The sequence below is a fragment of the Balaenoptera borealis genome (genome assembly GCF_965194805.1).
Source record: "Balaenoptera borealis genome assembly, chromosome: 3".
Classification (NCBI taxonomy): domain Eukaryota; kingdom Metazoa; phylum Chordata; class Mammalia; order Artiodactyla; family Balaenopteridae; genus Balaenoptera; species Balaenoptera borealis.
The window spans coordinates 177,939,955-178,083,249 of record NC_138866.1 but is presented as its reverse complement, the minus strand read 5'-3'; the positions used below and the strand labels follow the sequence as shown (position 1 = coordinate 178,083,249).

Sequence of the window (143,295 nt, the reverse complement as noted above, 5' to 3'; positions counted from 1 at the left end):
GGTGGTCCAGTGGTAAAGAATCCGCCTTACAATGCAGGGGACGTGGGTTCGATCCCTGGTTAGGGAACTAAGATCCCACATGCTGCGTGGCAACTAAGCCCACGTGCCACAACTACTGAGCTCAAGAGCCTCAACTAGAGAGCCTACGTGCCGCAGACTACAGGGCCCACACGCCCTGGTGCCTGCGCACTACAGCTAGAGAAGAGAAAACCTGCACGCCACAACTACAGAGAATCCCGCGCCACAACAAAAGATCCTGCATGCCTCAACAAAGATCTCGCGTGCTGCAACTAAGACCCAAGGCAGCCAAAAATAAATAAAATAAAATAAATAAATAATAAATCTTTAAAAAAATAATAATTAAAAAAAGATGAGGACGGTTTTTCAACCAAGTATTTCTCCTTGGAAAATCTTTCCATTGTGCAGGGTTTCACTCTAGAGAATAAGAATTCAGACAAAAACCTATCTGAGGATGTGTGTTGAAGAAACTTGAATTTAGCATATCTCTGTTCCACGTCTGGATTTGTCTCTCATGTGGCTGCCTGTGGACTTTATTCTAGGTGCAGTCTTTGCAGGTGGGTTATCTAGTCCCCAGTAGTAGATGCCTCTGGTGGGGAGTTGGGGGTCGTTGGTGGTGAGGAAGCAGAGCTGATAACAGAACCGCTGATAACAGTGTATAGGAAGGGTGGGGGAGAGAAGGGGGGAGGAGGTGGGGGGAGGAGGGAAGAAAAAAGCACAGCTGTGGGTGGGAGTATTTAGCATAAGAGCAAACAACTTCGTTCCTCAGTAGGGACCTAAGGACGTCAGTATTTTAGGACCAGCATCAGTTGATCATAATCATGACCCTGAATTATCATGAAAAACATCAAAATTATATTCAACTTTATAAGGCAGGAGTAAATGATACTTTTTAGAATTATAGAAAATTGCCTTTTCAAACTTTGGCAAATAAGACCCAAGTTCTATAGAAGAATAGCTTCCAAACCTTGTTCAGGAGATGTCTTGGGGGTTGTGCCGGGGGGTGGGGGGGTGTTTCTCGTCACTTGTTTGCAGAGAAGCTTGTCTTTTTTTTTTTTTTAATTAAAAAAAAAAATTTGTTTATTTTCGGCTGTATTGGGTCTTCGTTGCCGCACGCGGGCTTTCTCTAGTTGAGGCGAGCGGGGGCTTCTCACTGCGGTGGCTTCTCTTGTTGCGGAGCACGGGCTCTAGGCACACGGGCTTCAGTAGTTGTGGCACGCGGCCTCAGTAGTTGTGGCACACAGGCCCTAGAGCGCAGGCTCAGTAGTTGTGGCTCACGGGCCTAGTTGCTCCGCGGCATGTGGGATCTTCCCGGACCAGGGCTCGAGCCCGTGTCTCCTGCATGGGCAGGTGGATTTCCAACCACTGCGCCACCAGGGAAGTCCCGAGAAGCTTGTCTTTTATCCGTTTTATATATTAATTTCTTAATTTTCTTAATACAAAGTTTCCATTAAAGAGAAAGAGTTCAGATGCTTTGAAAGCTGATGATCTAGAAATCTCAGTACTGCGGAATTTCATCCCTCGGTGATGCTAGAGGGATCGCTCTCCCACCGTCACACGCATAGAGTCCCAGTAATGGACGCGGCACCGGGCTCCGTCAGCACAGCGACGCACGCGGCCGCCAGCTCTCCTGCTCCTGGCACACCCGCTTCACAGCCAGCCACCCTCCCTGGGCAGTGGCCGCCGTGCATGAAGGTGGCAGCCTGGCTGGGCTGGGGTTGTGGAGCGCAAGGAAGCGTGGCGCCCTCCTCCTACCTGCACACCTTCACCAGGTGACCCACCTTGAGACCTGCCTGGACGGCCCGCTCGCGAAGAGCCCGAGGGAGTACTCGGCAGGAAGCCCCGTTATGCTGTTATGACCTCAGGGGCTGCCCTAATGTCCGGACCACAGGGGAGACAAGCTTATTGACCCGGACAGCCCTGCCGGCAGCTGTGATGACCCAGGGGTGTTCAGAGGCTGGCCCCACCCGGGAAGGAGGGGAACAAGCCAGCGGCCTTGCACTTGGAATTTTCTAAGCAGGAGCAACCCGGGTCTTCCCGTGATCTGTCTGACCAGCGCCGAGGCTCCCACAGAGATGGGAGGGTACCCGCTCTTGGTACCCTCCCTGGCCGTGGGTCTGGCGGTCATATAACCTGCTCGACAAAAGAGACTCTCCAGAGGTCTGTTTGTCCGGCTGTCCGGTCACCAGTGACCATTCCCGGCACTGGCTCTCCAGCCACGAGCACAGGAATCTCTTACGTGTGCGGAGGTTCCTCAGGTGGGAAAACAGCCTCACACCACAGCATCAGGATTTCACTAATGAGAAGCATATGTTTCTAGTACACAATTCATTAATTCTTGTGTTCCCTGTAGCTAATTTCCTACACAGAAAGCTTGGAAATGGCTTTTGCCAATAACAGCGTGATTTCTGAATCCCAAGACAGCGCTGCCCTTTATTCACTGTACACATGTATGTTTCACAGAAAACTTAGGCTGAAATAAACGCCTCTTTCCCAGCTGGCTTTGTTCCCTCTGGTCTGAAAGAGTAGAACCCCGAGCTTAACTGCATTTCCTGCCAGCCACACCCACCTATGCACAGGAGGTCATCTGATATTATTTGAGGGGGAGTGGGGAGTTTGCACGTCTGGCTTTCACCCTCAAGTACTGTAGCGTTCCCACGCCAGGGATGTTTCTGGGTGTTGAGAAGACAAAGGGAACATAGGATGAGGGTTAGCAACTTGGGCGAGGTATGCTTTGGAAAACGGGTGATGCAGTAACACGTGCCCTGGGGTCGCCGAGACCTGGAAGGTCCCTGCACGCAGGAGGGACTCAGGATGGACACAGGATATGACTCGAATCTCGAAGGATGGGTAGATTTTTGGAAGAAAGGAAAAGCATGTGAGGTTGGAACAACAGTTGAGGGCAAAGTCACGGACTCGGGTAAAAGTGTGTGTTGTGAGGACCAACCCGGGAAGAACTGGGGGCGGGGGGTGTGGCCTCCCATTGCTAATGGCGCCGGAAGCCCTGCCCAGCCGTCGCCAGTCTCCCTCCCTCCCGTTCCCCGGGCCAGTACACTGACCGGGCCTCTGTGCACGCCGTTCCCTCTTTTTTCTCTCTGCTCCCGGCCACTCTCCACCCCCAGTGACAGTCTTGCCTGTTCACCAGAGCCCAGCTCGTCCCCAGCCTTCTCTGCCCACCCCAAGAGGCACTCGTTCTTACTGAGCTCCCGAAGCAGCTTGTATTTTGCCTTTTCCTGGCTCTTCTGGCTCCCACCAGCATCACAGGCTGGACTTGGGGCCTGTTAGCTGGTTGCGGGATGTGTGTGTCCGTCCACCCTTTAGGCGTGTTCCCAGTGTAACTGGGAGGTGTTTTCAAAGCCCGTTTCCAGCTGGCTGTGTCGTAGAAAGCCAAGGCGACGTAGCCATCCAGGTAGGTGGTTTGCCCTTGCGTGAGCTGCAGGAAAGGGCTCTGAGCCTCCAGCTGTTTTCCTCTGGTTGCCTTTAGCCTAACCTAATCCGCTCCACTCGAAGAGCGTGACTCAAGAAGGAAACTGCAAGCCAAAGAGTGCAGGCGGCTTCCTGGCTGGTAGGAGATCCTGGCAGGGCCACTCCTGTGGGGGAGCGTGTGGGAGTGGGGTCCGGTGTGTAAGTCACGAGCTAAACAGCATGGGGTCCCCGAGGGGAAAACCGGAAGTGGTGGCAAACAATCCGTCCTCTGCCTTCAGGCGAACTTTCTGGCCCGACGCAGAACCCCCTTAGCTGCCTGTGTCACATGCTCCCTGTTCCCATGTTCTCAGCAGCCCTGTGGAGTGAGTGGTGCTCGGAGTGGCTGGACCACCTCTGGGCTGAGGCTCTTCAGCCAGTGAATCTGAAGCGAGCATTCGCATCCTTGCTTGGGAAACCTTCCAGCTTATGTTCTCGTCTAACTTGACTTGACATCCTCCGGAGCCATGATTCAGCCTGTTGCAGGGGGCAGTCAGACTACGCAGGGCACCCGCCGACGCCTGGCCTCTTCCCATCTTCCTTCTTTGTTCACCTTCTGTCTTCGAGGATGAGGACGAGGAGGAAGAGGAGGGGGGCAGGGGGGAGGAGGAGGAGGAAGGGGGAGGGAGGAGGAGGAGGGAGGAGATGGAGGAGGAGGGAGGAGGAGGGAGGAGATGGAGGGGGAGGGGGAGGGGGAAGAGATGGAGGGGGGGAGGAGATGGAGGAGGAGGGGGAGGGGAGGGGGAGGAGATGGAGGAGGGGGGAAGAGATGGAGGAGGAGGGGGAAGAGATGGAGAAGGAGGGGGAGGAGATGGAGGAGGAGGGGGAGGGAGGAGATGGAGGAGAAGGGGGGAGGAGATGGAGGAGGAGGAGGAGGGAGGAGGAGATAGAGGAGGGGGAGGGAGGAGATGGAGGAGAAGGGGGGAGGAGATGGAGGAGGAGGGGGAGGGGGAGGGAGGGCTATGGGAGGCATTGCTGGGGCACCTTTCCACCCCCTACATCTGAATGTTGCTATGGCAACTGACAGGCCCTAGAAAGCCTGCCAAGTATTGTTTCTTTCCTCAGGGGGGAAAGAAAACCGCTCTTGCCACCTCGGTGATGTGTATACCTAGGAAAGGCAGGGATTTGGAGACTGGAAGGTGGACTATTTGGTGCACAGCTGGCGCATTTCGTCCCGGAGGGGACAGGATTCCATGTGCGGCCATTTGGGGGGAGTGGGTGATCATAGGAGGAACGCTGTGTGAGTGACCCGTGTCTCCGGGTTGGGGGGTGCCTAGCCAGCAATCTCCCTTGCCCCCCGGCTCTCAAAGCAAGGTTCTCTGCAGGTGAGACCGGTGACTGCCAGTCAGCCTTGGGCGACGGGCTCCTGGAAACCTTACAAAGCGCAAAAGTTCTCAAATGCTGGCAGGTTTTGCAGGAGATGCGGCAGGGCAGAGTGGAAGAAGTAGCACCGGCCTTGAGGCCAGACAGACAGAGAGACCTAGTCTGCCCCTGCTCTGCCCTCTACCCTTGGGAGGCCTCGGAAGAGTTCCATGTCTCACCAGGGTCCAGTGTCTGAAAGGGGGAAATAAGTCCTCCTCTGTAGGGTCGCTGTGAGAACTGTAGACAGCTTGTACAGAAAGCACATTGCTGCGACGAGCCGGCACACAGGAGGTGCTCACTTCTGTGAGATACTAGTTACAGTAGTGACTGAAGACAGCCCTGACCTGGACGTACTCCATGTCTCCCAGCATCAGGACCAACTAGAAGCTTCTTAAAATACTCGCCTAAGCCAGTCTTTATGGGTTAGAATTTGCAAAGATAGGACCAAGGAATCTATATACTTTTTTTCAACTTCCCGAAGCATATATGGAATCTAAAAAAAAAAAAAAAAAAAATGGTTCTGAAGAACCTAGGGGCAGGACAGGAATAAAGACACAGACGTAGAGAATGGACTTGAGGACACAGGGAGGGGGAAGGGTAAGCTGGGACGAAGTGAGAGAGTGGCATGGACATATATACACTCCCAAATATAAAATAGATAGCTAATGGGAAGCAGCTGCATAGCACAGGGAGATCAGCTCGGTGCTTTGTGTCCACCTAGAGGGGTGGGATAGGGAGGGTTGGAGGGAGACGCAAGAGGGAGGGGATATGGGGACATACGTATATGTACAACTGATTCATTTGTTATAAAGCAGAAACTAATACACCACTGTAAAGCAATTATACTCCAACAAAGATGTTTAAAAAAAAAAAAAAAAAAAACTTCCCCAAGCAACTCTGTCACTGGTCTGCGATTCCAGAGAGGAAATCCGTTTATTTGCTTGAGGATGAAGACTATAAACAGAGCTGGAGTTTCCCCTCTTCTTTCCCGTCCCACCAGCCCTTTTCATGCTACCTTTATTCTGCTTCTAAACCCCTAAGGCTTCCGGAGGAGATGGGACATGATGGTGGAGGAGTAAATCCAAAAGCTTCTGCTAAAATTATCTGCGTTTGGAAGCAGGGACGTGTGATAAACGGGCTGAAAGTCATTTAATCAGGAAGAAAAACAGAAGTTCGACTCTTTCCTGAAAGCGAAATGCAGTCCCTCCGTGAGAGCTGGACCCTTTTGGCTCTCTGATGGGTTCTAAACACGACACTGAAGGTGACTTGTACAATGGGCTTAAGCCTTAAATAGGAGTTTAGCGTGCATGTGGCTGAAGTTTCTTTCCGCATCCCACAGGAACTTGGCTGAAGAGTGGTCTCGGCCTCGTGCACCAGGAAGGAAGCCAGCTGACGTGGACATATATCGCCCCTCAGTTGGGGTACTGGGTGGCAGCCATGTCTCCTCCCAACCCAGGTAACAGGACCCCCGAAATCTGCAGTGATGGGAACCGATTCCTTTGAGGGTTCAGGCTAAGTGTGCTTTTGAAAGTGATGTCAGCAGGGAGATCACATCTTCCTTAAATGTGGTTGAAAGTGTGAAAAAGCAAATGATGAGTCAAAGGTTTTTCCTGGGGGTGGGGGAGTTCTGGTTGGAACTCTCCCATCCAGGATAAGAATAATGCATAGAAAATAGCCTTGTCTCGAATCTCTGTTTTGCTCAGGCAGCTGCCGTAGGGAATTCTTAGTCTAAAGCCCACAGAGGCGGGTCAGACCTCCTCCCTAATTTCTGAAACAGCTGTGGCCTGGTGCAAGAGAACACGTAGTATAAGGCAGTCACCAGAGGGACCAGCAGAAAGTCACCATTGGAGGCTTCTTGGGGCAAAAACCTTGATCGGGCATTTCTGAAAGGCTTAAAAGCAAACCTGTTGTTTTATATCTAAAAGAATATTCATCTCCATTTAGGATATATGAATTAACTCATATTTTTCACTGAAGTTTAATTTCACAAATATTTTGACCAAAAGTTTGGGTTTTTTTTAACCTAACCACCCTGATTTATCCCTAGGAGTATTCTAGAATTGCTTTTTTCAAAATAGTCACCTTAGGAGAAGTCTTTCCAGTGGATGGCTTCCAGTACTCAAAATGCCTTTAGAACCTTTTTCCCCTGGACTGTCATCCTTAGCGAAACTCTTCATAGGTGGCCAATCTTTTTGCTCAGAGGGTCCCTTTGATTTTTCTTAGACACATCTAAAAGTCACCCACCTCCAAGGCTGGTGAATAAAGTAGGTAATTGAGCTAGGTCAAAATGTGCTACGATTAAAAGTTGTCTCTTGTCAATTAACCATGAAGGCAGTTCCAAAATGGGGGTCCAAAATACTTTACCAATGGAATCATCACTGGGATGAACACTTAGACTCCCAAAGTAACTAATTTGATGGAGGCCAACCCTAGATGGGTGTTGAAAAATCAGTTACATTTACTTTATAGTCCAATCCTGGGAAAATGTACACTTCACATCTGGGTTTTAAGAGTATGCATTTCCCTTTACCGTATGGTTCTTGTAGCCACGTAGGCATGAACCAGCTACAGAAATGCCTCAGTCTCCAAATCTGAAATATCTAGAATATGATTATGAGTAAGGTAAGAAAGAAAAAGAAGTCCTTAAGTACCAAAGTAGAGGCCACAAAGCCCGTGCATTAAAGTTAACTTTTATTTTAGATCTGTTTCAAAGAACCATGGCGATCGGTGTTCCTATCATGTGACAGATTAATAGCTACTTTTGTAAAGAGGGGAAGAAGAACTGCTAGATGTAGGTCGACCCAAGCTTCCTGAAGAGCAGTGAAGGAAGAGACAAAAAGCCATAAAAAGCACATATAGTACAGCCCTAACGGCATTTAACGTAGAAATATGTATGTTGGTAACCCTACAGCCATCACTTATATTAAAACAAATTACAGTGATGCTGTGCTTTCGTGAGGCCAAAACCAACAAGAAAATAGAGTTTTCTCTTTCATTCTCTGGTTAAGAAGGAAATGAAGTATGACTGTGAAGTTTATCAAGATTTCCACTGGCAGAAGTTAAAATAATAGCATTTTAAGTACTTAAAAGGACCAAGCTTCAGTTATTTGGAAATGATTTCTTGGTGACCCCTGCCAAGGCATTACCTATGTCTGTGGGGTTGTCTCTGTGTCAAAAAAGAAAAAAAAAAGTTTCTCTGAACAATTAAGGCGGTAGATAGTTGTCAGTAATTTTTCCAAAAAACCAAAAGTTTCTCTGAACAATTAAGGCGATAGGTAGTTGTCAGTAATTTTTCCAACTTTTGTAAATATTCACCCTCACCCCGTTGAAATGATTTGTAATTGGGAGAGAATGATGTTATCTTTTGAACTTAAGTAATGTCAATATTTTCAAAAATCCACAAGTCTCCTTGGATTTATCTAGCTTTTAAGAGATTTTTGAAGAAATCTGTCCCTTAGAATATAAAAAATCAATCAATAAATGAGTGTTTATGGTGTTTAGTAATCATAACCATGCTCCTCTGACGTAATGTTCAATATAACCACATTCCTTCCTTCCCATCTTTTGGAGCACTGCCAGGATACCTGGACACCAATAAGTGCCCCAATATTGTAATCTGGGGACGTTTTCGTTATTGCTGTCAATCCATTGTTAGCAACATTAAGATAGATTCTTACTACTATTGAACATAAGGAGTAAGTTAAACTACCTCTTGGGATTCTAATGTAAATTAAATCCCAATTTAATTTAATGGATTCTAATGGATTTTAATGTAGATTAAAAAGAAAATATGTTTACCTCTGGTCACCTTGTCTGTAAGTTCTGGAAAGGTCTGTTGCCACCTGAGGTTAGCCATTCTGAACAGATACTAGAGAGAAAGATGTTATTTTTTAAAAATGGGAGGCATTTTAGAAACCCTTGATACCCCTGTAATAAGCTACGGATTATTTTTTTAAGTCATAGAAATTTATTTCATACATTTCAACTGATTCATTTAGGCCAAGGGTTTAGGCCAATGATTACATAGTAATCATTGCCCAGGGAAAGTGAGAATCAAATTTCGTGATTTTTTTTTTTCTTCTGCAGTATCATAAAATCCCCAGGTCTTCAGGCTGTGTCTCTGAATGGATGAGTTCCCCTCATTATATGATCATGCATCTAGTTTTCTTTCATTAAAAGATCACATATTTAGAATGATGAAAATGGTACCCAATGCTAAGGAAGGACCCTGGACACTGCACATAGAACTTGAGTATTCGGAGTGCTCTAGTGATGGTTTGGGTAATCCCTTTTCACTGAGGGAAGTTATGGTGATGCTGCAGGCACATCATCTAAAGGGTGTTCCCGTCTGGCCACCGCTCCACACCCCAGCCAGTAAGAGCAAGAAAAACAGCACGCTCTCAGTTCATTTCCCCTCTTTTTATTTAAAGGTTTTCACAAGTCTCAAATGCCCTTTTCTGACTTTTTAGGTCCCGTTGTCACACAGGACATCGCCACGTATCACACGGTGTTTCTTTTGGCCATCTTGGGAGGAATGGCTTTCATTCTTTTGGTTTTGCTGTGTCTCCTTTTATATTATTGCAGGTAAAGTTTTACCATTGAGGCACTGTCTTTTTTAATTTGGAATTTCTTGCGCAAGCATTGCTATCGAGGTCCTTTTGTGAGTCGAGGTCCTTTTTTTCTCATGAAAAAGTACCTAAGAACTGAACATCTGTCACGTAAGTTGCAAACAAAGTGGGAGGCACACTGTGTAAAATGTTTCTTAGAAGGGCGGTCACAAAAAAATAAGTTGTCATGATTCATTCAGAATAGTCCTAAATGGTAATGAAGAGATGATATTCTCAAGGACAGAGCAGAACTATTCTTATTTTGATGCCTCATCTGATCGACTTGCAAGAATGTTTATCATCGACTCTGCTTTTGAATGGATAACTTGGATGTACTTGGGGTAAAATCTGCACGTTGCGACCCTCAGAATCAAACTAGGGCTGAGGGTGCGGGGCGAGAAGGCTTCTGGCTGCCAATTCGTTGTGTTGTCTTGTTTCTTCCTGTGGGAATTGAGAATTAGGTTTCGACTTGAACCTTCACTGTTCTGAGAATCTTTAATCTTGGGGTTTGTATCTTTGATCGCAGGCGGAAGTGCTTGAAACCCCGCCAGCACCATAGAAAACTGCAACTTCCTGCCACCCTGGAGAGTTCCAAAAGGGATCAGTCAACTTCCATGTCACACATCAACCTGCTGTTTTCTCGGCGGGAATCAGAATTCCCTGGCCCGCTCTCCGTCACCAGCCAGGGCCGCCCCCCGGACGCCCCGGGCTCAAAGGAGTTGATGAGCGGAGTCCATTTAGAGATGATGTCTTCCAGCGGGGAGGCGGACATGCACACGCCCATGCTGAAGCTCTCCTACAGCACCTCGCAGGAGTTCAGCTCTCGGGAGGAACTCCTGTCTCACAAGGAGGAGGATAAAAGCCAAATCTCCTTTGACAACCTGACACCGAGTGGGACGTTGGGAAAAGACTACCGTAAGTCGGTGGAGATTTTCCCCTTAAAGGCCAGGAAATCTGTGGAAAGGGAAGGCTATGAGTCCCCCGGCAACAGTGACTACAGGAGGAATTACAATGCCATGCTCTCGCAGCCTTTATTTGAAAAGCAAGACAGAGACAGTCAGGCCTCCGTGACCCACATTTCCACAGGAAGTAAGCTCACCATTCAGGAACACATGTACCCCGCGCCTTCATCTCCGGAGAAGGACCAGCTGATGGAGCGCAGACCTACTGAATGTATGATGTCGCGATCGGTAGACCACCTGGAGAGACCTACCTCTTTCCCGCGGCCCGGCCAGCTGATCTGCTGTAGTTCCGTGGACCAGGTCAATGACAGCGTTTACAGGAAAGTATTACCTGCCTTGGTCATCCCGGCTCATTACATGAAACTCCCGGGGGACCATTCGTACGCGGGCCAGCCCCTGGTCGTCCCAGCCGACCAGCAGCTGGAGATCGAGAGACTGCAGGCCGAGCTCTCCAGCCCTCACGCGGGCATCTTCCCGCACGCCTCCTCACAGATCCAGGCCCAGCCCTTATCTTGCCAGGCCATCTCACAGCAGCACCTGCAGGACGCAGGCACCCGGGAGTGGACCCCGCAGAATGCGTCCATGTCCGAGTCCCTCTCCATCCCGGCATCCCTGAACGACGCGGCCTTGGCTCAGATGAACAGCGAGGTCCAGCTCCTGACCGAAAAGGCGCTGTTGGAACTTGGGGGTGGGAAGCCCCTTCCCCACCCCCGGGCCTGGTTCGTCTCCCTGGACGGCCGGTCCAATGCACACGTCAGACATTCCTACATTGATCTCCAAAGAGCTGGGAGGAACGGAAGCAATGATGCCAGTTTGGATTCTGGCGTGGATATGAATGAACCCAAATCTGCCCGGAAGGGAAGAGGAGACCCGTTGCCTCTGCCGCAGAACCACCCACCGGTCCCGGAGCACGCGCAGAAAGAGCCGCGGGCCGCGGACAGCTCGGCCTACACGCAGCTCGTGTACCTGGACGACACGGACCAGAGCGGCAGCGAGGGCGGCACCGCGGTCGGGACGCCCGAGGACAGCGCCCTGCGGTGCCTGCTGGACGGCTCCAGCCGGAGAAGCGGCGGCCAGCTGCCCAGCCTGCAGGAGGAGACGACGAAACGAACCTCGGACGTCCCCCCGGCGCCATCGGCCAGTCCCGACAAGAGGCGATCGGCTCAGGAGGACGAGGACGACGACGACGACGACGACGACGACCAGGGCGAAGGCAAGAAGAGCCCGTGGCAGAAGCGGGAGGAGCGACCCCTGATGGCGTTCAACATCAAATGAGCGGCCCCGAGCCGCCCAACAGGGGACTAGAATCCAGTTGCCAAAAATTCTGTCTCACGGAAGCTCTGAGCTGCTTGCGGAGGAAGTTGAACCACGTCCGCCGTGGGAAGTGGACTTTTTTCTGCAAGTACCGTTTGCTGTCAAAGTGTTAGGAAGTAAAGTTCTTACTCAGAAGGAAGAATGCGTCGCCTCCAGGGAGATGGCCGAACGGAGTGTCTGAATGTCCGCGTCGTTCCCCGTACTTGATGTGTCCACCCCTGAGGGCACCAAAGAACCACACGTGATGTCGCTGGGTTCTGATGATAACCTCAGTTCTCCCGCAGATTCTGGGAACAGATGAAACTCTTTTTGCATTGCTTGAATCCATTCTATCACAATAATGCTCCTGTGAAGTTATTATTGAGAAATTAGCTTGGCACTTAGTGTCTGGAGGTATGCATTATCTCAAAGGAAAACTATGCATCGCTGCTTCGTGGTCTTACTTTGCTTAGATTGTTGCTTTGGCTAGGTTTCGTTTCCGATTTGCTTTTGTTAAACACACACACACACACACACACACACACACACACACACAATTTGGTTGTAAGGAATTTATTCCTTCGTTTTCACCTGCTCTGCTTCCCGGTGGTTTATTTCGGTATCTCCTTTCAGGAACTCCTGAGTGTCGCCTCTGAACATCCAAGCCTCTTAATGAAATCGTGCTGAAGTTTTTATCAGCTGCCAGTTCTTCACTTCTGGTCCCATTAACTCCAAGTGCCTTTTTTACAGTGACAACAGACAGTCCCTTACTTTGCTTTTTTTTTTCTTTTGTTTTTCTTAACTTCTTTAATTGAACTGCCTGGATTTTATAAAGTTATGAAACGATCCCCCTTTTCTTTCAACTGCATGCCGCCAAGTGCCCATTCGTGCTCCGAATTCTCATTTCAGCTCGGTGTATTCTCTCGTTCTCACGTGTGACGTGGATTCTGTTTAGCTAAGCTAGCCTAGAGGACACTTTAGCGATCCCCTTCCCTCCGCCATCCTTTTGGCCACTAGGCACCATTATGGTTTTATTGGCTGTTTGTATATACGGTTACGTATTAACTCTGGAATCCTATGGGCTGATCTTGCTCTCCAAACACAGAGTATGGGCTGAGCAAGTAGACTGAATGTGACTATTAAACAAATCTTATGTACTATCCGAAAGTGCCAGAATGACTCTTCTGTGCATTCTCCTTAAAGAGCTGCTTGGTTATCCAAAAATGAAAACTCAGAATAAACTCTTAAAAAAAAATCAAAAACCTGTCTTGTGGTCCTTTTCATTCATTCTGAGCCGTAATTGGGTTTAGAGTTGCCATTAAGAATTCTCTCTTCATCCCTTGGCAGCCTGGAAGGCCAGTTGTTGGATTTATATTCAAAGACTAACACATGGTGGGGGGAGGGATAAATTGGGAGATTGGGATTGACATATACACACTGCTATATATAAAATAGATAACTAATAATGCCCTACTGTATAGCACAGGGAACTCTTCTCAATACTCTGTAATGGACTATATGGGAAAAGAATCTAAAAAAGAGTGGATATATGTATACATATAACCGATTCACTTTGCTGTACAGGAGAACTAACACAACGTTGTAAATCAACTATACTCCAATAAAAATTAAACAAACAAAAAAGACTAACACATAGACGCCTAGGAATTGACATGATGGTTAAATCCTAAAAATCCACCTTACTGTTTAATTTCATTCAAGAATACAAGGTAACATTTTATTGTGTTTCCACACTTTACAAAAAACTAATGTTTTCTTGTATGTTCAGTGTTGATCCAGCTTCAAAAAGATGTCGTTCAAATGACCAGAACCATCCCAGATGTGTGAAACTATTAATCAAAATCATTACTGGAGCCGTCAGAATATAGCACAGATTGGTGGAAATAAATTAAGCTAGCTAGCTTCGTTATAAAATCTTTCTTCATGAATTTCACACAGGCAGAAAAATGAGTCAAGCTGATTTTTACGATTTTAATTCTCAAATGCTGATGTCTAGTGTTTTGCTTTTAAAATGGTTGAGAGAGTCCCTGACATTGTTGAAGCATCTGAATGGATGGGAGTCTGGGGTTTAACAAGTGAGTGACTGTTTGGAAGTGAACATTCTCACCAATAGGTGGCAGGTGAACCCTGGCGGATGCCACTAAAATTCCAGGTAAGAACCATTTGTCACTCTCCAAAGAAGTAGGCGGCCTCTCCCAGCATACCCAGGTCAGACATGGGTGATGGGGGAATGCCAGAAGGTCCCCACCCCTTTGCCGCGCTGCTAATGCCATAATCTCCTTAAAGCATTAGTTTCCAGAAGAGCCTCATTTACAATGCATGTTACGTGTGACTTGTAGGTGACTTGTTACCTGTCGGTACTGATGATGGGAGATTCAGCAGGAAGACTGGGGGAGAGGGGCTTTTCTGATTCCTTCTCATTAGGTGGGACGTACCTGGGTCGACCAGGATTATGGAAGGTGTGAAGCAGCCAGCAGTGGTCACGAGACGCTATGTCCCTAGAAAGACAAGACAGTGGGTTTGCCAAAGGGAAATTGGTTCTGCCGAAGATGAAGCTCACTCGTTTTACGCTCGTCCAAAAAGAGGCTCAGAGGCTAATGTTTTTGCTCGGGGAGCCAAGATTGGTCACCAGACTAGAGTTGTCTGGAAAGGGCACCCTAACCGTGTGGACTTTAAACATTGTATTTATCTTTTCATCGCAGTGTTCCGTGTTCTGAACCAATTATATTGTGTGAAGAACTAAAGCCTTCGAAAGCACCTTGCTTGTGCCACCTAGTGGTGAGTTTTCACCTGCCTCGTAAGGAGACTTTAGTCAAACAGCTCTCTGCGGCCAGGTCTGGGAAGACAGGTGAGTGTGTGTACAGGGAAGCCTCAGATGCTGCTTCTGAACCCCTGGTGAGATGAGTGAGGAGATGGGGCTGACGTTTGTTGAGTCTCTACCTGGAAACATTATGTTGGAAAGAATAATGCATTCAATTCTCAAAATCTTGTGAGGGTTATTTTATTTTTTTTACACCTAACTACATGGAGGCTGGGGGTTATGTAATCGAGGTCACTCAGCTAGAATCAGTGGTGTGTCACTTACATGGCCAGCTCTCTGGAAATGAATGCATTTGAGTTAAAAATGTATTACAAATCATAATAAAATGCATAATTGTCAATTCCATTTGATAATTCGTTCTCACAGAATGCTTTCGTTGATTTCAGTCAGAGCCAACCTGTTGCAATTGACAGAAGGATGTAGTTGTGACATAAACACTTGCTGATTTTTTTTTACATTAATGATTAATTAATGTAACTGAAACAACAAAGATACGTGTCAGAACTTCACTCACTGATCAATCATGGCGTGACTTCTTTGCTGGATCATAATAGTTTTTGAACACTGTAAGAATAATTCCTCGATTTTTTGTGTGTGTTACTGGCAATGTAATGGCTCCAGACATGATACAGTTCTAAGTTTAATTTGCACTATTAACATTTTCTCCATCGCTTTCTTTAAATTTTATTTATTTATTTATTTTTGGCTGTGTTGGGTCTTCGTTGTGCGAGGGCTTTCTCTAGTTGCGGCGAGCGGGGGCCACTCTTCATCGCGGTGCGCGGGCCTCTCACTGTCGTGGCCTCTCTTGTTGCGGAGCACAGTCTCCAGACACACAGGCTCAGTAGTTGTGGCTCACGGGCCCAGTTGCTCCGCAGCATGTGGGATCTTCCCAGACCAGGGCTCGAACCCGTGTCCCCTGCATTGGCAGGCAGATTCTCAACCACTGCGCCACCAGGGAAGCCCTCCATCGCTTTCTTAAATCTGTACAGTCAACAAATCAAGCTCTGATTTGTAGCATTTGTCCATATCCATGGTGTAAATACTCCCATGTGGCCAGTTTCAAGCAACTAAAGTGACATCACTGCACACAAAAGTTAGGAGAGATGCACAGTAGCACATAGTTATATTTGCACCAAACAGATACACTAGAGATAAATAACCTCAGAGCATAGTCACATATAAGTTAATCCTCATCATTTGGGGATTACATTTTGACAAATCTGCCTGTTTGCTAAAATTTATTTTTAACCCCCAAATCACCCCTCACTGGGCTTTCGAGATCATTCACAGACAAGCACAGAGCAATGAAAAATCTGAGTTGCCCAACACGCATGTTCCCAGCCAAGGCTGAACTGGGCGATGCTTTGCCTTCTTGTTTCGGCTCTCAGACTGTAAATAAGTGTCCCTAGTTTACAGTCTGCTTATTGCCACATTTTCTGCAGTTCTGTGCTTTTTGTTGGTGATTTTGCTGCTGAAAACGGCCCCCAAGCGTAGTGCCGAAGCGCTGTTTAGCTTTCCTAAGTGCAAGAAGGCTGTGATGTGCCTGGTGTAGAGAGTACGTGTGTTAGCTAAGCTTTGTTCGGGGCGTGGGTCAGAGCACTCCACGGGCCACTAGCAAGATGCTAGGAGCCTGGGAACAAGGGCTGCTTGACTCCAGAGCCTGATCTCTTGTCTTATGAAGCTTCACATTGAAACCCCTAGTTAAAACGGAAAATTCGAGGTGCAGTTGTTTTCCAAGCTGTAGTGTAACTCAGAGTTGAAGATGGGCAGTGTTCACTGGGAAAAGAACCAGGTATCTTCTTGTGGTTTGGGTCTGGCTGCAGGACTTGGAAGAATTTGTGAAAGAAATGAATTTATGTGCCCTAAACCATGCTGGGACATATGCAACATCATTTAAATGACAGAGACCCTGTGCTTTAGGGAACTTTATTTAGTATAAACTAACATAGATAATGCTAAAACAGTGAGGCAAAGTGCCCAAGAAAATGAGACTGGAACCAAAAAGGAAATAGACCATAAAACCTAAAAATAATCCAGCCACAAGTATGATAAACTCTATGATTTCTTGTGTTCATCCTCTTAAACTTTTACTTTTTCAGACCCTCTGTATTTGGAGGACAAGGGGATAAAAATGAGTACAGTTAAAGGTAGAAATGTGTGGTGATTTTTCAGCTATTTCGTAGTTCCACAGTTTTGTTTTTGGTTTTGTCTTTAGAGGTTTTTTTAATTGAGGTAGAGTTGACATACAACATTATATTATTTTCAGTTGTACAACATAATGTTTCCATATTCATATATATTGCGAAATGATCACCACAAATTAAGTGTAGTTAACATCTGTCACCGTACGTAGTTACAGAATTTTTTTCTTGTGAAAAGAACTTTCGGGACTTCCCTGGTGGCACAGTGGTTAAGAATCTGCCTGCCAATGCAGGGGACACGGGTTCGATCCCTGGTCTGGGAAGATCCCACATGCCACGGAGCAGCTAAGCCCGCGAGCCACAACTACTGAGCCTGTGCTCTAGAGCCCGCGAGCCACAACTACTGAGCCTGCGAACCACAACTACTGAGCCTGCGTGCCACAACTACTGAAGCCTGTGCACCGAGAGCCCGTGCTCCACAACAAGAGAAGCCACCGCAATGAGAAGCCCGGGCACCGCAATGAAGGGTAGTCCCCGCTCGCGGCAACTAGAGAAAGCCCGCACGCAGCAACAAAGACCCAACGCAGCCAAAAATAAATAAATAAATAAATTTATATAAAGAAAAAAGAACCTGACTTATTTATTTTATAACTAGAAGTTTGCAGTTTCTTTAGGTGAAGTGAAAATTTCAACCCCCTGCAAACTGTATTTTCAAAACTGTGGCTATAAATACACACCAATATCCCTGATAAATGTTTTTATCATTCTTTACAGAGATTGTGACTTGTTTAATGCTGGTATTCTGGTACCCGAAAAGTGACTAATAATTCCTGTAAGGCTGTTTCACCTCAGCAGGATGAACAGGCATTAGAGTCCCCGAGAATGTGGAACATGAAAGAGCCTCGATAATCTCACACAGGAGGAAATGGAGGCAAGAGTGTTGGGATGACTTCCCCCACGCAGGCAGTGAGAGACCACACGGGGTGTCTTGGTCTGTTCTGGCTGCTACAAAATACCATAGACTGGGTGACTTATAAACAACAAACATTTATTTCTCACAGTTCTTGAGGCCACAAGTCCAAGATCAGGGCACCAGCATGGTTGGGTGAGGACCCTTTTCCTGATTCACCTTGTTGCCACCTCACAATGTGGAAGAGGGTAGGCAGCTCTGTGGGGCCTCCTTTACGGGGGCACTAATCCCGTTCATGAGGGCTCCACCCTCATGACCTAATCACCTCCAAAGGTCCCACCTCCTAATACCATCATCACCTTGGGCTTTAGGATTCCAACATATGAATTTGGGGAGGACACAAACATTCAGGCCATAGCTTGAGACAGGGCCCCACCTCCCGACACCTGGCTCTGTGTGTGGCCACCTCCTCAGATGGCTTCTCCATCCACTGCTCTTCCTGGCAGCTCTTCTGTACCTTCTGCCATCTGTTCACATTCCATGTACAATAGATACTCAATATCCAGAATATAAGTCATTGTAAGCCATGCTAAGTATTAAAATTTCAGGGCTGTGGGAAGAACCCTGGATTTGGATGCAGAACACCTGGGCATCAGACCTGACTCTATGAATGAGACAGGTGATTAACTTCAAGGACTGCAGAAGAGGGATGGTGGTACCTTGGCTGCCAACCTCTCGGGAGGAGGAGGGGTGGGAGTTGAGTTCAAATGAGACAATGAATAATTAAAGTTCGTTGTAAAATGTAAGTTACGGTACAAACGTAAATTGTGGCTCTTCCTAATTATTCTTTGAATCTTGTAGTTCCCTAATCCTGCTGCTACAATGTAACAATGATCTTTTTTTTGTTATACCAGCAGCTTCTCCACTGGTTTTTAGGAAAATGGTAGAGAAAACAACAGGATCTTCTTCTTTCCCGTGCTTACTGCTTCCCACAACCTTCAGTGGAGTGATCCCTCTCTTTGCACAAGTAAGATGATTTGCCAGGTATTTGACATAAACCAGGGAGCTCAGTGAAGATGCAGCCTCCTTACACGGTGGTCTCGAAACATGTATGAGGACATGCTTACAAGGCAATAACATTGGGGTGGGTGCTCAATAACCATAAATTATTTGCTACTGGCCACAAAGATAAATACCTTTGCAAAACACAGCAGCAGCCTCTTCATCCCTTAATTTAGTTGCTCATGTGCTTGTCACCTGAGAACAGTGGTGTTCAAACCCAGAAGCACAATAGCATCACCTAGGAGCTGGAAAAAAGTATTTTGGCCTCACCACAGACCAATCAGAATCAGAATCTCTGCAGGGGAAACCTGGCACTGATATTAAAAGAAAAAAACAAAAACAACAATTCCGCAACTGATTTTGATACAGTCAGGCTTGTAAACCACTGCCTTAGAAATTCTGAAGATACATCACGGTTCCGTAGCGCCTTCTGTTGGGCAGCTCTGAGAGTGATGGATTTCCCCTTTGTTTCTAGGGTAGGTTAGCAGTCCTGTCCTAGATTTGCAGTTGGGAAGGGCAAACGCAGTCAATAACAGTCCCCCTAGCTGAGCGGCACATGCCTTAAGAGGTGTGACCAGGGCTCTTCCCTGCTTTGTTCACACTGTCAAATATCTAGATGTTGACAACCCCTGAGCTCCGTCATCTATCCTGCTCAGGGGTACTACACATACCCATTGTTATCACAACCATGGCTATTTCAGAGCACTGCCTGTGAAGGATTCCCAGTGGCTATATCGGCAGCCAAATCTGCTATTGAAATTCAGACTCAGTTTCCAACTGCTGACCGTGCATCTCCATCCAGATGACCCTCAAGCACCTAAACCAACTTGTCTCAAGATGGAATCATCGTGTATCATCCCATGAACCTCCCTGCCTGCCCCCCACCAAAAAAAAAAAAAAAAGCCCAATTCTCCTACTTTCCTTCCACATCTGCCACCCCAGTGAAGAGCCTCACCATACACAATTTCCCCAGCCAGAAACCTCAGGGTCACCCTCCAAACCTCTGTCAACCTTACCACCTGGGTTCAGGCATCACATCCTATCAATTTCACCTGCTGTCAAGAAACAGTGTGAAAATTTCATGCTTCTGGCTGGCCAGGGCTTTCTGAGCAAAATTTACTGGCATCCTAGGTCTAAGGATACATGAATATAACCATTCCTTGGAAGACAAAGAGAGTGAATTACTCCAGAGAGATTTACAGATTTATCTCCCCTGGAGCCATTCATTCACTGATCTTCATTTACATTCATTATAACAGAGAAGGACCTTTCCTTCTCTTCCCAGAGAGGATTGTTTTAAAAGCTCCAAAATTGGGCTTCCCTGGTGGCACAGTGGTTAAGAATCCACCTGCCAATGCAAGGGACACGGGTTCGAGCCCTGGTCCGGGAAGATCGCACGTGCCGCGGAGCAACTAAGCCCGTGTGCCACAACTACTGAAGCCCGCGTGCCTAGAGCCCGTGCTCCGCAACAAGAGAAGCCACCGCAATGAGAAGCCCGCGCACCGCAACGAACAGTAGCTCCCGCTCGCTGCAACTAGAGAAAGCCCGCGCGCAGCAACAAAGACCCAACGCAGCCAAAAATAAAAGCTCCAAAATTCATAATTCAGGGGTTCCTCTCCTGTAGCACAGACCCCCCTTTATATATGTGATGTGATATCTGCCCTCATCGCATCCCCCAAGGGGTAAAATGAAGCATAATGTAAAGGTATTTTTAAAGTAAATGATAGATCAGCCTCTGATCCAGAAACCTTGTTTTTGCTGTCAGGATAAAATACATAAAGACATCATATGCTAAGTATCTCCCAGACAGTCCCTCCTGTCACCCCATCACCATTTCTAAGCGGCGGGGCTGTCACAGCCCCCGTCTCCCACCCCACCCCTCCCCATCCACGCCCACACTGCCACAAGTGTGATGTACAATCCAGTCATGTCACTTAATAGTGTTGCAGATGACAGAAGCCAAACTCAAACTAGCATCAATTAAATGAGGGACTCCGTCATCATTAAAGGGAGATTTGGGAGGCGGGTGAAATAAGGTTGTGATAGTGTGATGTATAAAAAGGAATCTATATTTGGTCTTCATCCCTGTTCCTGGCACAGAGCTCCTAAAACCCTTGGAATTTCTTAAGTGATGAGCGTGATACAGGTGTCTTGTTATTCATCACAACCCCCTTTCAATCACACCTGAGGTTATGTTAATGCAGTGACTTTGGGGCCACAGCGAACGATGCGGGTTGGTCACCAGGGGAGCCAACCCTGTGATTAGAGGGTTGGAACTTCCAGTCCCACCCCTGACCTTGGGAGAGGGGAGCAGGGCTGGAGGTTGAACTGATTGCCAACAGCCAGTGGTGTAATCAACCGTGCCTACCGCCATGACGGCTCCAGAGAAACCCACAAGGAGGGGGGTCAGAGAGTTTCTAGGTTGGTGAAAGCGTGGAGATTCGGGGAGAGTGCTGCACCCAGAGAGCATGGAAACTCCTTCCCCCTTCCCCGTAGCTTGTCCTGTGCATCTCTTCCATCTGGCTGTCCCTGAGTTATTTCCTTTTATAACGAACCAGTAATCTAGGAAGTAAAATATTTCTCTGAGTTCTGTGAGCCACTCTAGCAAATTAATGGAACCCAAGGCAGGGGTGGTGGGACCCGCTGATTTATCGACATTTGGTCAGAAGTACAGGTGGCATCTGAAGCGGGGGACAGTCTTGTGGGACCGAGCCCTTAACTCGGGAGATCTGATGCTATTTCCAGGTGGGTAGTGTTGGAATGGAGTTGAACTGTTGGACACCCAGCTGCTGTTGGAGAATTGCTCGGTGGTGTTGACACCCACACAACAGAGTTGGTATCCAAACTGTGCAAGGGGACCAAACCACAAAAGACAGAGTATAATAATGATACCCCAAAACTGGGTTCACCTCTTGGTGGGTGTCAAGCCAAAAGATACAACCAAGCCAAAGAGCAGGAAAAGGAAGGATTTATTATTTGCAAATGTAAGGGGAACACCAGGGATATTTCCTAAAGCAGTGTCTCCCCAAACAGCAAAATTGGGGAAGTTTTCAGGGAACATGCATATTCATGAAGGGGCTTGGGCAGAGGAGAATTCAGCATAGAACTGGGGCACACGTTTGTTGACAGCATCCAGGCTCTAGTGGATTGAAGTCAGAGGGTCAGCAAAGGTCAGCATCATCAGTCCTTAGGCTCTAGTTAGTCTGGTGGTTGAGTGCTCAAGGGGGGTTAGATCCTGCAAAACAGCTCAAGAATGTGCTTCAGGCTAATCTTTACCTTTGAAACAGAACTGGGAGTCTTTACAACTGATTTATTGTCCCCGATATGGTTATCTCCCTGGGCTGGTAATAGCTATTTGTTCTTACATTCTTTTGTTCCCTTAAAATCATTAACTACTGAGACCTACTCTGCAAGGGCAAGCGCTGTGACCAGGTTTAGATCACAGAATGGGTTAGGCCTAAAATGGCTTCTCTTATGTCAAAACGCCATGTCCGTTTCCCTTTCTCCTGGGACCCACTACCCTATCTGCCTGCAATCATAGCCCCGTGAAGGGGTTCTTGTTTATAGACTGCTTTCATCATGCATGATCTTGTTTGATCACGACATCCCTGTCATCTAGCTAAAGCAGGTGATGTGAATCTACTTTGGCATCCAAAGATACAGAAAAGAACTGTTTTGCCCCAACAGTGGTAAAGACCCAGGATTTGAGCAGAAACCCAGACACTTCTCCCGGAAGTACAGTACATATTCTCCCCGAAGCACCTGGCTGCCTCATAGAGACGAATTGCAGGGATGGTCACAGAACTCACACTGAGTGCCTTCTATGTTCAGGTAAGGTTCTAAGCGCTCCCTGGGGCTCAGCTTATTGAATCCTCGCCAGAATCTGTGAGATCAGGACTCTGTCATTTCACAGATGAGGAAACTAGAGAAGCAGAGAAACTTACCTTATGGATGTGTCGACTGAAAGAAATCCACAACTTAAAAGCTGAGAATTATGTTTTATTTGACAGACTTGCTGAGGACTTAAGCCCAGGAGGCAGCAACTCAGATGGCTCTGAGAGACCCCTCCAAAGAAGTAAGGGGAGAGCCAGGATATATAGGAGTTTTTGCAAAACAAACAAACAAAAAACAGGTAGACAGACCATCAAAAGATTACTGTTCATTAAAGAAAAACAGACATCTCAAGTTAATGAATTTAGCACTTTTCTATGTGTGGGAAGATGCAAGAATATGGGTTCATTGAAATCATTCCTTTGATAGGCACCTTAACTATCTAGGGCCAGTATCCTGCTTTTCTCCTCAGGGTGAATCCCCTCAGGGTGCACATTCAGGAGTGGCTGCAATGACTAATGGCTTGATCCTTTGTTTACTGGTATGGCAGGTGGCATTTTTCATCCATAGACCTATGCTCTCTGCCTTTCTGCAATGCTTATGAAATAGTGTTAACTGTCTTATGGGAAGCTAAAAATGTCGTTTCCCAGAATGCCAACAATTTGATAAAGAGTATAACAATTATAAACTCCTTCGAGAAACATGGCAGTGGTCACTGAGGTCCTAAGGGATCCTGTGAGCCTTAGAAAGATAACTTGATACTTATTCCCCAAAGGGGGAAATTTTGGAGTCCTCTGATATTAGTCACCCCTTAAAGGCCAGACAAGGTAGGAAAGTAGGTTAAAGTGAGATCAAATGCACAGCAGCAAAAAAATTCATGTTTGATATAAGGAGACACACAAAAGGGGAATCATGGTGATGAATATATCAATAGAACTACTTGGAAATAGAGAATAGCTCAAATTGCATTGGAGATCAATTACATTTTTCCTTCAAAGAGGCCAGGAGAGACAGATTTTCATTCTCTTGAGTGAGAGAAAATGAATGTAAACTATTTCTCAGGGAGGTTTGCCTTTTTCTAGATTGGGAGGTAAAAGAAAGCTGGAGAGAGGCATCTTCAGAGAAGGAGCTTCACGGAGGAGAGGTGATTCTTGGCCAGAGAGCACTTGGTGAGTCTCATGTGAAAGGGAGTTGTTTTTTTAAGTGGTTATTATCTTATAATACTAAAGTTAGCTTGTCGCCAGTGGGTATTGGAATGACACAGAGTATCAGCAAATAAATAGCCAAATAGTCATTGTGAACTGCAATGAAACTTATTTATGTGAGCATCAGTTGTCGTTTCATATAAACTAGAACTACAGTTGGTCCTTCTGCTAAGAATACAACACACTGTTTAAGCTTAACTTTTTCACTGGGCAAATAGAATAAAATGTAGACTTTCAGAAAAATCTTATGGTTGGAAAGCTGGTATACTTCCAGAGGTACATGTACTGAATTAATTATATAGGCTAGTCAACTAAAATTTTAGCACACTGAAGGTGAAAATCAAGAGAGACAGAGGAAATATAATTTCCTTTAAGAACAGAAACCTCGTGTTTCATTCATTTTGTATCCTCAGACTTGCGCACTTGGGTGTGTGTGTGTAAAGGAGAAGAGGGACAGTGTATATAAGCTCAAAGAAACACTGGTTCATAAAGGAATTAACTTTAAAATTATAAAAACAAAGTTACTGAACCATGTAGTGATTTTTGGTGTTACCTCTACTTATAAAACAAGTTATTTGGCAGATGAAAAGCTGTTAGCTCAGTTTTCTCAATAACCTTTTTTCCTTTACATCCTTAGACATGGTACCAAAATGACATTTCTTCTCATGTGTTTAAAGAGGTATCTTCTATGCCTCTTTCTGACTGATAATTCCTTCTCTGGAAATGATGCCCAATAGACAGGGTGGAGCCCAGTGGTCACGTCTCCATGATGGGAGTAGAGTGATTGGTCACATTCACAGTGATTGATCTAGGCAGGAGCCAATCAGAGTTCTTCTCTGGCTTTTTTTATTATTTTAACTAGAACTGGGAGAGGTAGGGCTAGTGGTGGAACTGCATATATGAAACTCGAAAGTTGCTAATAGTCGTATTCCTTGGATTATCCGAGCTACCCCACTAACTTTCCAGTAAAGTCCCTATTTTGCCTAAGGCATCCAGGCCACAATAAGAGAGAGGGAACTTGACTCACACAGAGAAGAGGTGAGTGAGAGGAGAATCCTGGCTGCCAGCGCTCACCTGGATCACTGTCCTTCCTGTAATTTTATTATTCATCCCCTCCCTTCCATTATTTAAAATGTTCCAATACCCTTCCAGTAAATTCCCCTTTATTGTCAGATAGTTCTAGTTTGTTTGTCACTAGTATCTCACAGAGCCCAGAAATAAAGCATCCTATTGGCCAGATGTAGCACCTGGTTAAAAACCTACGTGGGATTTTTCAGGTCCAACCATAGGCAATTACAAAGATTTGCTGGGTAGGGAAGCTGCTCTCCCCCACCAGACAATGTGTACACACACACATCCATTCCATGGGGAAGATGGAACATTTCGGGGGCTGGTGCGTGTTCCTGTTTGGCCTCTTGGCTTATCCTAGAGCAGTGATTAAAGACTTGACTTTCCTTTTGGCGTGTTGTCTTAACTGAGCGTCTCAACACCTGGCAACTCAGCTCGTGAAATAAACCCATCAGTGAAGGTGGGGTATCTGTTTGCATTACATTATGCAAACACAACTTAGACACTTGAAGACATGATTGTGCTTTGGAAGGCTAAATCAACTGGAATATACACTTCTAGAAGTTTTTAACCTGACTTCTGTGGAAAGATATGAACATTTGCATCATAAAGTCCTAGATTGTTCATGCTACCCAGTCATTCATTACATGCATAAGTCACCACGGTAGCGACCACAAGTCACCATGACAAAACAACAAAGTCTCATTGCTGCATTTTAGATGCTCTCCATTCTACAAATAAGAATGAAAGAGCATTCCTAACTTACCCTACTTTTGAATTATACTATTTTCCCATGATAGATAGAGAGAAGGTACATAATCATGAATTTTGTGAATGATAATCAAAATCATTTTCTAATTTGGTTCACAAAACAGTCTCTGCCCTTGATATTAAGGAGAGAGTGAGAACAAAGACTCATCAAAGTTAAGATGCAGAAACTGTCTGATTAACAGAGTTTTTAAATTAATTTACTTGTCTTTTAAACCCCGTGTTTGTATTGATTTTTTTTTAATTGAAGTATAGTTGATTTACAATGTTGTGTTAGTTTCAGGTGTACAGCAAAGTGATGCAGATATATATATATATATATATATATATAAATACACACACATATATATTCTTCCTCAGATTCTTTTCCCTTATAGGTTATTACAAAATGTTGAGTACAGTTCCCTGTGTTATACAGTAGGTCCGTGTTGGTTATCTATTTTATATATAGTAGTGTGTATATGTTAATCCTATACTCCTAATTTATCCTCCCCCCTTTCCCCTTTGGTAACCATAAGTTTGGGTTTCTATGTCTGTGGGTCTATTTCTGTTTTGTATATAAGTTTATTTTTATCTTTTTTTTAAGATTCCACATATAAGTGATAATCATATGATATTTGTCTTTCTCTGACTTACTTCACTTAGTATGATAATCTCTAGGTCCATCCATGTTGCTGCAAATGGCATTAATTCATTCTTTTTAATGGCTGAGTAGCATTCTATTGTATACATGTACCACATCTTCTTTATCCATTCCTCTTTTGATGAACATTTAAGTTGTTTCCATGTTTTGGCTGTTGTGAATAGTGCTGCAGTGAACATTGGGGTGCATGTATCTTTTCAAATTATGGTTTTCTCTGGATATATGCCCAGGAGTGGGATTGTAGGATCATTTGGTAGCTCTATGTTTCATTTTTTAAGGAACCTCCCTACTGTTCTCAATAGCTGCTGCACCAATTTACATTCCCACCAACAGTGTAGGAGAGTTCCTTTTTCTCCTGTGTTGATTTGCTTTTAATTAATTTCAAAAAATCTTCTTCCGTTTTTTTCTTAACTAAGCTTCTTTGTTTCTCTTAAGGCCTACATTCAACCTTCTATACGCCTTGGCAGGTACACCTGTGAATTTGCATAAGGACAGATCTGCCTGTGGCTGACTTTATGGTGATATGTTACCTTAACACGCAACCATACGATAAGCCGAAAGTACAGGAAGTGAACAGCCAACCAACTCACCTGACCAATCACAGTGCTGTCAATGTCAATCAAAGCTGTCAATTTAGGCACAGGTGCCTTTTCTGCTGAGACAAAGCCCAGAATGTCTTAACCACAATTCACAGGTAAAATAGATAAGGGCTAAGATGATAAGGACGGCCTGGGAGGGTCCAAGAAGGATGTGAGACTTACACTCAGTTTAGAACGTCAAGGGAGAAAGTTTTTTTGAGAAAAGAGATGGATGAGGAGGCAACAGGAACCAAGGGTAGGATGTGGTCGGTTCTCCGATTCCCAATTTGCATTTCTTTGGATGCTTATTCTTTGTGCCTAAGACTCTAGAGAGATGTACCTAGAAGATATAAAGGTGAACTTACTACCGTGTTAACATCTTGACTTTTTCAGTCAAGATGTACCTTAATTATTTGTTTTAATTGAATAAAAAAAATTAATCCTGCCATTTGCAACGACACAGATGGACCTGGACACTATGCTAAGTCAGCAAGACAGACACAGGAAAATGCTGCATGGTATCACTTATATGTGGGATCTAAAAAAAATCAAACTCATAGAAACAGAAGGTAGAAGAATAGTTGTCAGGGCTTGGGAGGCGGAAGAAATAGGGAGAGTTTGGTAAAAGGGTACAAGTTTTCTAAGATGAAAAACCTGGTGACTATAGTTGATAACGCTGTATTGTATAGTAATTGGAATTTGCTAAGAGAGTAAAATGTAAACATTCTCACCAAAGAAAAGGAAAGATAAATGTGTGAGGTGACGCATGTGTTAATTAAAAGGTCGGAATCCTTTCACACACAAAAAAAGTGTCTTTAACTTTATCCTTGGAGACAGTAGGTGTCAGATGATGGCATCTCTTGTGAATCAGAATCTCTCCGTTTTCAGGAATACCATAGTAACAATGACTTCTTTTCTCATCTGAGAATAACTTTTGGAATAATTAGAAAAATGCCATAGTATGACTCAAAATTTTTTCTCCCTCTGTCCTCTGAGGTCTGTAACACGGATGCCGCCCTAGGAATTCAGGATTCCAGAAACTCTTGGTGGATTAAGTCACCACATTCTCAATGCGATTACTCACCAGGATGCTTATCCACTATCTGCTTCCTTTGATAAAGTCACTCCTGATTGTTTCAATGTGTGGATCTACCGATAAAATCACATCATTGCCCTTCTGTCATCTATCTATTCATACCCTATGCTTATGACTGAGACATTAACAGGGTGATGGCTCTATCTGATTCCCTCCTTCCAAGTGTCATCAGCCCCAATATAAAAAGGTTGTGAGATGTTTAAAATGGTTGTGAATAGAAAATTCGCATTCTTGCTTCAGGTTGTGGAACTCCTAACCAGTCTACAGAACCCCAAGCCCTGTAGCCGCAGCATTTGCTTCTGTGGAAGATGCTTCAACTACTTTACCTGTAAAACTGCTGTCGTCCAAGAGGAGTGGGTTCCTGCCGCTGGAATGCCGGGCTGTCACCCGTGGTTCTCCTGATACGCTTACAGTTTTGCTGAAGAAACAAATATACATACTTGAGACATTAACCGTGCAAGTAGACGGGATATAAGACTCTGCGTCTATATATGAAACTCTCCCATCCCGAGGGAAGGTTGAGTTTAGGTTAATTCACACAGAAAAACTAAATGGAAAGAGCAGTATAGGTTTCATGAAGGACTGAAGCCCTGGAGCCCCCAGAAGATCGTGAAGAAGTTAATGGATTAAGGGGTACAGTCAGCATGCACCTGTCCGAGATCGTAAAGTTGTGACCAGAGCGAGCATCTTTGAAAGACAAATTCCGACCTCTGGAGAGAAACATGCCATGGAATTACTGAGAGTGGCACATCAGCTTCTTCCGTGTGGAAGCACAGAGGAGGGATGCCTCTTGCTAAATAATGTTGCAGCCACACGTGGCACAGAGTTCAGAGACCTCGGGGAGGCCAGGAGCAGATTCATCTGCAAACTCAGCCTTCACTCTCTTAAGAATGAGTTAGTATTATAGAAAACAAAAGGGAAAGGGAGGTGGGGGAGAGATAAGTTAGACGTATGGGATTAAGAGATACAAATTACTATACATAAAATAGATAGGGACTTCCCTGGCGGTCCACTGGTTGAGACTCCAAGCTTGCACTTCAGGGGGCATGGGTTTGATCCCTGGTCGAGGAACTAAGATCCCGCATGCTGCACGGCGTGGCTAATAAATCAATAAACAAATAAATAAATACATAAATACATAAGCAACAAGGATTTACTGTATAACCCAGGGAACTATACTCAAGATCTTAAAACAATCTCTAATGGAAAATAATCTGAAATAAAAAAGATATATATATATATAACTAAATCACTTTGCTGCACATCTGAAACTAACACAATGTTGTAAATCAGCTATACATCAATTAAAAAAAAAAAAAGAGTTAATCTTGCAAAGAATGCCTTGAATGACTCAGAAAGGGAAAGGACTCTGCCAGAATTTGAAGCGAGTGCAGCAGAGAGTGGGTGTGCAGAACTTACAAAGGAAATGTCTGCGAACTGATCTCACCCTCTTAGCCCACTTATAAAAGGGTCATGAGAGTGGGAGCATCTTGAAGCATTTCTTTAAACAGAGCGGTGCTGTGAACTCCAGCCACCTGCCCCCAGGCCCAGAGCCAGACCCTGGGGAGGGGGCAAAACCTGTGAGAGGGAAAAGGCTGGAGTGGCAGGAGGGGCGTAGATCACAGCCCTCCTGTCTGACCGCGTGTTCTCCATCATGGCGGCCCCACCTGGGAAGAAGAGAGAAGTCCAATGCCAAAACCAGCAGAAGTTTTGATTGTTCACAGGACTGAGCCTTCTGATTAAGAAATCGAAACTCATTGTTTTCACCGAATGGTCTGTAAGACTGTTGTTCCTTGAGAGTGACCAGAAATGTCATCAATCTGACAGTTGTTTTTTGGGTTTTTTTTGGTTTTTTTTTTTTTATTTTTGACTGTGTTGGGTCTTCGTTTCTGTGCGAGGGCTTTCTCTAGTTGCGGCAAGCGGGGCCACTCTTCATCGCGGTGCGCGGGCCTCTCACTATCGCGGCCTCTCTTGTTGCGGAGCACAGGCTCCAGACGCGCAGGCTCAGTAATTGTGGTTCACGGGCCCAGTTGCTCCGCGGCATGTGGGATCTTCCCAGACCAGGGCTCGAACCCGTGTCCCCTGCATTGGCAGGCAGATTCTCAACCACTGCGCCACCAGGGAAGCCCAATCTGACAGTTTTAACGGATGGACAGACTTGAGTCTGATGTGGTCGAAAAAGCCAAACTCTTTGCTTCAGATCAACAGAGGAAAAGCTTGCAGGAGAGCTGAGCAGGGCTGGAGGGAGGCATGATTCTCCCGCTAAACACAGAGACGCGAACCCTGCCTGCACGGATGCTGGGACGCAGCGTAGAAACAGGCAACAGAGGAACCGAGCTCCCCATCCTAAATCATTATTTTGAATTTCTCCAGGGCAGAAGCCCAGACAGACACATGGCCGTAAAACTAAGGGCCAGGCATGGACAACGTACAGCTAAGAGACTGAAGGAGTATGCTAGCCACGCTATCTGGCTTTGGTTACAAGCCCATGAAGTTGACTCTATTCTTGTTATACTTAAGTAGAACTTGTTTCTTTAACTCCAACCTCATGCTATGATGTTGGACATTTCCTGTTCATCATTCTTTTCGATGGAGCTGGTCCTGGTAAAGAGATAGTTCTGTATGACTCACAGTCTTTGACTTCCTACTCCAGTTTTTTTTTTTTCTTTATTTGGTTGACCCAGGTCATAATGCCTCCATCAATATGAATGGGAAGATGAAAGAACCCGAAGAAAGCTCTCTTAAAAGTGAGCTTAAGTTGGTCTTATTCCCTTTTACCAAACATTTGTAACAGCTAAGGGAGCAGGTAGAGTGTTTTTACTGATACTTATTTTTTTCCCCAATAATTTCTCTTTCTTCAGTATCCTAAGCAATTGGTTTGTTTTTTGGTTTTTTTATATAAATTTATTTATTTATTTTTGGCTGCATTGGGTCTTCGTTGTTGCATGCGGGGCTTTCTCTAGTTGTGGCGAGCGGGGGCTACTCTTGGTTGCGGTGCACGGGCTTCTCATTGCGGTGGCTTCTCTTGTTGCGGAGCACGGGCTCTAGGCGTGCGGGCTTCAGTAGTTGTGGCATGCGGGCTCAGTAGTTGTGGCTCGCAGGCTCAGTAGTTGTGGCGCACGGGCTTAGTCGCTCCGCGGCATGTGGGATCTTCCCGGACCAGGGCTTGAACCCGCGTCCCCTGCATTGGCAGGCGGATTCTTAACCTCTGCGCCACCAGGGAAACCCAGCAGTTGGTTTTAAAATTATTCTGAAGTATACTGGGGTTCTTTGAGGTCAGAAGCCAAGACAGAATCTTCCAGTCTTTACTGATTTATATATTAGGGGGCCTCGTGTAATGACTTTTTCTAAAATGATTTCAGTTTTTAGAAAAATAACAGCATTTGAAAAGGATTGTGCTAGGCAGTGGCAACGAGGATTTGTTCTTAGCTTGCAGTCCTGCCGTTAGGCTTTTTTAAAAAGTATCAGAAGGAGAGAAGTACGTAGAAGGAGGCCGTGGAGGATGGCAGCGGAAGTCCGAGAACCGAGGAGCGTGCTTCACAGCGTGGGGAGCGGGGGCTCTTGTCCAGAAGAAGAAACAAAGTGGGGACCCTGAATCCACTCAGCATCTTCGGGGGAGCAGCAAGACCTCTTACGCTGGCTCTCAAGGGATGGATTAGGCAGTACAGGAGCTGCCAAAATTGAGCCATTTAAGGGATTTGAAAAATTAACCTCACACCTGCCCTCACAGCTGTAACTCAGAGGAACGGGGAAAAACATGCAGAGAGAGAAGCTCACTGCTTCCAGATCTACTCTGATGGTTTGATGTCATCCCAGAAGGAGGAGCCAAAAGGCCCTCAGAGGTCCCCTGGTCCAGTCTCCTTATTTGCAGATTTAATGAAGGGTTAGATTGAGGCTGGTTTCACTGACCACAGAGAGGCGACCTACAGCTGTGAACGGCAAGAGTGGCCAACCAGCCCAAGGTAAGCCCTCTAAAAATGGATATTCTGCTTGAAATAGAATGATTTGAGGATCTTCAAAGACAGTACATCAGGAACTTGATACAACTGGTGAATTTTTTCACACGCTGTTTGCCCTGCATATGGATTCCCTGACATCATCTATCCAAAGCATTCAACCCTTTGGATAGATATTCGGGGGGGTGATAGCTGAAAAATATCTATGCATAAATTACATGTTGCTATTTTTAACTTGAATTTGCATTAACTATTCCCTGTTCCCTTCTTTATCGGAGAAGGTGGGTGACTTCTGCTAAGCAAAATTTCCTCTTGAATAAGAGTCAGATTTAGTCCATTTGTATCTTTCCAGTTTTTCTAATGATTCCTCTTGCATTTACTGAGATCCTTAAAGGCTGAAGTAATAGAGGATAAATTATCTTAAAATAGTGCATGTTGTTTTATAGTTCATGCAGGATCATTCGGTATTAAGCAGTTATTTCTCAAGTAGTAACCAGGCAGTAAGCACTAAACAAAGTTCTGGGGGTACAGAAATAAATGTGACAGGGGCTTCGCTGGTAGTGCAATGGTGAAGAATCCGCCTGCCAATGCAGGGGACACGGGTTCGAGCCCTGGTCCGGGAAGATCCCACATGCCGCGGAGCAACTAAGCCCGTGCGCCACAACTACTGAGCCTGCGCTCTAGAGCCCGTGAGCCACAACTACTGAGCCTGCGCGCCTAGAGCCCGTGTTCCCAACAAGAGAAGCCACCGCAATGAGAAGCCCGCGCACCGCAACGAAGAGTAGCCCCTGCTCGCCACAACTACAGAAAGCCCATGCACAGCAACAAAGACCCAACGTAGCCAAAAATAAAAATAAATAAATAAAATTTTAAAAATTTATTTTAAAAAAAAGAAAGAAATGCGACAGGGTTCTGCCCTCAAAGCTCACTCATGCAACCAGTTGAGCATGCAGCATAACTGATTACTTTTAAAGCTCTGTTTGTGGTTATCTCACCTTGTAGGAACCACGAAAGGTGAAACAGTGTTCCTGTGTGTTAGGGCTTCTGTTGTAAATCGTTACGGACATGCTGACGTTTAGGGTACAGAAATGCTTTAAGACATGCCATGGAACGTACTGGTCAGCACAAGAAGTACAGAGAAATGGACTGAGGTCTGGTATGGACCAGTATTGTACTCCCATGTAAAAACAAATGGGGCAATAAAAGATCGGCCATTCCCATCTGCTGTAACGGCCCTAGGGGACAAGGGCCAGTGGGATATGAAGGACCCAAGCTGGGAGAAGAGCTCTGAAAAGGACTGAGTCCCGTGTAGGGGCTGCAGCAGTGATATCTTGCTTATTCAGATGATATCTTTTTTGTTACTTTGTATTGGAGTATAATTGATTTACAGTGTTGTATTAGTTTCTGCTGTACAGCAAAGTGAATCAGTTATACATATATCCAGTCTTTTTTAGATTCTTTTCTCATAGAGGTCATTACAGAGTATTGAGTAGAGTTCCCTGTGCTATACAGTAGGTCCTTGTTGTTTATCTATTTTATATACAGCAGTGTGTATTTGTTAATCCCAATCTCCCAGTTTATCCCTCCCCCCGCTTTCCCCCTTGGTAACCATAAGTCTGTTTTCTACATTCAGATGATATCTTAAGAGCCAACTTGGCCCTTCCCAAGCTTCCATAAGAACAAAAAGATTCACTAAAAGTGGAAGCCCAGGGGCAACCACGTCCTGACTGGAGAAAGTCATCAACATTATTACATCCTTCTCCCATCAAATATTTCCTAAGGAAAGATGTCCAGCATTGAGAATCTTCTAACTACAGGGTCAGGGTTATGAAATTAGAGTTGGGCCAATGCTTTCACTTGCAATTTTTCTCATTTCCTTTTGTTCATCTCCTCATAAATAGGCTTTTTGTCTTCCAAAAGCCTGGTGTCAAAGAACGCTTCATGGGATTCAGCCACTCTTGTGTGTGAGAACTGAAATTGAATGTCTGTAGATTATTCGTGTGAGCCCCCAGAAGTCACCCCGGCTGCATTATGATTCGGAGAAATGCCACCACAGAGGTGTGCAATTGTGCTAGATGATAGCTCTCACTGTCAGTTATTTAAAAAGAAAATCAGGTGTGATTTGAGCTACGAGTACAACAGGTAATTTAGAAAATTGTGATGAAAGCAAAACTTCTTTCTTCGTCTCTAATTACCGCAGCACAAAGGATTTGTTCTACTCACAGGCAGATGTGAAGAACACTCTGCCTTGTAAAAGAAAGCGGATTAGAAAATAAGGTCTAGCAGTTCAAGAGCTCAGGAATGCTGGCAGCAAGGCAAGTTGCGTCTGCGTGGCCACATCCAGCAGCGGAAGCACGGAGAGCCGAGGACTCAGTGCTCCCCAGAGACCCAGTTCTGTTTCCCAGTCCCACCCTATCAGAAACCAAGGTTGAGAATCCAGAACAGCGGGGGGAATAAATCTATGCTAGAAGATCAGAAGGAAGGAAGCAGTATCAGATTCTGAAATCCAGGATCAAAGCCAGACACGGGCAAGCTAAGAAGCAGGCTGTTCAGAGCCAGGAGTGAAATGAACCCGACTTAACAGTCCAGATTAAAGGTGTCAAGTCAGAGCTGGGATGTGGTTAGGAAATGTGATGCTTGGGCAGGAAGCAGGAGGTAAATGGGAGGTGGCATCTTTGCCTACCCTCAGCCACTCCGTATCTTTAACTCCTACTTGTCCAAGAGTAAAGGATGACTCACCGGAAGTTTGAAAGGCAGCTAGAAATTCAGCTTCCCTGACACCCAAGCCTGCTCTTCCTGTGCCTAACTGTGATGAAAGCAGCTGCAGGATTTGTAAGCACCGGGCTGTTCTTCCTTTGCTAAAAGCTGCAGCAATCAGAGGCTCTAGGCCCCAGTAGAGGAGCCCATAGGACAGCCAAACAAAAGCCTGAGCTTCACCGCAGTCAACTTGACCTTTACTTTCTGTTGTAGTATTTCTGCCCTCCAGGGAGGTCGGGTTCCTGAAAAATCTCCAAAAAGTAAAATGACACTTCTCTTCATTTCTTTTTACTTTATCCAAAGGGAGAGAAAGAAAGAGGGAGAAGGGAGGGTAAGGGCAGAGACTGCCAGGGCAACCATATGCTGATTTGAATGAGGAAGAACAGTGAAAGAAAATGTTTCGTGTGAAATAATGGGGCTGTAGAACATTCTGTCCAAAACTGACTATTAAACTCAACACTAAAGTGACATTTAGCTTGACTCTTACCACCTCAATAGCTGTTCTTCTACGCCCCAAATATGCCCAAAGTTGGGGTAATAATATGCATGTGGATGTTGAAAGAATGAATAGAAGAATGAATGGACCGATCGATCCACTAAATATGGAAAGTTGTGTGACGTCATTCAGAAGGATCATTGTAAAGTAGTGTGAAAATTTAAAAGCTGACTTCTCTTAGTGTTATACTACAAAAAAAGTCGCAGACATACACGTACACAAATAGGAAGGAGCGCTCTTAAATACCCACACTTCTTAAAAGCTTCTGGCTCTGGGCTTCCCTGGTGGCGCAGTGGTTGAGAGTCTGCCTGCCAATTCGGGGGACACGGGTTCGAGCCCTGGTCTGGGAGGATCCCACATGCCGCGGAGCAACTAGGCCCGTGAGCCACAACTACTGAGCCTGCGCGTCTGGAGCCTGTGCTCCGCAACAAGAGAGGCCGCGATAGTGAGAGGCCCGCGCACTGCGATGAAGAGTGGCCCCCACTTGCCACAGCTGGAGAAAGCCCTCGTGCAGAAACGAAGACCCAACACAGCCATAAATCAAAAATAAATTAAAAAAATAAAAAAAAAAAAGCTTCTGGCTCACTTAAGTTTGTATTGAGAAACTCTAAATATCTCACGTAATTTTCAAACATCACCGATTCCATGGGTGGACCCTCAGGGGGTGCTGGGGGACGGATATGATAACACATTGTAGATAGTGTATGGTGGGAGTGTGGTGCCCTTCAAGCTTGAACTTCTTAACATTTACAGAGCAGGTCATCTTACCACACTATCGGAATATTTCCCAAGAGTAGGTGTGGTTTTCAATAGTTTTGCTAAGGAGTGGCATGTTATTCTGTCATGTTATTCTATTTCGAAAAATACAGTATTCTTAGCACTGTCTCCTGAAATATATATATGAAAATTCTGAAGTCAGGCTTGGTCTCAGAAAGATACTTCTGTGAGTTCACTTGTCCCAAATAACAAATAATTTTAGAAAAACGAAGTACAAGTTAAAGCATAAAGCGTGGCTGCAGGTATTATACAATCCAATATCTGGATTGAAAAAAATATGTGAAAAGATATACTTAGTTGTATAAAGAACTCACTTAAAATTTCACCGTGAATATTGGATGCACTGCTAACTTTAAAATGGTAGGATCTTCTGCACAACTATATCAACAGTCCATAGGACAAAAATGAAAAACAAAAAACCTTTTTTAAACTATGAAATAATTCCTTTTACTGAGGACAGGATTACATTTTCTAGTAATGTTTAAATGGTTGGTTAAAATGTCAGAGCTATTGTTCTAAGTGGAAAGTTTACTTTAGACTTTAAGATGTCATCCTCTCCTTCGGCATCTTCCAGAACTCTCCCCATCTTTGTCCTGCTGTCTGGTCCCTCCCGCCCCGATTGTTCTGGAACTCTCACCCCGTGTTGCACTTCTGCTCCAGCCCCCACCATGCTGAATCTCAGACCTCCATCTCAGATCTCAGATCCCAAGGTTTCCTGGCTGGGTGCCCTTCCCTCTTGCCGCATCTGTCCTCCAAGGTCCCAAAGCAAACCAGCCTCTTAGGGTCAGCTCGTGTCCCTAAGGGATCTTCTAGAACGCTTTCCGTGTGTCCCAATGGGCCTACTCACCATGGCATGATGCTTCGTTATATAATTTACTTCAGTGGTTTGACCTGCCTCCATAAAAAGATTAAGCTCCTAGAGGGAGAACCGTGCCTTTTTCTTCCTTTAACTCCCAGCACTTGTTCAGCATTTGATTTGGAGGCTAGAAAACCTGTGTTAAAATCCAAGCTCTGTCATTTCATTCATGACTTCCCTGACTAGCATTAATTGGACACAAGGTATGTCAGGTCTATGCTCCAATGGGGGAGTAAAAGCTTAGTCAGGCACGGCTACCACTTTCAAGGCAACATGGACTGAATTGTGTCTCCCCCGAAACTCAGATATTGAAGCTCTATCATCCAGTATGGCTGTAATTGGAGATGATGGCTCTAAGGAAGTAATTAAGGCTAAATGATGTCATTAAGTGTGGGGCCCTGATCCAATAGGGTAGAGTCCTTATAAGAAGAGACCCCAGAACTTACTCTTGTGCCCTCTCTCTCTGCACACCCATCAAGGAAAGGCTATGTGAGGTCCTAGCGAGAAGCTGACCATCTACAAGCCAGGAAAAGAGCTCGCACCAGAAACCAACCCTGCTGGCACCTTGACCTTGGACTTCCAGCCTCCAGAATGATGAGAAGATAAATTTCAGTTGTTTAAGCCACTTAGTCTACGGTATTTTGTGACAGTACCCCAAGCAGACTAGTACATAAAGAAATTAGGATTTAGGAGAAGAGGCAGATGAGTTGTGTTAGGCAGGCTGGTTTGTTAGCAGGATGTGGATCAGCTTACATCAGATTGGGGGGAGCTTCCCGCACAGCTACTTGTGACAGTGAAGCAAGCGAGAAACCCAGAAGCGGCCTTGCTGCCAGGCCTCACAGAGATAGCTGGGAACCAGCCGCTGCTCTGGGCCCAGACAGTGGCAGCAGCTGGGGCACAGGTACAGGGGGTGACTGGGGCCATGAATGACATGGATGTCTGAAGCTGCTTAAGAATGTGCTGGTCTAATAAATTGTACCGATATTTTTTTGGATCCGTCTCCTAAAACAAAGGAAATAAATGCAAAAATAAACAAATGGGACCTAATTAAACTTAAAAGCTTTTGCACAGCAAAGGAAACCATTGACAAAACCAAAAGACAACCTACTGAATGGGAGAAAATATTTGCAAATGATATGACCAATAAAGGATTCATATCCAACGTATATAAACAGCTCATACAGCTCGACATAGAAAGACAAACAGCCCAATTAGAAAACAGGCAGAAGAACTGAACAGACATTTTTCCAAAGAGGAAATGCAGATGGCCAACAGGCACATAAAAAGATGCTCAACATCGCTAATCATCAGGGAGACAAAAATCAAACCACAATGAGATATCACCTCACATCTGTCAAAATGGGTATCATCAAAAAGAACACAAATAACAAATGTTGGCAAGGATGTAGAGAAAAAGAAACCCTGTACATTGTTGGTGGGAATGTAAACTGGTGCAGCCACTGTGGAAAACAGTGTGGAGGTTTCTCAAAAAACTAAAAATATAACTACCGTATGACCCAGCAATTCCACTCCTGGGTATATAGCCAAAAAAACCAAATAATTCTAAAAGAGACATGTACCCCATAGCAGCATTATTTACAGTTGCCAATGTATGGAAGCAACCTAAGTGGTGTCCATCAACAGATGAATGGATAAAGAAGATGTGATATATATATATATATCTCCCAGCACTTGTTCAGCATTTGATTTGGAATATATATATATATATATAATGGAATATTACTCGGGAGTTGACAGGTGGTATTCACTGGAGTGCACTTCACTGCCTTGACATGACTCAGCTTTTCTCGTGGCCTCTGTTTTGTTTGTTTTGTCTTGTTTCATTTTTGTTTTGATGTCTCCCTCCTCTGTTAAATAAAAAACCATCTCCCTATATCTCCAGTTCGAATTCCCAAAAGAGAGAATCCAATTTGGTTTTCAAACCCTTCTGGGGGGGATGCTTTCATGCAGGGCCGTTGGATGGTCCTGCTGGCCCCAGGCAGGCTGCCCTGTCTCTCTGCAGTGACCTGCTAGCAGGGCCCCCTCCCTCAAAGCGAGTGGCGAGAACTTGGGCATACAGAGGCAAGCCTGGCCTGCCTGTATTGATGGAATGCTCTCAGCTGCAAGTAAGACAATATCCAAATACAAGGAACCCAGACACTAGGGAGTTATTTTTCTCCCCTAACAAGAAGCATGCAGGTGGTGGTCCTAGAGCTCAGAGGCTCTGTGACCCCACGGAGGATCAAGCTCTTCACATCCTTCCCCTCTGCCAAGTGGCTGGGCAGTAGTTGCAGCTGCTCAATTCCCCTGACGGCCCCCAGGACGAGTCTTTATGTCTCATTGACAAAACGGGGTCATAGTGCCACCTCGAGCTGCGAGAGAAGCCACCAAAGTGAGTAGCTGGCATTTGCAGTGTCTACAGGGGCAGGTGGATTCTGATGACAGAGTAGGGTAACACATTGTGTAGACAAGTGTCTGCTCTAACAAGAAAACAGGAACTTGCAACGCAGAGCTGTAAGTGCTGTAAGAATTTGCTAAGACACTATTTTGGATAAGTTACATAACCTCGTTGAGGCTCAGATCCCTAAATGGAGAATGAGAATAATGCCTACATCACAGAGCTGTTGTAGAGATCAGTATGCAACAATATAGTACAAAGTCTCTGCTTCAATACCTAACATCATAAATACACATTTGTTTCACCCTCCCCATCACTTACAGAGAAAATACACAATAAATACTTGTTGACCAAATAAAACAGCGTTCACCTGGAACATGATCCTCTTGAAATTTTTTGGATATTTGTTTTAAAAAAATCCACTTGACATGCAAAATAAAAGTAAACATAAAAAATCCAAAGGCTGGCCTGGTAGGAATTACTTTAAAATGAAATCATGCTTCATCGTATTTACAAGGAAGCTCTGTAACTACACTTAAGTGTCTAACACATTTCCCCTAGATCATGGGAGTATCCATCGTCACCCTCCCTCAGGCATGGAGCTTCTGAATCATCTCCCGCTCCTTCCTGCAACTGGCTCGTTGCTAGAGTGTTGGGGGTTTTTGGTTGTTGTTTCTTAATTTGTGTGTGTTTGGCTGTTTTTTTTCCTCCACTGTAGAGTCTCTGGGACAGTCTGTGGTCATTTCTCATCGGAAATAAGTCACACTAACTGGAAGTTTTGCCTCCAGACTCTGTTCCTTACAAGACACTCAAAACACTGTAGTGAAATCCATTTCTCCCACCTGCATCTTTGACAACATAATCGGTGGATGCTTCTGCAGTGGATTCAATTTATTCATATTTGATTTCAGGACTCTTTATCAAAGTATCCTAATTATATCACCTCCCAGCTTCACTCACGGGTTCCTTCCCTGCCAATTATGCAAAAGACATTTGGTTTTCTTCTCACTGCTCCAATTTGTCATCAAAGGCTCCTGCTCTCTCTACCCAAGATCCAAGAATTCTTTCTATGCAAAATTCATCTCCAAACTCACATCCTCCAGGAAACTCATACCAGCAATGATGTGAAGTCATATCTGTCCCGCTGAACAGGACCATTTGAACATTTGGTCGTTAACAGGGCAGAAAAACCAATGGACAGTGATAAATCATTAGTTTTTTTCACTGGAATTGTAAGTGCTGCCATGCTCTATGAGAGGCCTAGCCTCATGGTAATTCTATACATCTATGTAGTGCTTGAAAATCTCTGAAATACTTTCTCTTGCACAACTGCCTACTATTTCACTTAATGTAATGCCGTCCAAGTCTATCCATGTTGCTGCAAATGGCAAATTTTAGTTCTTTTTTATGCCTGAGTAGTATTCTGTTGTATATATAATTTATACCACATCTTCTTTATCCATTCATCTGTTGATGGACACTTAGGTTGCTTCCATATTGTGGCAATTGTAACTAATGTTACTATGAACATTGGGGTGCATGTGTCTTTTCAAATTAGTGTTTTCTTTTTTTATTGAAGTCTGATTGATTTACAATATTACATTAGTTTCAGGTGTACAACATAGTGATTCAATTTTTTGTAGATTATACTCCATTTAAAGTTATTACAAAATAATAGCTATATTCCCTGTGCTGTACGATATATCCTTGTAGCTTATTTATTTTATACACAGTAGCTTGTATCTCTTAATCCCCTACACCTATCTCACCTTTCGCCCCTCCTCCTCCCCACTGGTATCCACTAGTTTGTTCTCTGTATCTGTAAGTCTGTTTCTGTTGTTCTTCTGTAAATTAGGCTATGAGGATTAAACAACTCCAGTATCATGCATTGGCTTCTAGCAAGGGTCGAATTGGTTTCCTCGGTTGATGGCCACACGATGTACTGCCAGTAGGCAAGATTCTGGTTACTCTAAAGGGGGAAAATTGAGGCCAGTGAGGATGAGAGAACGTGGTTGGATCTGCACGAACCCATTTCCACCGCAGAGCAAACGACTGAAGTGCCTGTCCTGAGCGGACAAGAAGGAAAGCACTAAGAAATCTCTGTGGGTAAATGGTTGTGTCTAATGAAAAAGTATGACTTAAATCACTTTCTACAAATTTCTGTAAAAGCATTCTCCAATTCAGAATTTTTACAAATTCAACCAGGCTGTAACCCTCAACAAATTTTAACACTGAGGTTTACTCTATGCAAATCTTGTGAATATGTATCTTCCTTGGCTATAAACAGGAATAGGAAGGTACAGGGATCTGAATCTATCTACAGTTTCTTCTTAAAAGGATGGTACCATTTTTGCTCAGAGACACTATTTACAAATAAATAAAATGATACATAGGTGGGGTGTTTTTGTCTTTACAAAATAAAAAGGGTGTGGGACTTCCATGGCGGTCCAGTGGTTAGGACTCCACGCTTCCACTGCAGGGGGCCCGGGTTCAATTCGTGGTAGGGGAATTAAGATCCCGCATGCCACACTGCACAGCCAAAAAAAAAAAGGGGTGTGTGTGTCTTTTCTTTAACCACTGCCTTCAACCATGCTTTCAAAATCTCCCTTTCCCTACCCTTAGTGATATCTTGGGCAGATTCCAGAGCTTCCAGTGATTGCAGGTATTAAAAAGTTCACTCCAGTCACATTCTGTTTGAATCTTGAATCTTTAATCTGTCCAATGCCAAGTCCACACCACCCTTGGTTCTGGCATTTCCCCGTGGTTCACAGGACCTCTCCGCATGCCCGATTCTGGCTCCTCCAGAGCCCAGGTGGTAGGGAAGAGGGATTAGAGAAAAAACGGTGTAACCTGTTTTACTTAATTGGTGCAGATATAATCTCCTCTTGGTTATCGACACCCACTGGGTGGCCAGTATCCAAATGTTGCTTCTCTTGTGGTGCTTTTACACAAATCCTTTGATGACCCATAAGTTTCCTGCCTAGCTGACTTCTAATCTCTCCCACCAACCCCGCACCTGGTCATACACTCCGATTCTTATTGCTGGGGTCCCTTTGGCTGATGGATCCCCTCTTGGACAGGGTACCAGCAAGACAGCCCAAAGCCAGGAACCATTCCTAGTCTCTGCTTGACCCATGATTGCTCCAGCAAGCTTTTTGTTTCAAAATTACCCAGACACGGAGCAAGGAGCAGTCTCTATCTTCATGTCTGTTCCCAAACTTCCGAGGAAATATAGCTGGCTTTCCCAGGAACTTTCACCAAGCTCTGACACAATAGGAGTGCCAGTGTGAGCCCATGAGTGTCTGCATCTTAGCAAGCTTGGGCGAGATGTACATCTTCCTTTCTTGCAGATCAACTGAGTGTGCGTGGGAGGTTCCCGGGAGCCCCACTGACTTGGCTTCAGGGGCTGATGTACCGGTGATGGTATTAGCTTGTAGAAAGACGAAAGGTCCTAGCAATGAGAAAGCATGTTTTCCTCTTTTACTGTTCAAATAGATTCCCTTCCTCTTCTTCCCTCACATATTTTACTTTTGAAAAAGTGGGAACAAGAATCATGTGCTCACATATGATTCCTGGAAGAAATCTCTGTTCTTAGAAGAAACAAGTTAAACTGTGTCTCTACTTCCCATCTTTAAGTTTTCATGAAAAGCCATGGTAGGGATTTTACCATGGATTTCCACGATAAGAAATTTTGCCTGAATGCCTCTGCAAGTAAACCGTCAGAAGGTGATGGGTTTGCATATAGGGAGAAATGAGGTGGAAGGGACATTCATTCATTCGTTCGTTCTGGGCCAGGCACTGCTGGGTGACAGGGCTACTGAGACCAGTAAATAAATGGAGCAGGACTCTTGAGGAGCTGACAGTCACATGATGGGATGGCTGCAAGCATAGAAAAAGATGAATTACTGCATTTGTAACAGAGGCATGAACAGAGGGCCTTGGGAGCACAGGGCACTGAGCAACTCTCTGGTGTCTGGGAAGCTTGACAGGGAAGCAACATTGGACCTGTCATTAGTGATGGATGAGAGAAGGGGGAAGAGACAAGTGAAATCTGAGTAAAGACCTGGTGCGTTTATTGACTGGACGGGGTATCCTAGTGGAAACAGTATGCTGGTCAGGGGGAGGCTTGGGGAGGGTGAGACCAGAGGCAAGGTGAGGCTAGTTTGTGGGTGGCCTTGAATGCTAACCTAAGGAGCTTTGACTCAGTGCAGAAAGCAATTGGGACTCGCAAAAGTTCCAAGTCAGGGGACTGATCAGATTGCTATAGAAGGATCATTTGAGTAGCGCTGTTGAAAAGGATCTAAAGGGAGGTGGAGGCTGGAGGCAGGGAGTCCTCTCATTTGGGAGGCCGTTGTGGCCTTTGGGTTGCTGGCAGCTGATTCCCTACGCCTTTCTTTGCTTCCCTGTACCCCACTAGCGTCCTTTTCTTGCTCTGCCCCTCTCCCCTTCTGCTCCCTTACCTACTCTCCCTACTTCCTTTACTCTTTTCCTTTCTCCTCCACCCTTTCTTCCTGAGAGGACTGGGAAACCCTAATCCTGGACAGGCTAGAATAGATCCTTTTGCCTCCTTTCGTACTTATACTTCAAGTAAAAATTTCTGATGAGAATGTGCTTCTGGAATAGACAGTCTTTATTCATGAAAGAACTGATAAACTTTGGCACTACACCATCCAGTGATGTGTTGGTGAACAAAGCCTGGATATATTCAGAGGGCAAGCAGGGTGGTCACGAAATGACCTTGTTTACAGACTTAAGGCACCTTCTAGCTCATGCTATGGCATCATCTCTACATCCTCTGGCAGTTTCCTTGGCGTCCCCCTCACACCCTACTTTGTCCTACAGGGAGTAAGACAGTCGCACCAACAGTGAAGTTCCATAATGCAGCTGGTCTGGTGGCACCACCCTGCTAGCTTGAACAAGTAGGAAAACTTTTCAGCAGAATCATAAGCAATGGGAGGTGAAAATTGCGCTCAGACTGACCCCAAGAAGTGCTTGTCAAACACACAATTGCAAAAGGTACAGCGTAGTCATAGCTTCCACCACAATTAGAAATGGAGTCACTTTTTTTTTTTAATCAAGATCAAGTCAACCTGAGTGTGAAGCAGACCGGCTATCAGGAAGAGTTAACACAATGCAAAAGTAATGGGCATTGTTTTTGTGAGCACAGAGCGGAACGTGCAAACTTTCGACTTGGCAGGAGTTTTTTTCAGACGTACCCTGATATATAGACAGTTATCAAGTTGATGATAAAGAATGTGTCAATTTTTAAGATTTTCTTTTGGTCTTTGCTTTTCTGTAGTGTATCAGTTAGTTATTGTTGCATTAAAACAAAAAACAAAAAAACAAACCACTCCACAACTTAATGGCTTTAAACGATGACCATGTATTATTTCTCACACATCTATGGGTCAGCTGGGCTTATGGGGGTTATGCTGAGCTCAGTGGGGCTCGCTCATGTTTCTGTGGTCAGTTGGCAGACTGACCAAGAACTGGAGAGCCCAGGAGGTCTGGGCTCACTCCAGGTCCAGCCCACAGGCTAACCTAGGCTTGTGCCTGTGGAGGGGAAGCATTCCACTGGGTAGAGTAGGGTGTGCAAGCCTCCCTTTGGCCAGAGTTCATTAGTTCTCATATTAATAAATATGATGTATCCTACATACACACCCTGTATCATCAGCATTTCTTTTGGCTGGAAGTAAAGGGATAGAGGAAGCAAAAGGGTATATACTCTATGTGCCAAAACTGCCACACCGTCACTTCTGCCAAATTTTGTTGGTCATCCCAGAATCAAGTGGTGGGGACGTTGGTTCCATCTCTTGATGGGAGGAGCTGCCAACGACAGGAGTAGAGATTTGAGGCCATACTTTTGCAATGAATCTATCAATCTACCTTCTGGACAGTTATTCACATCCTTCTTACATCACATCCATCTTATATTCACATTTTCCTCTCGCCCACAAGACTCCCCAACATCTCACCCAAATCACAGCATCAGCCTCAAAGTTCAGGATCTTATGATTTACAATAATACAATGTTATTCATACAACAGAATGTTATTCATACAACAGAATATTATTCAGCCTTAGAAAGGAAGAAAATTCTGATACATGGTACAACACAGATGAACCTTGCGGACGTTTTGCTAAGGGAAATAAGCTAGTCACAAAAAGACTGTATGATTCCATTTATACAAGGTACCTAGAGTAGTCAAATTCAGAGGGATAGAAAGTAGTCACATCCATAGGTGGTTGCCAGGGGCTGGAGAGAGGGGTAAATGGGGAGTTGTTTAACGGTTATAGTTGCAGTTTTGCAAGATGAAAAAGCTCTGGAGATGGGCTTGCACAACAATGTGAATGTACTTAATACTACTGAACTGTATACTTAGAAATGGTTAAGATGGTAAATTTTATGGTATGTGTAATTTGGTGCAATTTTTTTTAAAAGCAAAAAGTTACCGTAGTTTAAATAAAACAAGACTAATTATACAACTATGATCTTACATCTATAATAAGAGATGAGTCAAGTAGGATAGGAAATTTCCAAGAGCTTCTTTTAACACACTAGTAACCAGTGTACAGTACTCTCTTCCCCCAAATAAATGTTGGATCTGAGGTTCTAGAAGATACCACCTGCTTCCAGTCCCCCAAACTCTGGGATTAAACCAGAGGAAGAAGCAAAATTTTTTAGAAACATAGCAAGTTTCTATGCATAACAATAGGATTTAAGAATTTTCCAGGGTTGTCGGCAAACTCTGTCCTCCTTCAAATGATTAATGATGACACACGTTTGTATTATGTAATACCTCCATCCAGTACCAAAAAGTCATCTGGGCCAACTTCTTTGCATTCTGGGGAACAGATGTTCCCTATTTATCACTGCTTTCCAGCGTTTAACTGGTTTTTGATAACCTCATTTTAATATTTCTCCAGGATAATTTGTTTTCTTATTCTTTTCGAGAGGTTCTCAGTCACAATTTCTTGAGAATTCAGATGAATACGTGTCTGCTGACTTTGCTTTGTATTTTAAAAATATTTTCGAGAACCCTTCCAATAGGCTATAGCAACTGATGGGATAGATTTTCTCTTGGTCAGGATCCTGCTGATTACCCAACCAGGTTACCGTTATCCAACTCTTCACATTCACAGGGATGAGCAGCAGGAAATTCACTGATCTATATTTGCCTAAAGTTTGAAGCCAGAGGCCACATATGACTTTCTGCCTCAGAAATCATTGCAATTGTGAAAGAAAGCATTGTATTTCCTTCGTGGTTTGGCCCCATTTTGCACTTCTTACAGAACCTTTGCTGGTTCAACCTCAGTCAGTCATAAAAGTCTAGTGAACTTTGAAATAACTCTGCAATTTTTGTCTTTACATACTTCTATCTTACTGTATTTTAAGGGCATGGTCTTGCTTGTGGGGAAAAAAGGAGCCCCAAAATGTTCCCGATGCCTTTTGCAAAAAAAAGGACCCGCACGAAAAATTTCAGGTGGCTTTTAAAAGTCTCTTTTTTCCTCTCTGAGCATTCCTGATAACTATCTTTCCACTGCCTTTGTAAAACCATGTAGGCTTCCCATGACCTAGTGGGACCTTGAGCTCTGCTCATGAAAGGAGAACAAAGGAAGGGACCGGGGTGTACAGACTGCAACAGCAAATAAGAGTTTGGACTTCACCCGCGTTTTATTTGGCAATCCGCTGGGTGCCTCCTTCCCCTCCTGCGTTCACGGGGAGAGACACGGGACCATTTGAGCCTAGAAGGCCACCCACTTTTGCTTGGAGGTCTAGGTCATAACCTTCACTTGAGGACGCCAGAGTGGCCTCACTCACTGACACTGTCCAAGGCCCCAGCATCATGGACAAGTCCCATTTCCCCCAGAATGGTCGTGGTCTAAGCTGTCCAGCAAAAACAGGGGCAGTTCCACATTTTTCTCTGTCAAGAGTTTTAGGGCTGCGAGTCTCGTTGGAACGGAGAGGCGGGAAGGCTGGAAGCACTGTTTTGACTCTGGCTTTGATTTTATAGTATACTGGAAAGACAGAGACATATGAAATGGAACTTTTACAAAGCGTACGGGGTTAGGGATGAGGTGAAGGGCGGGGGATAGGGTTCTGGAAATCAGTGTTCTTGGCACGCCTACCCCTGAGTAAGAATTTCCTGCAAAGAGTTAAAATTCTTCCTAATATGAAGAGATGTAAAATCGCGTTGCCTGTGCTCCCAAAACGAAGACTCAGGATTCGGGGTCTTCAGGTTGCGCCATTCAGAGGCGAGCGCAGGGTTCAGGCACCGGGCGGGACCCAGGGCTACGCTCCTGCGCGCGGCGGGTCGCGACCACCCCTACTGCCCCCCGCCCCGCCCGCTCCCTACCCCGGGCCGCGGGGGCGCGCGAACCGCCCTCCACCCGACCCGGGCCGCAGGGGGCGGGGCGGAGCGAGGCGAGGAGGGGCGGGGCGAGGCGAGGCGGGGCGGGGCCAGGAGGGGCGGGCACGCCTGCGGCTCCGGCTCCGAGGAGACGGCGGGCGGCGCTAGAGGGAGCTGCTCGCCGCGCCGCCTCCGCCGCGCCGGCCCCCCGCGCCCGCTGTCCGGAGCGCCGCCCCAGCCCGCGCCGCCGCGATGGCGGAGGACAGCGAGTCCGCGGCCAGCCAGCAGAGCCTGGAGCTGGACGACCAGGACACGTGCGGGATCGACGGGGACAATGAGGAGGAGACGGAGCACGCCAAGGGGTAGGCGCGCCCGGGGCTCCTCGCGGACGCCGGCTCCGGGGCGCGGCGGCCGCACCGCTGAGCGGCGGGCGGCCCCCCGCCTGGCTTTCGCGGGGCTCAGGGGCGGCGGGAGGTCCGGGGGGCGCGTCTCGCTCGCCGAGCCGCGCGGCGGAGGCGAGGCCCCGGGTGGGCGGGGAGGCGCGGGGACCCGCCACGCCGCTGTCACCTGCCGCGCGGCCCGCCGGCCCTCGCGCGTCCCCATCCCGTCAGGCGTGAGACTCGGTGGCACCGAGGGGGGCGCGGCGCCCTTCCCTTTGTGGCGGCCCGGCCGGTGGGAAGTGGTCCTCCTCTCTCCGCTCCTTGTCATCCTCTCCTGAAGTCCTCCCACCCCTCCCCCAGCCGCCACCACCACCGGGAGAAAAGAGCCGCTGATGGCCGGGAGCGGCTTGAGATTCGCCCCTGCTCGTTTGGGCGCCGCTGGCGGGGAGCTGCGGAAAGTTGTGCCGCCCCGACCGCCCCGCCCCGCGCCGGGCCGGGCCGGGGGCGCCGGGGATCCCGGCCAGGCTCCTGGGGACGCGCAGGTTCGCCGCCGCCGAGCGGGTCCGCATCTCTAGAAGTGGGTCAGCATCTCTAGAAGCGGGTCCGACCTTGATTTCAGCTCCGTCTTGGGGAGCAGCTCCCGCCGACCGGACGCGATTCTGCTTGCTGGTTGATGTCCAGAGCCATGCGTTTTAACACCTGATCAGGTTTCTTCCTCCTTTCACTGGCTCATTTTCTCCCTCGCATTCTTGATTTGCTCTCCGGTTGGAGAAAAGATTGCTTCCGGTGGGGGGGGGGGAGGGTATTGAAGTTCTGTTTTTGTAGGTAGGGGAGGTCATTTTAAATGCTGCCTGGGGTTTACGTTACCCTTTTACCCAGTTGAATGCGAACTAGGGGCTGGCACCGAGCACTCATCCCCTTAGAAGTGAGATTTTACAAACCATGGTGACCGGGGAAGAAGTGGGTCAGCTTAAAAACATGATAGGGAGGCCGTAGTCACAGATGGCTTATTTATTCAGTTCATGGAGAAGATTCTTTAAATGATTGATGATTTAAAGTGTAAAGTATTTGCATTCTATTTAACGTCTGCTTGAAGATTTATTTAAGAAAGGAACTTTGAGCTTTAATGTGTTATAAAATATTAAAAGATCAAGAAAAAGAAAAGCTGACTAAGTGTATCTTTCATTGGCATGAATATTTTTCAGTGGCAGCTGCAAGTACAGAATGTTATCAGTCTGGTCTAGAATGTTTTTTTTTAAAGAGAGGAAAGGAAATTCTGCAGACATCTGAGCTCGACTTCTGTTTGTGCAGTGATAGAAATTTGTCTGTGATAGATAGCTAAATATAGATATGTTATTGAAACAATGGCCCTGGTGCCAGAAATGGGCCCAGATGCAAATATGATGCATTACCCAAAAAACTTTAGCTCCTGTCTTTCTGGCAAGACCCTGGACGTCCACTGTAATGGACTGCCTTCTCCACTGTAATGTCTGTTTGTTGTTCTTCATCCTTTGGAAGGTTTGATTATGTACTTCTTTGCTTATACAGTCAAGAATGTCCGTGGTACAGAGAATTACTCATCTGTGTACCCATTGATCAGGACCTGCCCCCGGGAACCTTGCAGGAGGCTGTGCGAAGTTCCCAGATTAGCACCCAGAAGCATCTCCATGCCTTCTTCAGACATTTTCAGTTTTGTACATCAGCACATTAATTATATGTTAGCACAGTTACTCAAAATTAGAGCTGCTCAATGGACTGAAAGGTTTTCACCAAGAACAGATAACATGATTTCAGCTTCTAGAAGGAAGAAATCGTTGTAATGGGTTTATTGTAGTCTATTAAAATGTAAGAAGATTAGTGAAAATCCAAGTTGCTGTGCTACTTGGACTGCTTTTCTGGATTTGAATTCAGATGCTGTGTGCCAATTTGGGGGTAATTGTGTTTTATTTGGCTCGGGTACTGATGATATGGCTCAGTGGAAACCTAGATTTTTTTTCTTGAGTAGCTCAAGTTTGTAAATGTTACAATTTGAAAGACTCCTCTTTTTGACACCTGGCCTCTTCACTCCACCAGTTTAATCAGGTGACAAATAATGAGGCTTTGAAGGAATGGGTATGTACACGCTTTACCTTTGAAGGGTGAGTTATCACTTTGAGGCCTCTAGGTATGGGTCAGTGCACAAAGCAGTCATTTACTAAATAGTACCCTTGTGGCCTATAAGAATTAATTCACCCACACTATTGAGTATAATGTATTTATTGGGTGTCTTAGACATACTAAAACTAGAGCCTCAGGGAAAAGGAAATTACCAAATTAGACTCTTTTGTCCGCACAATGTAAATACTACTGTGTATGCTTTTCTTCCATTTTTGTAGAATTTTTTTTTATGAATTAAAACAGGTATTTCATTTTGTGGATTATGCCAGAAATCCATAAATGAAATATGACTTTTGTTCAGTTAAAAGCAATGGCTGACATGTTATAAAATACTGGCATCTCACTATCTCTGTATCTTATTTTTCATGGAAAATGTGCTCTTCGTTTAACTTTTTGGTCCACCCAAGTATGAAAGTGGCACACCACTACCCAGATTTCATGAATTCCAAAAATCTTGGGGGAGGGCAGGGATTGTCTGTTTTAATTAGCAAGACTAAATTCAAAAAAGTGTAGCTTTATTATCTTCAAACGATATGCAGCAATTAGAAGGAGACCAACGGAGGATTACCGAGAAACATGCTTTAAATATTGCTCGAGCACATGATTTACAGTTAGGGGAAGTGTGTCTTTGTAAAGCGTTTGAGGGAACTTGAAAACTTTCAAGCATATTAAAAGTTCTAAGGTAGAACTGGCGGTCCAGTGGTTAGAATTGTGCACTTCTACTGCAGGGGACACGGAAAAAAAAAAGTTCTAAGGTAATCTTAGATCTGCCCCATTGATCTGCATCTTCTCCGTTTGTAAAATAGAGTGGGTCCTGGTCTTTATCTCTTAGCCTGCCTACCCCGCGTTAAGCATAGTTACTGCCCCGTGGTGGAAACGGGAGCACACAGTTGGCCCCATGTGAAATCAACATTCAAGTTGGCAAATCTCTCTCCTTGCTTTACCAACACTGACTTGCAAAATGCATAGTTCCTGGATGAACTGATGTGTTTCATCTCCTTTTCATGCAGAGAGCCTTTCCCTCATTATTCGCTGAGGTGAATAGAGGCAGCTACCAAGAATATTTACATAGGGAATAAAATAAGCATATACGAAGATGCCTATGTTGGCAGATACATGACCAAATTATTCCCTGGGGTATATCTGAAATAGTTTTGGTATTTGAGGGGTCTTCCCAGACATTTTAAATAAGTTATTTTTCTTAGAAAAATTAAAGATCTGGTATTTGGGAAAGATTAAAATTAAAACTTTGGAATTCTTTTAACAGAGACCCTAACCTCTCTTCTGTTACCCCCAATTTAAAGAGGAAAAATGGAAGTTATTCTGTGTGCCCTGTGTTGTTAGTTCTGATTTTATCTGTTGTTGAGATGGGCGGTGGGAACTTCTCCTTAGTCAACTGTAGAGTCGGTGGGAAGATGCAAAAAAATTACTGTAACTCTCCAGAGATTTTTCTTGTCATGGAAAACTCAAGGGCTAATTGAAAGCTGCTCCTCTGAAATGTGATCTGTTATCAATAGTATAAATCTAAATTGAAAGGTGAGCTAACAGCCTTTGCCCAAGCAACCTCCCAATTTAGGGAATGACATTTAAAAGTATCAAATGTCAGTTCAGGCTTAACATCTGAAAGGGTGACATCACCCTGAGGCCCAGAACAAACTTCTTGCAGAGCTTGGCTAAACTCTAGAAAGTCTCCAAGTATAGGACACCTACTGTGCCATCTTGAAATTGTTTATTAACCTGAGTGTACACAGTAGCTATTTACGAGTTCAAGTTAGTTACTGGGTTAACCATGCGGTTGGAACCAGGTTCTGTACCAGGTTCAAGAAAGAGGTTGGTTGATTGGTTTGTGCTTACTCCCATTGAAAATATGTAAATGACTTTTACTCATTGTCCTCTAAAATATGCTTATTAAAAATGCAAACAGTAAAGTATATGGAGAGTAAAAGCCCCCATCATCTCATTTCTAAGAGCTACCACTATTGACAGTGTAATCAAGTCACACTTATTTATATTTATATACATGTATATACACCTACACATATACTTACATAAATAAGATCGTATTTTATACTTTATACACAGATGCTTTTGTTATCTATTACTTTCCACTGACAATTAGCATTTATATTTATCTGTTTATATGTATATATAAATGTATGTTTAACATAAATAGGATCATACTTTACATAGACTCATATTACCTTGTATTGTGCACTGACTATGAGTGTTGTCTGCTAGAGCTTTCTGTGGTGATGGAAATGTCCAATACAGAGGTCACTGGCCACTTGTGACCAGTGTGACTTAGGAGACGACTTTTAAATTTTATTCATTTTTAATTCATTTAAATTTAATAGCCGCATGTGGGTCATGGCCATTGTGTTGGACTGCTCAGATCATATCCTGCCTTTGAATTTTGTAAGCCTTCTTGGTACTCAAAATATTTCCTTATTCTTTTCTTGTGTTTTGCAGAATATATCAAGTTTCCATTCTTCCTTTTTTTTTTCTCCTTCTAGTGGTTTAGGAGCTCTATATCCTATTTTTCTTCTTCTAGGAATTATCATTAAATTTCAAGCAAGCATGCTTTTTTTCTGTATTTCTCTATCAATGTCAAAAATTAACCAATGTCCAAAATATTCTGTGTACTACCAAACAAGACAAACCTTGTAGGATGTTTGGATTTCTCCTTCCTTTACATTTCCTAGATTTTGTTGAAATAATCTGAAATTTCAATTCCATGTAGCTTCTTTTATTTTTGCCCTTATATCATATTAAAGCTTTTTTCTTAACTATTAACGTTACAGTCACATCCATAGTATCAAAAACTTCTTAAACTTTCCTGACTGCATTACTGTTTCCATTGCTTACCACTATTTCTTATAAACTACACCCTCTCCTTTTCTTCTTTGATTATTTTCTCCCTTAATTTTATTAGAGTAGGTGGATGATATATTTTCTAACTTCATATATGTCTGAAGATGCCTTTTTTTACTCTCATGCATGAACCAGAGTCTGGGTATAAGTGTAATTCTGTGATAACCGTTTTCCTTCAAACTCCAGAAACATTGTTTTAGTATCTTCTAGCATTTAGTGGAACAGATGTTTCTCTGCCAATCTGCTTCTCTTTCTTTTATAGGTAACCGTATTCTTTTTCTTTGTTTTGACTTGTTTTCAGTCTAGAAGCTGGTAGGATTTTTCTCCCAATTTTCCTAAAACCCAAGTGTTTCCACATCCTTTAACCTTCCAGGGTCACTTTTTTCTTTAATATCTAACAAAATGGCTCAAGCTCATACGTATTTGTGAGGGTCTCGTGGGGACCGAGGTTTTCGTGGTCCTCCAGCACGTCCATGTGGCCCCAACTGCCCCATCACTAGCTCCTAATGCTTTGGGTCCTATAGCATTTCTCCCGAGACCTTTGACCCGGTGGAATCCAGTCAGCTCTCTTTCATCCCCCTCCCCCGGCAGGAACCACTAATACACGGGGCTGTCCTGCACAGCATTTGCTGAAGCTTTTGTGAATCAAGAGCGCAGGGGTTTGATTATAGCCTAGGGCAGAAAACAACTTCAAATTCAACGTCAGACATCATTGTTCACCAAAGGGGTTTACTGGCGTCCATCCTCCGCTCCCCCTCATAGGCCACGCCTCCCTCAGTGTCCCTCTGAGTGTGGTCTCTTAATCCTCCCACGTCTGCCTCTTCTCCAAGTTCAAGGTCCAGCTCCAGTGTCCTTTCTTTCATGACACCCTCTCTGGTCATTATAACTGAGAGTGACAACCCCTGGCGAAGGCCCTGGGACCCTTACTGAGTGTATCCTTCACGCGTGCCTTTCCACCAGTCGCTCTGCCCCCCAGCCATCTTCTCAGGCAGACCCTTGTTTTACGGGAAGGAAGCTCTGGCTCAAAGGTAAGTGACTTCTCCAGGGTCACATGGTGCGTTGTAGGCGGGAACAGAGTTTTTGGTGTCTCTCTCTTCTTTTTTTTTTTTTTTTCTTTTTTTGGCCTTACCACGCAGCTTGTGGGATCTTAGTTCCCCAACCAGGGATTGAACCCACGCCCTCAGCAGTGAAAGCGCTGAGTCCTAACCACTGGACCTCCAGGGAACTCCCAGTGTCTCTTGTTTAACATGTATGTGTAACATCTACACACTGGCTCACATAGAAGATTTTATTTTACACATACAATAGGTTGTCTTGAAATAAAGCATGGCTGAACTTTATTAGAATTGAGGACCAGCAGGTCAGGAAGGCGGGTCTGTCTGTCCGTCTAGCCTTCCCTCCATCAGTCCACTACCAGCAGGCTGGGTCCAGGCAGGGGTGGCAGAGGGTGAGCCGGCAGCCGGAGGGGGTTGTCACGTGGTACAACATGGCCATTTAGGGCCAGGCCTTCAGGGAGGTCTGGAATTAAAGTAGTTTTCAGAGAAGGAGATAATAAACAAGGCTGGCACCTCAAAACATGCCTACAGAACACGAGACATGTGTCTACCTGTCTGCTCACACAGACCCCAATCCTTGTAATATCTGGGAATTGCACACATAGGTAGCTTCGTAAAGGTCTGTTGAGTGGATTCCAGTGGTTCCTCATCTTCACTGACAGGCCAGCTTCTAACTTAAAAAATGTTCCCCTGTGTGCATGAGGAAGACGTCAGGGACTTCCTTTTCCTAATTCTGCGTTTGAAGGATGTGGACTGTGGCATCCTTAGTTGTGCTCTTTGCTGTATAGGACCCAGCATGGGAAAATGATAGCTCATCTTTTTTTAAATTTTTTTAATTTTTTTATTTTTATATTTATTTTTGGCTGTGTTGGGTCTTCGTTTCTGTGCGACGGCTTTCTCTAGTTGCGGCGAGCGGGGGCCACTCTTCATCGCGGTGCGCGGGCCTCCCACTATCGTGGCCTCTCTTGTTGTGGAGCACAGGCTCCAGACGCGCAGGCTCGGTGGTTGTGGCTCACGGGACTAGTTGCTCCGCGGCATGTGGGATCTTCCCAGACCAGGGCTTGAACCCGTGTCCCCTGCATTGGCAGGCAGACTCTCAACCACTGCGCCACCAGGGAAGCCTGATAGCTCATCTTTTGAACTCCTCCTGCCGTGGGCTTCTTTCCTTGTATATAATTTTTTTTTCTCACTGAATCATTATAATAACAGGTGAGGAGACTGAGCCTTCTCCAGGTTTAAATAACTTGCCCAGGCCACATCTTAGATTCAGATTTAGGTCTTGGGGCCTCTTGCTGTCTGACTGTGTGACCCCTGCCTGTTCACAAACTGCATGGTCTAGTGGACTCTCAATACAGAGCAGTTTGTTTGATAATGTTTCAAGTTCATCTCCCCATATGTCGTAGATTACCAGCTTCAGCGCCTCTGGAGCCAAGGTTCACCAGCGTAATGGGTATACTATTGGGTTGGCCAAAAAGTTCGTTTGGGTTTTCCATAAGATGTTATGGAAAAACCCACATGAACTTTTTGGCCAACCCAAGAAATGTCAGTGAATTTAAAAGGAAATAAATGCATACGTTTCTTTGTTTTAAAAGACATTGCACCTCGATTATAGAAGACCCTTTCTTAGTTTGTCTTTTGGTCTCGTCAAAGGACTGCGTTTAATGATAGCATCAATAGTTGCAATAAGATCCTTTTTCTTCTATGCTTCTTTCCTGGCTGTTTCTTCTTCTTTCTGCTTCGAGTTCCGTGTAGCCCACAGTAGCCTGTCACACGCCAGCATCCTTTCCCTCCCGCACTGCCGTCGTTCACGCCTCCACAAAGTCAGATTCTTGTAAGAAGCAACATGGGCTTAGGAATCCGGTTACTGAACATCTCTGGGTGGTAGCACTGCCGGAGGAAGCCGCGTCAGCCCCTCGGTACCCGGTACCCCAGCTCCGCAGCCTGGCCTGTGCAGCGCCCACCACGGGTAGCGCTTCTGGGCGACGCTTTGAGTTCCTCTCAGTTGGTGGCCCGTCACGGGAGAGAACCCAGCACACGGTCACCCGGTGCGGGCCCCATGCTGAGTTGGGATTTACCTTTGCAATTTCTGTTTTGTAAGCACATTGCACTTCTGTTGCTGGCTTGAACACACACGCCAGGGGAATATGGGCTCCTCTGTTCTGTGTTCACTCCATGGTCAAGCTCATGTACTACTTTCCCAGAGAAAGAGGGCGACTCAGTTAGTATGATACTTTCCCGCAATTTCTTCATTTAGTATTTGGCGGTGGGGTAGATACTTGTTCTTTACTGCCCTTGGGTATTTATTACCATTTTAAAGAAACCGAAGAAAGAGCCCCTGAAAGCAGAGTTCCTTTTTTATTTTTCCAGTTGAAGTTTTTAAAAAAACCATTTTTGCAAAAATGCATCATTTCTAAAATGGAACATTAGAATGTATCACCAAGCAAAAAGACAATGACTTGGCATATTCATTTATACATTTTCCAGTTCATATATATTTATAAAAATGCAAATATACTGCTCCTCTGGTCCTGGAGATTCCTGTTTGTCACTTGATGTGCCAGGACCATCTTTCCAGGGTGTTACAGAGCCTTCTCCGGAGTCACGGGAACTGGCTAACTAGTCCATCATATGACTCTGTGGAGATAATAGAATATCCTCCTCTGTTCAGTCTCCTGTTGTTGGGTCCCAGTGGCCGAGGCCATTAGTGGCCCCTTCTTCCAAAGGAGCAGGGCCAGGGTGTGCTTGTTTGAGATGGTAAGTCTCCGTGGACCAGGTGAGCCCAGCACACATCCCAGGGATCCTAGGGATGGCCGAGAGCAGGTGAAGGGATTCTGGATCTTCTTCCGGCGGAACTTCCCCACCGAGGGAAGCAAGACTTTCCTGTGAGAGCGACGTGGGCTTCTGTGTCCCATGCTGCTGTTATTTTGGGACTTGACCCGCACAGCTCGACCTGTACACTAACTGATAGAACATCTGTATATTACCTTTGATTTTGTAGACACCTTCTTTTTTTAATTATTATTTTTCAAATAGGTAGTATGAGCATATGGTACAAACTTCAAAAGGCACAAAAAGGGTATCCAGTGAAAAGGAAGTCTCATTCTGCCAGCCCTGAGTTTCCCTCCCTGTGAGCAGCTCCGGATGCCAGTTCTTGGCATGTCCTCCTGGTGGCATTCTGTACATGTACAAGGATGCGGGGCCGGTGCATGCGTGCATGGGCGTGCTTACGTGTGCACGGACATTCACCAACAGTGGGAGTGTGACCTTCCATTGCTGCACCTTGATTTTTCACCTAACAGTGTATCTTGGAAATCCTTGCATGTATATTATATATTAAAACCCATAGGCCACCCTCATTATTTATTTATTTATTTATTTATTTTTTGGGCCGCGCTGCACAGCTTGTGGGATCTTAGTTCCCTGACCAGGGATTGAACCCAGGCCCTCCGCAGTGAAAGTGTAGAGTCCTAACCACTGGACCACCGGGAATTCTCCCAACCTCATTTTTTAAAAGGCTGCATGCTATTGTTGAATGGATGTCCCATTTCTCATTTAATCTGTCCCCTGTTCATAGATCATGAGATTGTTTCCAGTCTTTTGTGCTAACAAACGGCGCTGAAATGAGTATCCTAGGATGTATAGCACTTCTCCAGAATATTTTTTCATAAATATTTTAAAAAGCTTTCCAGATAACAAGTTTTAAGGAGGCGGTGTGGTGTGTGGAAATGAGTATTAAACCAGGAATCAAGAAACTCCTGTCACTCACCCTCAGTTGGATGTTGGAATACTGGTCAGTGCATCTCTCTGGGTAGGAGTGTCTTGTCGGGAAATTGAAACATGTGGCTCTCAAACTGTTAGGATCTAACAGGGATTTAACAAGTACACACATGGTCCTGGGCCTGGTCCCTACCCTCAGGGGATAAGGACCACAGACCTTGTGCCACGGGTGCTGTCAGGCCCCCAGAGCTCCTTGGATTGACTTTCTGCTTCCATAGCCCAAAGGTCAGGGGGCAAGATAAATGTAGGCAGAAGAGAGACGCCTGTCCTGCCCATCTCCTGGCTTGTCCCACTTTTCAGCTGTACTTCTAGGCACTGCCAGCTGTTCTTTCTCTATTAGACACTTTCTCTGAGCCCTGGGGTGTTTCTGTGCTTTTTACATTTATTTTATTTTATTTTTTTAATTTATCTTAATGAAGTGTAGTTGATTTACAATGTTGTTTTAATTTCTGCTGTATGGCAAAGTTATACATATACATATTCTTTTTCATATTCTTTTCCATTGTGGTTTGTCACAGGATATTGAATATAGTTCCCTGTGCTCTACAGTAGGACTTTGTTTTTTATCCATTCTGTATATAATAGTTTGCATATGCTTGTGCTTTTAAAAAATGTCCTGTCTCTTTCCTCTGCCACCGCAAAGTGGACCATGACCTCTGGCTCCCTTCTGGATCTGGGAGGTCCTGTCCTTTGTGTTTGAGAACTCCAAGTTCACCTTTGTGATTCCTGGAGATGAGAGACACCTGTGCGACCTCTGCTTGGCCTCTGACCCTTGACTGTCCACTGAAATCATGTTTTCTCTGCATCCCGTTTCTGGCCTTTGTACTTGGTCTCATATCCCAGACTCATTGCTCAGCCCTTCCACTCGAGGTCGAGCTAGTGTTTTCTCTGTTCTAGTGTTTCTACCCCTTCGGGGCCATCGGTCCCTGGAATCCCTCCAGCCTAGATGGGATTTGACCATCACCTTCTCGCCGTTGGCGCCTCCTCGCCCCTCCTCGCAGATTTAACCGCCTGAGACAGTGATTTGCCTTCCCCGTGGGGCATGTCTTGCCCCTTATTTATTCACCAGATCTTTCTAGGGGAGAGGGGAAGCCTAATATTTTGCCACACTCTGTAACCACGAGGATTTCATCAAAGTATGGAACGTTTATTTAATGAAAGAATTGAGTAGGTCCATGGGCAACATCGGAATATACAAAAGAGAGAGTAAAGAATGAATATTGGATCTAGCAAGGGAATTCACAAATAGGAATATCGTTTGAAAAGCACACTGAATTGTGAACTTTGCTGACACATTAATTTTATTATCTATAACAGCGCTAATACAATATTGAAATGAATCTCAGCCAGAAAAAAAAATTTTTTTTGACTTGTTAATCGTCTTCCTTCAGTAAACTCTGAAAGGCCCAGAAATGAGAAAAGTCATAGAAATAGGAGCTAGTGTGTATGGGCTATTCTTCTATCAGAAGAACATTTGTGAGCATGAGTAAGAACAGGCTGTAGGAAATAGGGTAGTTTTTCACTCATCTAGACTGTCTCAAAGGTTATACTCTGCCAACTAATCTAGACTGTCTCGAAGGATATACTCTGCCAACAAGCTCAACCTTTTTAGGAAACTTGATTTTTCTGCTTGTTTTGTTCACCATTTTATCTTTCGGAACAGTTTTACCTAAGATGCAAGGAAGTAATAAGCCTTTAAGAAATTTGCTTGTGGAATAGCTGGAGAATTTGAATGTAGTCTTTCAGTTACATGTAGTGACCTTAAAGATATCCAGACAATTTTTAGGAGCATTTTACATATTTCTTCGTTTATTCTGGTCTTGGATAGTCTGCAAAGACAGGTCTTACTTCACAAACTAAACTTCACGCTAGACTAGTTTCTGGCCAATGAGTATTGGTAAAATTTTATGATGAGTTAACATTAACTCTTATTAGAATTGGGTTTTTATGGGAAGTAGGCCCCAAATGTGTTGAATAATAATGAAATACTTGTGGAGAGAGAAGGCTAATGAGGTAGAAGGTATTTTCCCACCTTTAGATTACAGTAAGAACTAAAACCTTGGAAACAGCGCAATATGTAAGAAAGGGGACTTGGTTAGCAAACTCTAGGCCAGAAGCTAGCAGAGGGAATCGTCCGGGTCCTACTGCAGCTGGGCCCGCATTGCTCGGGGCTTGTTGGTCAGCCACTGCCAGGAGCCAGCCGCCCTCTGCTGCTGACACCCACGGGAATATTGGAACTGTTGGCCGGTCCCGCCGTGACCTCTACCCAATGCTCCAGCCTCAGTAGCTACCGCTGCCTGCCTCCTTGGCTGACCTTTATAATGATAAGGATCACGGTCAGGTTTCCGCCCCTCACTGATCATAAACTTCTAGGGCAGCTTTGAGCTCGGAGCCCTCCAAGGGCTTCTCGGTGACGTACCGCTTTGACCAGAGATGATGTGGCTTTAAAGAACTTCTGACAGGTGTTTCCTCCATCAGCCCCAGGAGGGGAAGGAAGATGCAGGGCAAGGGATGAAGCTTCTGCGTTGATGAGGAGGCGGAAATCCTGCTGGAGGTCAGGCCGTGGCAAAGCCAGGTGACGACGGCGGCAAGGTTAGCTTCTTGCTCTGGACTGTGCATCACGCTTGTGCAGGAAGTGGGTGAAGAAGTCGTGACTGGAATCGCACACATGAGCCTCTGACAAAACAGACTCACTCGTGGGCCTTCAAGAACCTGACCTATAGATAAAATCCGTTCTTGAGTTGGGCGGCCAGGTGATCAGCGTGTATCAGATGGGTGCCCCAATCCAGCATGAGAACAACCTGTGGCCGGTACCCGGGAGAGTTTGAGTCTGCCTCAGCCCACCTGCCCCGCAGCTGTGGCTGTGAGTTCTCTTCCATCACCTGGGCACCGTGATGCTCCTTTGGGTTACCTTTTTCATAAACTGTGCCAAACTGCCTCATGTATTTTCTCTCCTGGGTAGTGCATTTCCCTCTAAATAAAGTGATTTGGTATCCCAAACAGAACACACATACACACCTACACATGCACACACACACACACACACACACACACACACACACACTAAAGATCTGTTACCATTCAATAAAAGACAACTAGGCTAATAAAAAATGTTCACAAAAGAAGAGGTCATTCCCCAGAGAAGACCTCAAGACCGCCAATAAATATCTAAACAGATATTCATCCAGTGGAAACGCATAAACAAGAGACGATATATTGTAGTAATTACCTGAATCCTGGAGTCTGATTGGCTGATTTGAGTCCTTGGCTCTGCCATTATTTAGCTGTGATTTTCAGCAAGTTACTTAACCTCTATGTCTTGTAGTTTCCTCTTCTATAAAATGGGATTAACTATAATTGTAGGACTTAACCTCACAAGGTTGTTGTGACAATTTACAAGGTTGATATATATAAGGTGCTTACACGGTGAGTGCACTAAAGTGTTAGCTGCTCTGACAACGACCATGACGATGATGACAATGACAGTGATGGTGGTGGGGATGGCGGTGGTGGTGGTGGTGATGATAGTGATGATGATGGTGATGATGATTGATGGTAATGATGGTGGGAGTAATGACGGTGACGATGATGATGGTGGTGGTGGTGATGATAGTGATGATGATGGTGATGATGATTGATGGTAATGATGGTGGGAGTGATGATGGTGATGATGATGGTGATGATGTGGATGATAGTTATGGGGGGGATGCCAGATTGTTTCCAAATTGCTTGTACCAGCATTATATAAATATTACCTTTCCTCACATTCTTCTGATGTTATTAGACTTGAAAATGTTTGGCGAGTCACTGGATAAAAAGTAGAATCTGAAGTGGTTTCATTTTCAGTTTCCTTGCTGCTGGTGAGGTTGAGCATCCTTTCATAAGTTTATTGGCTGTTAGGGTTTCCTCTTCTGTGAATCATTTATTCATATCCTCAGCCCATTCATCTCTCAGTGTTTTGTCTTCCTATTGATTTTTACATTGATTTCTCATTCACCCAGCAAATATTTATTTTATACCTCAGACACTGTTTTAGGTGCTAAGAATACAATGGAAAAGGCTGTCTTATGGATCTTATGTTCTAGTCAGAGGAAGACAAATAATACGTTTTTAGCTAGTGATAAGTTATATGAAGAAAAGTAAAGCAGGATAATCATAATAATAGCTAGCATTGGCTGAGTGATTTCTTTTTGCCAACTATTGATACTAATGTATTAGCTCATTTTATCCTGACAATTTTTGTAACACCATTCATTGAAAGCTTCATCCTTTTGCAGGTATGGAAACTGAAGCACAGAGAGGTTAAGTAAAATATTCCAAGTCACACAGCTAGGAAGTAGTGGAGCCAGGATTCAAAACCAGGTGGTCTGACTCTAGCTAATGCCTGCAGTCCTGACCAGGATATTATGTTGCCTGTCTATACTATGCTGGAGATAAAATGTGAATGGGAAAAGAGCTTTTTATATGTTCTGACTTAATATTTTATCATGTGCTTTATAAATACCTCCCCTACTTCTGTAGTTTTAAAATTTTGTCAATAATCACTTTGCCACAAAATATTTAACTTTGATGTAGTCAAATTACCCCTTTTTATCTTACGGTTTGTACTTTTGGGTCCTTATTTAAGGAATTCTTTTCTTCACTGATATTATGAAGTTATTGTCATTCTTCCGCTTATTCATTCAACAAATATTTATTTGACCATATATGCCAGACGCTGTACTAGGCATGGATAGATGTTAACAAAACCGACAAAAATCACTGCCTTCGGTCTTAATCATTGCCTTAATCACCACCTTCGGTTTTGTTTTCCACGTTTGGGTATTTAATTTATTTGGAATTTGTTTTTATAATTCTTGGGTAGTAGCAAACTAATTTAATGTTTTCTGTATAGAAAGTCAGTTTTTCTGATACTATTTATTTAAAAGTTTATGTTTTCACTACTGATTCATGATGTAATCATTATCATATATCAAGTTCTTGTATGCTGTGAGTTGTAACAGGTCTGTCTACTCCATTTCTTTGATCTATTTATCTGTTCTTGAGCTCTGTTGTATCTTAATAATGTTTTAGTTGCAGAGGCATTGTGGCTTTTATAGACAGCTTAGAAAATGCATGAAAATACAGCAGCGATTAAAATCACCTATAATCCCACCATTTTCTATGCAGGAAGTTGGAAATCAAGGGGGAAAATTTTGTAAAATAATTATAATATCAAACTACTAATGGTCCTTGTGGGGAGGAGCTAAGTGTTCTCTCTGGTGGAATCCTGTGAAATCTAAAATTTTTCTTATCTTTGGGGTTCACATACTGTGAATCGAGCTCTTAAAATTAATGTATTAGTTATGACAGGCTAAGCTGCTGTAACCCTATGGTGGACCCTATGGTGACCCTATGGTGTCATTGCTCAACACGATGGAAGTTCTTTCCTTTTTTTTTTTTGGCCACGCCATGCAGCATGTGGGATCTTAGTTCCCCGACCAGGGATGGAACCCACACCCCCTGCATTGGAAGCGCCAAGTCTTAACCACTGGACCACCAGGGAAGTCCCAGTTTTTTTCCGTATTGATGGGACAGTCCCAGACAGGTGTTCAGGTGGACGGCAGGGGAACTTCCCTTTATCCTGTCCATCAGAGGCTGCCTTCTCCTGGTCACGTGGCTCTGGCATCCTCTACTGTCTCATCCTACACCTGCCTTCAGTCGGCCCAGGGGAGGGAGAGCGTGGAAGAGCACCCCCGGGAGCCTGTCTGGGCCAGCAGGAAGTGGCAGGCCCGCTTCCACTCCCATCCCGCTGGCTGGGACTTAGTCACATGGCCGTACCTGACTGCCAGCAGTGGGGAAGTGTGGTCTCGCTGACACGCTGTGAGCTCCCGGACGAAGCGGGGATGGATCTTTGTGGGCAGCTGGCGGTCTCTCTCTCACTTGTTTCTCCTGGGGCAACTGTAAAACGTTTACAGTTTCCTGTAAAATGTGTTACTTTGCTCATTCCATTAAGTCCTGTCTGCAGAATCCCTGAATATATCTTTGAAGAGATTTCCTGGATGTGCTTATTAAATTTAGTTTGACATTTCCGTGGCCGACAAGGAGTTTGTTGGTTTACACTTGGGGTTTGAATGTGCCAAAGATTCTCTTTAGGCACAGACGGAAGTGTCTTTCCTTCCTGGGGTAGCAAAATGGAGAGGCTTTTCCTTATGGATTTTTTGTACGAATTCTTGGGGAGGTGGGAAATGGAACTTCTGTTCTTAAAGAGCCAAGAGAGCTTTGTAAAAGGGCTGCATGATTTCCATGGTTAAACGTCTGGGATTCAGTAATCAGCCTCAGGCACTTAGAGTCTGAATCTTTTTCTTCCTCAGATTTCGAAGAAGAATCTTCTTGAGCTGGGATTTTCCTCTATTATCCTGAGCCCTTTGCAGCATCTTATCACCCCCCGGGGACAGGAATTTCACCTGCCACTTTTGCAACAGCTTTGATGAGATATAGTCCACATACCCTGTGATTCACCCATTTAAAGTGTACAATCCAGTGGCTTTCAGTATATTCACAGAGTTGTACAACTATCACCCCAATCAATTTTAGAACATTTTCGTCACCCCAGACTGAAACCCCGCATCCCTCCTCATCCTCCCAGCCCCTGACACCAACCACTGATCTACTTTCTCTCTCTCGATTTGCCTATTCTGAGCATTTCATATACATGGAGTCATACAGTGTATGGCCCTTTGTGACTGGCTTCTTTCATTCAGTGTAATGTTTTCACAGCTCGTCCATGTTGTTGCTTGTATCAATACTTTCTTTTGTTTACAATTTTTTAATTGCTGAATAATATTTATTATATGGATATGCCACATTTTCTTTATTCATTCATCAGTTGATGGATATTGGTGGTTTATACTTTTTGGCAGTTATGAAGAATGTTGCTATGAACATTTGTATACAAGTGTCTGTGTGCACAAATATTTTCGTTTCTCTTAGTCATAGACCTAGGAGTGGAACTGCTGAGTCATGTGGTAAATCTTTGTTTAGCATTTTGAGGAACTGCCACGCTGTTTTCCAAAGCGCCTGCACCATTTTCCATTCCCACCAGCAGTGTGTGAGGGTTCCAGGTTCTCCACATCCTCGCCAACACTTGTTATCATCTTTTTTGGTTACAGTTGTCCTAGTGAGGGACTAGTGGTATGCCTGTCAGCTCTGATTCCCAAATTCCAGTCTCTTTGAGGCTAGACCTCTTCCACCCTTCCCCTGCACCCAACACAGTGCTGAGTACATAGTAGATGGCGCAGTAAATACATGATAATAGGCTGCAATCAACTTCACCATGCAGGTTGGGGGAATTGTAGCTTTCAGAGATATTCTACTTCCTGGCAGTGTGTGATTGGAGCTACCCCAAGAATTATTCATTCATTCAACAAACATTTGTTATAAAAATCTACTAGTGTCAGGCATTAAAACATTAGCGATCTTAGGGATACACATAGGAATAGCTTTCTTCTGTACCCTGCACACACTGACACGAATGCGCACATAAATCACATAAGCACAGCACAGCAAGTTCACCACTTTGTGAGGTGCCAACCCTGGGAACACTGAGGGAGGAAAACCCGAAATAGTCAGACTCCCAAATCAGAGAATGTACAAAACCGTACCATCCATGGCATATTTCTAGCTCTGGTATCTGGCTGTGATATGTTTGTTTAAGCCCAATTGCTAGTCAGATATTTATGGAAGTCCTTAACTACTAGATGATTTTAAACATAAACATCACAATATATAGTACAGATTTGATTCTACTGATGGAAACAAACTGCTCATTTGGGGGTGGGAACGCATTACTGTTTTTAGACCACGAGGGTGCCACTTGGCGGGGTCTTCTCGTATCTCCAAAAATGAGCACTAGTTTCTATTCCAGGATTAGGGAGAACAGGGAAACACGAATCTATAGCTCATGCGCTTGTCTTTTAAACACTTCTTCTCACTATTGAACATGGCTTTCATGCTTTGACTCTACAGAGGAATGAATTACTTTAACTCAGAAAGTTTTCTGATTTTAATACATGAATAACTGCCAGAAAGAAGCGTCTGTCTGTGACCTAGATTTTGGGTGATGAGGCTGGCCCTTGGGATCCTCTGAGTGGCGAAGACCAAGCCCACAGTTCTGTCACGTTAAGTCAGCAAAACTTGGTCTCCCCCAGCACTACATGCAGCACGTGGGGACCTCTACTTCTCAGAGGCCTCTCGGGCCCCAGCTGACGGAGGCCCATCCCCTCCCGATGCGTCATCTTGACAAGGCTCTGGGGCTCGCTGGGAGGGGAAGTCAGCAAAGAAGAAGGTGTGGCGGCCCTCACGTGCTCTCACCTGGGAGCAGGACCTGTTCCACCTCCTCAGCTTCCATTGGCTCAGCCTGCTCGGGCCTACCTTTCTCACTTGGGGGGGGTGGGGGGTGGGATGCGGAGTGTATGCGTCATCCTCTGGAACGTCCACAGGAGGGGAATTCAGAAATGTCGGTGAGCACAGATAGTGTTTACCTGAGTAGGAAAACCCCAGTTCTCCTTCTGTGTCCTCCTGACTGTCACTGCTGTCACCCTCAGCGCTTCGGACACCAGGTGTCGGGGGCTCCCCACACCGAGCGTTCCTGCAGCGCTAGCACGGGCTGGGGTCCTACCATATAACTCGATTCTGACACTGTCTGCCTGGAGGCGGCGTCAGATCCCACAGGTTGAGGGCTCAGTCCCGCCAGACTGCCCCCTCCCCGCTTCAGATGCCAATCCTAAGTCCAGGTTGTCACCTGTGCTTCTGACCGACCAGCTACAAATTGGAGTTGCCTAAGAACCCCTCCTCGGATTCGATTAATTTGAATCCACAGAACTCAGGAAAACACTTTTTACCGTTCACCAGTTGATTGTGAAAGAACGTGGTAAAGGATACAGATGAACACCCAGATGGGCGAGGTGTGCGGGGGACGGGTGCCCATGCCCTGTCCGGGCACCACCCTCCCAACACCTCCACGTGTTCACCGACCTGGAAGCTCTCTGAACCCTGCACTTCTGGGGACTTTTATGAAGGCTTATGATCGATCATTAACTGCATTCCCAGCCCCTCTCCCCTCTCTGGAGAACTGGGGACGGAGCTGAAAATTTCAGGCTTCTGATCATGGCTTGGTCTTTGTTGTGACCATCCAGGAGCCCACGCAGAGGCACCTCACTGGAGCAAAAGACATTGCTCGCTCCCAGGAAATTCCAAGGGTTTTAGGAGCTCTGTGCCAGCGACTGGGGTCAAAGACCAATGTATATTTTCTCTATTATTTCACAGGTTTTTTAAAGAAATGGGAGACCTTCTGTTCTTAGGGAGCTTACACTCTAGTGGGGAAAGAGGTAAGAGCACCGGCTTTTGAGTGTGCTAGATGGGAGGGTACTCAGAGGGCAGAAGGGTCACGGAGTTAGGAGCACCTACTTCAGGTTAGAAAGCAGCAAGAAGGGTTCTCGGAAGAGGTGATTCTTGGCCCAAATCTTTTTTTTTTTTTTTGAGGTATAGTTGATGTACAATGTTGTGTGAATTTCTGCTGTACAAAAAAGTGATTCAGTTATACATATATACATATACATTCTTTTTTTTTCTTTTCCATTATGGTTTATCACAGGATATTGAATATAGTTCTCTGTGCTATATAGTAGGACCTTGTTGTTTATCCATTCTATATATAAAAGCTCACATCTGCTCACCCCAAACTCCAACTCCACCCCTCCCCCAGCCCCCTCCCCCTTGGCAACCACGTGTCTGTTCTCTATGTCCGTGATTCTGTTTCTGTTTCATAGGTAAGTTCATTTGTGTCATATTTGAGATTACACATATAAGTGATATCATATGGTATTTGTCTTTCTCTTTCTGACTTACTTCACTTAGTATGATAATCTCTAGGTCCATTCATGTTGCTGCAAATGGCTTTTATTTAATTCTTTTTTATGGCTGAGTAGTACTCCATTGTATATATGGAATACCACATCTTCTTTATTCATCTGTCGATGGACATTTAGGTTGTTTCCACATATTGGCTATCATGAAGAGTGCTGCTATGAACATAGGGGTACGTGTATCTTTTTTGAATTATAGTTTTGTCTGGATATATACCCAGGAGTGGGATTGCTGGATCATATGGCAACTCTATTTTTATTTTTCTGAGAAACCTCCATACTGTCTTCCACAGTGGCTGCACCAACTTACATTCCCACCAACAGTGTAGGAGGGTTTCCTTTTCTCCACACCCCCTCCAGCATTTATTGTTTGTAGATTTTGTGATGATGGCCTTTCTGACTGGTGTGAGGTGATACCTCATTGTGGTTTTGATTTGCATTTCTCTAATAATTAGCAGTGTGGAGCATCCTTTCACGTGTCTATTGTCTTGGCGTAAATCTTGAACGAAAAGCAATCTGCCAGGAAATGAAGGAGAGAAGGGTGTCCTGGCAGAGGAAACAGCATGCCTAAATGTGTAGTAATAACAGTACCTATCAGTCACTGAGTGGCTTACTCCACGCCAGACGCTAAGCTGCACAATGTGCAGGCTCCGCCTCGTTTAATTTCCCATAAGCCTCCCATCTGTGTGTTGTCTGTTGCCTTAAGAATATATGCTCCATAGGACAGGACGTTGCTTCGTTCATTGCTGTATCTTTATGTTCCAGTAACTTGCTGTTTAATAAGCCAGCAACCATTTTATTCGGCTCACAGATGCTGTGGGTTAGGAATTTGGAAAGGGCATGGCTGGAGGGAGTTCTGGCTGGGGGTCTCATGGGGTCACAGTCAGATTTCAGCTGAGGCTGCAGTCAGCTGAAGGCGCCCCTGCAGTGGGCGCCCAGGGGGGCTCACTCACGTGACTGTCCGTCCACGCTGGCTGTTGACTAGAGCCCAGCCACGTGGCCTCACCAGCAGGCGCATCTCTAGCAGTGGGTGGGAGCTTCTCGCCTAGACTGGGAAGTCATATATTGACACGTCTGTTGTGAATGATTGGTTGTGAGTCACAAGCCCATCCACGTTCGAGGGGAGGGGAGCTAGATTCCATCGTTCATTGGGAGGAGTCCTAAAAAATTTGAGGATGTATTGAAAGCTACCACAGTCCATCTTCTGGCCATTAAAAGGATGCACATTCTCCCCCAGGTAGAACACATTTACCCTCCCTGAGGCTCTCCCGCAAATCATATCGCGTTTTGGCTTATATATGAGGCTCAGGCTTGAAGTGCAGGACCTCATCATCTAAACCAAGTCTAGGTGGATGAGGGCCCTCAGAGTCCATCTCAGTATCCGTGAACTGAGCAGGTGTGTTGTCTGCTCCCCACACGCCCGTTGTGGAAGGACGGACAGATATAGGGGAGCCACGGTGGTGGCTTCCATTCAAAAAGGGGGAAGTAGCACAGCACAGCCAGTAGTCCATAGCAGTTCTGAAATCCAACCAGGAACCTGTCGCCAGTCCCTTGGTTTGAGTTCAGTCCTAATCTTCAGGAGCTGCTCTCCATGGCTCTGGCCTCCGTCCCTTGGGCTCTGGGTTCTGCCCTTTAAATCCTCCTTCCAAAAGAAAAGATGATTTTCCATCTGAGTGAGTGACCTTCTCTGTCTGCTTCCTGCCTGTAAAAGGCTGAGGGTCCAAAGGCCTCTTTGCATTCTGTCCTGCTCTGTCTCTTTCAAGCTGGTGTAATTCTTTAAAAAATGCACTGGACTTGCTGTTTCAATGTATAATCCAGTGGTCCCCAACCTTTTTGGCACCATGGACCAGTTTCATGGAAGACATTTTTTCCACGGATGGGGAGGGGTGGGGGGATGGGTCAGGCGGCAATGCAAGCGATGGGAAGAGGCAGATGAAGCTTCACTCGCTCACCCGCCGCTCACCTCCAGCCGTGTGGCCCGGTTCCCAACAGGCTGCAGACGGGTACCAGTCTACAGCCCGGGGGTGGGGGACCCCTGGTATAATCCACTGTACTGTACAAAAGCCACACCCACCAATCTCTTCTTCAAGATAAGCTTTTCTCTACCTTGGTCTTTATGTGAGGTTGAACGTCCGGAAGATTTAGAAGCTGTACTGTTTAGAGAGCGAATAGAAGAGGCACATCCTTCAGAAACTGAGAGGGCGTTTTGTCTGTTTGGAATGGTCTGTGGAGCACCACCTTGGATCTTTCTGAGGTCCTGGCCACAGCTCCATCCAGGTTTGACTTTCTGTCCTGAGACCATTTCTTAATATGTGCAGCCTTTGCCTTCCGGAGATGCTGGGGATGAGGGACAGTTTAATTTTGAGTCTAGCAAGTCCTGCCTGGGTTCATGTTCTCTCTAACTTCCTCTCAGCTGCTGAGCAGCTCATTCTTGAGTTAATCTCTCTCCGCTCCCATTTTCTTAGAGGACAGCTGGGAGAAGCCAGCACAATTTCAACCATCTGCCCAGAAATCGTTTTAGATTTCCATGCTCATTAGGTCCTTTTTCTATTTCCCACGTTATCTCTGGCAGCAGTTTTATAAACATTCCTCTACTACGTAACGAGGGTCCCCTTCCGTCGATCTTCCCATATCATTTCCTTTATTTTCCCAAGCCCTCACCACCAGCCTCCTTGAGACCGTCAGGCTTTTGCTTACAGTCGCCGCAGGGTCTTTCCACCTGGTCTGAAAGCCAGGGCCGTGTGTTTTGGGTTTTTGTTACAGCAGCCCTCCACTTTCACACCCCACCGTTTCTGGCTGAGTTTTTATTGCTGCATGCAACATTGTTACAGGCCTGGTGACACAAAACAGCGTTGCTTTATCAGGCTTGCAGATCCGGTGGGTGAGGAGGTTGGGAAAGGCAATTCCTCATCGAGGGTCTCTTGTGCATTTATAGACAGATGTTGCCTTGGGCTGGAGTCTTCTGCAGACTTGACCACGCTGGGCATTCATGAGGGCTCCCTCCCGTGGCTGCAGTGGGTGGTCTCAGGGCAGTCAGACCTCTTACGTGGCTCCTGGCTGCGCCCAGACCTGAGCATCCCAAGGGAGCCATGTGGACACTGCGTGGTCTTTCGTGACCTAGTCTCAGAAGTCACGTAGTGTCACTTACACTGGTTACGAGCAAGTGACGAGCCTGCCCAGACTCAAGAGGAGGGAAAGAGACCCCCACATCTGGATGGGAGAAGCATCAAAGAATTGGCAGACATGTTTTGAAACCGCTTGCACCTGGAGCAGCGTCTGGCAACAAGTAGACCTTGCCATGCAATTGTATCCAATGAGTAGGCACTTCCGCCTCTCTTATTATATCTGCTTGTTAGTCTTTGGGTGCTACAGTGTGACCCCTGTAATAACAAGCTATGTTATAATGGGGCTTTCTTGTATTTGAAACATATTTTTGAAAAGTAGGAATACAGGACTTCACATTCTATGCATTTTATTCCAAATGAATTAGAAAGCTAAATATTTTTCCCCAAAAGTCATAAAGCTAAAAGAGAAAAAGTTAGAGAAGGACACTTATGTAATTTTGGAATTGAGAAGACTTTCTAAGCAAGATTTAAAAGCCAAAAAGCCACAAGGGAAAAATTTTAAATATTAGACCCCATAAAATTTTTAAGTGTCTGTACAGGAAAAAATACCATAAGTTAAGTGGAATGCTAAAAACTAAACTGTGTAAAGTATTTACAGTCTAAACAGTAGACAACAAACTAGGCAATGGAATATAAGCAGAGGGTAGTATCTCTCATAGGCCTGTTGTGAGGATTAAATGAGATTAAAGTACCCAAAGTAAAAATTCTTAATAAATGACAAGTTCTATCCATGCTTTTATAAAGGGCACCTACAAATCATTTTTTTTAAGATGGCTAATGGAAAAAGAATATGAATGAGCTATTCGTGGAAAAATATAAATGGTCTCTAAACATATAAAAAGATATGTAGGGCTTCTCTGGTGGCGCAGTGGTTGAGAATCCGCCTGCCAATGCAGGGGACACGGGTTCAATCCCTGGTCCGGGAAGACCCCACATGCCGCGGAGCAACTAAGCCCGTGCGCCACAACTGCTGAGCCTGCGCTCTAGAGCCCGCGAGCCACAACTACTGAGCCCATGCGCCACAACTACTGAAGCCCGTGCACCTAGAGCCCGTGCTCCACAACAAGAGAAGCCACTGCTGTGAGAAGCCCACACACCGCAGTGAAGAGTAGCCCTGGCTCACACAACTAGAGAAGGCCCACGCACAGCAACAAAGACCCAACGCAGCCAAAAATAAATAAATAAAATAAATAAATTTATTTAAAAAAAAAAAGATATGTAGCCCCACTCCTGGTTAACTAAAGGAACATTAAGTCTACAGTGAAATGTTTTTCTACCTATCAGATTGTCAGGTATGAAAAAGAATGGTTATATTTCAGTGCTGGCCAAGATGTAGGGAAATTGCTGTTCTCATTTACTGTTTGGTCCTTTATTCTTCTACAGGTAAGGTAATTTTTCGTCTCTGGCTCCTTTCAGCTTTGATTTTCTGTAGTTTGAAAATGATTTGCCAAGGTGCCATTTTGGGGGCATGTTGGGCACCAACATTTTGTTTGGTGTTCTCTGAGCTTCTTGGACCTGTGGGTTAGCACCTGCTGTTGACCTGGGGAAATCCCCAGTCATTATTGTTTCAAGTATTTCTCCTGATTCTTTCTCTTCTCCTTCTGGTGCTCCCATTACACATATATTATATTCTCCGTAGTTTTCCCACAGTCCTCAGGCGTTCTGTTCTGTTTTTTCCATCTTTGTTCTCTTTGCTTTTCAGGTTTAGGGGGGCCTCTGAGGTTTCCACTGCTCTATCCTCAAGCTCAGAGATTCTGTCCTCAGCCACGTGCAGTCTACTAATAAGCCCGTCAAAGACATTCTTCATTTCTGTCACAGCGTTTTTGATTCTTCTCGGTTCTTTCTTAGGATTTCATCTCTGCTTACATTGCCCGTCTGTTCTCGTACGCTGTCTACTCTGTCCATTTGAGCCCTTAGCATATTAATCATAGTTGTTTCAAATCCCAGGCCCGATCATTCCACCGTCCCTGCCACGTCTGGCTCTGATGCTTGCTGTATCTTTTCCAACCGCGTTTTTGGCCTTTTGGAATGCCTTGTAGTTTTTTCTTGATAGCCAGACGTGATGTCCTGGGTAAAAGGAGCTGCTGTAAGTAGGCCTTTGGTCATGCGGTGGTGAGGCGTGTGGGGCAGGAGGCATTGCAGGGTCCTGTGATCCGGCCTCAGGCTTTTAGTGAGCCTGCGCCCCTGGACCGTGAGCTCACAGATGGGAACAGATGGCTAACGGGGGCTGGAGCCAGGTATTTCTTTCCCCGAGATTAGTTACGCTCTGACCGTAGCCCAGCTGCTTAGGCTCTGGTTGACTAGTTTCTGCTGAGGACAGGCCTTGTTAAGCAGCACAGAACGTCTGGCCGATTTCAGAAATGATTCCTCTTCCCCTCCCTCTACCAGAAGCACGAGGGGATTTTTCGCCGCTCTCTTCTGTGGGAACCTGACTGCGCTCCTGGGGGTAAAACTCGCACAAGCGTGGGAGCCCCTGTGACTGGGCTCGTAACTCCCGGGCTTGGCCACGTGTAGCCTCCAGGGCTCTGTGAACCGCGGTCCAGGGGTTCCTGCCTGAGCGCCGGCTCCCATGGAGGTTTCCACGCGTGAGTCTCTGCTCCCAGAAGCTGTCTCTCCAACCTTGGGGGCAGCAGTTTGTCCTGTGTCCTTGCCTCCCTCCCTTAGGGATCTCAGAAGAACTGTTGATTTTTCAGTCTGCTGGGATGGAGTGGTGACTTCCAAGCTCCTTGTATTCAGAACCAGAAACTGATTTACTGTTGGTATAGTGGAAACTGGAATAGTAATTAGTAAAGCAGGCTTAACTATCCACTGAAACTAAAAATGTGCATGCCCTCTGACCTCACATTTCCACCTTTGGACATACTAGCATGAATGCACAAAGATGTAAGTACCAGAGTATTTTTTGCAGCAGCATATTTTATATAGGAATGGTTACATAAAATATGATATACTAACACAATGGAATGCTACCCAGTTGCTAAAAAGAAATGAGGTAGCTCAATATATCCTGACATGGAAAGAAAGAAATCCAAGACACATTTGTTAAGTGGAAGGAGAAAAAAAGCCAGGTTTCAAAATAGTGTGTTTAAGATTCAGTTTTTGTTGAAAACTTACTCGTAGTAAAAACGAAGGCATGCTTAGAGAAGAAAGACTATTTTAGAAGAATTTATACCAGAAGAACTATTGGCTGCCTTTGAGGGACCCTGTTATAAGGCTGTTAATTAATGACATTTGTGTCTTATATAATGAATATGTATTTGATAATTAGGTAAAAATTCAAGAAAGAAAATAGGAACAGATAGAGCTAATTAAGAACAATAGAACAGGATTGCTTATTTCCATCACTTTTCCCTGCATCAGGGGATAATGCAATAATAATCTCTGACTCGAAATTTGAATTTACCTTCTGGGAATACTGTGGGAGAGTAGGCCCAAAGAAAGAGAAATTTTAAATCTCCTTGTGTCTCTTTTTCTCTTTCAGAAGATTACAGCTCTAAGATGACAAGGGTTCCAAACAAATGTTTTACCAGTGAACTTATTTTTTTTCTTGTAGAGTTTTTTTTATTGTTAATCCTTCTAATAAAAATCTTTATTAGAAAAAGTGCCACCCCCAGCAGAGATGCCCTTTCTTTGGTTCTCTTGTGTCAAGATTCGTGGTTTGTTGTGCCCAAGAGATGTTTATAATGGAATATTTTACGACATGTATCTCTCCCTGAAAAGGCTGATTAAAAAGTAAGTTAGTGGAGCAGTGATACCTGTGAAAGCTATTTGACTTTGGTGATAAAATAGAGTTTATTGCTACAGTTTTCCTGCTTAAATGACATCTAAGCACCCTGCAGGATGACTGAGCGTAGACTAATATTCTTCTGAGTTCCTGGACCCGGTTCCAGTGGGGAGGTAGGGGTGGAGGGTTTCCACATAGCCCCAAGCAATTCTCAGACGCCAGCTGGGTGTCCTGAAATTCATCTCAGTTCTGACACCATCTACGCAGAGACAGCATCAGATCCCACAGGTTAGGGGCTCAGTCCCATGAGACTATCCCCCCCGACCCCTCCAAGGCATAAACCCAGGTTGTCACATGTGCTTCTGACCGGGCTACAGACTGGAGGTTCCTAAGACCCCCCTCCTTAGGTTCGGTCAATTTGCTAGAGCAGCTCACAGAACTCAGAGAAACATTTACTTTCTAGATCACCTGTTTATTATAAAAGGATGTAACTCAGAAACAGCCAGATGGAAGAGATGCACAGGGCAAGGTATGGGGAAGGGGCGCAGAGCTTCCATGTCCTCTCCAGGCGCCACTGTCCCCAAATCTCCACGTGGAGAGAAATCACCAACCTGGAAGCTCTCTGAACCCCCATCCTGTTGGGTTTTTATGGAGGCTCCCTTACATAGGCATGATTGATTACATCATTGGCCATTGGTGTTCGATTCAACCTCCAGCCCCAGGGAGATGAGATTGAAAATTCCAACCCTCTAATCACAGGGTTGGCTCCCCTGGCGACCTGCCCCCGTCCTTAGATGCTTCCAGAAGTGACCTCCTTAACATGACATAAGGGACACCTTTAAGTTCTAATCTGTTAGGAAACTCCAAGTGGTTTGGAAGCTGTGACCCAGGAGCCATGGATCAAGACCAAATACAGATGAAAAATATATATTTTGGTCATCTGAAAAAATATATATTTTTTATCAATCAGAATATTGCACGTCCTAACGTAGTTTTTCCCTCCTGTGTATAACATGTGTTTTTCCTAAATGATTAATTTCATGCAATTCAGATTTTACATAATGACCTGTTGTTGTTTTTACAAACCCTGTGAATTTCCTAACAGAAGTCCCGGAGGTGATTTGGGTGCCAAAAAGAAAAAGAAGAAACAGAAGAGAAAAAAGGAGAAACCGAATTCCGGAGGCACCAAGTCAGACTCGGCATCTGATTCCCAGGAGATTAAAATTCAGCCGCCTTCAAAAGTGAGAACCGTGCTTTATTTTAACCTCCGTGGTGTCCCATGCGTGTGAAAGCGGGTCCGGGCAGCTTAGGCGAGTGCCCTGTTGGGTCAGAGGTGTAGTTAGGGTGTTGCCGTGACTGTGTGCTGCGTGGTCACAGCAGGGTATTTACAGCCTTCCCAGAACTGACGCTGGCACCCAGAAAACTAAGAGGTCTGTGCTGGGCTTCTGTGTGTGTGTGTATTCTGCCCGCATTCCCCCTTTCTCAGTGAATTAGTACGTAGGTTGTAGTCATAGAAGAAAGTCTCACCGTGACCTTGTTAGGTTTTTGTTTCTGGTTTTTAGGGGGTTTTTTTGTAGTTAGGCTTAATATTTGATTCCCTTTTGTTCAGAAGATATTCACATTTTCATTTTTCTGGGTGTCTAATTACCTGAATAGCACAGCACCATCTTGCAGCAGGTTTCAGCAGGAGCAACCATGGGTAAGTCTCACGTTGACTTTGCCTTGGACCAGTCTGCAGCGGCCATTCTTAATTCTGTTGCCAAGGGTAGGAAGTAACCCATTTTGGACCAAACCAGAAGTGGTCTTGCTGGGCCCTGCATCTTTGTATGCTTCTGGAGATGCCGATGCTAGGCGCCACTTCCCTAGGGCCACGCATCATCCTGGCTGTGAACAGGGACCTTGTGTGCTGGGCCCAAGGAAACACAGAGCCCTCGATGCCAGAAACTCACAGTGAAAAGGGGGTAGAGTTAGAAGTATAACAAAGCAGAGGTTATCTGATTGTTGTAGCTCCAAGTAAGTTGGGTAGTACATGGTATCATGGCAGGAGCTCGGTCCTGCCCCAAAGCTCTCAGGCTGTGAGGCTTTGCCAGGCTCTGCCCCTCCTTAAGCTCATTTCATCTGCAACTTGGGGACATGCCTCCTCCCCAGCTCATAGGCTGTTAATGAGGTCACAATCAGACCATCTTTATAACATGGTTTTTATACCATGTAAAGCAGCGGTCCCCAACCTTTTCGGCACCAGGGACTGGTTTCGTGGAAGACAGTTTTTCCATGGACCAGGGTTGGGGGGATGGTTTCGGGATGATTCAAGCGCATTACATTTATTGTGCACTTTATTTCTATTATTATTACATTGTAATATATAATAAAATAATTATACAGCTCACCATAATGCTGACAGGAGGCGGAGCTCAGGCGGTAACGCGAGCGATGGGGAGCGGCTGTAAATACAGATGAAGCTTCTCTCACTCGCCCGCCACTCGCCTCCTGCTGTGCAGCCCGATTCCTAACAGGCCACGGACCGGTACCAGTCCGTGGCCCTGGGGGTGGGACCTCTGCTGTGAAGCACAGTGTATACATGGCAGTTGTTACCATTACGCCAGTTTTGTGGGGGTCTCAGTTTTTTTTCTTGCACAAACTTTACATCTTATGACGTTGAGTGAGTCTTGCAGGTAGTTTTGTTGTCGTTGTTACCTGTTTTACACATAAGGACCAGGAATCACTGAGAAGGAAAATTCCTTGCCCCAATTTTTCCCTGATTGCCTTTGTGGGGTGAGAAGAAAGTGCAGTTTCCCTCACTAGCTTTTCAACTTGCTTCTCTGGTAATAAATAGTCTATCCACAGACATAAGTTCCAAGGTAACTCATATAAGGTGCACCATAAGCTGGCAAGATATCTTTTCCATTTCTCATTGTTACTTCATCAGACAAATGTGTTATTTACATGCAGTTGTGACCGTCTCCTTATTCTTTCTGTCATCACCATCAGCTGCTGCCCAGCCCTGTACCCCTGGTGATTTAGGGCCCTTCCCCTGCCTCTGGTCACTTATAAGAAACTACAGAACGGGAATTTGGGATTAGCAGAGGCAGACTAGTATATGTAGGATGGATAAACAACAAAGTCCTACTGTATAGCGTGGGGAACTATATTCAATATCCTGTGACAAACCACAATGGAAAAGAATATGAAAAAAAAATACATATATGTATAACTGAGTCACTTTGCTGTACAGCAGGAATTAACACAGCATTGTAAATCAGCTATACTTCTTAAATTTTTAAAAATTAAAAAATAAAATGAGTGGGTGGTTGGAGTTTAAAAAAAAAAAGAAGAAAAAGAAACTACAGCCAGGCAAGGCAGGAGGAACTGCTACGATGGTATGGTAGAGAAATTCTTTTCTTTTTTCATGAAGACTAAGTCAAAATTGTTTTAATGTGGGCTTTTTACTGCATTTTAAAAACTGCGGCTCCTTTCCCTGAAACTGATGCCAGCTCTACATTAACACCGTCAATTACAGTGACCTTTAGAGATTCTTCAGTTTAGAGAATATTGTGGTCTACGCTCAAGAACCAAAATAAAATGATATTTGGGTTCTTGTACACTTCTTAGTGATGAAGGACTTGAACATTTTTTCCAAGGTATTAAATTGGAAAATAATGGGCAAAGAGAACAGTTGATGTTTAGTATTTCCCAAGGAGCAGATATGGAGGAAAAGAGGCGTGTCTGACTCTTACACCAGAATATGATAGTGGGAGGCTAATGCGGGGTCAATACACATTCTCACCTTTCCGAACACCCCATCTGGTGCTGCTGTGGTAGGTGATTGGATAGGTTTAAGACTTTATCATAGCTGAGTTTTCCTTACTGCTCTGTCGCTCTGGATTTGAAAGTTGTACTTACTTGAATCTACTCTGAGTGTCATCTATAAAAATATTGACTCACTATATTGTACACCTGAAGCTAATATAATATTGTGAATCAACCTAACTTCAATAAAAAACGAAAGCATTTAATAGTGAGCATTGGAATATGACTATTTCATGAATGGTGATTTCATGTAAAGACTGCTGGTCAACCTGCCAAGGCAGAAAGCACTCTGAAGCCTTCTTCATGCAGACGGGGTACCATCATTGGCTCCTTTGGAACAAAGATGCTGATGCATGTTTGTTACAAAAGGGTTGGAGTTTGATGTAGTCCTGTTAGAGGATTTAACTCAAATAGCAGGAAAGAAGGGTTACCGTGGCAAATTCGGTGCAGATACTGTAGGTACATTTTTGTAAGACTGGGTTCTACTTGGCCTATTTTAAGATAAACGGGTGCATGTTCAAGCATTACTAGCTGAAATATGCTGTGCTCTCACCTTATGTAAGTTGCAGGTCTCCTAGTTGATTGTACTGTTGAGGGTTCAAGTGAATGTAAATTTCATTTTGCTAGAAATCAGTTACTTTTGTGTGGGAGGTTCAAAAGAGGCCCAAACAAGAGAAATATAAAGATACAGTAAATTAGAACAACAAAATTATTTTGTTAAATTAGTATGTGTCATTGGTATATATGAACCTGATGATTCAGACATCAATCAAAATGTAAGATAAACGGCTTACAAAATTTGTGGCAGTCCTGGGTGATGCTGTTAGACTTCCAAGAGGAGACATTAAGACTTCAAGCTACCTCTGGTTAGGCTCCAGCACTTTGTTTCTTGGAATCATTTTAGGGGCAAGAATCTTAAGGGGACCCAGTGAGTAAAGCCACCACAGGATGGTCTTTATTAAGTAAACCCTGTTTTGTACTGGGTCAAACAAGCAAGCTTCCCAGATTAAAAGATTTGCTCCAGACCACAGACTTCAGACTCAAAACGGAACAGAAGTGCAGAGCTGCTGTTAATAAACCATTGAGGGTCGATGGTACCTTTCCTTGGTGCCCATGGTGTTGACATACAGGGAAACCGAAGACTCTGAGACGCCTTCTAACCAATTCTGAACCCACAGTGAAGAGCATTCTTTGTATGGCATCAAAATTCTAAAACTAATAGATAATTTCACATGTTGAACAAACCTCACTGATTTCCATATTCAGTCCTGCATGCCACTTGCTCATTTCAATTATAGTCTCATTTTCCATGAGGGATTTCCCAAAAAAAAAAAAAAAAGAGCTGCGGGATCTTCAGAGATGACAGGAATATTGGCTTTGAGGAAGGAACTTTAGTATTTAAAGGCATTGTCAATTTTATAGACTGAGGATATGTATTACTTAAAAGGGAGGTTATTTCCAACGCTTGGGTTGGGGAGAAAAGGCTTTTATGGTTGCAGAAGACCTGAATTCACAGAGGAAACTGCTCACCCTCGCTGTCTCTGGAGGAGAGTCAGAATTGGGAGACGGCGGGGTGTGGTCCAGGAGAAGGCATCCTTAGAGAGTCCTTTCCTGATGAACTTCCTTCCCAGCCCAGCACTAAGTTCAGATTTCTTTCTTTCTTTTTATGAACTAAAATTTCCCTTGTCTGCCTGGTTTCCATTCTAGAAGTTATTTCCCTTGTCCCCACGTTGCTCCTGCCGAGCATTAACCCCAACAGCGAAGCCAAGGCTGGAGTCTGACCGGCTGCTGTGTGACAGTAACATTTGCATGGCACTGGCACTCCTCTCTGCTGCTCCGCCCGCATGAGTAGTTAATGGTGAGGACCGAGGACCCTTTGCAGATGGGTGGGAAACTGAAGCAGAGAGTGCTTCGGTTTGCTTGAGAGTTCCCAGACTGTCAGAGCCCCATTGAAGCTATAGGACTGTTGTTGCCTTTAACCCAGTACGTTTGCTTGTATTTTAATACGTTAGCATACTTGAGCCCAAGGGCCAGACGTAGAGGAGGATTGTGCGTTTCTCCAGCGAACGCTGTATAGTCTCCAGTGCGGGTGCACGTGGACCTGCCCCAGGTTTGGGAGCAGCGGCAGCTTCCTCATATTTTGTGTCTGTGTGTCTTTGCTGTTGTAGAATCCCACCATTCCAATGCAGAAGTTGCAGGATATCCAGAGGGCAATGGAGCTGTTATCCGCATGCCAGGGCCCCGCCAGGAACATTGATGAGGCTGCCAAACACAGATACCAGTTTTGGGACACGCAGCCGGTACCCAAACTAAGTAAGCTTTTCTGCCTTTTCCCCCCAAAAACAAAGCTGGGTTAACAACAAACAAAAAAACACAGAAGAGACTTTACTTCACTTATATGATTTGTTTTAGACCGCAGATTCGAAATTTATACAAAAGTCATATTTTTCTTCCTAAAATAAGTGTTGGGTGGCGACATTGGCTTTCAGTAACAACAATTTTAATCTAGCTCCTGTCCCTATAAAAAATATAGTTTCCCCACACTTCAAACATTAGTGTATTAAATATATGTATATAAGAGGGCTCTCGCCCACCCCCAGTTTTTTGGTTCTGATCTTCATGGAGTGGTTTTTCTTCTGCATAAATTTTTAGCAATCTCACACCTCAGTTATCCCAAAAGACACAGAAAATTTGCCCTGTTAAATCTTACTGAAATGGAAAATTTTGCTCTGATTAACAATAGGATTCTGAACACTCACCCATGTTGTTAATTATTACCAATGTGATAACATTCCAGTATAATAAGCGAATTGGGACACCCCGTGAAGGCCTTCATAAGTGCTCTGGGTCGTGTAAAAATCTGTAATAGGCCTCTTTCCCTCGGTGCCTGGCCTGCTCCATCACATTTCACTTGAACTTTTACCACTTAAGGTTCTGTAAACTTAATAATTTAATAATTATTAAATTAATAATTTAATAATTAATAAAGAAACTTAATAATTTCATTGTTACTCTTTCACATTATGCCAGAAAAAAGATGATATAAATGCCATAAAAATGTTTTTCAATGTATTACAAGCTAAACCTGCTGCTTTGTCGTATGTTTATATGAAGATACATATTTCCATATATTATTTCCATATTTTTCTTCCTTGATAGTTCCAGCTCCAAAATCTGTATAATAGAAGGTATTCATCGCCATCCCAAACTCTTATTAGCCCAGTTACGTACACATAATCAGTTTTAACAAATATAAAGCAAGGAACAGTCCTCCTCTGTGCCTTCAAATAATGGGTTTCAAACTTTTTAAAAGTGACCATTCTTTTTCCACCCATGCCCACGCCAAGCAGCTTCAAAATCATGAGCTTCAGAGCATGAAAGAAAGAGGAAAGCAATTATCTTTGCTTGATTTTTTTTCTTTCAGGCTCTAGAAATTATTTGGTAGTGGAGGAAGACCCTCTAGCATGAGTTTACTGGATTTTAAATGACATTGAATTGAGTGACCATTAGCTACAGGGGTGTAGGTTTATTGATCTGAATGTATTGGGTTTGGCTAAATTCTGCTGGGGGCTTTTGGGTCACTGCCCAGGGGAGAAAATTCTCTTCCAGCTGTCACCTCACCCCAGCGCACCTCTTTGGGAAGATAGCCCCGCCGCTCACCTCGTTTCGACCCCTCCCCTAAATCCCTGCAGTGTTCTCGGGTTCCTAGAATGTTCTTTACGTACCTCAATCAAGGCAACACCAGGTTAATGGCGGAAGAGGGAGCCTGAGGTCGGGGAGAACAGTTGAAAGTCAGGGAGACTCTGCCTCTTCATTTCTTTCCAGAGTCATGTCCCGGTTCAGTCAAAGACACCTAGCTGGTGGGCCCCTGGTATTGTGTGGATCGGCCAAGCCCTGGGCAACTCCCAAGGAACCCCAGGGGAACAGCTGGGAATCTGGCTCCTAGGGCTGACCCTGGAGCCTGAGGTATTCACTTGGGGGTGTGCTGGTAGAGTGGAGATAAGATGAACGTGCCGAGTTAAGGATTAGGAAGAAGGGAAGAAGAAACCCCTCGCGGCTGGTACAAACCCTGTGACTTCCCCCCTGTAGAAAGGTCTGTGGTGGTAGTAACCGTACCTGAAGGTCATTTATTCAGCAGATATTGTTTGAGTGTCTACCACTAAATGCCGGGCACTGGGGCGCAGACCAGGGAAGCAGTGGTGGGAAAGCAGGATAAACGGTGGGCTGGCGGGGAGCATATACTCCCTGTAGGAAGGAGCTGTGGTCGGGGAGGGTGCTGTGAGGACGTTACGTGTAAGGTTATAGCTGAAAAAATGCCTGCGGCCAGCCGTGTGAAAGGCGGGGGACGGGCCTTCTGAGCAGAGGCCCAGTCCGAGGGAAGGTGGTGGGCCCGCAGCCCCGAGGGCAGGGCTGGGTAGATGTGTCCACGGTGGCCAGGCAAGCAGTGGCCACGGTCAAGGGCCTGGATTTTATCCCAGCCTCGCTGGGAAGCTCCGGAGGAAGAAGTGGGAAAGGGCGCCTTTGTGGAAATCGCTGGAGACACTGATGGCTTGCACTGTGCTGCCAGCAGCCCAGACAGAAGTAAACAGTCCTGAAATTAATTTTGAATTTTGCTGGGAGGGGTCAGGTCACTGCAGCCCTTGCCCCCCGTTTGTTGAAAAAGCAGAGTTAAACAGAAAACGTCTCTAAGGCGGTCGTATCAAGCCTGTGTCGCCGGCAGTTGTGCCGAATGATTAATCTGTAATCTAGGAGTTCAGACTGAGAAGTCACCATTGTTTCGTAATGTCCAGTTTGCCAGGGGATGACAGAGGATTTCTCCTGTAACTGGTCCACTACCGTAACCCTCCACCACTGCGTAACCACCCCGCTTCACGCTGGCAGCAGCTGAAACGATCCGGTACTTTTAAGGATTATATGGAACTCAAGAGCCCTAAGCACGCTTTTGTTTCCTGTAACTGACCATCTTGGATCATCAGGACACTCTGTAATTGAGTCGTCTCTCTTTTTGTCTTTATTTTTCCCCTCCTCGCCGTCCCAGATGAAGTAATAACATCTCATGGCGCAATTGAAGCTGATAAAGAAAACGTGCGTCAAGAACCGTATTCCCTGCCGCAGGGTTTTATGTGGGACACTTTAGATTTGGGTAACGCCGAAGTGGTGAGTAAAACCCTCGACCTCGGCCCCCGAGTTGGCGTGGGTTGCTTCTGCGCTGGTCCCAAGCATCACAGGCAGGACGCTTGTTTGGTCTCGTAGCTCAGGGAGCTGTACACGCTGCTGAATGAGAATTACGTGGAAGATGACGACAACATGTTCCGGTTTGACTATTCGCCCGAGTTCCTGCTGTGGTGAGTCTCGCCGGTTACGTGTGCCTGCTGGGGACAGGGCGAGGTGGGGTTGGCCTGTCTCTGTCTGTCCCTGTTTTCCTGGACACTCACCGCACCTGTTTTCCTTGCCCGCACCGACTTCAGGGCTCTGCGGCCCCCAGGCTGGCTCCTCCAGTGGCACTGTGGAGTCAGGGTGTCTTCGAACAAAAAACTAGTGGGGTTCATCAGCGCCATTCCCGCGAACATTCGGATCTACGACAGGTACATAGTGAAGCTTGTCAGTTTTGATACATTGCTTCTCCAAGAATTATGATGAGAATAGGCTTTTTTTTTTTTTTTTTTTGGCCGCGCTGCGCGGCATGTGGGATCTTAGTTCCCCAGCCAGGGATGGAACCTGCGCCCCCTGCAGTGGAAGCGTGGAGTCCTAACCACTGGACCACCAGGGAATCCCCTAGAATAGGCTTTTTGAAATGACTGAATGCAGGCTGCTGATGATGAGGGAGGTTGTGTGCGTGGGGAGGGCAGAGGTGTATGGAAACTACTTGCTGCTCCGTTTTGCTGGGAACCTAAAACTGCTCTAAAAAATAAAGTTAAAAATAATTCATAAAAAAACAGGTTGTGAACAGTGACCAAAAAAAAGAGCTGTATTTTTCTCTATCTTTTTTCTCTCTCTGCCTCTCAATCTCATACATGCACACACAGGTATGTATATATATACGTAGCAGAAAAAACAAAACTGTAAATAGGTATTTCAGATTTGTTTCTGGGGAAAAAATTGCTCGAGGGATTCTTTTTAAGTCTTTCTATCCACAGGCTATGTCTGTTCCATTTTTGCTCTGGGTCTTCAGCCCAGAAAGTCAAAGATACAGTTATGAAACACGAAGATCTAATGCATAATAAGTCTCTTCACCTTTCAGTGTACTGGGTGAGCTTATTTACTGCTGAAAAGCATTTGATCTCAAGGAATATTTTGTGCCAAATGAAATGCCTGCGTATCTGGAACCAGAGCAGAGGATGGGCTTTGAAGCTCTAGAAGGCTTATTGTCGCTCAGAAAAGCACCAGCTCTGGCCTGGTCGAGGCACTTCCCAGGGATCCTGGGTATTGCATTATGCTCCAAAGCAACGTCCTATTAGATTCTGCATCTGGGTGACCCAGTTACCGTCGTAATTGTATACATTACAGGAAAAACAGATATAGAAACTTTGAGGCACAGCTGATCCAGTTTCTACACTGAAAATTCAGAAGAGACCAAAGTTTTCAAATTTATTTAGAACGAGGGTTTGCATCTCCACAGCCTGGAGTTTTGATCATTTTGGTGGGGGAGTATGGAAAATAGCTGAATCTGTGAAATATCTAAAAGATAGAATATTTTTCTTAAATATTGTGTTAAAGGAGGGCTTTCAGTTTCTTATTCTTTGAAATGTTATAGGTGTTGTCTTGTTTTTTGAAAATGTTTTCCTCTTACGGTGGCTCTAATTTTCAACACCTTTATTTCTTAGTGTGAAGAAGATGGTCGAAATCAACTTTCTTTGTGTTCATAAGAAATTGAGATCAAAACGGGTAGCCCCAGTGTTGATTCGAGAAATAACCAGAAGAGTGAACCTGGAAGGGATTTTCCAGGCCGTTTATACCGCTGGAGTGGTTCTTCCGAAGCCAGTGGCCACATGCAGGTAATAGCATCCCACCTTTATCTTGCATATCACCTGTACCTAACGCTTTGAGCCTCCCTGCCATGTTGCTACAAGTATTATTCTCCACCCGAGTAACCCAGAGGGACTTTGGCTGACCCGTGATGATGTGGTTGGTGGGTAGCAGAGATGGAGATAGAACCAAGAACCACTAGCCCAGTATTCTCGTAATAAACCCCACAGTCACCTGTATACTAATGGTGCTACATCTCCATTTCTGTGTCTCTTCCATTTGAGAGAATAGTCTCTGCCTTGGGAAACCCAGGGCATCAGTTATCTCGAGATGCCCTGTAGTACGATTTTCTTTCCTTCTCTAACACGCAGTGTTATACCAGTGCTATCAGGAACTACTCCAAAAGCTTGATAAACATCAGCTGAAAAACCCATTTTTCATACTCGTTTGCTAAGAGTAATAAGAAGGCTAAAGCTGTTTTTATTTCTTCATCTGCTCTTATCAAGCTTTCAAAGGTTAATCTAGTAAGAAAATTGTTTATCAGATTGTCACTTGACTAACCTGTTCCTAGAGCATCAGAAAGAGTTTATCTCCCTCTGTTATTTTTGTTGACTCAAATAAGATGAAACTTCAGGAAAACAGAGTATAGAAGACAAAACTGTAAAATGACTCTCTCCTATTAACTTATTCATAAATAAGCAGAATAAATAAGACTTCACAGGTGTTATTTTAATATAATCATTCATCCGAGTACCTAAACTAGAAACACTTAAGAAATTCAAGCTTGTTTTTCAAAAAGTTGTGTTCTTTGGTGTGCGTTATATAAATGTGAAGGCTACTAAACTTAAGGAGAGTTTTTTCTTGTTTTTAAACTTTTTGGTTTGCCATCTTAGAATCTGTGGTGCTCATTCAGTACTTACAGACTGAGCATTATCAATATTCCCTCTGCAATTCTAAGATTTCTCTTTATTGAAAGAGACGGATGGTTACAAACAACAAAGGAACATAACTGGGACATCATTTAGAGGTAAAAAATGACGGATAAAATAATCGCATAGGAAGAGGGCCAGCACCCAGCACTACACGGGGCCCAACATAAGTGTTCATTCAATGCTCCTATAACAGCTGAGCTTAGACAAAGGTTAAAACCTTGGAGAGTCAGAGATCAGTTAGATCTTAAAATCTGTATTGTATTCCAGATACTGGCATCGATCACTAAACCCCAGAAAATTGGTAGAAGTGAAATTTTCTCACTTGAGTAGAAATATGACTTTGCAGAGAACAATGAAGCTGTACAGACTTCCGGATGTAAGTAAGAATGATTTGCAGTTTTTCAAAGCTGTTAATAATGGAAACTTTTAATGTAGAAAAGAATTATTTGCAGGAAGCTAAATACTGGCTCATGGGTCTGAGGATGTGAATATGCAGCTAAAAAGACTGCATAGAACTCTGGGGCCAGATAAAAGGAGGTGGGTTTTTTTTTTTAAGGCTTTTTAAAGTTCTTCAGCTTGGGGTTGGAAGGGCTTGAATTCGAGACATGTAAGTTTTGAAATTTTGAGTATTTATATTCTGTTTAGGAAGAGGAAAGAAAAGTTCAGGCTTCTGATGATATCTTAACACATGGAATTAAGGAATAAGGTTTAAAGAAGGAACCCGGGGAGAGGAAATAATGTCTCATTAAATTAGCATCTTTTTAAACTAGTAAATTCCCAGTGTGAAAAGTTGTCTCTTAATAAGTGGAAATTTAAACGTGCTTACCAGTCTTAGCTTTATTTGGGGCTCAGATGGTGAATGAATTATCTATCGCTACATAACAAATTACCACAAATGTAGAAGTTCAGACCAACACATGTGCTATCTCTTGGGTTCTGTGGGTCAGGAATCAAGGCACTGCTTAGCTGAGGCCTTTGCTTCAGGGTTTCTCATGAAGCTGTCATCAAGGTGTCAGCTAGGGTCAGGGCCTCATCTGAAAACTTGACCGGGGATGGATCCACTTCTAAGCTCACATGGCTGTTGGCAGCCTTGAGTTCTTTGTGGGCAGTTGGCCTGGGGTCCTCAGTTCCTTGCTGGCCGTTGGCCTGAGGCTGCCTCAGCTCCTGGTCGGCTGGGGTTCTCTGTAGCGTAGCTTACAACACAGTGGCTTGCTTCATCAAACCCAGCGAGTAGAGTCTACAGAGTGCATCTGCTAGTAAGATGGAAGTTAGAACCCTGCGTAATCAATTAAAGTGGAATCACGGTTGCTGTATGTCATTGGTTAGAAGCAAGTCATAGCCCCCACCCACACTCGAGACAAGTGGATGGCAGGGACATGAACTCGAGGGACACAAACAGGAGGGCAGTCATCACTGGGGCCATCGTGGAATCTGTCCGCCAAAGATGGGATCTTTCGTGTAAAGTTTTGATTTCGTCAGAGCTACTCTTTCTTTTGGGTTGTAGTAGATATTTTAACTCGATTGAGGGATTCTTGTGCAATATAGCCGTGTTCCTCCCAAAGAAGGAGAGGACTTCACCAGTGGAAGGTGCAGCCGACTCTAGCGCCTTTTGTCTTGGGTCAGTTGTGTGTTTACCAAATGCGTGTGGTCTGCGGCTGCAGGAATTGATGTCTTTTTTCTGATGACAGACCAGAATCAACTAATTTCTGACTCAGGCAGAATTTCATAAGGAGAAAAGTGGAGGTGAAGGAAACCAGGTGTTGGAGATGTCAGGGTCGTCATTCCGGGGCTTCACCACCTGGTAGAGGGCCTGGAAGGCACGGTCTCCCTTCTGCCTAAGCTGTAGTTGCAGACGGTGGGGCTCGAACTAGTGAACTCACTGCCTATCTGTGAGGTCAAGGACAGAGGGGGCCACGTAGATCAGAACAGAGATAAATAAAAAGCACAGGTGACACAATGAAGGAGGGTCCACGTGTCCTGGGGAAGAAGGACCAGGCCCCCTCAAGTTGGGGTGACAGAATTGAAGGTAAGTGTATGGAGATGTGTGCACTGAAATGGAGATGCAGGAAACTGCTCTAAGGGGTCACACCATAATCATGACCATCGTGATTTACTGATCAGCTAGAAATAATTTCTGCTAGTGGCCGAGCCCCAGAGCCACTGAGAGGGACAGAGTCATGCAGAGGCACAAGTGGCCATGAGAAATAAAGAGGCACAAGAGAGGCACAGTGCACAGCTGAGACAAGACACCACTGATTCTCAGCGTCCTCCTTGCAGATTGTCACATACTTTGCCGTATGCGAGTTGAAATAAGAACTGGAGGCGTGCCTCCGTTTTTCACTAGGGGCGAATGCTGTTCTTCTTTGGTCTCCCCAGATTTAAGTTTCTTGAGCCTAAACCTGTCTAGCCTGTGGGTAAGGAATGTGCCCCCTTACACATAGTTGCCTAACATAGAATGAAGAATAAGGAATTGTAGTAGTTGTCGTTGGTTTATTCGGGATGATTAGAATTAGAGGTACTGAAAGTTATTTTTGACTTGACTTTGTCCATCAGCCTCCATATTTTTGTACAAGCATCCATCAACTCATAGGTAACAAAGTTTTGACAAGCTGGTGATAAATCGCTGGTCGGGCATTCGTGGTGAAACCAGATTTTGGCATCTTGGTTGTGGTTAACCTAGTTTCCTTGGTGGAGCAGTCCTCGTCCGGCCGTGTTGCTATGGTGATTGCCTTTTTTCTTCCCTAATAAGTTGAAGTTTATAAAGTGCTGTCACGTATATTGTTCAGTATATTCTTCCAACCACCTTTTGAAGTCAGTATTCGTATCCCCATTGTACAGATGCAAAGACTGAGGCTTGTGAAGGTTGATGCTTAGACCAGGGCCTGTCAGTAATAAGTGGAGGACTTGGCGGGCAGGCCCTAGACGTCCGTGTTTCTCCCGTGAGGTCCCTTTGCCTCCACCCTCACCTCTAACACAACCGCCTTGGGGGCACCAAGGCCCAGTCCCACCAGACGTCTCACTGTGCCGTCATTAGAGACCAGGTTGAGGCAGGAAGGGATGAGTGTCAAGGTCCAAACACCTCTCATTGATGTGTTCCAGCCTCCCTCCCTCCTTTTAAGTCATAGGGAAGGAAAGAAAACTAAAGAGTAAATTAATAAAAAAAAAAAGAGAGAGAGAAGATAGAAGAGATGCAAGTAGAGACACTGGAAAATTGAAAGGTGCTTCGAGCAGCCACCGTGGTGTCAGCTCCTGAGTTAGACGCTGGACGAGGCAGCATACAGCAGACCACCTCCTTCTCTCCCGAGGGCCCAGACGGATGACGCCCCCGCTGGCAACTGCATCGTTTAAGAACATTTTTGTACCTTGAAGTGTAAAGACAAGAACCTTACTGAATACAGCTTTTGCTCTTTGATTCTATCTCGTTTTCTGATTCGCCAGGCCCGTTTCTGCTCACCGTGCCGGCTTTACATCTTTGCTGTGGATGTCTGACTATAAAAGTCAACATTGATTGCAGCCGGCATTATGCCAGACTGTTAACATTCATTATCTCATTTATTATCTACACCGATCAGAGAGGGCGGGTCATCGTCCCCAGTCACAGAAGAGGACATTGAGACACCAGATTGATTTGCCCAGAGTCTTCCAATCAGGACAGAACCATCCCTGGGACCCATGCCATTAGCTACTGTTACCTGCGAGACTAAGGTTTTCCCAAGAGGAACACAGTTTCCTACCCTTTCAGTGTTGGTTTGTTTCTAATTTGGTGTTGAGAATTTCCAAACCACGTTGGGTTTTTTTTTTTTTTTTGGTCGGTGCTCTTCGAGGTGAAGGAATTTGAAGCAGATAAAAAGCAGGAGTCAGGTTAATCTCCCAGTGTCTTTACATTGTGTTGCAAGAACTTTACGCCTGGGAAGACATGCTAAGACTCAGGTGTTCTCGATTTAGTACCTGTCGATGTTTTTTTAGTGTTTAATGTCCTACTGCTCCTTCTTAAATCAAATAAATAACCATAATCATTGCTGACATCTCTGCTATGGAATCTTAGCTCCAAATCAGTTCACACCACATAGTTTGACAGAGAACGGCACCGCTTCTGTTTTTCAGCAGGGCTCTGAGCTTTGTTTCCTTATGTACTTACAAGCAGATTTTACACAGATTTCAGTGCATATAGAGTCCAACAAGTAATGCATATTAGTTGGATGGTGGGAAAGTATCTGATTCAGAAATAGAGTTTGCTTATGAAATTTAAGATTTTCTCAGTTACTGAAAGTTTCTTCTGCTTTTTATTGAAGTCTCAGAAAACATTGCCACTTGATTCTTTCAGATTATGCCAAAGCTGAAATTTTTATCTAGGTATAACATTTCCCCCACCTCTTCCTGAAGACAACAGCTATTATATAAAATATAATTCTTTTTTTTTTTCTTGGCCGTGCTGCGCAGCTTGCAGGATCTCAATTCCCTGACCAGGAATTGAACCCGGGCCACAGTAGTGAAAGCCCGGAATCCTAACCACTAGGCCACCAGGGAACTCCCTCAAATATAATTTTATATTTTAAAATTTATTTCGTGCTTCTGTAGATTTCTTGGAGAGGATGTGACTTTCTGATGTTAGAAAGAAACAAGTTTAGCCTCTGAGACACATAAGCCATTGTTAATCAGCAAAAGTAAATATTCTTCCCCTGTGTCTATCTAGGACCTTATATGTTTTTATAGCTGGATATAGTCTGATGTTCTCTTCTAATTTAATGCTCCTGTAAAAACTTGTTTGAAGTGCTTGGAAATTACCAAGTTTATGTGTTTTCTCCCTGCCGGTTTGCCAACCAATACTGTTTCACTGAGTCTTCCTTATCTAAATTCTATTACCCATTTTTCTGACCTTCAGAGACCTGAGGTAGCAGTTCTCAAAGTGTGGTCCAGGGATCCCTGGAAGTTCCCAGAAACCTTTGGGGGTCCTGTGAAGTCAATTTTTTATAATAACACAAAAGTATAATTTGCATCTTTCATTTCATTATCTTACAAGTACACTGTGCAGTCTTCCAGAGGCTATATGGAATGTGAGCTTATATATTCTTTTTTTTAAATCTCTAATTTAGTTTCTAATATGATAAATATGGATAAACATAACCCACGTAGGCAAAGCTCTTTGGGAGTACTGAATAATTTTTAAGAGCATAACGAAGTCCCAGAACAAAATATTTGAGAACTGCTGCTTTAAGGGTGTCTTCTGGGCAAAAAGGATGTTGATTTTAGTGATTACACAGTATGAAAATTCAGTGAATAAGAACTGTGCTGCAGAAGCATATTTTGCTCCAAAAAGGAGTTGGCAAGCTTCAGTCTTCATTTCTGAATGTTCTCTGTGAACAGAGAGGATGTATCCTGTTGCTTTCATTAGTTAATCTCATTGCTTGATATTGTTGATTCTTACTGAACCAGTAACAAAAGAAAGAACAATCTGACGTTGAGAAAGCCTATTTAAAATGTATCAAGGTCATCCTCATAGTAAAAAATAATCTTTTCAAATGACTGCAGTATACATTTGGTATGGCTTTGGCCTTCCTACCAGCATTTAGAAATGTGTATTTATTTCATGTAACGCCATTTAGCAATCACATAGGTTCCCTCTTCCCATGAATTGCAGTGTAGAAATGCTCCGAATAACTAAAATTGGCTTAGGGAAACAAAAGAAAAATACAGTTTCACTCCTGGCTTGTACTTAAATGCCAGGCCGTAGAAATATCATCTCTTCAGAGCTGACAGTGACTTTTTTCCGTGTCTGCAGCCTTCACCTCACCTTATTGGGTAAATGATTGTGCTAAAAACCTAGGAATTCATTCATTCATTCAACACCTATTCAGGCCATTATTAACCAAGGGTTAAGCCTTGGGTGGGACCCAGGACCTGGAGATTTCGGGTCCTTTGGCTTTGAGATCCACAGAAATACTAAAAGTATGAGTTCTCTATTAAATGTCAAGGACTTAAATTCTGTCAGTTTAGAATATTAAACTATTTTAGCTGCATTACTGCGTCTTTGTAGATTCCATGAATCATAACTGAGTGGCACATAGTGAATACTCAGCTAAGGACTGCTGGGTCTGTAAACACAAAGCCCGTCTCCTCCCAAAGTGAAGCAGTAATCAGTCAGCGGTTCTTGTCACAGAACCTTAGAAACCTCAGCACAACTACTAACATCCATCAGAGCCGACACTCAAGATGAAAACCCATTTTCCACCTTGGGCTTCTCCCCTACCACTCGTCTGGGGGCATGCAGGAATTGTGATGATCTAATTTTTAAAGGCAGTTTTTAATTTTAAAGTACTTAGATAAACAACAAGGTCCTAATGTATAGCACAGGGAACTATATTCAATATCCTGTGATAAACCATAATGGAAAAGAATATAAAAAAAGAATGTATATGTGTGTATAACTGAGTCACTTTGCTGTACAACAGAGATTGGCACATTATAAATCAACTATACTTCAATTAAAAAGAAATCTAGAAGTACTTAGTGGTAATTTAGGACAGAAAAGGTAGAATAGCACTATTTATATACAAGTTATTTGTCACTTAAAATTTATCCAATATTTCTTCAAGAAAAAAAATATCGAGTTAACTGGAAAAATGCAGTTGTATTTGTAAGTATTAAGTTTTTTCTTTGTACAAACAAGCAAATGTAGTGACCTTTCTCACTTCTGTTGTCAAGTGTCCTGGTGTCTGTACACTTCCTATAGTTGCTGTCTGGAGCTCTTTTAAGGATAAGCACTTGAACAAATCCAGATGGGGACTTGTCCTGACCTTGAGGGTTTGTTATTCCCATGGCCTAATATAAAAACTTTGATGTTCTGGAATGATGGATTCAGATGCCTATTCTGATCACCTTTTAATCAAAAGATGGCATGAGAAACCAGGGCCACTACTTGGCAACCAGACATTCATTCTTGGCAATTAAAATGCTTCCCTTCCCATACTGACTGATATGATTTTTACTTTTCTTTCATTTTTATTGCTCACGAGAACAGAAGAGCTACATTTTTTTCACGGGCTATTGGACAAAAAGTTTCTCAGCCATTTTCAACTGTGTTTTCAAAATGTCAGACGTGGCAGTCTTAAAAGCGTGATCCTCCAGAACACATGCTGAGATTGTTCTGCCCTATCGTGTAGGCTGTTAAAGTTCTTGGCATGGGGATATAGATGAACTTGTAGTGTTCTCGTTGGTTTTGTCTGGGTCATGGGCAATACTGACCAAAGACCTGGTACACAAAGATAGGATAGAACATGTCGTGTAGCTTATATTCTAAACTAGTGGTTCTCAAGCTTTATGTGTATACGAATCACCAGGGGATCTTGTGAAACTGCACATCCTGACTTGGTAGGTCTGCGGCAGGCCCAAGATTCTGCGGTTCTGACAAGCTCCCATGGGATGCTAATATTGCTGGTCTGGGGATCATGCTTTGGCGCCAAGTTTGTTTACTCCTCTTATTTAAACCTCCCAACTGTTTTTTTTTTTAAATAAATTTATTTATTTTATTTTATTTTATTTTATTGGCTGTGTTGGGTCTTCATTGCTGCAAGTGGGCTTTCTCTAGTTGCGGCGAGCAAGGACTACTCTTCATTGCTGTGCGCGGGCTTCTCATTGCAGTGGCTTCTCTTGTTGCGGAGCACAGGCTGTAGGCACGTAGGCTTCAGCAGTTGAGGCGCACAGGCTCGGTAGTTGTGTCTTGCGGGCTCTAGAGAACAGGCTCAGTAGTTGTGGCGTACGGGCTTAGTTGCTCTGCGGCATGTGGGATATTCCTGGACCAGGGCTCGAACCCGTGTCCCCTGCATTGGCAGGCGGATTCTTAACCACTGCGCCACCATGGAAGCCCCTCCCAACTGGTTTTGTTTTCACTCCAACAGGTTACAAAAACTTCAGGCTTGAGGCCAATGGAACCAAGAGATATCAAAGCTGTTCAAGAACTAACCAACAGTTACCTGAAGCAGTTTCATCTAGCCCCGGTGATGGATGAAGAGGAAGTAGCCCACTGGTTCCTCCCCCAAGAGCACATCATTGACACTTTTGTAGTGGAGGTAAAGAGAAGGTGATAAGATAGTACAGAGAAGTATGAGAACACTGTGCAACTGAGTCCATTTTCCAGAAGGATCATAGAGTGTCCATTCCCTTCCTGCCCGCATGACTCACTGCTTCTGAACCAGCTTCCTGCTCACCCTTTCAGAACCAGTTGTTCTTACAGCTTCCATTCCTGGCAGAAGAGCACAACTTTTGCTACTTAATCATGGGGAATCAGGGTTCTGATCTGCTCTGTTGTTGTTTTGTGTGATTAATTGCTTTTCTTAGTTTTGAAAAGCCCAGTTTGGATGATCTCATCTGAGAGGGATGTGTCCCAAAGTTTAATATTGTTTTGCTTTTGCAAAACTGGTTGGAACTGAACTGCCTTTGTTCAAGATGGCATAATTCAACCACTTCACGCAACCCTTGTCTTCTTGATTTGTAAAAGTTTTTTTGTTGTTGTTGTTGTTGTTTTGGTTTTTTGGCCACGCTGTGCAGCTTGCAGGATCTTAGTTCCCCGACCAGGGATAGAACCTGGGCCCCTGGAAGTGAGAGCGCCAAGTCCTAAACACTGGACCACCAGGGAATTCCCTGTAAAAGTTTTCTGTAGCCTGAATACTGATACTTTGTATTGTGGTCCATTTCTGGGTTCTCTATTCTGTTCCATTGATCTCTGTGTCTATTTCCCCACCAATACCACATTGTCTTAATTACTGTAGCTGTATAGTAAGCCTTGATACCAGGTAGAGTGATTCCTCCCACTTTATTCTTCTTTATCAAGATTATTTAGCTAATCTAGTTCCTTTGCCTTTGCATATACATTTTAGAATAAGCTTGTCTTTATCTACAAAAGACCTTGCTGGGATTTTGATAAGAATTACGTTAACTCTGTAGATTAATTTAGGGAGAATTAACAAGTCTTCCAATCCATGAACATGGTATGTCTCCATTTATTTAGGTCTTCTAAAACTTATTTTATCAGCATTCTGTAATTTTCAGCATCCAGATCCTGTATATTTTTTTTAGAAGTGTTTACCTAAATACTTCATTTCCTTAGAGTGATTATAAATGGTATTGTGTTTTTAATTTTGGTTTCCACATGTTCATTTTTAGTATGTAGAAATGTAATTGGTTTTTCTTTGTTGCTCTTGTATCCTGCAGGCTTGCTGAAATCACTTATTAGTTCCAGGAATTTACTTGGAGATTTCTTGGGATTTCCACATAGACAATTGTGTCATCTACAAATAGGGTCAGTTTTATTTCTTCCCTTCCCATATGTATGCCTTTTCTTCCTTTCTCTTGCCTTATTGCAGGGGCTAGATATTCCAGTACTTTATTGAATAAGGGTGGTGAAGATCAACATCCTTGCCTTTTTCCTGATATTAGGGGAAAAGCATTCAGTCTTACCCCATGAATCTTATTCCATGATGTTAGCTGTAGGTTTTTCATGGAAGCTCCTTATTGATTTGAGAAAATTCCCACCTTCTTTAGAGTTCTTATTATAAATGGGTGTTGGATTTTGTCCAGTGCTTTTTCTGCTTCAATTCATACAATCATGATTTTTCTTCTTCAGTCTGTTCATTTATGGATTTTCAAATGTTTGACCACCCTTGCATACCTAGAAAAATTATCCACTTGGTTATGGTATATAATTTATACATTATTGGATTTGGAGTGCTGATATTTTGTTGAGTATTTGCTGAGTTCATGAGAGATATTGGTCTGCAGTTTCTGTTTTTATACTGTCTTTGTTTGGTTTTGGTATCAGGATACTACTGGCCTCATAAGATGAGTTGGGAAGTATGACCTCCTCTTCTGTTTTCTAGAAGAAATTATATAGAAGTGGTGTTAATTCCTTAAATGTTTGCTAGAATTCTCCAGTTGAAACCATCTGACCTTAGAGAATTCTTTTGTGTTGAAATAATGAATTCACTTTCTTTTATGATTATAGGACTGTTCATCTTGTTTGAGTTTTAATACAGTTTAGAAGAATTGGTCTACTTCTTCTAAATTGTCAAATTTGTAAGAATAAAGTTGTTCATAGTATTCCCTTTTAATGGCTACAGAATCTGTAGTCATAGCCCTTATTTAATTCTGGTAGTTCTGTCAGTTAATGAGAGGGGTGTGAAGTCCCCAACTATAACTCTGGATTTGTCTTTTTCCCCTTCAGTTCTGTCAGTTTTTCTTGATGTCTCTGGAGGGTCTTGTTTGGTACTTATACATGTTGGACCTGCATGAGTTTCTAGTGGATTGATCATTTTATCATCATGTAATACCCCTCTTTGTCTTCAGTAGTTCTCTTTGCTCTGAAGTCTACTTCCTTGTATATTAATACAGGCAGACCTCGTTTTATTGCACATTGCTTTATTGTACTAAGCAGATACTGCTTTTTTTACAAATCGAAAGTTTGTGGTAACCCTGTGTCCAGCAAGTCTGTTGGTGCTATTTTTTCCAACAGCGTTTGCTCACTTTGTTTCTCTGTGTCACATTTTGGTAATTCTTGCAATATTTCAAACTTTTTCATTATGGTTAGATTTGTTATGGTGATCTTTGATGTTACTACTTCTACTCGCTGAAAGTTCAAATGACGGTTAGCATTTTTTAGCAATAAAGTTTTTTTTTTTTTTTTTTAATTTTATAGCTACTTTATTTATTTATTTATTATTTATTTTTGGCTGTGTTGGGTCTTCGGTTCGTGCGAGGGCTTTCTCTAGTTGTGGCAAGCGGGGGCCACTCTTCATCGCGGTGCAGGGACCGCTCTTCATCGCGGTGCGCGGGCCTTTCACTATCGCGGCCCCTCCCGTCGCGGGGGCACAGGCTCCAGACGCGCAGGCTCAGTAGTTGTGGCTCACGGGCCCAGCTGCTCCGTGGCATGTGGGATCTTCCCAGACCAGGGCTCGAACCCGTGTCCCCTGCATTAGCAGGCAGATTCTCAACCACTGCGCCACCAGGGAAGCCCTAAAGTATTTTTAAATTAAGGTATGTACATTGTTTTCTAGGCATAATGCTATTGCATACTTAACAGACTACAGTATAGTGTGAACAAAAGTTTCATATAAACTGGGAAAACAAAAAAAATTCGTGTGACTCACTTTATTGCAATATTCGCTTTATTGAGGGGTCTGGAACCAAACCCACAGTATCTCTGAGGTATACGTGTATAGCCACTCCTACTTTTTTAAAATTCATGTTTGCATGGTATATCTGTTTTAGTCCTTTTACTTTCAACCCATCTATGTCATTGAATTTGAAGTGAATTTCTTGTAAACAATATATATTTCGGCCATGTTTCCTTATCCACTCTGCCAGAATTTCTTTTGATTGGTGTTTCTTGACCATTTACATTTGATGATTATTGATATGTTAGAGCTTAGGTCTTCTATATTATGATACATGTTTTCTGTTTGTTTCTTCTGGTTTCTGTCCCTCTATTTCTGTTTCCTTGCCTTCCTGTTCCTTGAACATGTTTGGATGTCTTGATTTATTTATAGTCCATTTGAGTATATTTGTGTAGGTCTCATGATGGTTGCTCTGGGTATTACAATATACAGATGTGACTTATCACAGTCTTCTGGTATCCATGTTGTACCACTTCAAGTGACTTTACTTCTCTTTACTTTTTCATCGTTTTTTTTTTTTCACATCTGTATTAGAGTATAATTGCTTTACAATGTTGTGTTAGTTTCTGCTGTACAGTCTCATTGTTTAAATATCACTGTCTTGAGTATCAGATGGTGTCATAATTTTTGTTTCAATCATCGAGTCATTTATAAAACTCATGAGAAGAAGCATAGTTCAAAGTATGTACCCAGATTTCTGTTCCTTCTTCCTTCCTTCCTTTCTGATGCCCCATGATGCTTTCTTTTATGATTTCCTTTCTATTTGAAGAATGTACTTCGGCCAGTCTTAAAGGTATGTCTGCTAGCAACAAATTCTTTTAGTTTTCATTTGTCTGAGAATGTCCTTATTTCCCCTTCTTTCCTGAAGGAAGTTTCGCCAGGTACAGAATTCATGGTGGACGGTTCTTTTCTTTCAGCTCTTGTGCCACTTGCTTCTGGCCTCTGTGGTTTCAGGTGAGCAGTCTGCTGTCATTTGAATTAGTATTTCCCCATAGGTAATGTGTTGTTTCTCTGTGTCTACTTTCAAGATCTCTCTCTGTCTTTAGTTTTTGGAAATTTCATTATGATGTGTCTTGGTGTGGATTTCTTTGGGTTTATCCTGTTAGAGTTCACTTGGCTTCTTGAATCTACTATGTCCGTTTTGCCAAATTTGGGAAGTTTTCAGCCATTGTCTCTTTCAGCCCCACATTTTCTTCTTTCCCTCTGGGACTCCAATGATATGAATGGTGAATCTTTTGTTACTGCCCCACAGATCCCTGAGGCTTAATTCTTTTTTTTTTTTTCAGTCTGTTTTCTCTCTGTTGTTTCAGATTGGGTAAATTCAAGTTCAGTGATTCTGTCCTCTGTCATCTCCACTCTACTATTGAGCCATCCAGTGATTTTTTTTTTTTCCCTCTAATTTCTGCTGTTGTGTTTTTCAAGTTGAAAATCCTTAATAAAGCTGAAAATTTAGGTCTTTAAGTCATCTCTCACTTTTGCTTAACATCTTTAATTTCATAATGTCTGAAAAAAAGGTTTAATGAATCAGAAGCACTCAAAAACCAGATAATACATCCTCTGGAATTTTCTGCTAAAACAAATATTAGCAATGACATATGTGGTCTAGCCTCCGCAGCTGTATACTTCAAATATATCATGGTTTGAATTATATGCAGACTTGCATAGGTCACTGCAGGTTAATAGAAATAATGCAAACAATATTGGCTAATTTCTTGTATTGAAAGTGTACCAGTGATGACAAAACAAACACCATCTTTTGCATCCCTTTTGATTTTTGATAGCTTCAGATTTTCTCAGTTATTCACACACATATATTTTGGTGCAGTACCAATGCCTTTTTACAAGCTTCTAAAAAAACAGCTTCCAAATCCTATCCAACTTCACTTTAAGCTGATACAATTCCTGCCTTGTGCCAAGAAGATTATTATACAGTATCCTTTAGTTGGAAAAGGTAGCCTTCTAATCCTTGGTGCTCTTATTCCTGCAAAAACAATGAATTTACTTTTATCACTGTCCCATAAGTCTAGAGAGACTCATTAGTCAACCAGAGAGCGTTCCTTTTAGAACATTCTACTTCTTAAGAACTTGATGCCAGTCGCTGACAAGCACTTAGGCTGAGGCACAGCTCCACGCTCTTCCTTGGCCTCTGCCCAGCATATGGTAAGGGGCTCCACATCAGACTTGCAGAGCGGAGCATGAGCTGTTGCTTTTCATTCTAACGGAAAGCTGTGGAGCAAGTCAGAGATCAAGACGTGAGCTAAGATGCCTGGGTGAAACTTGTTCAAGGAGATGTTTACCTGACGTTGCCTTTGTTCTTTAGAACTCCAGTGGTAAACTAACTGACTTCCTGAGCTTCTACACGCTCCCCTCCACAGTCATGCATCACCCCGCTCACAAGAGCCTCAAAGCCGCCTACTCCTTCTACAATATCCACACAGAGACGCCACTGCTGGACCTCATGAACGACGCGCTTATCATCGCCAAGCTGGTACGCGACTCACTCCTTGCCGTCCCGTCTGTGTCTCCAAATATGTATATCGGAGTATATCAAACACCTCGTATTTTCTTCCACACGGTGGGGGGGTTTGTTTGAGATACTTCTTACTGTTGACAGTCAAAGGAAGAATTTTGATAAGAGGTTTTTTTTTTAACTTTAGTGGCTATTTTCATCATTAATTCTGTTGTAACTTAACCAAAAAGACATTTTGTACAAGTTAGAAACTTGTAACCCTTATATAAAGATACACGAAATTCATAATGTAAGGAATATAAGAAAAATAACATGATCCCATGATACAGGCATACCTTGGAGATATTGTGGGTTTGGTTCCAGATGGTTCCAGATCACTGCAGTAAAGCAAGCGTCACAATCAAGTGAGCCACACGAGTTTTTTGGTTCCCAGTGCATATAAAATTTATCTTTACACTATAGTGTTGTCTGTTAAGTGTGTACTAGCATATTTAAACAATATACAGACCTTAATTTAAAATACTTTATTGCTAAAATAATGCTAACCATCATCTGAGCCTTCAGCGAGTTGTAGTCATATCAGAGATCACAGATCACCATAACAAATATAATAATGAAAAAGTCTGAAATATTACAAGAATTACCAAAATGGAACACAGAGACAAGAAGTGAGCAAATGCTATTGGAAAAATGACTCTGATAGACTTGATCAATGCAAGGTTGCCATAGACCTTCCATTTGTAAAAAACACAGAATCTGTGAAACTCAATAAAACAAGGTCTGTCTGTATGGGGAAAATATGAGTGTGTTGCAGTGAATAATTGGCAACAGTAGGTTTTTTGATTCAAATAGTCTCTGAATTTTAAAATTAAAGAAATTTAACTATTAGAATTATTATTATTAAAAGGATTTAAAATGAAAAGTATTAAATTCAAAATGTTCCTTATTATATTTGTATTATTTTTCTATTTCCTCAGTGTGGTAGTTAGGATAATTGTTAAATTCTTGCTACAAATAAACATTTTCCTTTAAAAAGAAATTGAAATCAGCTGACGGGGACATTTTGATGTAATTGCTGAGTGAGAAGATAAATATTGTTCATGAGAAATTGGGAGCAACACACCAGAAGTGTCTTCCTTGTAGTCTTCTTAGTATTTGATCATTGGAAACATATTTTTTAATCTATTATAAGTGGATCCCCAAATCAGCATTCTCCTTTGCTTCTTTGATCTTGTAGCTCATTTTCAGCTACCTTCCCAAAAAGGCCAGTAATAAGTTATTTAAGGTAAAACCCCTGAGAAATAGAAATGTAGGTGCTTCATCTATATCACATTTTGCATAGTATTATCTAACCTTTTTTTAAAATTCTGTTTTTACTATTGAAATGTTACTAAATTTATTTCCCATTATCAGCCCAAGACAGATACACGATTTAAAGTCTTTACAGCTTTGATTTCTTGGCGTAGGTTCAGGTAAGTCAGAACGTAGAAAGGCCAGTAACTAACAGTTCTGGTGATAGAGCCATCTAGGCAACTGTTTGCTTCAAAAACAGGGACAAAATATTTCCTGAAATTTTAATAGATTATTTTTTGTCAGCCATCAGACTGCAATTTTCGATTCAGCATTTCTGGATAATCTTGCTGACTCCATCAGATTCACTGCTTGCTAGTTTAATAAGACAGTTTTGAACTGAATTCCTAACCCATACTATATATTGCAGACATTAAACCTTATTATAAATGCATTATCAATTCAAGCTATTCGTAGGGGAATGAAATGTTATACTGAAATACATAATATACAACACTCTAATCCTTTGAAACTTTAAAATTAAAAAAATTTTTTTTTACATTGACAGAAAGGATTTGATGTATTCAATGCGCTAGATTTGATGGAAAATAAGACATTCTTGGAAAAACTCAAGTTTGGCATAGGCGATGGCAATTTACAGTATTACTTGTACAACTGGAGGTGTCCAGGGACAGAGTCCGAAAAGGTAAGTGAAGTTGATAAACCTTTGTAAACTTGATAAATTTACCTAGAAAATCCCATATTTGCTTCTCTTCGGATTGTTGAGAGGTTTTTTCTTTAGTAGCTTTTTTAAAATATAGATCTATTGTACTACATTATAATTTTTCTTGCTCACTTGTTTTTGCTATTCCATTTCTTCCCTCCCTTTAGGTTGGACTCGTATTACAGTAGATGGATATTTCTATTTCTAGACTCTGATGTCATCATTTGTTAATATCCTAGTTAATGATTCCTGGAACTGCCATTCCAAAGAATAAAAGCACAACCTAAGTGACATCGAAGTGTCAGTAACAGAAAAGATGGAAAAACATCCACTGGTGACCAATAGAACACATTTCTAGCTAGAATGTTAACATTCATCCTTTTTTTCACTGTTGACCCATTTGTAGGAGGGATGGAAGGAGGATACAAAGAGCACATTCCTCTAATTTTCAACCTTCTGACTGTCTCTCAATGAAGAGAAGGTACTTGTCCCTCTCTAGAAAAATGGACCGCTTTTCTATGGATTGAACAGAATCACAGAATCGTGTAAGAAAATCTTTGCCATTGTGTGGAGATAAACTGCTGCCTTTCTGTTTATTAAGTGGGGGTCTGTGGGTCCATGTAGCAGAATGAGGGAGCCATTTGGAAAGGGCTTACTTATGTCACTGCACGTGATCTCATCGGGAACATCCATGGAACCAGCATTTCTGTAACGCAGCGATGAGTGGTGGGTGTTAAAGTGAAGAGTGAGATAAAAATGTGCTGGTTGGGGGCTTCCCTGGTGGCGCAGTGGTTGAGATCTGCCTGCCAATGCAGGGGACACGGGTTCGAGCCCGGTCTGGGAAGATCCCACATGCCGCGGAGCAACTAGGCCCATGAGCCACAACTACTGAGCCTGCGCGTCTGGAGCCTGTGCTCCGCAACAAGAGAGGCCGTGATAGTGAGAGGCCCGCGCACCGCGATGAAGAGTGGCCCCCGCTCGCCACAACTGGAGAAAGCCCTCGCACAGAAACGAAGACCCAACACAGCCAAATATAAATATAAAAATAAATAAATTAATTAAAAAAAAAAAGATAGGCCTAGAGCTACAGAAATTAAAAAAAAAAAAAAAATGTACTGGTTGACTATTTCTCTAGAAGCAAAGTTGCCAAATCAATAAACACACAAATGGGTACTTTGATCTTCAACAGGTTTGTGGATTGGTTCCAAAGCAAGGTTTGGGGCAAGCATTAAGTGTGTTCTCTGAAGAGCACACACCCCTGACAAACTAGACTGTTCTGCTCCTGCAGAGACTCTTTTCTTCTCAGCAACAGCCAGGATACGTGAGGAAAAGAAAAATCAAAGCCCTCAAGTCAGAAGACATGCCCAGTGGAGTTTATTAGTGCCATCAGGACACTAATAATTTGAATGTTTTTTATTACTTATGCAGAATTGCACATATTCCTTTATCCTGACTCTTAATTTATCATGAAAGCTGTCGTGCTCTAGGAAGATGTCTTATTTGTAAATAAGTCTTGTGGTTTTGTTACTGATGGTGTTTTTATCTAGGATTTGAAAAACCAAGTTTCTCGGTGTACATAGATAATGTATATATCACCAATAGCCCAAGGGGAAGAAGATGCTGGACAAGGCCACCTAAAATGGCCTCGACTCAAATACCACAAAGCAGATACTTCTTCCTGCCTTTATGTACCAGTGCCTAGGCCGTTCAGTCCAGAAAAACCTAATTACCTTCGACAACAGGATGCCCTTCCTTCATGTTATAAGTAGTCAAAGGACACAATCATACCTTATAAAAGCCAGGCAGGAGTTAGCACACTGTGGCCCATAAGCTAAACTCAGCACATCACCTGTTTTTGTACAGCCCACGAGCTAAGAATGGTGTTTACATTTTTGAATGGTTGAGGAGAAAAAAAAAATAATGTTTTGTGACACATAAAAATTACAGGAAATTCAGATTTCAGCATCCATAAATAAAGTTTTATGGGAACAAAGCCTCATTCATTCATGTGTTGCCTGTACGTGGCAGGCAGAGTTGAGTTGTTCCGACAGAGACTATGGATCCAAAGGCCTAAACTTGGCCCTTTAGGGAAAAAGTTCTATTGCCCCTCATTTCCTCTGAAAATCAGAAAGCCTCTTTCCGCAGCTTCCCGTCATCCTGAAGGCCACCCCACAGCTGTGGCACCCTGGGACCTCCACTAGGGGGCATGCGTGGGCTCCGAAGTCCTTAATTTAGGACAGCACTGTGTTCCTTCTCAAAGATGCAAGGGAAGACTTCTCCTATAGGATGATTCAAACCCAACTGCGTTACCTTTTTTTTCCTAACGTGAGGAGGATGCCTGCAGAAGCAAAAGTGAACCAATTCACTGAAACACCAGAATTAAGTAAACAAGATTTTTAACATAATCCAGAGTCGAGGCTCCAGTTGGGAATTACGTTCCGCTCATTTTTATGGCACAGTCTTACATGAAGTAGGTTTTCGAATAATTGCAGGATTGTCCCTCAGAAATTGTGTCACGGGCTCACCTCATGACAAAACTGTGGCATTGTTCCTCTCTTCACTTACAGAATTGCAGTTAAGAGAGTTCATGTTCTTTTACTCAGTAATTTTTAAATACAGTAATTTATAAATTATTAGCACATTTGCCGCCTTATAATGCCTCTTTATAATTTACGCATGTTACCAATGAGCATTTTAAAGTAGAAAATCAGTACAGCTGCTTGTGTTTATAAAGTAGCTGTTAGAACTAAATTTCAATGCAATATACAGTGTCTTACAGATTCAAAAAGCCCACACCACCCCGTGTCCTTTGTCAGTAATGGAAATGCTCTGGTCCATGACGTATCCTTGCCCACACACCCCGCCTTTTTTTGGTCAAGATGGCATTCAGTAAATTTAAATGGAGGTGGCATAATCCACAGATCAACCAGAATTTAGGCTGAAAATAAACTTTGGCAAGCCAGTACCTTCCCCGTAAATTACAGAAAGCACCTTTACCAAACACATGCTGTAAAGAGCAGATACTTTAACATAGAGCATTGACTCTGCGCCATACACTAACACGAGTGACCCCTGTCATGGCAGACCCACCTCTGAGCACCCAAGCTCCTCCGCTTATTTTTTTATTCTCTTCCTGCTTTATTTCACCTAATTACCATCATACTTTGGATACATGCTAAAGTCCCACGGAAGTAAGTTAACTGTGTAAAGGGGTGAATTCTAACTAGTCAGAATACCTTATCTGGCAATTTTGATAAATGTTTAGCCTTTCTCCCAAGCCCATGCTTAGGCCTGCCTACAAAGAAAGGCAAACTGACAGTAAAAAATAATAATGTATTTTTTCTGAGGACAATGTATTGCTTGGCATTTACTATCTTTCCTTTACAACTGCTGGTGCACCTGCCATCCAGTTTCATCTCCCCCGCCAACTAGAACCGTGTTTGTGTGGCCTGTTTGCCAAGTTTGGATAGAAAGATGTCCAGCGTTGCAGGATAGATGTTCCTGCTCACAAGCATTGTGCCAGCCTTTTAAATAGTGAATTTATACAAGCATGGACATTAGTTTCAATAAACTTTTGATACTCATACTGCTGAATATTCTGTGCACTTAGTGTCCCTAAGCTTCAGCGTATCTGTATGCTACAGAGAATCTTACACATTTGAAAGGAATGATACTAAACAGTGTCCCAAGAATATATGTAAAAGTCATTTTATTCATTTCAAGGCTTCTCTACAAGGTGTCGTTTTACAACTGTATGAAGTGACAGGTTTATACAAGATTACTTTGAAGCCGTTTTTTTACTTTTGGGTGGTTTCCTTATCTTATTGGGGTTTGGAATCAGTTTCTTTATTTTCAGGGGTTGTAACACTGCAGCCTGCTGACCCTCAGTGAGCTTTCTCTTGGGTTTAGAGAGGTCTTCGAAGGAAGTGTCCAAAATCTCTTTGTCTTGGCTTTCCAAAGATTCCATCTCCGGGTTCTCCCCGGGGTCTTCACGTGTGCCTCGGAGCCACGGCACGTCCAGACGGGGGACTCTGGGGATGATGGCCCTCACTTCCTCTGCAAAGGCAGCGGTGTTTCTTTTGAACCCCAAGGCCAGGACGCACGTCAAGCCCATGGCGGGTGCGAGCCTCTCGCTGAGCCGGGGCACCTGGCAGGCAGGGACACCTCTGCTGGCGCTCAGCGGCACCAGGTGCGCGGTGACGATGGCCGGCTTGGCCGACTTGCATGCCAGGACCAAGAGCAGCTCGTTCCTCTCCAAGGCTCTGGTGACCTCGTTGATGCCGATGGCAAGCTGCCTTCTGACGTCGGCAGGGGTCCACCCGGATGCCTGGGGTCCACCTTCCGGCTTTTCCTCCTTCAGATCCTCACCGGTGTCCACATCCAGGCTGCACGTGTCTCCGCTTTGTGTTTTCAAAGCGGGCTGCTTTTTCTTTCTCTTCCTGTCCTCAGTCTTCTGAAGCCCGAGAGATTTAATCCTGTCCTCCAGGGTCTGTAGTATGAAGTGCATATCCTCCCTGTCCAGGGCACCCCAGCGGATGGTGTACGGGTTGTTCAATGACGTCTTCACAGGTAAAGGTCTCGTCTTCCGCACAGAGCCCCTCCCTGGTGCCTGGGGGGCTGCGGCCATTCTGAAGACCCTTCGCAGAGGAGCAAAACGACAAAGGAAAACACGTGTTAACTAGACAGGCACGCCTTAAGGATTTCTTGGCTGTGCTCTTTCTGATTTTGGAAAGGCTAAAGCAAGCCTACTTATATAGGACATATATACACGTACATATATATATGTGACCATACATCTAACTTCTCTTTTAAGTTTTCCCCATTTTTTCCTGTGACTTGGTCTTCATTCATATACATGCAATTTATGAATGTTTTGCATTACTGCGATCATACTGAATTTCTATTTATTTCCTTTATTTAAAATGTTCCATGTTGCTACTTGTTCTTAATTATTTATCCTCTTCAGGACCTCTGGTATTAGTCTGATAGATTTGTTACCATTTTCTGTATTGCCCTCTACTTAGGCTTCCATCCATTCATTCAGCAAATATTCACTGAGCACCTCCAACTCTTGAGTCATGGGCACCGGGTTTCAGCCGTGAACGAGTTCCCACCACCACCTCTGTAAGTCCCCGAGTCTGCCTGCCTCAGCACACAGTCTCTAAGGGCCCTGGAAGCCTCTGCCGTTCATAATTAACCAGCTGTGATTTTTTTTTTTAAGAACTGGGACCATAATGTATGCACATGACTAAAAATCCAAATGATACTTTAATTTTGTGCCCTTTTGTAAGTCTCCTTCCCTCCCTGGACCCTAAGTTTCTTGTCTGTCTTTCCTAAAACACGGATACACAGATTCCCCCTTCCCCTGATAAGTCCAAGCGGGCCGTTCCTCTGGCTGACAATGTGATGAAATCTAGGGAAATATCGTAATGAAATTTAAAGATATTAATCCATTAAGGCAAAACAGTAACAGGGATCCTTGCTGGGGAAATGTTATACGCCACTGTTCTGAGGACATGTCCTGTTTGTCCTGCCCAGAGGCAACTGCATATCCCTCTTTCTTCCCTCAGTTTCCTTCCTGGGCTCAGCCGGGAACCACAGGGACCCAAGTTGCAGAACTGGAGGAAGTTAAACAAGCCAGCTCTGGAGAAGTCTGGTTTTGGAACTGTTCCTGTTTTCAGGTAACCACCAGATTTTCTCACTCCAGGTCATTCATCCCACGGACACCTGCTCCCCGCTCCCCCAAGCACCACTGGCAGGATGAAAAATGAAATCTCTTCCAATTAAACACCCTCCCATGAGCCCGGCTGCCCACGCTAAGGAGCAGGTGTCCCGTGGAGTGTGTCGTAAGGCACTTTCTCCAAGAATTATCTGGTTCCCACCCGATTCCTATGTGATGGCCCTGTGTGTGGAGGAGGAAACAGACTCAGGTTAAGTACCGTGCCAGAGTCACAACTGGTTTCCCAAATCCAAATTTTATGCTCTTTCAATCCTGGCTGCACCTAAAAGATAATCTGTGACTTTAAAAAAGATAGAGATGGTTGGTCCGTACCCCAGGTCTGCTGAATCGGAATCCTGGGGAATACAGCAGGGCACCTGTACTTGTCAAAAGGCTGCCCAGCCTAATGTGATACAGAACCGGGATTGGGCACCATTGGTGTAGGACAGGGGGCCTTTCTGCAGTGGACAGGCCTGAGACAGGGTCTCCTGACCTCTGCCGGCCTCAGACGTTCCTCCTACGTCACCTTCTCACGGAAAACCAAAACTCAGCTCCCTGGGGTGTGAGCTCAGACCTCGTTCATGTCAGCGTTGCCCACTGCTAGAGACTCGGCGTCTGCCCCCTGAGCTGCTTCCTTCCGGTGCAGCCCTCCCCATCCCCGTCATCCCCGTGCGAAGCAGGAGGCAGCTCGTCCAAATCCAAGGAAGTGACTGGCAGAGGCTGGCACCAGGTTGAAGATGGTCAGGAAAAGGGAAATAAACGACCAAGGAGCAAATATGAGCATCTATCGGAGCTCTGCCAGACCACACCCTGCAGTTCATGTGCCTCAGCATTCAAACAGGGAGTAGGTACTTACAGTTACGTGCTGCTCTGGGCATTAGCTCCTCCTGTCTTCAGAATCTAGGCGAGGGAGACAAGAGCCAAGTGGTTCAGGTAAGTAGAGTCTCATGGGATATAATCCAAAACCAAAGTGGAACAAGTAACAGCTTTGGAGGAGAAAATTGGGAAGGCCTTGCTGAGGTACCTTTGGAGGCCTCTGCTGCCCATGAGATCAAGTGCACACTCACTGGAGTGACATCCAAGGACCCCCCTGTCACCATCAGCCTTCCTCCTTACACCCCACCACGGAACCACATACGTTTAATGAGGTCACCAGTTCCTCCCCTCCATGGCTTTACGCACATTCCCTCTGCCTGGGGAACTACTCCCACCCTCAGCCCTACCACCACCTTTCTTACTTGAACAAGTATTTGTGGATTATCCACAATGCACCAAGCCAGAAAGATTATGAATTAAAGCAAAAACAGCCACTGAACTCATTGGGCTTAGAATCTATGTGGGAGACTTACCCGCAAGTAAAATACAACATGTGATGCACATTAAGGTCAGGGACCTACAGGATCCTGAGCAGAGGCCTGACTCAGTTGAAGGGGTCAGGAAGGGCCTCCCGGAGGAAGTGACCTTTTAACCCACACGTGAAGAATACCCACCAAAGGGAGTACCTATTCGGAAGAGCATCCCAGGGAACTGCATTAAAGGAAATGATGTCAGTGTCGCCGGGGCAGAGATGCTAGAGAGAGCGGAGAGATACTGGGAAAGGCGAAGAAGGACCAGATGGTGAATACACTTGCAAACCGTACAGTGGGAAGCGGTTGCAACGTTCAAAGCAGAGGAGTGGCGTGGCTGGAAAGGCGTCATAGAAAGATCTTTGGGGACTCGGGCCAGGAGGAGTCCTTTGCCACGACTGGAAGCAGCAAAGAGGCTCCAGAGTAGTCCTGGTAAGAAATGACGGTGGCCTTAGCTAGAGTCGCCGCAGAGGGGATGGGCGAAAAGGAATGCTACTTGGAACAGTTAAGAGGTGCAATCCGCCCGACTAAGTGATGAACTCGGGGTAAAGCAGAAGAAGGACTCAGGGAGGACTCCGGGTTTCTGGATCTGGTAGCCGACCCCCGAGTTACTCTCTTCCTATGGTCTGCCGCCTCTCTATCGAGTGCCTACCTACTTCACTACTTAACACACGCGACTGGAGTCATTTTCTGGTCCGCCTCCACTTCTAGACCGCGGAGTACAGAAGGGCCAGGGTGGGGCTTTACCTATTTCTCGTACCCGACAGACGCTCAACTCCAGGCAGAGAGCGGAGCGTGAGCCAAGGCCGGGACGCAGGAAAACACGCCGGTACGGGCGGGGGCGGCCCCAGGGACGGGGAGCCTGGGAGACCTTGCGCGCACCCGGCTCAGTCCCAGGCTCGATCCCCACCAGCGGCCCCTCGGGATCTCAGACCCCAGCGCAGACCCCCACTCACGGTCGTCCCTGCGCCGGTTCCACGTGGGCCACGCTGAGCGTGCGCAGAGCCCACGCCTTCCCGGGCCCCGCCTTCCGATGCGGTGGGGCGGGGAAAGGGGAGGAGGAACGGCTCAGAGAACACGTTTCATTCTTCTGCATCGGGCCACTTCCAAACGGGAAAGTCGGCCCAGGACGTCGCGACAGAGTGACGGAAGGTTTCTCTAAAAACCCTGAGTTTAGGAGCAGGTCGGAGGCTCCGGATAAGGCCCTCCAGCTGCAGTGCGCAGGCGCTTTGTGTGTCTCGCGATACTTCAGGTTGCCCGGTAACCGGCCGCCTGCTCTCTCTGTTGAGCGGCCTGGGGAGCAGTGTACCGCGGTTAGACTCCGGCGCTTGGCGGTCTCACCTGACGCCGCTCTCTTCTAACCCAATTTCTACCTTTCAGTGCCTGGCAGTCTGAGCCCCTCACTTTTCTGTTTTTGGCTTGCCTAAGGGACTCAAAATTCTGACCCAGTTCCCCCATCACCGAGCCTCTGCCGAATGCCCGGCACCGTGGAAATCAAGATAAATGGGGGATGGGGAGGTGGATTGAGGAAACCACGTGTTTACAGGCACCAATGTAGGAGATCCTGAGCCCCGGAGAGAGGAGAATAAAGGCTATCTTGAGTTCTGCGACAGCGGTTCAGAAAACTCCACCAGATGTCTGCTGTGGCTACTCCAGCCAATGGAGACTTTTAATGGTTACGAATGGAGTCGCTGGGAAGTCATGGGCAATTGTAAGTCAGCTGAAGAACACTTTCAAGGTCAGCGGTCTGAATCTGTTGATTTACCCTTGTCGAGAACCAAGACCGAAACCTTAGGTTGCTTCTGACCCAGTGAGCTTCCTCCCTCCCCACCCCCTTTCCTTTCCCTTTCCAGTCTAACTTAGCACTTTTATTCCTCTTCTAAATATCTTCCTCCTTTTCTCAGTCTCTTCTTCACTGCTCGTTTTGTTTCCCATTCTTTGGTCTAGTTTCTGTGTTTTCAATTTTTATCACCTACATACCACCCAACTGGCCGTAAACAAAACGGAAAGCTATGCGTGTGGTCAGAGTATTGCAGGTTAGACGGGGTAAAGTGCAATTTTTAAAAAAATCACCATTAGAAAAATTAAAAAGAACGAATTTACGAGTTTGAGTGTAACAACAGGCTTTTGTTTCATAAAATGAATAGTAAGAAATCGTCATGATGAGCTGCAAACATGCAGTTCTAAACTAGTCTCAGATCACAAACAGTTTTGGGCAGCCCGACCTCGCTGCCCAACAGAATTCCTCTGTTCTTGAAATGTCACTGACTGTCCTGATTCATCTCTGCCCTGTTTCTATCATGTCTGTCGCCTTATTCATTAGAAACAAGATGGGCGTTTTGGGCATTGGAAGGCAAGAAGCTCGTGTCTTGTGATTTTGTAATATAATACTTAAAATTTTGAGGCTTCCTTTGTGCCAGAGTGGTTAAGAATCTGCCTGCCAATGCAGGAGACATGGGTTCGAGCCCTGGTCTGGGAATATCCCACGTGCTACGGAGCAACTAAGCCCGTGTGCCACAACTACTGACCCTGCACTCTAGAGCCCGGGAGCCACAACTACTGAGCCCGCATGCTGCAACTACTGAAGCCTGTGACCCAGTAATTTTTTTGCTTCTTATGTGGTCAGTGCAAACAGTTATACTTAATGGTGGCAAAGCTGAGATTAAAATGTTAAATGTAAGAGTCAACTGCAAAGTCATTATTATTTTTTTTTCAAAGTAATGAAGGCATAGTACTTCATCTACTGTAAAATTATAGGCTAATGACTTAGTCCTACAGAGTGGCTCTCAAACATTCAATGAACCCATGCTGATTTAAGAAATGATAAAGTATCATTTCAAAGATAAATAATGAAAGTAAATGAAAGTAAATCACATTTTAAGTAATGCCACCAAATATAAGGTTTTAAAGCTCTCAGTAGAAATTTTTGGATAAAAAGATGAGAAATTATTCAATCAAAATGGAAGGTAATTATAATTTTAAAAGAATGAAATATTTGTGAATCTTATGTTTTAAAAGTAATCTGATAAATATTTTAAAATCTAAAAAAATAGTAAAATAAAAATAAAGTCTTCTCAGATCTAGCTTTGAAGCTGTAAGACAAATAGAAACACGTGTCTGATTGAAATGCTAGAGTAATGGGAAAAAAATATGGCTAAGTTTTTGTACCCCTAAGGTTTCAGATTTGTAACCGGAGCATCTTCTCTGCTTATATTTGCTCTATGAAAACTCGCAGCCACTACATCCATGGCTCTGGAGCAAGACCAGCTAAGGTCGAGATCTTAAGTTCATCACTAACTAGTCACGTGACCCTAAAGCAAACTAATTAACCCTGTCTGTGAAGTGATAAAAATAGTACCTGTTGTGAGGATTAGAAGAAATAATCTACTCAAAATGCTTAGTGCAGTGCCTGGTACATACAGACTGCTTAGTAAATGGAATTGATGAATCTAGTGACAACCTGAATTAAGAATTAGGTTAATAAAAATTAAGCCTCTATGATTTTAGTGCTTCTGTTCTATTTTAAGACTAATCAATATAATTTCCACAAAAATTTTGCTAAAATGAATGACTACATTTCAAAGGTAATTTCTCTCCCATTTGTATCACACAAACATTGCAACAAAAAAGTAAAAAGAAAAAAAATTGTCCCACGACCCAATTACTTCAAAACACATTTCCTTTCAGTGTTCCCTTACAATTTGTTTCACATTTAAGTGTGCACTTACATTGTTAAATAATATAGGTTAAATTTTGTGTTCTCATTTTCTTTCCATATAACATTTTTTCCCCATACTTCCCAAACATAGTCTTCAAGTTATCACTTTAACTCATATATTTGGTATCCTATTCTAATCAGTTTACTTTTCAATAATAGCTGTTACCGTTATTTTACTGTGTAGAACCTCAACTTGGTCTTTGAATATAAAACGCTCTTTTTATATTCATTCTAGAATTGGACTGTGGTTAGATTTATACGCTTGCCATGATGTGAGAATGATTTAAGAGGCTTGGTGATAAGTTATGTCATTAGCCACAATTTTTTGATGAAAGAAAGTTACCAACAAGAAAGTTTGTCAATAGAAGAATGTAAGAGAATTGAGCACCAGATTCTTCTTTCCCTCTGTGGCATCCTAACCTTTGCTCTGTGTGTGTGTATTAGAGTTCTCCAGAGAAGTAGAACCAGTAGGAGATAACAGATGTGAATTATGGAGCCTGAGACGTGCCACAATCTGCTGTCTGCCAGCTGGGGACCCAGGAAAGCTGGTGATGTCGTTCCAGTTTAAACCCAACGGCCTGACAATCAGGGGAGCCGATGGTGTGAATCCCAGTCCAAGGGCAGGAGAAGGTGAGATGGGAGGTCCCAGCTCAATCAGGGAAGCAAGAAACAAGGGGGGAAATTCCTCCTTCCTCTGACTTTTGTCCTATTCAGGCCCTCAGTGGATTGGATGATGCCCACCTGCATTGGGGAGGGGGATCTACTTTACTGAGTCCACTGATTCAACTGCTAATCTCATCCGGAAACACCCCCAGAGACACACAAAGAAATAATGAAATAATGTTTAATCGGGCCAGTCAAGTTGACGCATAAAATTAACCATCACAGTGTGATTGTTACTATATCATACATAACAGTTGTTATACAAACAGTAATCAGTTATTTTAAAATCAGTGACTAGAAGAACTTTAGTGATGAGCTGCAAAATGAATGACCTTTTCAGTCTGCAGGTAACAAAGCATCCTACTGAAAGCTGTTATTCAATGGTTACTATCTGTCGTTCAAGTCTGGATCGTTTCCGTGACTGGCTCATTTGGCTATACAACATCTCAGCAAAATCCCAAGGGCTTTCTGTACTTGCCCTTTGCCATCCTCTGAATTTTGGCACTGGCCCTCAAGCTTGTCCTCTCAAGCTCACAGTTTAGTGGTAACAGCTCCAATCATCACATCCTACACAACCATGCGGTGGGTGGCAGTAAGTTTTCCCCCATGCATTTCTTTCTTTTTATCAGAAAGAAAAGTCTTCCTAAGAAACCCAGACAGACTTCCTCTGTGGCTCATTGGACAGCATTGGTCACACGCTCACACCTACACCAGTCACTGGCGGAGGTGAATGAGTCAAAAAAGACTGGCTGAGACCAATTATGAGCCTTCTCCTGGAGATGGACCCTGAGCATATCATGGCTCCCTAACTAAACGGAAGCAGGACTGTTGACAAAAACGAAGGGGGAAGGCTGCTAGGTGGGGAACCAGTGATATCCCCAGTAGGGAGACATTTTGTTTAATGGAGTTCAGTTGCAGAATATATTAATTGGACATGCATATGTAAAACGCATGCAATATGATAACCAAACGAGCAGGGTGGAAACAAAATTATGAGCCATGTGTACTTTAATTCAGCCCTGTCTACGTATTATCATTGAAACCAAGGCTAGAAATGACACAAGTTTAACGAGGAACATTAAACAAATAGAAGGTTGTTGGCAGTGGTAACTTGAGAAGACAAATCTCTGAGCTAGCCATTATATCTTGTTAGGCTGGGTAAAAGCTGGAAGATATTTATGAACCTTTACTTTGAAAACTCTAAAAATATAAATATTAAACCAAATGAAAGTAAAAGTGCCTCCTGTCAGATATTGTCTTTTTCTGAAACTTGTTACAGTGAAATCATCCTGGTTAGTTTTTTTTTTTTTTAATAAATTTATTCATTTTATTTATTTATTTTTGGCTGAGTTAGGTCTTCGTTGCTGAGCGTGGGCTTTCTCTAGTTGCGGCGAGCAGGGGCTACTCTTTGTTGCGGTGTGCGGGCTTCTCATTGCGGTGGCTTCTCTTGTTGCAGAGCACGGGCTCTAGGCATGCGGGCTTCAGTAGTTGCGGCATGCAGGTTCAGTAGTTGTGGCTCACGGGCTCTAGAGCACAGGCTCAGTAGTTGTGGCACACAGGCTTAGTTGCTCCGCGGCATGTGGGATCTTCCCGGACCAGGGCTCAAACCCGTGTCCCCTGCATTGACAGGCGGATTCTCAACCCCTGCACCACGAGGGAAGCCCCTGGTTAGTTTTTTGCAAGGAGTTCTCTTCAAGAATCCTAACTTTAAAATGATGTGAAATGTAACCGTCCATGTCTAGGCTATGCCTACTTAGTTGTTTGTTTTGGGAAGTTGTACTGGTTGTTTGTTGTTTCAGGAAATTATATTTATTAAAATGTTTTTGTATAAAATTATTTATTCATCTAAAGTTGTGACATAATCACCTGTACCGTAATCACTAATTCAGTGTTAGGACATCACTGACTTTATAACTTTACTAGCTTAGAAGTGATTTGACCTCATCTTTTAGTCAGAAGGTACTAAGAATCCTGTTTTGATTTTCTCCCCGTGGACCAGTTCGTATTGGATTTGGTAGCACTAATAGACTCATTTCAAATATACAACACCATTGTGAGTCTTTTCACTTCCTTACTTGTGAATATTCATCATTGACAGGTGTTTAGGCCAATCAGACCATGAACAAATACAGCCAATCACACAAAACCACATAGCAGAAATGGAGAACTGTATCGTAGTAGTTAATGTATCATTTAAAACCACTTATATTTATGGAAAAAGCTGATATTTCTGATTAGTGACTAGTAAAATAATAAGGTTAAACTCATCATAGAAAATGTAACAAAGCAGGAAAAAAAAAATCAGTAGAAAATTTTAATCTATGTTCAAAAGAAAATCTTTGAAAAATGAAGTTTGTTTCATATATGACTTTTATTTCAGTGTAGCTAGTATGAGCTCTTCAAAGCTAAACATTATTATAGCTTTTCAAACTAGAAATGAAAAAGCTGCTGAAGCATCCTACAGGTTTTAATTTCCTTTTTTTAAAATTTATTTATTTATTTTGTTGTGCTGGGTCTTAGTTGTGGCAGGCAGGCTCCTTAGTTGCAGCTTGCTGGCTCCTTAGTTGTGGCATGTGAACTCTTAGTTGCAGCATGCATGTGGGACCTAGTTCCCTGACCAGAGGTCGAATCCAGGCCCCCTGCATTGGGAGCACGGAGTCTTAACCACTGCGCCACCAGGGAAGTCCCCAGGTTTTAATTTCTAATAAGGTAAATGTTTATAGCTATAACCCGTTAATCAAAAAGCTCTTGGGGGGGGCCTCAATAATTTATTTAAAAGAATAAAGTGTTTTAGAGTCCACAAAGTAAGAAAACCACTGTGATGATCCCCAGCTTGGATGGGCCCATTTCTTGGTATGGCCTCACAAGAAGCCATTGTTATGAAATTTTGAACCTTTATTTAGCTCCCTGGCTGGGCTACTTTTCAGTTCTTCTAGCTCAAGATGCTGGTTTTCAGTGACTGGAAGAACTCTGACCAACTTTTCTCATTGATATGGTGGGGTTTTTGTCTGTTACTAATTTTTACTTTTTTTTCCCCCCATTTTTTTCTTTGTTCTTTTTTCCTTCTTTTTTTTTTTAACTTTTTTTCACATTTTCATCTTTTTTTTTTCTTTTCTCACTTTTTTCTTTTTAAAATTATGTTTTCTCTCTTTCCTTTTACTTAGGTTTGTCAGTATTTGGTTTTGTTTATTTGTACGTCTGGCATTATGTTTTGGTTCCATTATAAAGATCAGTTCATCGGGGGAGTCTGGAAGTGATTTTCTTTTGAGGTGATTTGGGTCAAGTTTCTGACCAGCTTCCCCCAATTTTAAGTTGACCTTGGGACACCTCGACTCCCAGGTCAGCAGTAAGTCCAACATGCTGCAGTCATCTCAGCCATCTCTGCTGAGGAGGACACCATATTGACAACCACTGGCAGTCAAGACCATCGCCAAGGGCAACTTGACCAAGCTGAAGTTGGCCCAGTACATCCTGACTTGGGAAAGAGGTAGTCATGAAGATCATTGACAAGCCTTAGCCAAACTCCTCCAAACTCCAGAGATGGTCCCTTGAAGTAAGAATCATGAAGGACTTGAGCCATCCCAAAACAATTATTTGTAGTGATCCACTGTGCCTTGTCAGAAAGTACTCAGTGGAAGAGATGTGTCTGAGTACCTAGTGGTTCATGGAAGTCCACAAGAAAAGGAGGTCCTGGCAAAGTCCATCAGTGGAGTACTGTCACCAGAAGTGCGTTATTCATAGAGTTAAAGGCAGAACACCTGCTTTTGGATGCTGATATGAAAATCAAGTTTGGAGACTGGCTTCAGCAACAAATTCACCTTTGGCAACAAGCTGGATACGTTCGTTGGCAGTCCCTCGTGATGCCGCCCTGGAACACTTCCAGGTCCAAATAAGATGGGCCCACAGTAGATGTGTGGAATCTGAGGGTCATCCTGTATATACTGGTCAGCAGACCCCCGCCTTTTGATGGACCCCTGCCTTCGAGGAGCAGCAGGAGTGGGTAGTCAGTGGTGTACACCACATGCCCCTTCACATGTCCAGGAAATGTGAAAAACTGCTCAGGAAATTTCTCCTTCTCAATTCCAGCAAGAAAGGCACGTTAGAGCCCATCCAGAAAGATCCATGGATGAATACAGGTCATGAAGATGAACTGAAGCCTTCTGTGGGGCGACTCTCTGACTACCAGGAACCCTGGCCAACTGAGTTGATGGTGTCCATGTGTGACAACATGGAAGAGATCCAAGGCTCGCTGATGGCCAGAAGCACAACCAAGTGATGGCCATCTATTTGCTTCTGAGGTACAAGAGAGCTGAGCAGGAGGGCCACGTCATTGCCCTGAAACCCCAGGCTTCAGTGGATCTAACCAACAACAGCACACCAAGGACCCACCTGAAGTTTCTGCCAACACACAGCAGTGGGGTGTCAGCTAGCTAGCTGCCCCCGCCACTAATTCCCATCCTAAGAATACGCAGAGGAGCAACGCAGAACATAAGCCACCCGAGGAGGACCAGGCGTCAGGGTGGAAGGGCAGCAGCAAAGCCAAGGGGGGGAAGAGAGCACCTCACCTTCAGGAACAGTGTCCTCTCCACCAACACAAGTCAACGCAGGAATTCCCTGCTTAGGAGCGGGCCGGCCTTGGCCAGGCCTCCACGCAGAAGGGCAAAGATGGCCTAACTGTGCCAAGGTCAAGGGCTCCACGGCCTCTGCACCCTTCCACACCCCAGCCTCCCTGACAAAGCCACTCCTGCATGGGGATCCAAGCGGTGCAGCTCACCAAGGCCTCAGGGCTGTGCCCCACAGAGGGAAGCTGGGATGTGTCCCCAGCCCAGCACAGACTCCCAAGTGCGTCCCTTTGGCCACTTCTTCCACCCACACATCAGAAGTAGTGGCAGAGCCACAGAAAGAACCAGTTTGCCCCAGGCTGTGTCCAAAGGAAACTCCATCCACTGGGCAGCCTCCGAAGGATAAGCCACCCCAGCCTTTCCTCTGAAGGACCAGCAGGGGGCTTCTTCACCAGGTTCAAGTTCAAGTTCATCCTGAAACATCCGTGTTTCAGGTTTGTCAGAAGGAACCTGAAAGCAGAGGCTGATGGCAGACACTCACACCTCGTGGAGCGGGAGCAGAGGCAGGGAAGAAGAAAAAACGCGGGGAGGCCAGGTCGCGCTCACTACACTTGCAGATCATGAACTTCGTGGAGCCCAGTGAGAAGGTGCAGAAGATGGACCAGGTGCTGGAGGGAAACAGCGGCCACGGAGGGCTGAACAGGAAGTCTGCGCTGCTCTGGATACGGGGCAGCCCGGCCGAGAGGACCTCGCGCAGGGGTCCAACCGGTCACGGCCATCGCTCAGCGGAGTCCCATTTCAGTGGACAGCCGCACCTCCGCGGGCTTGGAACGCACTCCCTCCAGAACTCACTGCAGCTTCACCTTCAAAAGGTGGCCGGGAGCCTCCAGGGAGACACGCGCCTCCAGGAGCCCCGTTTGCGTCGGGGCCGCCTCCCTCTGCTGCTTGTCTTTCGCCCGCTCTTCTCCCGTGCTTGTGGGGGAAGGGAGCCAGTGTGGCGAGATGGCAGTCTGGTACCGTATCAGAGCCCTGAAGGGGTTCTTCCCAGGAAAATCTCATAGGTGAGCTTTACCGAGGGCCTGACGAGCATTAGAGCCACCTGTATGCCAAGAAGAGTTTGGGGTTTATCATAAGAGAGCTGGGCGGTCCCTGAAACATGCAGACAGCAGGGGTTCAGGATGCCCTTTGGATGACAGGACACTAACTCTGGCTGCAGGGTGGAGAAGCCGTGGGATAAGCGGCCAAGTTTCCTTGTGTTTCGAAAGTGGGCTTTTACCCCAGGGATTGGAAGTGAGGGAGACAGCAAGAAAAAAGTCAGCTCAAATGTCACTGACTGCTCGGTGACCTCTCCTTTGTAATTTTTTCCATTCTACATGATTCATTCCAGAATACAAAAATGGGAGCATGCTTTGCCAACTTGTTTTATGTGCTAGCGTTTCAGTGCAATGCCAAGAAAAATTCAAGAACTTTCTTCTATGGAACTTGACTCATGGATGTTAAAATTTCTATAGAAGAGCAAAGTGCCAAAGACAATCCTTCCTGAAGAAGAACGAAATTGAGAGGCTTTAATGATTAAGACAGTGTGATGGGGGCTTCCCTGGTGGCGCAGTGGTTAAGAATCTTCCTACCAGAACACTTTATGACATAAATTACAGCAACCTCCTTTTTGACCCACCTCCTAGAGAAATGGAAATAAAAACAAAAATAAACAAATGGCACCTAATGAAACTCAAAAGCTTTTGCACAGCAAAGGAAACCATAAACAAGACAAAAAGACAACCCTCAGAATGGGAGAAAATATTTGCAAATGAAGCAACTGACAAAGGATTAATCTCCAAAATTCACAAGCAGCTCATGCAGCTCAATATCAAAAAACCAAACAACCCAATCCAAAAATGGGCAGAAGACCTAAATAGACATTTCTCCAAAGAAGATATACAGATTGCCAACAAACACATGAAAGAATGCTCAACATCATTAATCATTAGCGAAATGCAAATCAAAACTACAATGAGGTATCACCTCACACCAGTCAGAATGGCCATCATCAAAAAATCTACAAAGAATAAATGCTGGAGAGGGTGTGGAGAAAAGGGAACACTCTTGCACTGTTGATGGGAATGTAAATTGATACAGCCACTATGGAGAACAATGTGGCGGTTCCTCAAAAAAACTAAAAATAGAACTACCATATGACCCAGCAGTCCCACTACTGGGCATATACCCTGAGAAAACCATAATTCAAAAAGAATCGTGTACCACATTGTTCATTGCAGCTCTATCTACAATAGCCAGGACATGGAAGCAACCTAAGTGTCCATCGACAGATGAATGGATAAAGAAGATGTGGCACATATATACAGTGGAATATTACTCAGCCATAAAGAGAAACGAAATTGAGTTATTTGTAGTGAGGTGGATGGACCTAGAGTCTGTCATACAGAGTGAAGTAAGTCAGAAAGAGAAAAACAAATACCGTATGCTAAAACATATATATGGAATCTAAAATATATATATATATATATATGGTTCTGAAGAACCTAGGGGCAGGACAGGATAAAGACGCAGACGTAGAGAATGGACTTGAGGACACAGGGAGGGGGAAGGGTAAGCTGGGATGAAGTGAGAGAGTGGCATGGACATATATACACTACCAAATGTAAAATAGATAGCTAGTGGGAAGCAGCCACATAGCACAGGGAGATCAGCTTGGTGCTTTGTGACCACCTAGAGGGGTGGGATAGGGAGGGTGGGAGGGAGACCCAAGAGGGAGGAGATATGGGGATATTCGTATATGTATAGCTGATTCACTTTGTTATAAAGCAGAAACTAACACACCATTGTAAAGCAATTATACTTCAATAAAGATGTTAAAAAAAAAAAAAAAGAATCCGCCTGCCAATGCAGGGGACACAGGTTCGGTCCCTGGTCTGGGAAGATCCCACATGCACCACAACTACTGAAGCCCGCGCCTAGAACCCGTGCTCCGCAACAAGAGAAGCCACTGCAATGAGAAGCCCGTGCTCCGCAACAAGAGAAGCCACTGCAATGAGAAGCCCGCGCACCGCAACGAAGAGTAGTCCCCACTCGCCGCAACTCCAGAAAGCCCACGCGCAGCAACAAAGACCCAATGCACCGCCCCCCAAAAAAAAGACAGTGTGATGTAGGTGGAGGGATAAACAAATGCAGAGCCCAAAAAACGATTCTAACTATTCTGTGTTGCCCCTCGTGTTTGCTCCTAAACCCACTCTAATCAGGCTTGCCCCCCTCCCCTGATGACTGCATCAAAACGTCCCTTTAGGTCATCAGTGATCTTGACAATGACCTAAATCCCGTTGTTAGTTCTCAGTCCTCATCTAACCTAACACACTTTCTCACTCCTTAAGCTTTCTCGACACCGCATTCTCTTGGTTTTTCTCTTACCTGAGTGATCACTTCTCTGCCTCCTTTGCTCCTTCTTCCTCTTCTCCTCAAACATTTGGTGTTGGGATTTCCCATGGCTCACTCCTCAGTTCTCTCTCCTTTTCTCCTCTATGCCCATTTCGTTTCTAGGGCCATCCTGTCTCCAGGTTCTAAACACCATCTCTATGACCATGAGTCCCAGATTTATATACCCAGCCCAGTCGAGACTTGAATATCTACCTGCCTGTTTGGCGTCTCCACTTGGATGTCTGATATTTCAAATGCAGCGTGTCCAAAACTCCACTTCTGACCTTTGCCACCCCACCAAGCCTACTCCACCTATGGTCCTTCCAGTTACTCAGGGCAAGCATCTTGGAGTTATCCTGATGCCTCTCTTTCTCACATCGCACATAGAACCTCTCAGGGACTCCTGTTGACTCTACCTCAAAATACATCCAGAATCTGACCTTCTCACTACCTCTGCTGCTACTACCTGAGTTGGAGACCCCCATAAGTCCTCTCCTGGATTATTATTACAGTAAGAATCTTGCTTCCAACCTTGTTCTTTGTAGTCATAACAACAGGAGTGATCCTTTAAAACAGTAAGTCAGATCATGTCAGTCCTCAAAACCATTCAGTGGGGCTTCCCTGGTGGCGCAGTGGTTGGGAGTCTGCCTGCCAATGCAGGGGACACGGGTTCGAGCCCTGGTCTGGGAAGATCCCACATGCCGCGGAGCAACAAAGCCCGTGAGCCACAACTACTGAGCCTGCGCGTCTGGAGCCTGTGCTCTGCAACAAGAGAGGCCGCGACAGTGAGAGGCCTGCGCACCGCGATGAAGAGTGGCCCCCACTTGCTGCAACTAGAGAAAGCCCTCGCACAGAAACGAAGACCCAACACAACCAAAAATTAATTAATTTTAAAAAAAAACAACAAAAAAAAACATATTTAAAAAAACAAAAAACAAAAAACCATTCAGTGGTTCTGTTTCCCTCCCGCTTGAAGCCAGATGCCTTTGTGCAAGGTCTCATATGATCTGGTCTCCATCTCTTTCGCTCTGACCTCCTCTCTTTCTCCTCTGCTCTGGCCACGCCGGCTCCTTGCTGTTCCTCACATCGGCCAGGAAGCTCATTCCTTAGGGCCTTTGTACCGGATGCTGCTTTTGCAAGGGAAACGCTTCCCCAGGGATCTTCCAGGTCAGCTCCCTCACCTTCAATTTTTACTCAAATGTCATCTTCCCAAGAGGCATACCCTGATCACCGTATTTACAGTTGCAAGTCATCTCCTCACTCCACATACACAAGATTCTCCATCCCTTTGCTCTGCTCTTTTTAAAAATAGCACCTATCACCTAACATCTTTTAATAGACTATATAATTTGCTTATTATATGTGTTTATTATCTGTCATCCCCTACCAGAATGTGACACAAGGATAGGGATCCTTGTTTGTTTTGCTGACAGATGTTTCTCAAAAACCTAGAATGGTGCCTGGCTCATGTTGGCACTCAGTAACTATTTGAATGAATGAATGAATGAATGAATGAATAAGGCAGATAGGATGCATTGGAAAGAGGAGAGTCACAAGGGTAAAGGGAATGTTCTATTTCTTAAACTGGTGGTATGTTCATAAATGTGCCCTTTATTTTTAAAATTTTACTTATGTATGTATGCATACTGGTTTATAATCAATATTTAATTACCTAGTTAAAAAAAAAGAACTTGACTGTCCAACTTGACTGACTCCCTAAGGGTTCCACAAAGCTGAGTTTTCACTGTACCTAGTATATTATTATCTCTGACTAGAGGACACCAGTGTTTCCATTGTCTCTTTCTTTTTGCTCCTTGAGACAGGCCATCAATGGCTCTGGCATCCAGTCGGAGGATGGCAACTCAAGAGAAGAACGTGTTTTGAAAAGAGGTCTTAAAAGAACATTCTAGACTTAGAGAATAAAATGGAGCACGGTGTATCTTCTCTCTCCTCTTCTCCTGATTTCTTATAGTGACTATAATGCCGAATGATCTCGGCTGCAGATGCGCACCGATATTGGACCTCACTGCAGTATTTCCCTGCTGACACGCTGATGAACAGCGCTCTCCCCAGCAGACAGGACGCTTGCTGTTCTTAAGCTGCTGTTTCCTTTGCGCCTTTGTGTTTCTCATAGTCGGGAAATTAGGAGAAAAAAAAAAAAAAATCCTGCCCAGTACATTTTTCTTTCTCTTCTTTTCTTTTCTTTTTTTTTTTTTGGCCACACCACAAGGCTTGTGGGATCTTAGTTCCCTGACCAGGGATCGAATGGAGCCCTCAGCAGTGAAAGCGCGGAGTCCTAACCACTGGACTGCCAGGGAATTTCCCCCAGTACATTTTCCTAAAATTTGCTTTTTGTTCTTTATTAGGAAACTCATTAATTTCACCATGAAAATATTTTCGAGGAGAAAATAAAAAACCAAGGGATTTACATGAAAAAGTAGCAAATAATTTTTAAATGTAATTTTATGCAAAAACAAGCTACAATGTTTCGGGGCCTCGAATTGCTATACGTTGTTGCATTGTTAGACATTTCAAATCAGTAACTTTCTTCAAACTAAGTTTGCCGTTTCTTCCAGTCACTTTGCCCCACTAAGGCTTCTATGTAAATACAGAGTCCGAAATGAACTCCTCGGAAGACCAGAAAATGCAGTTCCAGTTCTTTGAAAATTTAATCAAATGTGAATCAAAACCCCATTCTGTGTCTGCAGACTTGGAGTGACATTGGGTTTGTTCCCCTGGAGAATGGGGTCAGCTTGAAGAGTCCTGTGCTTTTACCCTAATTGAAAATCAGTTCAGGGTGGTTGCAGCGCGTGTTCAGAATCTAAGTGGCCTAATGAGGAGAAAAGAGACAAACTACCAGCCTTTTCCATTCCTGATGGGCTGTGCGTAGAGACCGGTGGGGAAACCAGAGAGGTCTGAAGAAACACCTGCCTGCCTTCCAGGTTTTTAGGAATCATGCAGAGGACAGAGATACATATCAAAAGAAATCCCAAGTGAGGTCCGTGCACTGGGGAGACAGACCTCTCTGGATTTCCTGCAAACAACCTATTGAGAAAGAATAGGGCAGCAAGCCAGAGGCGGAGTAGAACTCGTTTAAATTCCTGTCCCTTAGCTTTCAGGCGCCGCGGGCAGGGCGGGTGCCGCTCACCGCCCAGCCCCGCCCTCCAAGGGCAGCGACCAATGGGAGACGGCCGGGCCCGGGAGCAGGGCCAATGGGAACCGGCGGGCGGAGGCGCGCTGCCCTTTAAGGAGCGACGGGGCGCGGCGTCGGGGAACCCAGCGTCTGGGGTTGCGCAGCGTCCGGGTGTCGCGCCACCGTGTCCCTGCAGGTGAGCTGGGGGTGCGCCGGCCGCGGGGGGTGGGGAGAGGCGTGCTCCCCGCAGGGAAGCGCTCGAGTGGGGCTTGGGGCCGGCGTGATGACCCCTGGATGGCACGGCGCTTCGGGCAGCCCAGGGTCCTCGCCCCCGCGAGCCGTCCGCGGGGACCCCGAGACACGCCCACCCCGTCGCGACCGCCCCGTGATTGCCGGTAGCCAGCGACGGTGCCAGCTGTTGACGGCGAACCGGGCTCCCTATGGCAACTCTTGTGACCCCCGGGGATTGGTTAGACGCAAAGCAGGCCTGGGCCGAGGGGGAGGGCGGGCGCCGAGTTGCTGCGGGAGGACCCCGCGGGCCCTGATCCTCCGGCGCTTCCCATCCTGGAGAAGAAGGTGTGGGCGCCTGCGGTCTCACCCGCGCCCCTTGCTCCTTGGGGTGTCCAGGGGCTCTCCCAGGCAAGTGCAGTCTGGAAAACCACGATCTAAAAATACTGTTTTTATGATCTTTGGGGAAAAAATGTTCAGTGTGGAAATCTGCGGGAAAGAATAAATAGAAGGTAAAACCATCAGGTATTCCTTCACCCAAGTGATAACCGCATTAACCGTCTATGTGCGCATGCGCATGTATATGTGCGTGTTTATACACCTACCGACTTTGCTATTTATATAGTTTTGCTCTTTTTTTTTTTTTTTGTATTATGAGCGTTTTGTCAAAACTAAATATTCTTTAAAATGTTTTAAATGCCTGCATTGGGTGCATGGCAGGATGCACCCGATGTGAGTGTCGGTGGTGACACCGGGGTCACTGCTACATTAGGGGCGGGGTCAGGGGGCCTTGTGAAACCTGAAAACATGAACAGGAGAAGGTCTGAGGAGAGGCCTTAAGGCAGTTGTTTTGAAGAGCCTCGAGCACACTTGCGGGGGAAATCGAGTGCACGCACATTCAGCCGGGAAGCCGAGGACCCAGCCCCAGGAGAGTCAGCTCAGCGGAGGCTGAAATTGCTCACCAAAAGCATTGAGCCCAGCTCTGCAGCAGCGCGGGGGCATGAAACTTTCCCTTTGGCCCAGAATGCTTGGACTCGAATGTAAACAGCTGTACCTCTAAAGCTGTTGCTCACCTATGGTAAATTTCAGGCCCTCCTAATATCCACTCACTTATCATGCATTCCCTCAACGAGGAGGTACAGGGCTCAGATGGGTTCCTGCCACCTGCCAAGGCTCTTGCTACCAAGATGAATGTTCGTGCCTGTCCTCTAGCGTGGTTGCGTGGGGGAACAAATAAATACGTTTGCAGCAGACTTGTGCTGGGTCCTAATCAATGCTGTGGGGGCTGGCTGGAACCCTGCCCGGCCTGTCCGTCCCGCAGGCGCGGACCCCCCAGGCTCAGCTAAGCACCGTCTCCTCTGCGAAGGCTTCTTGCACACCCGCTGCTGCCCCTTCCTCTGTGGTCGCAGAGCACCCCCCGCTCCCCCGTTAGAGCAGGTATCCCATGGTCACTGTGACCTGCTCACCTCCCACTGGACGCCTAGCTCTGTGAGAACCGGCTGCCCTGTTCATCCCTGTCTGCTCAGCCAGGGCCTGGCCCATCACGGGTGTTCAAGGCGTGGTGAATAGTATGATACAAGTGATGCGCTCCGGGTGGGCAGAGTTAGCAGAATGAAACCAAGAATATTTACGTTATTAATCTTGTTCAATCCTCACACGTCCCTGCTGAGGTTGATATTATCCTTTTTTGGGCTGAAGCTGAATCTCAGAGGAACGTCATTGCTTGTGCAGAGTCCCACGGCAGTGTGTCTCAAAGCTAGGTTCAAATCCAGGATCCTGACGCAAGGCCGATGTTTTTCCCACGGCAGCTCGTCATGGTCGGACTGGGGGAGCTGTACATTGGAACTACCACGTACAGCAGGAGTGTATCAAGTCGGGACGCCAGGGAAGGGCATGCTGGAGAGGAAGAGCGGTCCTGGGCCCTGCTCTGGAATGGGCTTCTCTCTACCTGGGGAGGGAGGAGGGAGGGGACCCCTGAAATTGCCTGGGAAACTGTCAGGGGCTGCATTCTTGGGTGGAGCGGGTCCGAGACATTCATGGGATCGCCAAATGGTTCCCTACCCTCAAAACATGAAGCACAGTTTTCCAGAAACTCCTTCCTGGAAGGCAGGGACTTAGCATGGTTTTTAAGAAGCCTTAGAATTCTAATCGAGGCTTAGCTTGCCAAAAGGAACTGAGCTGCTGTCATTGGAAAATGGCACAAAATTTGACAGCAAACAACACCTGAGATGCCTGCCAGCCCTGCAGGGGAGGATCCCTGTACCTCTGGACAGCCTAGCCCTGCTGTGCCCTTGGGAAGCTGAGGGCAGTAATGGAGCATTTTAACTTTGTCCTTGTTATAGACACGATATGTGCACATTATAGAAAATTTAGAGAGTACAGACAGTAAACCAACGAACAGGAAACTTACCAATAATCAGAGGCAATTAGTACTGACACATTTTAGTATATTTTTTTCTATTCATTTTTTTCTAAAAGCTGAGTGTATGTTAACAATGCTGTATCCTTTGTTAAATCATAAAAAGCATTTTTCACATCTTGCTTCATTGCAAGTACTTTTTGCAGTTTTTTCTAGAACTAGTTTTTTTTCAAAGAGCCTTATAATAAAAATTACAGCAGCTATACTTTATTGAACACTCATTATGTGCCAGGCACTATTTAAAATATTTTGCATGTGTTGTTGTCAACTTATATCCTCATAAATAAGTTTTACAAGTGGGTGGGTGGTGGTATTGTAGCATATTGTTTCATATTTCAGATGAAGAAACAGACACACAGAGGTTAAGTAACCTGCCCAAGACCACACAGCTCTTAAGTGCTGAAGCTGAGTCAAACCAAGGCAGTCTAGGTCCAGGCCTTGTGTTCTTAACCATAATATTATCTATAAAGCAGCTGATAATTTTCTAGAAAAAAACTCAGAAAGATGAGGCAGGGAGTCTGTGCTTCATCCTAGTCACATGTACTCACGCTTCTCAGATCCCCATAAAGATTGATTAGGTGGCTGGGCTATTTTCAAGGATATTTAGGGTAGGGACCTTGGTCTCTGGCTTACAAGTGATTTTTGTTCATCACAATACAACTATTCTAGTTGTGCTACTGTCCTGTCTTTGGAGCTTGATGGAAGTTTTACCCAGCAACTCTGCTGAGATCACAGGGATTCTGATGTTACGGTGGTCTATCCACTTTCTCTACCAGGTCTTTGGATCTTTGGATCAAAAGGGAGCTCTGGCTTCAGAGAAGGAAAGTAGGGGGTAGGGGGAGAATGCTTCTTTGAGCCTCTCTTGTTGGATACCCAGGCTGCTGACAATTCCCGCTTACTCCTGATTTCAAACAAATAGCACAAGAATGGAAAAAAGAAAAGAATGGAAAAAAATGGAGAAAAAAAAGAATGGAACAATTCCATTGTTCAAAGTAATCAGCAAAGCCTTTGTATATAAACTAAGAGGTTAAAAGGAGAAAGGGATAAATCTGCTAGGAGCACCTTATCCCTATGTGGAATAGTCCAGGGGAAGGGGATGGCTGCTGGCCAAGCCCCGGGCTGAGAACCCTGGGCCAACCCTAGCGGCTTGGGAACTAGGCAGGTCGGGGTTTTCAGAGTTAAGTCATGAATGGGGAGGACAGGTTTATTATTCAGTATATTTATATACAGAATTTCCGGGAAGTCAGTTTCTTTTCACTAATCAGCTAAGTTGACTGAACAACTTCTCTTTTCTGGAAATCAATTGAAATAAGTCTTACAAGTTTTGGTCTCAATTTTTCAAGGAATCTATACAGGCAACTCAGCGCAATCAGAAGTACTGCCCTCAGAAACTGGCTAGTCCACTCAATAGGTATAAATAATGCTGCTGTTGAAGCATGTGGGCAGAGGGGCACTGGGAGATGAATGCCCTGGACAAAGATACTCATTGGCAGCAAAGCTATTGCATACAGCAAAGTGTCGATTTTGGAAGAAGAGGAGGATGTGCTCGTGAGGGTGATCAAGCAAGTGAAGGTAATGCCATTTTTAAAAATTAATAGAAACTTGTATTTATATACTTCTAACTTATGAGAAAAACTTCGCGTTGGAATTTCTCAGATATAATTTTTTGCACGTTTTTCTTTTACCTTTTCACCATCTTCAACTATTCTTCCCCCCACCTCTGGCAGCTACCGATCTGCTCTCTGTTTCTATTAGTTTGTTTTTATTTTTACATTCCACATATAAGTGAGATCATACAGTATTTATCTTTCTCTGTCTGACTTATTTCACCTAGCATAATGTCCTCCAAGTCCATCCATATTGTTGCAAAGGTCGATAGCTCCTTCTTTTTTATGGTTGATTAATATTCCATTATATCTATATAATGGAATATTATATATAATATTTATGTATATATAAATAATACATTCTTTATCCATTCATCCATCAGTGGATACTTAGGTTGCTTCCATGTCCTGACTATTGTAAATAGAGCTGCAATGAACATTGTGGTACATGACTTTTTGAATTATGGTTTTCTCAGGGTATGTGCCCAGTAATGGGATTGATGGGTCGTATGGTAGTTCTATTTTTAGTTTTATAAGGAACCCTCATACTGTTCTCCATAGTGGCTGTATCAATTTACATTCCCACCAACAGTGCAAAAGGGTTCCCTTTTCTCCGCACCATCTCCAGCATTTATTGTTTGTAGATTTTTTGATGATGGCCATTCTGACCGGTATGAGATGATATCTCATTGTAGTTTTGATTTGCATTTCTCTAATGATTAATGATGTTGAGCATTCTTTCATGTGTTTGTTGGCAATCTGTATATCTTCTTTGGAGAAATGTCTGTTTAGGTCTTCTGCCCATTTTTGGATTGGGTTGTTTGTTTTTTGATATTGAGCTGCATGAACTGCTTGTAAATTTTGGAGATTAATCCTTTGTCAGTTGCTTCATTTGCAAATATTTTCTCCCATTCTGAGGGTTGTCTTTTCATCTTGTTTATGGTTTCCTTTGCTATGCAAAAGCTTTTGAGTTTCATCAGGTCCCATTTGTTTATTTTTGTTTTTATTTCCGTTTCTCTAGGAGGTGGGTCAAAAAGGATCTTGCTGTGATTTATGTCATAGAGTGTTCTGCCTATGTTTTCCTCTAAGAGTTTGATAGTGTCTGGCCTTACATTTAGGTCTTTAATCCATTTTGAGTTTATTTTTGTGTGTGCTGTTAGGGAGTGTTCTAATTTCATTCTTTTACATGTAGTTGTCCAGTTTTCCCAGCACCGCTTATTGAAGAGGCTGTCTTTTCTCCACTGTATATTCTTGCCTCCTTTATCAAAGATAAGGTGACCATATGTGCGTGGGTTTATCTCTGGGCTTTCTATCCTGTTCCATTGATCTATATTTCTGTTTTTGTGCCAGTACCATACTGTCTTGATTACTGTAGCTTTGTAGTATAGTCTGAAGTCAGGGAGCCTGATTTCTCCAGCTCTGTTTTTCTTTCTCAAGATTGCTTTGGCTATTTGGGGTCTTTTGTGTTTCCACACAAATTGTGAAATTTTTTGTTCTAGTTCTGTGAAAAATGACAGTGGTAGTTTGATAGGGATTGCATTGAATCTGTAGATTGCTTTGGGTAGTGGAGTCATTTTCACAATGTTGATTCTTCCAATCCAAGGACATGGTATATCTCTCCATCTATTTGTAACATCTTTAATTTCTTTCATCAGTGTCGTATAATTTTCTGCATACAGATCTTTTGTCTCCTTAGGTAGGTTTATTCCTAGGTATTTTATTCTTTTTGTTGTAATGGTAAATGGGAGTGTTTTCTTAATTTCAGTTTCAGATTCTTCATCATTAGTGTATAGGAATGCAAGAGATTTCTGTGCATTAATTTTGTATCCTGCTACTTTCCCAAATTCATTGATTAGCTCTAGTAGTTTTCTGGTAGTATCTTTAGGATTCTCTATAGTATAGTGTCATGTCATCTACAAACAGTGACAGCTTTACTTCTTCTTTTCTGATTTGGATTCCTTTTATTTCTTTTTCTTCTCTGACTGCTGTGGCTAAAACTTCCAAAACTATGTTGAATAATAGTCATGAGAGTGGGCAACCTTGTCTTGTTCCTGATCTTAGTGGAAATGGTTTCAGTTTTTCACCATTGAGGACGATGTTGGCTGTGGGTTTGTCATATATGGCCTTTATTATGTTGAGGTAAGTTCCCTCTATGCCTACTTTCTGGAGGGTTTTTATCATAAATGGGTGTTGAATTTTGTCAAAAGCTTTCTCTGCATCTATTGAGATGATCATATGGTTTTTCTCCTTCAATTTGTTAATATGGTGTATCAGACTGATTGATTTGCGTATATTGAAGAATCCTTGCATTCCTGGGATAAACCCCACTTGATCATGGTGCATGATCCTTTTAATGTGCTGTTGGATTCTGTTTGCTAGTATTTTGTTGAGGATTTTTGCATCTATGTTCATCAGTGATATTGGCCTGCAGTTTTCTTTCTTTGTGACATCTTTGTCTGGTTTTGGTATCAGGGTGATGGTGGCCTCATAGAATGAGTTTGGGAGTGTTCCTCCCTCTGCTATATTTTGGAAGAGTTTGAGAAGGATAGGTGTTAGCTCTTCTCTAAATGTTTGATGGAATTTGCCTGTGAAGCCATCTGGTCCTGGGCTTTTGTTTGTTGGAAGATTTTAAATCACAGTTTCAATTTCAGTGCTTGTGATTGGTCTGTTCATATTTTCTATTTCTTCCTGGTTCAGTCTCGGAAGGTTGTACATTTCTAAGAATTTGTCCATTTCTTCTAGTTTGTCCATTTTATTGGCATATAGTTGCTTGTAGTAATCTCGCTTGAGGTTATTTTTAGCTCAAATTTATTACATGAATTCTAACTCAAAACCCAAAACTCCCCCCATAATGAAATTTATATTATTTGCACTTGGTTAAAAAGGAATGATACATTCTAAAAAATACCTCCTGTGTGCACTCTAATCTTATGTACTGAGACTCTCTCTATACTATTTTTAAACCATAACAAAAACATGAACCCATATTATGTGATCCTAAACATATCTATGCTTTAAAAGGTGACATTTTATTGTATAATGCTGTGTCAAGCAGTTTAAGCCATAAGGAAGAGTCATCGGTTGCATGAAGTAGGGGGGTTTATTGTGAAGATCAGTGGGAGATAACAAATCAAGATACCGATTGAACAGCCGGGATTCCAAGAGACAAACACAGTTTGGGAATTGCTAGAGATCGCAGGATCCACGCAGCTCCGGGTATATGGTGCCTCTTCATTCCCTGTGAATCCTATCTGTAGTGTTCTGCTATTGCTCCGTCTCAGATAGTTTTCCCTATTTCCCTTTTTATTCCTGTCTGTTTTCAACTGTTGCGCTTTCTCCCTACATCTGAGGCAGCCTGTTGGGTGTGCTTGACCCTCTGTACGCCCAGGGCTGTCCGTGGTAGGCTCGCCCTGGGTCCCCGTCGGTCACCGCCAGAGCAGCAGCGGGGCCACACAGAGACAACAGGCAGTCCAGGTCGGAGGAACCCCTTAGACGAGAACCAGGGCTATGGGCATTCCGAGGACTTGCCAGGACAGGCAGCAATGATTAGTCGGGACTGTCTTATTTTAACAAAGCAGTAGGCTGCTTTTCCTCATTGAATGGGACGACCCTATATTTCAAAAGATGAGATCAGGCTTTGAGCCACAGTGTGTTAATGAAACAATCATTTCATTTCAAGCACTTCCCCTGTCTATCATTTTCACTGTCAAAATAACTGAGGGGAAGAAATGGATCATCGACCAAGCAGGAACTTCATTGACAAACCTTCCACAGATGAGACTCAAATGAGACTCTAACATGAAGAAGAAAGACCCTCTCAGAAGTATTCTCGACTGGTTTGTCTTTCATCCCCCAGATGCTTAAATGCTCTGTGGGGAAATACATTTGTAGATAACAAGTCACCCTGACAGTAGCAAATGTATCATTTTCCAATCTCTGAATCAAACTTATAAGCTACTCTGAAAACTGAAGAGGATTATCAGATAATCACTTGGATTATTTTAAGACCTAGAGGGAAAATATCCAAGAACAGTGAAGCATTGATACTTCTAGAGACTTGGTTATGTAATTCTTGATGAAGATCTCGTTGGAAGGTTCCAAAAGATAAAAGTGGCGTCCTGGAAGCACACGAATATCAAAACTTCCACTGGTTACATCTTCCCAGGCTAAAAAGAAACAGAATTATATTCAATAACAACTGACACCGCCAACAACAGAAGATTTACTTCCAGGTGTTACTTTTCTAAGAGCTGACACCAGTGGTAGAGTTACTTCCAAGGTCTCAGGTTCCGTATTTCCTGTATTTTTAATTTCTCAGAGACCTATCGGTATACAGCGGTATTACCTGCCTTCTCTCATTTCACACAACATCTCTCCATTTACACTAAATAAAACTTGGGCCAATTTTCTACTCCATGTAACCGCTAGTTGACATTAGCTGAAAAATCATCAGATATCTCAATAAAATACCTCAAACCATCAAAATAATTTCACCTTCCAAATCTGCTGGTATATCTTCAGATCCAGTAAAGCATGTTGAGTCATGTTAACTCACAAGAAAGAACAGCCTCAGAGGGTGTATCAAAGCTGCAAACATAGAAGAGCCGGGTGGTAACTTTTCACAATAGACACCCCCAGAATCTTTTCCTATTAATAACTTCATTTATTTATTTATTTTTTAAAAAATTTATTTATTTATATTTTTGGCTGCGTTGGGTCTTTGTTGCGGTGCGTGGGCTTCTCATTGCGGTGACTTCTCTTGTTGTGGATCACGGGCTCTAGGCACGTGGTCTTCAGTAGTTATGGCATGAGAGCTCAGTAGTTGTGGTGCAGAGGCTTAGTTGCTCCACGGCATGTGGGATCTTCCCGGACCAGGGCTCGAACCCGTGTCCCCTGCATTGGCAGGCAGATTCTTAACCACTGCGCCACCAGGGAAGCCCTAATAGCTTCATTAAAATCAAACATGGCGTGTCCTCACTTCTTTCCCTTTTGTTATTTACAGCAATACAAACTTTTGTTTTTTTTTAAGACTTTGCTTTTATTTATTTTTTATTTATTTATTTATTTATTTTAAATTTATTTATTTATTTATGGCTGTGTTGGGTCTTCGTTTCTGTGCGAGGGCTTTCTCTAGTTGCGGCAAGCGAGGGCCACTCTTCATTGTGGTGCACGGGCCTCTCACTATCGCGGCCTCTCACTATCGCGGCCTCTCATTGCGGAGCACAGGCTCCAGACGCGCAGGCTCAGTAGTTGTGGCTCACGGGCCTAGTTGCTCCGCGGCATGTGGGATCTTCCCAGACCAGGGCTCGAACCCGTGTCCCCTGCATTGGCAGGTGGATTCTCAACCACTGCGCCACCAGGGAAGCCCTACAAACATTTTTTTATCTATGATTCTTCTACCTGTCAGCACCTGAGAGTCACTGTGGTTCAGGCTATTTTCCAAGATCATCTGGCTTCTAGAACAATGCCAGTGGCAGCAGGATGGCACCTGGGCACCCAGTCCAGCTCAGGATGAGGCTGGTTATATAGTATCTTTAAGTGTCATTCCCCCCAAATGACCACCTCTCTATTCCCCAGCCTTCCATCGTCTGGCAGAGGGTTGCTGTGTACAGAACAGAAGCAGGTTTATGGAAGCAGGGCCCCTGAGTTGGTTCCACCAATTCTCAGTTTAATCACAACAGCAGGAAACATTGACCGAGCTCGGTGCTGGGTGCTGTGTTAGCCCCTAGGGACACTTGAATAAATAAGCACGGTCCCTTTCCTCCTGCAGTTTAGAGACTGGCTGGGGAGACAGACATTAATTAAATCATCGGACGACTGGAGAGATGTGTCACCAAGTTCAGGGTCATCTGTGAACACCTGACAGGTGGGGGTAGGGAGGCATCAAGCAGGGACTCCCTGGGAAATGGAGTTGGACCTGAGATCTGAATAAACAGGAAAAACTTGGCAAAGGGGAGAGAGGCAGCAGGGGAAGAGGGAACAGATGAGCAGAAACCAATGGCTATTGTTCCAAGAGCGAATGGGGAATCGGGACAAACTGAGGTAGAAGAAGCAAGCAAGGGCCAAGCGTAGGCCTCACGAAGGGCTTTGGTCATCATAAGACAGCCAGGAAGCCCCCAAGAGGATGTAAGGCAAGGCAACTCATGACCAAACTTGACTGTTATCCCTCTGGGTATAATGTGAGGAGCACATTATAATGTGGGACCGAAAGGGGCAAAGGGTTGTTTCAGTAGTCCAGGCAAGAATTCCCACTTCTGCCCAGAAGGTAGAAAACTAGGAGCACCACTCCTGGCCTAACGAGGAACAAAAGCCCAACAGGCTGCAAAACCGTAACTTCTCTTGAGCTCATCAGAGAGCTGAGCTTGCAAGGCAAACTAGAAACCGAACTCCGGGGAAGGTCAGGCCCCCCTAAGCAGAGGCGGGACATGCGGACTGGCTCACGTGGGCAAAGCCTGGGAGGAAGGGGTGCCTGCTGTCCATGTGGGCAAGAAGAAATCCGCTAAAATGTGCAAGGGCTGGAGACCAAGCGTGGGGTGGTGTGTCAGATGCAGTTCACACCGACTCACAGGCTCCCGTCCGTTGGCCCCCACTAGGCGTTTCACGAGAAAGACTGGGAACAAGGCGAGAGGCCAGAAGGAGCCTTCTCGGCGGGGCAGGTGGGCAGCAGGAAAGTGGATGTGACCATGAGATGGGCACTAACCCTGCCCCCTGCCCGAGTCCTCCCCTCCTGCTAAGCAGGCCTCAGCTGCTGGAGTTGGGGCATCAACCACTTCCAGCCCCAGGCGCAGGAGGAGACCCACAGATGTCGGGGATAGAAGCATTAACCCTCTACGCTTGGGGAAGGAGTGGGAAAGCGTCTTGGGGCCACAATTCTTTTTTTTTTTTTAAATGTGACAGATCATGAGTCATTTTTATTGGTTATGCTTGAGAAACACAACTACACATCTAATTCCCTTTAAATACCAGTTTCCCATAGAAGTTCTCTCTTGCTCCATTTACTTTTTTTTCTTTTCACTCTCTTTTTTTTTTTTTTTTTTTTCCGGGCATGCCGTGTGGCATGTGGGATCTTAGTTCCCCGACCAGGGATCGAACCTGCGCCCCTCGCATTGAAAGCACGGAGTCTTAACCACTGGACCGCCAGGAAGTCCCCGGGGCCACAGTTCTATACAAAAACCAAGAAAAAGTCTTCTACTCCTGGGGAGGGACTGGAAACTTCCCCCCAATACCCACAAGACCCACCCACAAGGCCCAGGTACAGAGGACCTGCCTAAGATTGAAGCTCAAGACTGGCTAGGATGTCCAAGAACTCCGCACGTTACCACAGAGGCTAGCGTCACACATAGGGTACCAAGCAACAGCTGCCAGTGGTGCGAGCCTGGGGAGAGACTGTTCTATGAGGCACAGAGAAGACGGAAAAATTGAGAAAAATTCTCCAGCAGCCCAGACTCCACAGTACACACACAGTAACTTGGGAGCAGCGTTGTCCTGGGGTAACCATAGTAACAACAAAATCCAAACACAGCTCTTCTCCAGTCTGGACTGACCCAACCCCCCACATGAATGGCCTGACAAAGAGGGGATGTGCTCAAATCCAAGTGTAAAAAATATTTATGTCAGCTTCGTGCATGATATCTAGCTTTCAATCCAAAAAAATCAGACACACAAGAAGGCAACAAATAACTCCATTGTCAAGAGCCAAAGCTCTTGACAAAGAATCCAGAGAATCCAAAGAATCCTGAATCCAAAGAATCAGACTCAGATAAGACTCAGATGTTAGAACTATCAGACACGGGCTTTACACGACCTATGATTGAGATGTCAAAGCATTTCATGGAAAAGGTAGGCATGCATGAACAAACGGGTAAGTTCATTAGAGAGGTGAAGACTGTGAGAGCCCAAAAGAAATTCTAGAAAGAAGCAGCAACAGCAATGAGGCATTCCTTTGTCAAGCTCATCAGGAGACCTGACACAGCTGAGGAAAGAATCAGTGAACCTGAAGATGGTTAATAGAAATTATCCAAACTGAAACGAAAAGGAAAAAATGTTAACAAAAGAGACAGAACATCTGAGAGCCCTGGGACAATATCAGACAGCCTGACATGTGGTGTAGTCAGGGTCCCAGACGGAGAAGAGAACAGCACATGAGGCCAGGTAGGGCAGGAGGACAGCTTAAGTGAGGTGGGAGCTGACAAAGCTTTCCCACCTGTCACAGATTTTCATTTTGGCCACCAGGCTCTGAGCCTTGGGGTTGGGTGATGGGAAAGAGCTGAGAGACGTTCTCAGGCCTGATTTCATTTCTATTGGAAAAACCTGAGAGCTACAGAGAGGCGGGGAGAGGAGAACAGACTGAGCAAGGGGAAGTGGCAGGAGCGAAAGAAGAATGCGCTGAGCAGGCTTGGGGAGAACGTGCGGGATTTGGGGACACAGGAAGCGAAGAGCTGTGAGTAGCTACTGTGATCTGATTCTCTGGGGAGAGGGTGAGAATGTTACAGAGTTTTTGTTGTTGTTTTTTTATTCTATGAGTGGAATATCCCTGTGGGCGATTTCTCTTATTTTTGGTTTGGGGGAGGTTTCTTTTGAGAGCTCCTGAGAGTTTAGCAGAACTACTTTATAGTACCGCTGCCTTGGCATCCACACTGTGTGGCCAGGTGGCCTGTGGGAGCATTGCACTGACACTAGCCCTTCCTGAGAGCAAATGTAGAGTCACAAATAAGGGTGAGTTCCTGGGAATTGCCTGGCGGTCCAGTGGTTAGGACTCTGCGCTCTCAGTGCCGGGGGCCCGAGTTCGATCCCTGGTTGGGGAACTGAGATCCCACAAGCCGCGCAGCTTGGCAGAAAAAAAAAAAAAAAAAAAAAAGAGTGAGTTCCTGATAGGACCCTCCCAACAGCTTTTGTGATAGGTTTCTTCTGGCCTCCCAGAGCCTTCCCTCGTGTGCCTCTTAGATAACTCTCCCGTGAAGTTTACCAAAACCTGTTCTTTGGGGTTTGAATTGACCAGTTTGGCCTATAGCCCGGGAACCCCAAAGCCCTCCACCCATGCATAAAGCACCCCGTAATAAGGGCATGTCCTTCAGGTCCTGCCACCTCTCTGCCTGTAGCCCGCCTTGACCTCCCTGTGTGGCCCCTCCAGTTGTGCCGTGGACATCCTCCAGGACCTGTGAGTTGTGAACGTCTCTATTTCAGTTTCTCTTGGGGTCTGTTATTGAACCTCTGCTCCCTTTCCAACCCCCAGGGTTCTTCTTAACAAATGTTAATTCGACAGAGTCACAAGAGCCTTTAGTAGTGAATTGTTTTGCTGTGTTTGGTTTTTAAAATTGCATGAGGTTTGTTACGTGCCATGCTGTCTCCTAAACATGATCTCATTTAATCCTCACCACCACACCTGGAGAGAGTTACTCTCATCAGATGAGACCCTGGCTGTGAGTCTCACAGCTACTAAGCCAAGGGTTTGGATCCTGGGAAGCAGACTCTGCAGACGGCGTGTTTGTGCAAGGCTTAATTATTAAAAAGCAGCTTTTGCCTACGTTATTATTTCAGTGAATGTCCACAGTGATTTGGATTTTGCCCTCGTTACCAGCAGGAGCTGGCGGAGTACATCAAAGAGCTCTATGAGAACTTCTGCAGGCACAATGGTAGCAAGAAGGTCTGCAGCACCTTCTGAATGCAGTGGTCTTCACAGGCATTGTGGCTTTCTACGTAGCCTCGGGCCTCACTGGCTTTATTGGTCTTTAGGTGGTGGCTCAGCTGTTCAGCTGTATGGTTGGACTGCTGTTAATAGCGCTTCTCACCTGGGGATACATCAGGTCTCTGGTCAGTATCGTGAGCTGGGCGGTGCTATTCATTCTGGTGCAGCATATGTATAAGAGCAGGCCTCTTCTCACATTGGTAATTCCACTCAGGCTGCTGTGAGGGATGCAGTTGTTGGGAGACCATCCTTGGATTAAAAAAGCTCAGTAGCATCTTAACAAGAGGATCCCACAAGACCCTGGCCAGCCCCTTCTGATTTCTGGGCTTCTGCCACGGTCACGGGTCCGTGGCCGGACTGGTGTTTCTTGGATTCTGACTCTGTGCTAAGCCAGGAACACAGCTCAGCCCTGTGAGGACCACATTTGCTTAGATGGGGTAGAAGTGGAGAGAGATGGTCAGACTTGGGGCAGCTGGGAGACGGATGGTGGACCTAGTGATAGAGTAGAGGTGGGCATTGGGGTGCTTCAAATCTGCTCGACTTTTTTTTTTTTTTAGAGCTATTTGTGTAAACTTCTAGTCACAGGCAGTGCCCAAGGTGGCCCTAGGCCCAGTTCCAGGCTTTTTGGTGGAAATAAACACAGGCCCAAGGATCTCACTCCTCCACAGAGGAGACAAAGCCCAGACAAAATAGAAGAAATGCATGGCAGTAGATAATGGTGACTAAGGGCCGCATGCTGGCCCCATAGGGCCTGCTGTGGGGAAGTTAGAATAGGAAGAACCATTTGTAGGTTCCGATTATTGGGGCCAGCATCTGGAATGTTAGGACGTCAGTCCTGTTAGAAGAATCAAGTGTCAATGAGACATCTCAGGAGACAGAGGAATGGTCATGTGCCATGGAGCCAAATGAGTTCTGGAACAAAATTCCCAAAAAAGCAAACCACTCTCCTGTCCTGGATCACCTCCACACTTAATAAGTAGGGATCCCCTTCTGCTGACCCCCTAAGATGAGAATCCTTTGGCGTTAGTAATTTATTCAACAAATATTTGTTATGTGATAAAACATACATGTTGAACCATATTTTTTTGAAGAAAAAGATGCTCTGTTCATCCTTAATTGATGTAATTTCCAGGCCCAGCTCCATTCTAAGGCAGCAAAAATATTACAGGTGGGCCTCAAAGGGAAGGAAGTCAAACTGCCTTCCTGGATAAGCAGCCCCAGAGAACCGCCAACCTGCATCTTCCATAGATAATTATATATCAGAAAAAAACTTGTCTTGATTACTTACATGTAATTACTAACAATGCAACTATCTGTCACCAGTTTGGGAAATTGTTGTAAAAATGCCTTGTCATCAACAAAATCCGCAGGGATGCCTACCAGATCCTTTAGGAGACAGGTAATTTGTTCTTCTGACAGATCTTCGGAAAAACAAAGTCTGGCCTTTGACTTAAAACGTTAACAACATTAGTCTGATGTTTCATGTAACACACCTGTTCAGACACCAAAAGCTATCCCACTCTCCCTTTTGGTGATTTCAAGAATTCTCTGATCCAGCTAGTTTGCTGAAAGTTAAGTTCTCATCTGCCTCAGAATGAAAGAAAATACACTTAGAGTCAATATTAGCTTGGAGATGCTAGGGCCAGTGCAGGCACTGACCAGAAACAGTTAAAGTGCATTTCAGAGGAAAGGAGAGAATATACTGAAAGAGATTTGTGGGTCTTTCATTAACCAATAGTATCGTTCATTAATCCTTCATTATGCTGGATCAAAATTCACCAGATAGGAAAATAACAACTTGATTTTTCCCCCCCATTTCCCTCCTTTCCACCACCCTCCCTAAGGAAAACGAAAATTACTTACATGAGGAGCACTTATACCTGACACAAATAAATGCACCGGTTCTAGCTTATATTTTTCTTTTAGATGTAGCACAGTCATAAAAGTAACATAAGATCCGATACTACATTTGGGAAGAAAAACATGATAATAACTGTTCAACAAAACTCATGATAATCCATCGGGACTCCACAAGAACAAGCATCATATGCACAGCAATGGTCATGAAATAGTCCAAAGAAGAGCATACATTAGTTGAGTAATAACTAACTTATTTGTAAAAGGTATATTTTCAATGATTTATAGCAGCATGAGAAGTGTTTCAAGACATCCTAGGTAATTCAAACTAAGATCTGGTACTGATTTCCACAATGTCTTGAAATTAATTTAAATTTCCTTTTCTCTATGAAAGATATATATATCACTATGTCTTTAATAATATTTATCAGCAGTTCTCAAAGTACAGTCTGGGGACTCCCAGGAATTCCTGAGACGTTCTCACGTGGTCTGTGAGGTTTTATCCGGTGGCCTATGAGGTTAAAACTATTTTAGGATAATACCAAAATATCGTTTGCCTTTAAAACTCTCATTTTTTCATGAGAGCATAGTTGAGTTTTCCGTACCACAAGTGTGACATGGGGTATTGCCGCAGTTGGAATGCAGAAGCAGAAGGGAGAATCTAGCTGCCTTCTAATAAGCCAGACATTAAACATATGCCAAAGTGTAAAACGGTGCTACTCTTCTCACTATGTTTTTTGGAAAAATATATTCTTTTACATAAAATATATATTCTTTATGTCAGCATATAAGGGATTTATTAATGTTAAGTCAAGTATTTTTATAAATTTATTTATTTATTTATTTATTTATTGGCTGTGTTGGGTCTTCGTTGCTGCGTGCGGGCTTTCTCTAGTTGCGGCGAGTGGGAGCTACTCTTTGTTGCGGTGCACGGGCTTCTCATTGCGGTGGCTTCTCTTGTTGCAGAGCACAGGCTCTAGGCACGCAGGCTTCGTAGTTGTGGCACGTGGGCTCAGTAGTTGGGGCGCGTGGGCTTCAGTAGTTGTGGCACGCGGGCTCAGTAGTTGTGGCTCGTGGGCTCTAGAGCGCAGGCTCAGTAGTTGTGGTGCACGGGCTTAGTTGCTCCGTGACATGTGGGATCTTCCTGGACAAGGGCTTGAACCCGTGTCCCCTGCATTGGCAGGCGGATTCTTAACCACTGCGCCACCAGGGAAGTCCCAAGTGTTTTTAAAGTTTCATAGTTTTAATTTCTAATATGGTAAATATTGACTGATAAATCACACATAAAACCTCATTGAGGTCCTCAATGCTTTTTAGAAGTATTAAAGTAGTGCTGGGACCAAAAAGTTTATGGACTGCTGTGGACATTATGTAGTTATATTTTGTAGACAATACTGCCAGAGATAATTTTTTGTAAATATCTTTGGAGGATGAAGAAAGGGAAACTCAGTCCCATGTTCACTGCTGATGGAGTGTAAATTGCAGGTAATTTGGAAATATATATCAAGAGCTTTATCAATGTCATATCATTAACCTAAATTCTGGAGATATGTCCTTAAGAAATTTATAAGAGGTGTATACTAAATTTTCTACAAAAGTGTTCATTGAAGTGTTTTCATAACAGAAAACACTTTTCTCTCCACACAAGGGGATTGATAAAGTCATGAAGCAATGTAATCTTACAGCAGTAAAAGATCTCCACAGCAATAGTAAGTGGGGAAAAAAATCAGGAAAAAATATAAAATAGGATCTCATCATGCAAAGATACTATGAAGCCACATCACAATTCTGAAGGATTATCTAGGATACTGGATACTTTTTATTTTTCATTTTTTGCTTGAGCATATCTATAAATATTGGGTTAGCCAATAAGTTTGTTCATTTTTTTCCATAAGATGGCTCTAGCAGCACTTTGTTGTCTTTAACTTCATTAAAAACAATCTTGTTAGATTGCATGTGACATATCATGACTGTCATATCAGTGTGCATTTAAAAAAGACATCAAAATTGGTGAATTTTTGTGTAGCCATTTTAATATTGAAGATGGAAGAAAAAAGCAACATTTTCGGCATTTTATGCTTTATTATTTCAAGAAAGGTAAAAGCTCAACTGAAATGCCCAAAAAGATTTGTGCAGTGTATGAAGAAGGTGCTGTGACTGATCGAACGTGTCAAAAGTGGTTGCATGCTGGAGATTTCTCGCTGGACGATGCTCCACAGTCAGGTAGACCAGTTGAAGTTAACAGCGATCAAATCGAAACAATAACTGAGAACAGTCAACGTTATACCACGTGGAAGATAGCCGACATACTCAAAAATACCCAAATCAAGCGTTGAAAATCATTTGCACCAGCTTAGTTATGTGAATCACTTTGATGTTTGGGTTCCACAGAAGTTAAGCGAAAAAAATCTTCTTGACCATATTTCCGCATGCGATTCTCTACTTAAACGTAATGAAAACGTTCCGTTTTTAAAACAAATTGTGACGAGCGATGAAAAGTGGTTACTGTACAACAATGTGGAGCAGAAGAGATCGTGGGGCAAGTGAAATGAACCACCAACAACCACACCAAGGGCCGGTCTTCATCCAAAGAAGGTGATGTTGTGTATATGGTGGGATTGGAAAGGAGTCCTCTATTATGAGCTCCTTCCGGAAAACCAAACATTAATTCCAACAAGTACTGCTCCCAATTAGATCAACTGAAAGCAGCCCTCAACAAAAAGTGTCCAGAATTAGTTAGCAGAAAACGTATAATCTTCCATCAGGATAACGCAAGACCACAAGTTTCTTTGATGACCAGGCAAAAACTGTTAGAGCTTGGCTGGGAAGTTCTGATTCATCTGCCGTATTCACCAGACATTGCACCTTCAGACTGCCATTATTTAGGTCTTTACAAAATTCTCTTAATGGAAAAAATGTCAATTCCCTGGAAGACTGTAAAAGGCACCTGGAACAGTTCTTTGCTCAAAAAGATAAAAAGTTTTAGGAAGATGGAATTATGAATTTGCCTGAAAAATGGTAGAAGGTAGTGGAACAAAAGGGTGAATATGTTGTTCAATAAAGTTCTTGGTGAAAATGAAAAATGTGTCTTTTATTTTAACTTAAAAACTGAAGGCACGTTTTGGCCAATCCAATATGTATA

General features: G+C 44.3%; 5 protein-coding genes and 1 long non-coding RNA gene across 24 annotated transcripts in view; 4 read left to right on the top strand and 2 right to left on the bottom strand.

The window, feature by feature from the left end:
- Positions 1-12,966, top strand: part of FAM171A1 (family with sequence similarity 171 member A1) — a 147,613-nt gene extending 134,647 nt beyond the window's left edge. For 2 of the 4 annotated variants that reach the window (XM_082385363.1, XM_082385362.1), the window contains 3 exons: positions 6,182-6,298; positions 9,312-9,426; positions 9,976-12,966. In XM_082385363.1, the coding sequence (XP_082241489.1) occupies positions 6,182-6,298; positions 9,312-9,426; positions 9,976-11,686 (1,943 nt within the window). In that variant the 3' untranslated portion in view covers positions 11,687-12,966. Of the gene's footprint in view, positions 1-6,181; positions 6,299-9,311; positions 9,561-9,975 lie in introns of all 4 variants that reach the window. The other 2 variants (XR_014242618.1, XM_082385364.1) reach the window with 2 other exon arrangements.
- Positions 12,967-47,589: 34,623 nt separating this feature from the next.
- NMT2 (N-myristoyltransferase 2) lies at positions 47,590-102,080 on the top strand. 3 transcript variants are annotated; one of them, XM_082385524.1, is made up of 12 exons: positions 47,590-47,801; positions 75,539-75,674; positions 80,409-80,553; positions 83,279-83,397; positions 83,494-83,585; positions 83,709-83,825; positions 85,065-85,235; positions 86,406-86,514; positions 94,034-94,204; positions 99,624-99,791; positions 101,632-101,769; positions 101,955-102,080. In XM_082385524.1, the coding sequence occupies exons 1-12, from the start codon at positions 47,692-47,694 to the stop codon at positions 101,973-101,975; spliced, it is 1,497 nt and encodes a 498-aa protein (XP_082241650.1). In that variant the 5' UTR covers positions 47,590-47,691; the 3' UTR covers positions 101,976-102,080. The 3 variants fall into 3 exon arrangements, with proteins under 3 accessions (XP_082241650.1, XP_082241651.1, XP_082241652.1); XM_082385525.1 differs by lacking the exon at positions 83,709-83,825; XM_082385526.1 differs by lacking the exon at positions 101,955-102,080 and having other exon boundaries at positions 99,679-99,791; positions 101,632-101,767.
- Positions 102,081-105,479: 3,399 nt separating this feature from the next.
- RPP38 (ribonuclease P/MRP subunit p38) lies at positions 105,480-109,952 on the bottom strand. 7 transcript variants are annotated; one of them, XM_082385657.1, is made up of 3 exons: positions 109,600-109,951; positions 108,363-108,406; positions 105,480-106,424 (listed from the first exon to the last, which is right to left on the bottom strand). In XM_082385657.1, exon 3 carries the CDS (start codon positions 106,412-106,414, stop codon positions 105,566-105,568), a length of 849 nt encoding a protein of 282 aa, XP_082241783.1. In that variant the 5' UTR covers positions 106,415-106,424; positions 108,363-108,406; positions 109,600-109,951; the 3' UTR covers positions 105,480-105,565. The 7 variants fall into 7 exon arrangements, with proteins under 7 accessions (XP_082241783.1, XP_082241784.1, XP_082241785.1 ...); XM_082385658.1 differs by having other exon boundaries at positions 109,613-109,951; XM_082385659.1 differs by having other exon boundaries at positions 109,809-109,943.
- A 518-nt stretch (positions 109,953-110,470) lies between these two features.
- LOC309625704 lies at positions 110,471-114,469 on the top strand. Its single transcript, XR_014242674.1, has 2 exons — positions 110,471-110,590; positions 113,015-114,469. It is a non-coding gene; the product is annotated as an uncharacterized lncRNA (long non-coding RNA).
- Positions 114,470-124,481: 10,012 nt separating this feature from the next.
- DCLRE1C (DNA cross-link repair 1C) overlaps positions 124,482-143,295 on the top strand; it is a 116,864-nt gene continuing 98,050 nt past the window's right edge. For 3 of the 8 annotated variants that reach the window (XM_082385415.1, XM_082385413.1, XM_082385412.1), the window contains exon 1: positions 124,483-124,553. The gene's annotated coding sequence lies outside the window, so the exon portion shown is untranslated. Of the gene's footprint in view, positions 124,554-143,295 lie in introns of all 8 variants that reach the window. The other 5 variants (XR_014242619.1, XM_082385420.1, XM_082385416.1 and 2 more) reach the window with 4 other exon arrangements.
- Positions 131,693-143,295, bottom strand: part of OLAH (oleoyl-ACP hydrolase) — a 21,930-nt gene continuing 10,327 nt past the window's right edge. Inside the window, exons 5-6 of the mRNA XM_082385931.1 lie at positions 140,147-140,289; positions 131,693-132,792 (exon numbers count right to left, since the gene is read on the bottom strand). Coding sequence (XP_082242057.1) covers positions 132,620-132,792; positions 140,147-140,289 — 316 coding nt within the window. The 3' untranslated portion in view covers positions 131,693-132,619. The remainder of the gene's footprint in view (positions 132,793-140,146; positions 140,290-143,295) is intronic.

Coding starts and splice junctions, on each gene's coding strand:
- NMT2 (XM_082385524.1), top strand. CDS start 47,692: ATGGCGGAGGACAGCGAGTCCGCGGCCAGCCAGCAGAGCCTGGAGCTG. Junction 75,675..80,408: donor AAATTCAGCCGCCTTCAAAA/GTGAGAACCGTG, acceptor TTGCTGTTGTAG/AATCCCACCATTCCAATGCA. Junction 83,826..85,064: donor AACATTCGGATCTACGACAG/GTACATAGTGAA, acceptor TTTATTTCTTAG/TGTGAAGAAGATGGTCGAAA.
- RPP38 (XM_082385656.1), bottom strand. CDS start 109,948: ATGCAGAAGAATGAAACGTGTTCTCTGAGCCGTTCCTCCTCCCCTTTC. Junction 106,425..109,808: donor GAACCGGCGCAGGGACGACC/GTGAGTGGGGGT, acceptor TCCTCTGCGAAG/GGTCTTCAGAATGGCCGCAG.